Source organism: Eulemur rufifrons, chromosome 29 (assembly GCF_041146395.1).
Source record: "Eulemur rufifrons isolate Redbay chromosome 29, OSU_ERuf_1, whole genome shotgun sequence".
In the NCBI taxonomy this organism is placed as follows: domain Eukaryota; kingdom Metazoa; phylum Chordata; class Mammalia; order Primates; family Lemuridae; genus Eulemur; species Eulemur rufifrons.
In genome coordinates, this window is record NC_091011.1 from 37,125,266 (window position 1) to 37,269,444 (window position 144,179).

General features: G+C 35.3%; 1 protein-coding gene and 1 non-coding gene across 6 annotated transcripts; both read left to right on the plus strand.

The window, feature by feature from the left end:
- The first annotated feature begins 14,345 nt into the window (after positions 1-14,345).
- ETV1 (ETS variant transcription factor 1) lies at positions 14,346-102,539 on the plus strand. 5 transcript variants are annotated; one of them, XM_069461354.1, is made up of 14 exons: positions 14,701-14,744; positions 14,874-15,005; positions 15,818-15,905; positions 17,316-17,363; positions 26,426-26,479; positions 60,602-60,731; positions 63,368-63,556; positions 67,562-67,809; positions 82,491-82,558; position 83,998; positions 84,122-84,190; positions 87,160-87,329; positions 92,633-92,734; positions 97,618-98,181. In XM_069461354.1, the coding sequence occupies exons 2-14, from the start codon at positions 14,961-14,963 to the stop codon at positions 97,837-97,839; spliced, it is 1,434 nt and encodes a 477-aa protein (XP_069317455.1). In that variant the 5' UTR covers positions 14,701-14,744; positions 14,874-14,960; the 3' UTR covers positions 97,840-98,181. The 5 variants fall into 5 exon arrangements, with proteins under 5 accessions (XP_069317456.1, XP_069317455.1, XP_069317457.1 ...); XM_069461355.1 differs by lacking the exons at positions 14,701-14,744; positions 82,491-82,558; position 83,998 and adding an exon at positions 14,346-14,449 and having other exon boundaries at positions 97,618-102,539; XM_069461356.1 differs by lacking the exons at positions 14,701-14,744; positions 14,874-15,005; positions 15,818-15,905; positions 17,316-17,363 and adding an exon at positions 17,826-17,886.
- A 16,849-nt stretch (positions 102,540-119,388) lies between these two features.
- On the plus strand, positions 119,389-119,491 carry LOC138377676 (U6 spliceosomal RNA). Its single transcript, XR_011231841.1, has one exon. It is a non-coding gene; the product is annotated as a U6 spliceosomal RNA (small nuclear RNA).
- Positions 119,492-144,179: the final 24,688 nt, after the last annotated feature.

Below are 144,179 nucleotides of genomic sequence, written 5' to 3' on the forward strand. Positions count from 1 at the left end.
TAGTTTTTTTTTTTTTCCTTTTTTGAAATTTTATCAATCCAAATCTGAGTAAACTGATGAGTTAGCTATTGAGGAACCATCAAATCTCTACAAAGGACTCTCCCTGGTATTCAAAGTGAGAAACAATTTCTCTATTTTCCTGAGTGGGCCCATCAGGACTGTAGATGCCTGATAGACTTATAGACTTAGGGCACCACAGAATAAAAATAAAAAATGGACATGCGGAAAAAGACAGAGAGAAGAAGATGTGCTTCCAGCAATCATTTCAGATAATAGTAATTGGTACCAATTTACTACCATTCTTATTATAACCTTTTCCTAGAAAAAGGCAATTTTTATGTCTACCTGGTGATATCGAATCAATGCATTTAGAAGTTATACTGGTAAACTTCCTCAAAATTACTTCTTTGTTTTTCCTTTAATAATTTACACAAGTATTTCACAAACTATCATCCATACAGCATTAGTCATTTTAGATGCCCTTCCAAGGGAAAAAAAAAAAATTAGATGATCAAAGACATCCAGAAAGTTTGGTATAGTGTGTCTCCAACCTCACTCCCACTTCCTATCCTCCTCTCTTGGAGGCACCCTTCCCACCAAACCACCTACACTAAGATTTAATTCACAGAGAACATTAACATGTTAAAGGCTCTGATAAGTACCACAGGATTTTTTTGTTTAATTTTGTCTAAAATTAGTTTAATTGTGTCCAACCCAGCATTTCTGAAATTTTCAGACTTACACTGGCAATTTTTTATTTTTCATTTCCAGATAACATCTATTAGCATTCCAAGATAACGTCCTTCCCACAAGACATACTTTGAAAAACTGTGTCTCTCTGTTTATTGTGTAACCAACCACAGGTGTCCAGACTGTACGCTAGAAAGTGCTGTAAATCAGACCTTAGCAATTATCCCGCAAACTGTTCTTCATAGTCTTGAGGGCCTCTATTCCTCCACTTTCTGGTTCCATGACTTCGGGTGAACCCTTTCACTTTTTTGAGCATCTCTTTCCTTTGCTGTTAGATGGGACACTAGTCTGCAGAGCCAGGGCTGTTCTAAAGATCCAGTGAGAGAATTCATGGATTTATGGAAGTGTCTAGTACACAGCCTAGCACAGAGCAGAACTCCAATTAATGTCTTTTCTCAGCTCTCCACCACTCTCCACATTTTACAAATGAACAGTTACAGAGTAATCCAAAATTGTATTTTTTTTAAAAAGCCTCTCCTATCCAAACTTTTATAAATTTCAAGAAAATGGTCTACTCATCTTGGGTTAGTGGACTACCTGCTATTTCCATGACTACTGAAAAATAATTTTACATGAGGCTAGTTGCAAAGCAGATCAGTTTTTAGAATGAATGTCCTTGAAAATGTCTCTTTAATTTCCAGTTAATTTGAACAGATTCATTCACACTCCTTATTCATGCAAGCCTCCCATTGACATCACTTAGCTCTAAACTAAATTAGGTAATGTAAATTATAAAAGCAGAATCACTGAACAGACACAAGAATCTTATGCTCATATTGTGACTCTACAATTTAAATTAAAAAAAAAACACAACTGGGAAGACAGAGAGAACTCACAGTAAAAATAAAACAATGATCAAAATGTTGGGAGGTAAGACCTTAAGTCTTAAAGCATAAATGAAACAAAACAGTATTTTACACTTCATCATGGACAGTCTGAGACAGGATTTATACAAAAGAGTAATAGATTCCATTTTGTCTTGAACAGGCTGAGTCCTATGATGGAAATAAAACAGATTAATATTCTAGAGTTAACAGTATCAAAGAACAAAATTCCAACCACTGAATTTCAAAGATCTAATTGGCTTTTTATTGGTGATTCTTTAATTAGGTAGCATCCGGTGTACAAAGTAGATTGGAGCTCCAATGAGCTAAACCAAGTCGATACGTTTCATAGGGAGGAAAAACGCAAAGGAAAGCAGGAAATAGGAACAAATAGTGGATTGGTCATTTCAAAGTTGCTTTCTTTTTAAGGGTGTAAGTAAATTTGTTGGCTGAATGATATTTGACTATCCTCTCTCTCTTGATTTCTTGGAAGATCAGTTTTCTCAAGGAAACAGCTTAAGTTTCAGTTTGGTAACATTGAACTTTACCATGAGTGACTCCATTTTTGTCCTGCTGTCTTTTCTTTAGCAGGGGAAATGTGAGGGGGATCATGGAAGGCCCTACTAAAGAGGTGTTTTGCAGTTTTGTTTCTCCTTTCAGTTTATGCTCTTGATTTGATGGGGACGAGTGCAATATATTCCTAATATAACACAACGCTTGTACACTATAGATGATGAATGCTGAATAGAGAATTTAATGGAAAGAAATTAAACTTTAGTATAATAGTTTATCCTGACCCCAAGATATTAAGTCCATAAATGCTATTGTAACTTAAACTTTTGTATCTCCTTTGCTTTAGCAGCTTTAAAAACAGAGTGTGTTATACATATTTAATTTCATCAACAAATAGCTGTTGGATATCTGCTATATGGCAACCACTCTGCTAGGTGAGGGGAATACAGTCATGGATAAGATAAAATCCCTGTACTCCTGGAATCTTAGGTCTAATTGTGGAAGCAGTTTTGTATAAATAAGGACAGCAAATAAATGTGTTAAATCTGAGATGGATTTAAAGATGTTAGAAAGAAAAAAGGTCTTGTAGCCAACTTCCAAGATGATCACCAATGATCCCAGTATCTTAGTATTCACACCCTTGTGTTGCCCCCATCTTACATTGTTCCAAGATTGGTTTGGTGATTAATAGTATATGGCAGAGGTGATAGTAAGTCACTTCCAAGATAAGGTTGTAAAAGACTGTGGCCTCCATCTTGGCCTCTCTCTCTTGGCTTACTCACACTGGGGAGGCCATGTTGTCAGCAGCCTTATGGAGAAACTCACATGGCAAAAAGTGAAGTATATGGCCAGCAATCAACAAGGAACTGAGACCTGCCAACTACCACATGAGTGAGCTTGGAAACAGATTTCCCAGCCGCAGATGACTGTAGCCATACTCGACAGCTTGACTACTACCTCAAAAAAAACCCTGAGCCAGAAATTGCTCCTAGATCCTTGAGTCACAGAAACTGTGAGATTATAAATGTGAATTAATTTAAGCCACTAAATTTTGGGTTAGTTTGCAACTCTATGATAACTAGTACAGGTCTTTTCATTGCTGATAGTTTGAGAAACAATAATTTAGAGTCTTCTTGGCTGATGATCAGATATTGAAGGCTTAAGAATTGACAAGCTCTTATTAAGTATGGCTCTATCTGTTGGAAAATAAGAAGAGTAGTTATGGCATGGATAACAAACTAGATGAGCTATTGATGCCTCTTCCTGTTCTAAGATTGAATTATCCAGAATCTAAGCTTTGATAACCCTATTATAGCAGAAATGAGTCAAGTAACGAGCTATTTATAATAAATGTCATGGCCTTTTCCTCTATTTTAACTGATAACACATTATTTTAAGAATTGTGAGTAGATTTTAGGAGTGGGTGTGACAACGTGTGTATATACAGAAAAAAGAAAAATCTTTGTTTTAACTCTAAATGCAAAGATTATTTTTAGGTCCCATCCATACACATACCTGAAGGAATGAGATTCTGCTTCCTAAGCCTTTCTCAAAATCCTGCCTTCCTTTATTGACTCAAATTATGTCAAGAGTGTTATATACAAATTTTTCCTAACAAAGGTAAGACTCTCATTCATAAATAACTTATTTTCCGGGGACACCATGTTTCTCCCAAATATATTTGATAAACCAATGAGCATTGATGTTATCTGACACAATAGAATTAAGGAGTAATTTCAACTAACAATATAAAAGTGAATCAAGTACGAAAATCTGAGTTTTATTTAGAGTGTCATACAGATACAAAGAAGATTTGTAGCTTTCTTTGATGTGCTCACATGAAATGACTGCAGTCAAACGGCTATTTTTAAACTTGAGAAGAAATTCAGGACAAAAGGAACATTTTAAATATAAAAGGGAATTCAGGAAGATCAAAAAGAAGTGAAATGACTATTACAAAGTTCAAAGACACATTATTCTTCAAATACCAAGAAGCTGACTTAAATATCATTGGTGACCCTTATTTAGGGGATACTTTCTGGGGTTTAAGGAAGTGATGGACATGAGGCCATTCTTTTTGCTCCCTTTTCAAAAACTGCTCAGTTTTGGAGCACTATTATGTTTTACTTTCTTGAAACTAATGCTCCTGTTGTGCTAGACTTTTTGAACTCAGTAAGGAGATCTTAACTGCAATATAATTGGTGTGCTGTGTCAGGCATCAAGTCAGCTGATTAGCAGAGACCAGGGAGAGGACTCTGATGTGTCAATCCCCTGTCTGAGCAGGGTGACTATTAGAAACCAGGAATTGGCCCCTACGTGGAAGGGAAGCTAAAAATGTTTTTTAAACATAGGCAGAATGGCAGGCTATTCCCAGGTGTTGAGGACAGTTCTAAAAGCCATCCAAAAGATCACATGGGAAGATCTCAGTGGCATCAGGCCAATGAGGGCTGACCCAGAGAGCAGAGGTCCATTGTCATAAATTAGAGAAAAGCTCTAACAAACAAGAATGGCAACTTTTATAGAGTGTCAACTCTGCTAGGCACTTTAAATACATCTGCTAAATTCTTTCCTTACAGCAATTTTGGAAAATAGATCTATATCCATTATACAGATGTTGAAACTAAGGCTCAGAGAGAGAAAGTAATTTGGCCTGTGTTGGAGCTAGCATTAGAATCCATGATTGTCTGATGTCAAATCCTCTTTCCACTACACTGTTGTTTTTTTTTCTTGTTTTTTTTTTTTTTTTCCTGAGTGAGCTCAACATAACCAATGATTAAAAATAAGAAAGTCAGGAGATTTATTTTATAAGAGATCTCAAGGACATCTAGTACAAAGTCTTTTTTTTTAATAAACTAAAAAAGAGAAAGAGAGAAAGAAAGGTCACATTAGTACAAGCTTTGATTCTGAATTATATACTTCAGATACTTTGCTGTTGGTCACATAAATATCACATCCTTAGAAATCACAAAGAATGTGTTTCTGTGCCAACAACACACACAAAAAATAAACCTACACATTAGAGAAATTATATTTAGCTCAGTGCAGCTTTTAATTTTCTTTCAACAATGATTTTAGGAGCAAACTTTTTTCTTTTTATTCTCCAGCTTTATTGAGGTATGATTGACAAATAAAAATTATATATATTTAAGGTATATAATGTGCTGTTTTGATATACAGTCATGCAATGCACAACGACTTTTCAGTCAACAACAGACTACATTTACAACAGTGGTCCCATAAGATTATAATGGGGCTAAAAACTTCTTATGGCCTAGTGATATCCTAGTATTACACAATGCATCACTCACATGTTTGTGGTGATGCTGGTGCAAACAAAACTAACAACAAAAATATAGCACAAAGGAAACCAATATATCAAAGAGTTATCTGCACTTCCATGTTTATTGTAGCACTATTCACAATAGTCAAAATACCAAATCAACTTAAGTGCCTATCAAGGGATGAATGGGAAAAAAAAAAAAAAAAGTGGTATATACAAATAATGGAATATTAATCAGCCATAAAAAAAGAATGAAATTCTGTCATTTGCAGCAACATGGATGGAACTGGAGGCCATTATATTAAGCAAAATAAGCCAAGAACAGAAAGACAAATGTTGCATGTTCTCACCTATATGTGGGAACTAAAAAAGTAGATCTTATGAAGATAGAGAGTAGAATGGTGGTTACCAGAGACTGGGAGATTTCTGGTAAAGGGGAGAGGGGAAAACAAGGGAAAAAAAGAATCTGAATGTATTTATTACCATTGAACTGTACACTTAAAAATAGTAAAGATGGTAAATTATATATATTGTATATTTTACCTCAATAAAAAAATAAAGTTACTTTAAAATAAAAAGTATTACTAGAACACACGCAGTTATGTACAGTACGTAATACTTAATAATAAACTATTACTAATTGATGCATTTACTATACTATACCTTTCATAGTTACTTAGCGTTTACTCCTTCTACTTTAAAAAAAAAAAAAGTTAACTGTAAAACAGCCTCAGGCAGGTCCTTCAGGAGGTATTCCAAAAGAAGGCATTGCTGTCATAGGCTAGGACAGCTCCATGCTTATTGCCCCTGAAGATCTTCTAATGGGACAAGATGTAAAAATGGAAGATAGTGATCTTGAGAATACTGATCCTGTGTAGGCCTAGACTAATGTGTGTGTAATGTGTGCGTGTGTGTGTGTCTTAGTTTTCTTGTTTTCTTTTTTTTTTTTGGAAGAGACAGTCTCATTCTGTCATCGGAGCTAGAGTGCTGTGGCATCAGCCTAGTTCATAGCAACCTCAAACTCCTGGGCTTAAACAATCTTTCTGCCTCAGCCTCCCGAGTAGCTGGGGCTACAGGCATGCGCCACCATGCCCGGCTAATTTTTTCTATATTTTTAGTTGTCCAGCTAATTTCTATCTATTTTTAGTGAGATAGTGTCTCACTCTTGCTCAGACTGGTCTCAAACTCCTGACCTCAAGGGATCCTCCTGCCTAGGCCTCCCAGAGTGCTAAGATTACAGGCGTGAGCCACCGCGCCTGGCCTATGTCTTAGATTTTTAACAAATATGTTTAAACAGTAATAAATAAATAAAAATTTCAAAAATAGGAAAAAGCTTATAGAATAAAGACATAAAGAAAGAAAATATTTTTGTATAGCTGTACAATGTGTTTGTGGTCTAGCTAAGTGTTATTACAAGAGTCCAAACATTAAAGAAAGTAAAAAGTTTATAAAGTAATAATGTTATTATAAGCTAAGTTTAATTTATAATGAAGGAAAAAAATATTTTTCAAAATAAATTTAGTGTGGCCCAAGCATACAGTATTTATAAAATCTACAGTAGTGCACAGCAATGTCCCTGGCCTTCACATTCACTCACACTCCCTCACTGACTCACCGAGAGCAACTTCCAGTCCTGCAAGCTCCATTCTTGTTAAGTTCCCTATCCCTGTGTACCATTTTTTTCTTTTATACCATATTTTTACTGTACCTTTTGTATGTTTGGATAAGTTTAGCTATACAAATGCTTACCGTTGTGTGACAATTGCCTACAGTACTCAGTATAGTAACATGCTGTACAGTTTGTAGCCTAGGAGCATTAGGGTATGCCATTTAGCCTAGGCATGTATGCAGTAGGCTATAATACCTTGGTTTAAGTATACTCTATGATCGTACCATGATAAAATCACCTAGTGCTACAGTTCTCAACCTATCCTCATTGTTAAGTGAGGCATGACTGAATATGGAATATTGCCAGACAAGCATAGACATTGTACTTTTTAAAAAAATTATATTTGATGAAGGGAAAGGATGAATTAATCATTCAAATGTTCTCAGAACATATTCCCATGGTTAAGCTAGGCATGACTGTACATATAGGTTGTGAAGTGATTATCACAATCAAGCATAATTAACATATCCATCAACTCACAAAGTTACCTTTTTTGTGGGGAAATATGGTGAGAACACTTGAGATCTCTCAAGAATAAGAACAAACTTTTAACTAAAACTTATTTGTACTCTGATATTCAGGACTTCTTTTTTTTTTAATTTATTTTTATTTTTCAGACAGAGTCTCACTCTGTTGTCTGGGCTAGATACCATGGCATCAGCCTAGCTTACAGCAACCTCAAACTCCTGGGCTCAAGCAGTCCTCCTGCCTTAGCCTCCCGAGTAGCTGGGACTAAAGGTATGCACCACCATGCCCAGCTAATTTTTTCTAGTTGTCTAACTAATTTTTTTTCTATTTTTAGTAGAGATGGGGTCTCGCTCTTTGAGACACTGGTGTCAAACTTCTGAGCTCAAGGGTTCCTCCCGCCTTGGCCTCCCAGAGTGCTAGGATTACAGGCGTGAGCCACGGTGCCTGGCCTCAGATATTCATGACTTCTTAGATGTCTGATAATTTTTTGTTTGTTTGTTCATTTTCAGAATAGTCACTGTCCACAGCATTGCTTAAGTTAATATTTGAAATTGGTTTATATTTGGAGGGGAGTGTAGTTCAAAAGCAAGCTTTCCATTCATTAATTCATTAATTCATCAAAAACATGGATTAAACAGTGTCTATGTGCCAGTCACTAAGAACACAAGGTCCTAAAAAAAGCTTATTAAATGAAAAGACAGTAATGAACATTTATGCAAAATACAGGGCTATGGAGAAATGCCTGCTTTGAAAGTCCACAAAATGGAGTTTCCTTAATGCTACTTTGGCATTCAGGAGTGGGGAAAATGAACATATTCCAGAAAGACCTTACAGAGGAGATACTTTGGGAAGCCAGTGTGGAAATGTATTTCTTCTAACGTTTAATGCATGTAAAAGGTTAACTTTATTGTTAGTGCTTTAAATTGTTTTAAATCAAATTGTAACTCAGGATAATAAAATTCTCTTTCTTAAAGGAACTTTTGGAATCCTTTTCTGTCTTAGTTACATTTGAAGAAACTATAGCAACCACACTTGCATCTCTCTTTCTTGTCCAGAAAACAACTACATGAAATGGAAATTGGTAAAGTCTGCTAATATTTTACTGTTTATTTTAAAGTCACCAAACTCATATTTTCCATTCTAAAAGAAATGCAAATGATCTTATTTCTAAAGGAAGGTAGAGGGTTCATGTTTTGTTCCTTGCTTATTAGTTATTCCAAACTTTATCACTCAAAAGTTAAAACCCATGACCACCTAGATATATTGCTGTTCTATAAATAAAAATTTCTGTTTTCCTTGTAAAACTAACTCTAATTTATACCAAGAATTTGTTCCTTCTTTTAGTGGATTAAAAAAAAAAAATACGACTATGAAACCTGCATGTTGTAACAAACTATTTCTAGTACTAGAAAAAAATTTAATTATCTTTTACTTCCCACCTTCAGTCTGATCTACTGGAGGCAAATGTAAATTATGATAAAAGACAGATGTGCATCCTTCCAAACCATTCATTTTGATCATAAAAGAGTCAGTATTCATAGGTAAATACAGTATCTATACAAAGAAAAAAATAGGTATATATCATACATTCTCCGTGGGGGTGATACTGACCCTAAGCATTGAAAATTGGTTCTTAGAAGACTTTAGGTATCACAATGGTCTGTGACCCTCCAAAGGACTATAGGACATAAACAGATATACAGTATAACTGTGGTATTAAAAGGTAATGGAAGGAAGGTGACTAGGAATAAAAAAGTGTCTAAAAAAGCCCCTTCAGGGGCAGTAATGAAAAAATGTTGAGAGTATGTATATATGTTTCAGGGTCTATACACACACCTTTATGTACATTATTTTTTTTCTTTTTAACAAAAATGGGACATATGATACTGCTTATTCTGTCTCCTGCTTTTTTCACCTAACATGCTATGTCACATGCAAATCATACAAAGGTAAGGTAGGTAACGTAAACAAGAAATACAGGGACTGGGAAAGAGTGTGGAGCATGGCAAAATTGAGAGCCCAGGCTGCTATACGAGGAGCATCAGTCCTTTAAAGCAGCTCCAGCTGATGGTTGCTATGTGGGAATTTGGACCCAGTGTTATCATGTTCTCTGATTTTTCAAGCAATACTGGTAGTCTGGATTTTTATGTGTAATCTGAATTTTAAATGTTGACACTGAATTCCCCATGAGGGTCAGAATTATGTGGGTCAAGCAAAACATGTCTGCACTAGCACACATAGCAGGCCTCCCTTTAGACTTCTACCAGAAGTCTAACCCAGGGTTTCTCAAAGAAATGTTGACAGACCAACTGCAACAAAATATCCTGCCTCAAAATTCCCAAGTGATGTGTTTCCTGCAACCCAGCTCTAGCCTACTGAATCAGAAACTCTATGGATCCACCCTGGAATCAAATTTTTTTTGAGACAGAGTCTTAATCTGTCTCACATGCTGAAGTACAGTGGTGTCATCATAGCTCACTGTAACCTCAAACTCCTGGGTTCAAGGGACCCTCTTGCCTCAGTCTCCTGAGTAGTTGGCACTACAGATGTGGGTTTGTTAAATCTATTCCTCTATTAGTGGGTATTGAAGTTGCTGCTAGATTTTTCCCTCTATACATAATACTTCAATAAATGTCCTTATGCACCATTGTTTTTATTTTTGTAGGATAGATTTCCCAAATGGGAATTGTGGGGTCTAATTTTAGTGTCTAATAGATATAGTGCATTTTAAGATCTAGTAGATATTGTAAACTTACTTTAAAAAAGTTCAAAAAGTCACATTCCTACCAACAATGTATGTTCCTTATCCTAAGATCCAAATCTCTGGATATTATAAACTTTTTTCAAACTTGATGGGCTAAAAGCATTCTTTCTTTTTTAAGTGTACAGTATAATATCCTGACTTTTAGTGCAGGGAAGAATTTTTTTTATCACATTTATAAGTTGTTTGCATTTCCGCTACTTGAGAGTGTTTACAGATATTTGCCAGTTGACAATGGCAGTGCTACAGGGGGAGAGGGAACAGCTTCTACAGAGCGTCAGTTTCCTCCATACATTTACCTTCTTCCTAGGTTTCACCCATCTCCCAAATTTCTGCTTCTCTTCCCAAAGAAAGCCGATTAAGCCCACTAATTTTATTTCACCATTCTCTTAGGGCTCTGTGTTTTCCTTTGGGATTATTTTCACTTGTTCATTTCCTTTGCCAATTTTGCTATTTAATATTCTATGTTTTTCTGATCTATTTGATGTAGCTCTGTGCAAACAGGCCTTTAACAATTTGTCTTACATAGTATTTTAATAAAACAAATTATAAAAGTTCTATTTTACTTAATAATCTACTCAATTTTGAGAAAATTTCATTTGATTTTAATCATAGTAACCATTTAAAACAAGAAGTGCCATTTTAGTTTGTTTTCTTTTTAAAACTGCTTTTAGAAATTCACTTTATTTAGCTATATGCATTTTTAGCATAATACCATAAGTTAACTACAGAAAAGTCACTAATGAATATTATTTTACTTTACTAAATAACTGCAAAGGAACTATAAAGATTTAAATAGTTTTATACACAGTTAAAAGCTCTCCAAACTCAAAAATGGACCCTTTTTTGGGGGGGGGGGTGGACTTTCTCTCAAGAGCTCTTATTTCAAAACCCAAATGGGATTTCAAAATACAAGTAAATAAATGTCAAAGCCTCTTGGCCTCTGCTCTGCCATTCTATGCCTGAAATCCTGCCAAAATGAAATTTTCCATTCAAATTCAAAGGACTGGCATTTGCTAAACTGATTTTTAAAGACATTCTCAAAAGTAGTGGAAACTTTGTGCAACTTTTTACGTTCTTCTCTTGTAGATAGAACAGCTGTCTCTGTAGATATTTTCCAACAGAGTAACATTTTCTGAAAAACAAATTTTGAGCCCTTCCACTTTCTTCAGCAACTGATCTATTGGTTTTTCCCAGTGCAAAGCACAGAAAATAAACAGTCGCCAAACTAGAAGCTAAGTGTCTCACTGAATATCGAGGCACAGAAAGGACAGAAGAGATACTGTCTTCATTAAGTATCAATGCAGAGAAAGGACAGAAAAGTGAGAGAAAGAAAAGAGGCTGATTCAATTGTTCACATGCCAGAGGGACACATTTATCTCAAAATTTTATTCTGTTTCAACAAAACTGCAATGAGACTATAGGCTTATTCACATGACAACATCATTTTTAGTTACTATGAAGTTCAAATAGTTGAAAGATATAAGCTCGTTTTAAGTATTCAAAAAAGGGAAAATATGGAGCCCTTGCAATATGCGGTAAAATCAGAGGCTTACAGCACCCCAGTGCCCTTCCACCTTTGGGAGGGAGAAGGATCCAGGGAGTTTATGAGGGCCTGTGATGGAGTTAGAGGACTTTGGAAATGGAAACTAAAATTCTCAGCCAGCAAAAACCTGCAATATTCCTAAAAGCCGGTTTTAAAAACCAACAAGACACTGTGGAATAAATCAAAGGTAGAAATGAACATTACAGAACGTGAGGTTGATAAAATTGAAATCCATCTGCAATCGAACAGTTTTCACTTCTAAAAACAGTGACTTGACGAGGCAGCAAGCAGAAGCTCCTAGTCTTTCCTTAAAGCTTTCTCCCCACTCTCAATTCTCTTCCTTTATTTTCGCGCAGTTTTTCTCCTAAGTAGTGTCCTCGGGAATTATCCCCCTGAGAGCCTTTCTTTAATTTCGGACTTAACTTTTTTTTTTTTTAATCTCGTTATTACTCCCAAGCCTAAAGCTCCTTTTCCTCATCTAGTATTTGTTTCAGGGACAGGACAAAGAGGAGGTAGCAAGGCAGAAAAAAGTTTTGTGGTTTGGGAAACTTGGGCCTTTGTTGTGTCATTTCCCCTGTCCCTCCACGCCCCCAACCACGTGACCAAGAAAGGCCGGAATTTTGTGAATGGAGCCGAAAGGTGGCTGCGGGGGCGGGAGGACTCCGCCCCCTTCCCTAAAGCGACCAATCTCCTAGCGGAGCGCTGCGGGGTCAGCAATAAACAACAATGGGCTGGGAATTTACGGTTCGTTATTGGCTGTGGGGAGAACCTCGCGGGGACCTAACCCGAAGCTCCGCCCCTCGCGGTTACCCTGGATACCCGTCAGGCTCCGGCTGCAGAGAAGGTCTTTGGAAACTTGCTCAGATTACTGGGGCCGTGTTATCCCAGCGGTGCAGGGTGGTGGGACACCCTTGTTATTGGTCCTCCGCCTGGTCGCACCCTCAGAAAATACCCAAGAGCCTCACTGTTCCAGCCTCGGGGGCCAGGCTGCTCCCGGAACCCCTCCCTGCCCTGGGTTAAAATTCAGTTCCCGCTCAAAATGCGTGTAGGTGCGCGCGTTGTGAACTGATTTACTAGTTTCAGGGAATGAACAGTGTGTGTCCTTGCTGTCCACAGTTATCGGTTGTTTCCCCTGTAATAAGTGTTGATTTTTTGGTTTTGATACAGATCTTTCTCCTCCTCGGTGAGTCCGGAGTTGAGTGTTGTGCTTTCACACTCCATTTTAACGCGTCCCCATATCGTTGCATTTAAGGAAGGAAACTTTCAAATAGAAATTGAGACCTGCAGCAGGTTTCCCAACGGGCGGAACAGCTGCCGGAAACGTCCTTTGGTCACTAGCTCTGGTCGCCGACCAGGATCACAACTGAATTTCAACGCCATTGAACCCCTGGTTCCGTCCCCGCGGCCTCCCATCCCCGGCCGGACCGTGGCTTCTTGAGTGACGCTTTATGGTTCCAAGCCCCAAAGGATGGTCAGGGCAAGTGGCTTCAGAGATGCCCCTCACTTCTTAACATTCTAGTTATTGTTCTTGAAACCTGAGCCCTCTCACCGCTCGTCCCCAACCTCGGGCTCAGGCTGTTTAAAAGCTGGAGAGGAAGTGAAAGCGTCAAGTACAGTAAGTGACACCCTCCGCCTCTGTGTATACATAACAAAAGCTCAGGAAACGTGCGGGTCCCTAGGGTATCCGAGCCCCTCCGTCCCCTCCCTGCCTCTCCCCACCTCCACAGTGGACTGGAAGTACCTTCTCCCAATGCACACGTCGGGACACATTTGTTTGTTATACTTTTTCTCACCTTGATTGCTCTATATTCCTCCCAGTTCTCCCTCCCAACACGACCTCTCCTAATAAGCAATTCCTCTTCTTCTCCTAGGTGCTTTCCTCATAGATTATTTATTTTCCTGTCCCATGAACGATAGGATATAATTTTACTTAAGCATGGCTGTTAAAAAAATGTTTTGATAAACCAAAATGTGGTGATGTGTGCTGAAAAATGGGAAAAGAACTTGGGCCAAAAGCTTAATGGGAACGGGGATGGGAGCGAACGAGAGAGCGCGAGCGGGGCTCCTGGTCCACCCGGGTCAGGGTACAGGGGCTGGAGGTCTTGGGGCGGGGGGAGAGTAAGGAGGTGCGGGCTTTGCGGATCGCGCTTCGGCGTCGGTACCTGAACCGCACAACAGTGCTGGAAGGAAGTCAGCCCAATAGTGGACCAAACACACAGTAATGAGAAGTGGCGACTCGATACACATGATTTCAGTATCCCCAGGCGCCTTAACAATAAGCAGCGGGTTAGGGAGGAAGTCGATTTCCTCGGTGGCGTTTGCAGGCTGCGGACCCCGCGCCTGCCGGCCGCGCACCCACTAGGGCACAGGGGCAAGGGAGACCCGCGGGAAGGGGCAGCAAGCCGCCTGATTGACAGCCCGAAATCTGATCTTGTGAAAGAGACGCGGAGCCAATGGGAGGCAGCGATCCATCAGTTCGGATTGGAGGCCCCTGGAGGAGAAGTAGAGGAAAAACCACCGAATTGAGCTCTGTCAGAGGCGCTTTCGGCTTCCAAGGGGGAAGTGCTGGGCAATAATTAATGTTTTTATTAAATTTGGAGGGAATTTTTTGCAGCCGTTCGCCTAGCGTGGCCTTCAGGTGGGTCTTTCCAACAACTTTTTATGTCTCTCCAGATAATTGCATGGTTGTGGGTCGCAAAAACTATCCTTATGAAAGAGGTGTCTCCGTCTCTTTAGTCCCGTTAGGTGCAAAGCAAGTCTCGTTGATCGCCATTGCTAGTTTTGCACACGTTTGCGAATCAGAGCTGCCCGGGGTACACCGACCGCGCAGGGAAACATCGAGAGTGTAAATAAATACATCGCCTCTTGTTCGGATTTTTGCTACTACCGAAAATATGTAAATTGTGAACTCTCTTGGCTCTCTTTGGATCCAGGTGAAGGAGGCGGTGTAGGGAGGGTTATTTTTGTGAATGGGACTGTCGGAGGGTAATTAGCTATGCAAATTCAAGAGCTTCATTCATGATTTTTTTTTTAAGCCTAAAAGCCATCTTGTTCCCCTCTAGGTTGATAGAAGTCCAGATCCCGAGGAAATCTCCAGCTAAATGCTCAAAATATAAAATTCTGAGCTGAGATTTGCGAAGAGCAGCAGAATGGATGGATTTTATGACCAGCAAGTGCCTTACATGGTCACCAATGTGAGTGATCAGTTTGAAAGTTGCTGTTTATAAACTTGACTCCGACGGGGGTGGGGAGAAAGAAGGAGAAGGGAGGGGGTAAGGGGGTTGGGATTGCAGATACTTATCTGCTTTGTTGCCACTGTAGGGCGACTCTGCTTCTAGAAGCCCAATCTTCAAAATGAGCTTACCTTTCAGTGATTTGGATAAGGCATAGTTTTGTTTTTAAGCCCCCTTTTTTTCTGATTAAAGTGCCCAAGATGAGTGGAAGAGGAGATGGAGGGCAGCAGCAGCTGCTGCACTCAAAGTTTTTGGCTGGGTTTGTCTGCCACATTGAAAAGAATGAAGTTGAGACAAATGCTGACACTTTTTGTTTATATGGGGTGTTTTTGTTTCTTTCTTTTTTTCTCATTTTCTTTTTTTTTTTTTTTTTCATTTCTCCACTCTTTTTGCTTATTGGGGGGCCGTCCGAGAGAGAATAAAATTCACTGTATTTTAATCTAACGTTGATCCAGCCTATAAACAACTTTAAGTGTAATTGCTTAATGTTGTTTTGATGCTGAGATAACATGTCTGTATGACTGATAAATAGTAGTGTGTTAGGATCGGCACTGGGAAACATTCTCCCTGGCTGTTAAATTCTCAGCATAAGCTTTCACTGTCAAATAAATGCAGAAAATGAATATTAGAATTGATACTATGAACTTTTATTTTTCTATTCAGAAAAAGGGTCCAGTAGACTTATGTATGCATGTTTTTTTTTTTGTGTGTGTGTGTGTGTGTGACATCTGAGGATTACATTCTTTTAAAGGATTTTATCTTTCCCTTTGTAGAGTCAGCGTGGGAGAAATTGTAACGAGAAACCAACAAATGTCAGGAAAAGAAAATTCATTAACAGAGATCTGGCTCATGATTCAGAAGGTGAGGTTTGATTTTGGGCTGAATCCCCACTCTTTACCTACACTCTCCACCCTCATAAAGAACAGGAACACTTCAATCTTATCTTAAAAATAATAAACTTTTGAAATTACTGAATTTAACTAAGACTTTCACTTGGAGCAATTTACATAATGTGACAGTTTGCACTAGAGAATATTTTATAGCCCTGTCACAAACTAATGAAAGAAGGAAATAAAAAACTTAACAGTGACATCCTTCTTTTAATCATTCTTTTGTGTTTAAATATTCCTGTCCATATGGAATATAACTACTTTCAGACACTAAGATAACAATTTAAAGATATCTAATACAGTGAGACAAATTCATCAGCTATGTACACTGCTTGCTTTTTTCTTTCTACTTTACTTCAAGTTAAACAATATTAATGATTGATTTCCCATCCCCTTTACACTAAAACCATAAACTATTATCACAATTTTTATGGGTAATTTTGATGACCACTTTGTAAGGTCATAGTATCTTGTTTATAGACCTTAAAGTGTTCACTGAATCATACTTAGGGCCTAATTAATAATTATAATACTATTTTGAAAATTAGGTTGCAGATTCTTTTTATGAACTGCTGGTAGGAAGTGAGTATATTATAAACTATTTCAGCCATATGGGGGCATTCATAAAAAACTTAATATACTTACATTTAATTATCAAAGTTCAGTTTGCAATTTTAATTAGCTATACTGAATTCTGAAACTTCCTCAAATCTTCATCCTTATTGGATATCTCTCTCTCTCCCCAACATGACAATGCACAGTTTGGACTTGATAATAAACCTGGTACCAAGGAATTATCAGTCTTTGACTTTTGAAAACCTACTCATGTCGAAATTTTCCTCTAAAAACTTGTATGTAGTTTTTTTAGTTTTGACACATTAAACTTGAAAACATAGTACTTTGAAAAGTATATCATGTAGTGTTACATCTTTTGTATAAGATCCAGAAGATATCAATAAAATGCTTTTCAGTTTTTCTAATCTCTCCCCTAGTACTATTTTAGCAAGAGTGGAATATATTTTAAAAAGGTTTTCCTGAATAGACACACCTTCGTCTCAGCCCTATTGTGAATCCTGGTGTATGTGTGTTGCTTGTTATGCCAGAGCTTATTTATTAAGCCATTTGTTAAAAAGGAGAAAGAAAAGATGATTGACTTTATTATTTATTTGACTAAAAGAATTTCTTAAAGTGTTGCTTAATAGGCATCAAATGGAGGCAGGATTATTGAGATATTTAAGTTATGAATCCTATTTTCTTTTTATATTGGCTCCCTCTCCTCAATTAAGTTGCTGTTTAATACCAATTTCATGATAAACATTTCCATTTAATGAAGACTAAAGATTTGCAAATCTTATGTTTATGTCTTTGACTTGTTTTTTAGAACTCTTTCAAGATCTAAGTCAATTACAAGAAACATGGCTTGCAGAAGGTAAGGCAAAAATTGCTTTAAGAGAGGGGAAAAGCGACTCTGGAAGGGGGAAAAAAAAAAGTCCTGAACTTGCTGTCTTAATGTTCAGCCCAATTAATTGAGCTCTAAAAGAGCCACCTCATGTGTCATGCATACATTAGAGCCTCTGATGAGTTTGTCTTTGGGGACTCTGGGGCTGTACTACCCAGTGTCATCACAAATTACCAGGAGAAATTGCTTCCAGCTCACAATCACATCTGCTTTTGGCAAGAACTAATGCACCAAGACTTCAAGTTCTAAGCCTCTGTTCAGATTTTAATTGCAATTGATCAGGTTTATATTATTGTACCTCCAGAGACCTCCTAGAGCCAGAACCCGGCTGGCTTGCTGTTTCCTTTAGAGCAGCGCATATCATTATTTGGTGTTCTGGTGGAGGACTTTTCTGATGGCAGAAATTAGTTTCTCTGGGTTCATCAGGACGGGATGCTTCAAGATTTAAGTGCAAGTGTCTTCTTTCCACCTTGCTCACAACACAGAACGTTAGGTGTGTATCCAATACTTAGGAAATCTGTGGGTTTAAAATAAATCTTTGGGGGATTTGAGGATTTTTTTAATGTTTTCTATGTGTTACTATTCATGTAATGTTTGTTGAAGTTAACCTTTGCTATTTTATCACTTTTATTAAGATTTATTTAATATAGTAAGAAGAAATTTAAAGGCATTACTTTTATTTTGGGTCATTTTTTGGTAAAATTTTCTGATGCAATCTATTATATCTTTTATTGTGTGCAACTTTATTTATAGGAATAAAGAGATACTGCTTCAGTAAAGCTTTATACAACTTAAGAAATGCCTAATATTGAGGGACTTTGGTTGGCATCCATAATTTGAAATTTTTCTTTTGGATTTGGCAATAAAAATGTGAAATATTAATTTTATGATGTGTTTTGTGGAAAACACGAAGAGAAAATTATAGATACTTAAGCATTGAGTGTAATTGTGTTACTTGTGTGTTCACATTATATGGGAAACATGCAAATTTTGGAATAGATTTTTAAGATGGTTAAAAGGAGAGAGGGGGTCTCTTTAAATGGAACCCAGGTGTTGTACCTACTTTGAGGCTGTCTGACGTGTTTTATCTGGTGGTCTTGAATGCAGTTGATCAAGTTAATGTTAGCATGTACAATAAATTTCTTTGTTTTGCTGATATTCTAGTTCTCCGAAGAGCTTTTGCAATCTTTATCAATCTTTTAAGTTAAATAGCTTTCCTAAGAGTCCTTTGAAAGGGTGATTGTATTTGTATTTGAATGAAAGGTAGGTATTAGTGCAAGTTTTGGTTATATTTAAAGGTCATTTTGTTTGTCTCTGTAAATGAAACTTATTGCAATAGATTACTTATTATTGCAACATAAGCCATACATTCAAACAACTTTTTCATGAGAAATTTGCACAGAGGTTCTTGTACTAACTTTTTTTCTATTAGTTTTGCAATGTTTAAGGTTGTGAGGACATTACATTTATGAAGAAATGTATTCGCCTATCCAAAATAACTTAAAATATCTATTTTAATTGTTCTGGAAGGTTTATTGGTTCTTAAGATGTTTAAATCTCATTGATTCCAAGTCAGTGCACTTGCTGGCAGATTTTGAATGTGCATAGCAACTCTGTTTCTGGAATTTTAAAATGTGGAATCTGTGACAGACTCTTACCATTTTATAATCAGTTTCAGTAATTTTTTTTTTACTTTTGACTTGTTTTGTGTCTTATAGCTCGGATAAGTGATTTGAATAATTTATCCAAGTTTATCTTTTAAAATTCTTCAGAGAATAGTTTTACCTGGGATTATTAACATACCTGGAAATAAAACCTGAAGACTTAAAATCAATTTAGAAAATGACAGATGTATTTGGAGAAACGTGGACTTTTACTTAGAAAAGAATTTGTTAGCCTAATTAAGTTCAAGAATTAATTGTAAGTGTTTTATTGAATACCCAGGTGGGCTATTATATACAAACTGTGGATAAGATTGCATTTTAGAATAATTTAAACATTTTCAAAATAGTTTACATTAATTTGTCTAATCATATAAGCAAAAAGTTGTCATTGTGATATTTAGAAATCTAATAGTGAGAAGAGTATTTTTTTACTACTTGTTAATAGACATTTTTTTTTTGCATCTAGCAATTAAATATAGATACATTATTTTGCACTAACATTTTAACTTGACCTATCCCACATCTTGAACAATATTAGCTAAGAAGAGATTCCCCAAATTACCCTGGTTTATTTGTAGCTAGATTTGTCCATTTATGTTCTTCTGGACATTCAGAAATTAAAACATTGCCAAATTGGCAGACTGTGAACCGTTTACATATTTCTTTTCATAATGCTTGATAGCCAAGAAAGTGACCATGGAATTTTAAGACATTTTGACCCTTTTAAAAAAGATCATTGGCAATTAACCAAGTTTCTCCCATGAGTTAGAATCCCACTGGGAAGTTAACACGGTCTAAAAATTTTATTAGACACGAGAGTCAAGTTAGTTATAATGTGTAATATGATAGTCATGTTTTAAAAAAAATTATAAAAGTCCCTAAATACTTGGGAAATGATATATCTTGGCATATATAATTTGGTTTTTGCTGTAAGAATTTTTATAAATTTGACCCAAAGTGCAACATATGGATTAGTCATGGGTAAATTATTATGGATTATGAAATGTTTTATCTCTAAGGGGAAGTTGGAATAGTTAAGGCAGGACTATTTAAGGGTGGGGATGGAACCAGTATTTTCAATCCACTAAAGTGCTCTCTGAAAATATACTTACATTCTCCCAAAAAATTAATTTCCATACATGGTTACAGGGATCTAAAATATATTTCTAAAGAATATAACTTTATATTTATATCACTTTCCAAGTAACACTGCAGTTTAAAGGTTTTTAACATCTATTCCACAATTTAAAGTAATCACCTTTTTCTGAAGAAGATTGAAAAGCTAATGTTTTCAGTGACCACTTTAGCAGTTAAAAAAAAAAAAAATCAGAGAATATGCCTATTTTAAATTTTGTCATAGCTACTTTATAATTTTACTATGTACAATTCTTTATTGATTCTTTGTCTTTTGAATTAGATTGCTATTGACAGAAAGGGAATTGCAATTATTTGATCCCATGAAATAATAAGTTCAAATATCAGTCTTATCAACATCATGGCAATGTCTTATTCTTAACCACCTAAAAGTCATAGTTAAAATGGAACCTCTTGTGTGTGGGGGACAGAAATAGAAAGATATAAAAAAATTGAGTTAAGGAAGCATTGCATTCTTCTAAACTTGCTTATTAAAGCTTACCTGCTAATACAACTTAAAGAGAAATAATAAATTTTAGCATATATCTAATTTAAATACATACCTCTTCTTGACTGTTTTTTTGTTGTCGGTCTAGATGTTCCTTCAGGTTCTCTTTCATCAATAATATTAAAGAAAAAATCAACAGTGATTCCCTGTCACCAGTTAACATGTTTTTCAGGGGTGTTGTAATAAGTCAAGTTTAATGCTGCCGCCACACTTGGAGTCAAAGTTTTATCTCCAAGAACAGCCTTTCTGCACCAAAGGTTATTACCTCATACAAATAAGGTTTTTTTTTTTTTTTCTTTTGGTATTATGTGACCTTCAAATAATAGTCAGGTTGACTTAAAAGTAGAGATGCCATTACTTTTTCCTCAATTCACTTAAATGGCTGATGCTAAATTTATATTAGAAGTCATTTTTTATGATGTTTCTTAAAAAATATGTGCTATTGTTACTTACTATGTAGAATGTCATCCATAATACACAATAGTCATAATGCACTCATTTTTATTTTTCAAAAATTCTACTGTTTCTTTTTTAAATGGAACATAAAATTGTATATATGCTCATGAATTTTTTTTTCCCCAGTGTTGTTCAGTAAGGAGTAAAGGCTTTAAAAACTACATTCTTTTATGTGGTTTACATAAGACAGGAATTGAGGATTAGGCATTAAATTATAGAAGTCCATACAATTTCTTAGAATTGAGCAACAGTCATTTCACATTTTGTGTGGGGAGGGTAGGCACCACCCCTCTTTGTTGTACCGGGAAATAGTCTAAAATACGAAAGAAAGAGTTCCCATTTGAACTTAAAGATAGAGTAAGGGTATTCTATTTCTGAATCTTCATTGGAATTACGTAAATGTTTTTTTTAATCTATGTTGTATTTGCAAAATAGAAGAATTTTTTTAAAAGATAAAAAAATTAGATTTCGTGTAGCATAGGGTAGTTTTTCCAGAGGGTCCTAATAAATGAACTATTGCTGAGCTTTTCTATTTCGTTTATAGGAAATATGTACTTTCTTGCATTTTATAGTATAACTTTAGAGAAAATATTTGGCTAGGAACAACAACTAGTTGGCTCTGAGCTTCCCTTAAGTTTTCAAGTCACTGCAGGTCAACTTTTAGTTAGGAATTGAAGCTAATTTGAGACTCAAGACAACTAAAACTTTACTGTTTCCTTTCTTTTAGAGCATATAGAAAGAATGTCTTTATCAAGTATTAAAGGTGTTTTTGTCATGAGGAAATAGTCTCCTTTTTTGTCTGTTTAAATATGTTTATACTTCAGCATTAATTAGTGCTTTTACATTGGCACAATCATTTTAATGTTAAAAGCGGATGTGGTGTAAAACCAGGCTTAGTGGACTCATGATTATTTTGTTCCATGGCCTGTAGCTTCATTTTAGGATTAAACAGAATATCACTGTGCAAAGGTTCATTTTTCTTGTTGTTTTACTTTTATTTAAAATAAAATTTAAATTTCTTCAGAGAAATTTGTTTCTAACCCCTTGATTCAAAGAGAAATGCTACAAAATTCAGCAATAATCAACTATATTCTTAGGCTAAAAAAATTTGAATAATCGGCAAGAAAAATAAAGGATTTCTTCAATGGTTTTTCTTTTTCCTTCCTTCTCTTTCTCTTTCTTTCCTTAGTTTTGTACTTTCAAGTTACTGTAACAAATTACCTTGTAAAGCAGGATGGAACGTGTATCGTATGTATGGGTGTGTGTATATGTTTTATATATATAATTTCTAATATATATAATTTGTGATTTATTTAAACATAATCTTTTAAAGGATCTGAGCTCTGAGGCAGAGCAATAAATTGGTGTGTTTATACTGCAAGTTCAAGTTTACTTGCTGTAGCTCTCTGGAAGGGTGTGACATGAAAAGATTGTGGTTGGGCCACATGGCTCATGCTGGACTGTGTTTTTGTGAATGGAGGCAGAACTCCAGTTCTGCCTGCTTGTCTTGAGGAATAGCTGAGGAGATCAGCTGTCTCATTCACGGGCAGAAAGAATGACTCATACATCTTCCGCCTTGTTTGGCTCCAGGTCATTGTTACAGTGGATAGAACTGGTTTTAATTAAATATTAACCCCTTTTCTACTTGACGTTTGTTTTATTTGTAATTTTTCCACTTTTTCCCTAGCTTTAGAAGAAAACCCAGCAGGCAATTAGTTTGTAAGCAAAAGGAATTTTTTTCTTGCCTGCAGCAAACCTTGGAAAATTTTTAAATGCTTACCTTTTAAGTAAGGATTATTATTTCAATTGAAAGTTAAAAATAGGCATAAAATAAAGGCAAACTATATTTAACATTGCTCACCCCCAAGGCGAGGTTAGTTAAGAAAGGATATTAACATTTAAAAAATGAGAAATTGCTGCTTCTGTGACATATATAGGTCATGATTAGTATTTTTATGAATTTCTTTCTCATAATATGTATTGCGATGTAGTAAAAAGAAAGAAAGTAAAAGAACAACTTTGGATAATAATCTAGGTAAAGCAAATAGCTGAGAGTGCAGATACTACCCTTTTACAGCTGAGATCCTGAGACTTGATGGCAACTTGTCTATTAATGCGCAATGAACTGATAGAGCCGCTCCAGCTATTACCAATAAAATCCACATGCTTAATCTTCTTGAAAGCCTTTTATTGGTCTTTTGGTGTATACTTTCTCCCCTTCTCCTTTTTTCCTTTTTCCCTTCCTCTTCACTCATCTAGTGTAGGGAAACATTTCCATTCCCCGCAGGTGATAATTTCAAGCATAGTTTATAATAGATAGTAGTGAAAAAAACATTTCTTTTTTAGGCTGACCTCTGTTGTTAATTTGCAGCTTTGGAGTTGGTATGGCTTGCCACAAATTTTCAGGCAGCTGTAGTTTGCTCCTTCACAGAATTCCTCTAAATGGAAGAAAAAAAGGAAATGTATGATATGAGTGTGGCAATACTTTGTCATATTTTCCTTGCCTAGATCCAACTTATGTTTTTAGTTAACTGCTTTCCTTTTACTCTGCCTTGAAATTAGAGGTATACTTAAGCCTTTGTCTATTTAAGTGGCATGCTGCTTCACTTGGTCTGTTCAATTTCTAAAGATTAGCTTCTGTGGAAATGTGAGTCATATGTTTTTTGTTAAAATTCGATAATATGTTCAGACATAAGTGTGAAGTATTTATTCAGTATGTTAAAGAGTTAGAACAGAAATAGAAATTCTTATTCTTACTCACAAATTTTACAAATTGTTAGTATGCAGCTATTTTCAGTGTATTTGTGAGGTATAACTTCTCGATTCTTCTACTTTTAAAGTTTTGCCTTTTTTTCTTACACATATTCCAACATACACTATATACCCATCAGTGATTTTTAGGCTGCTCTTACAGTGATATATTATGGAGTTGGAAATTAGTCTTAAGATACTATGAAAAAAAATCTGGCCTTTTGCACATTCATACCAGCGTATTCATACCAGCATATTCAATTACAAATATACTTTTGTTACTCACCAGCTATTTTTAACTATTCCTGTAAAGGGATATTACATTTTTATTAGATTCTTGTAAATGTTGGCTTTTTAAAAGCATAGTAATTGCTGTGGTTGATAATTTTGCATCTCAATAGTTATATCTGTTTAGCTGTTGATTTAGAGGGAAAACCAAAACATGTGGAAATGATGGAAAAAATGTGCAGGATTTGAATGTTTACTTGCTGTTATTTATTAATATGTATTAGAAACACTTGTGTTTTTTTTTGGTGTGAAGACTTAAAGTGTACTCTTCCACTTATAACTTAGGAATCTACGAGAAAATTTTTACTGCAGAGTCAAAAGATGTGTTAATAGGTGAGAGAATTCTAATGTATAAGTTTTAGCGTTTTTTTTTCCTTCTCCAATAGAATTCATTAAAAGTAAAGATATTAAACTGGGCATTGTAATGATTGAAGTGCTTTTTTGTGTATGACTTGAAAGAAAAGGGTGGGTGGTGGAGGACTGGAAAGAAGAAATAAGTAACATTTCTTGAGTAGTTGGCATTGTGTTTCAACTATTTCATTTAATCCTCACACAAAAAAAATCTGTATTATCACTATTAAACTGATGAGTAAAATGCAGTTCCAAAGAGGTTCAATAACTTACCCAAAATTACACAGCTAGCATGTCATAGAACTATGACTTGAAGTTTGCTGACTTTTAAGTTGTTACCCACAGCATCAGACATTATTGGAATATGAAGAGAAAAAAAATTCTTCTTCCAGTGTAGGCTGATCACCTAGACATCAGTTATAATTTGAAAAAGTTCTTAATTTGTTTGATTTCATTTGGTGGCAGGAGATAGAGTTTGTCTTTAAGAAGTATTGGTTAAGAAAAAAGTTGTTAGAAAACAGTTGAATGTCAAACTGTATATATTTTAATAATAGGCAAGATTATCATTGAATAGAATAGTTAATGGTCGTAATATAACATAAATTTTATTCAGCCAAATATTTGTTTTTAAAAAATACTATTAGATAAACTGATAAAAAGAAACTTTAATTCTATAGAGTTTGTATTCCTTTTTATATAGGATTTTTTTTTACATAGAATTCCTTTTTAATTAGTTTTTTGGTTAACCCATTCAATTATTTTAGTAAGCATTTCCCATATGGAATAGGCTCATTTTAAAAAAATTGACAAAAGTTTTAATCTGATTTGAATGGATTAAAAAGTTTTAGTATTATATAATACTAGTAAAATAATACTAGCTAATCAGTTCATAGCTAGTATTAATTAGGATGGTAATTCATTATATTTTTACCAAATTAAAAATAGCCTAACTTCTATTTTATGTAGCATATATGTGTGAGTGTGTATATTTGTATGTGTTTGTAAAAACTCATTTTAGTAATAGTCTGTAAGTTTAGAATAGGTTATTTTAATATAAAAATAAACTGTGATGGAAACATTTTAGAAGTGAAAAAGTGCACTTGTGTTTTGATTGCTGCTGAATGTGTTAAGTCCTTGTTATTCAGTATTTTTCCTTTACTAAAAATAGGGAAGACATTTGACATTAGGACTGATGAAATAGTGCTGAATAGTTGCCAGGAAAATATTTTGCATAAAAAGATGGCTTTTTTTTATTATTTTTATTATGAATATAGTCATTGAAATATATTGCTTTTTTATATATGACCCAAATCAAGGACAGTTCTTTCATCTAAAAACTTTGTAGCAGATTGGCCACATTTACGGCAAACAGTTTTAATTATGGTATAATTTGCATGGGACAGACTATACCAAAAGCAGACATTTCTAAGAAAGCATAGGGATATGTGTGATAACTGCACATCACTTGAAAGAATTGTGTTAATTTAGAGCTACTGCTTAAGCACTGGCCGTGGATGAATCGAAATACCTTTTGCTCCATTCTTGAAAAAAAAAAAAAAAACTCTACAGGAAATAGAAGTCCTGTAGCTTTTATTTTGCTTCTCTTTTATTTCCATCTGGCAGGTGAAATTCAGAGGGACTACACTGCCATCATCATATTTCTGACATACGAGTGTATATGTTTTATAGTTGACATCAATGATCCCTTCTATTTCCCTTCCTAAGTAGTGCTGTCAATACCACTTTAAATAGGAGCTCATTGGTAAATAATCGTAGGTTTGATCTCAGCCTAAAAAGATCTTGACAGATTTTGCTTGACATTCCTTATGCCTTGGCAGTTTCTCTCTTAATTTTTTTTTAATTTTTTTTTTTTTCTTCAGCTCAGGTACCTGACAATGATGAGCAGTTTGTGCCAGACTATCAGGCTGAAAGTTGTAAGTATAGTATGACTCATCTCTTCTATTTTTCTTTGTCTTTCTTGTTTCCTTCTTTCATTCTTTCACTTTGATTGGTTTCCACTTCTAGTGTCTTTTCTTGCATTGTGCGAGCACATTTTTAGCTTACAGTCATGAGATGATTTGGTTTGTCCGGGTGTTACACCAGCAGAATCCCTGTATTTTGAGCAGAATCCCTGTATTTTTGTATCCGAGCAGATCTTCACAAGTAGGCAAGGAAGACTGAATTTGATTAAAAGATGGTCCTGTTCTTTGTATTTGGTAAATATTCTTGGAAAGGAAACAGGGTGCGATGATGAATGTGCAAGTGTTTACTTCCAGTTTGCCAATGTGTCTACAGAGAAAAGTCTGGATGCTGACGGGAGACAGAGTTAAAATCCTTTTGAGAGTAGTTTTTATGTAATTTATAAAAGATTCTGGACCAAACATGCATTGGCTTATTGTACGATTTTACATTCGTGAACTGTCACCTGCTTTGACTTTAATTTTAGCTGGAAATTTTCTGCTTCCTGGTTGCAATAACACAAATGGAAGTAGCAATTGGCTTCTCTTAAGGTCCCTTCTGTGTCCCTTGACTGTCAGAGAATACATGAGGAGTGATTCATGGGATACTCACCCTCCTTTAATCACAGAGTGAGCATTTAGGCTGTACAAACATCGTTGCCTTGAGTTTACTGCTGATATTTATACTTTGCCATTCTACCAGCTTAACTGCAGCTATTGACCTGAGGAGCAAATAGTAAGGAAAAGGTTATAAATGCCATCTTGATTATGAAACTAGCCTAATGCATTTTGTTCTGTTAGCGACATTTAAAGCTTTAACTTGTTTCCTTTTTTCAGAGCATTGAGATTATCAGAGAAGGCAATATCAACAGTAACAAGAGATGCTTAATACCTTACAACTTATCCAACCCATATTTTCCCACCTTAATATCATAAATCCAATACAAATACCTATATTACTTCAAGTAACAGATGTTTGTAGGCAGTGTTTTCAACATTTATGTTTGGTATCTGAAATTGTCCAAGTGTAGAGGGTTGTGAGAGGTTTCTTCCAGATTCTCTCCCATGTTACATGTTTCAGTTCAGCTTGATTTTTTTAAAAAACTTTTATTGTGGTAAAATATGCATACCATAAAATTTACCATTTTAATCAGTTTTAAATGTACCATTCAATGGCATTAAACACATTCACATGTACAACTATTGCCGCTATCAATTTCTGGAACATTTTCATCATCCCGAACTGAAACTCTGTACACAGAGAACAATAACTCCCTATTCCCCCACCTCCAGTCCCTCATAACTACTGTTTTATCAGCTTTATTTTTGATCTGAGCAGAGAATTTTGTGTGCTGTTTGATGTCTGAGTATAGGTGTTTGACATACCCTTTCAAGAAAACCCATTCAGCAGTGATACAGACCTTAATTAAAGACCCTCACAAACACTCCCAGAAGAACAATGGCTAAGCATGATGTGTAGGCAAGGCCTTCCCTGCCTGATTAAAGTGTGGGAAGAAAATGGTCATATTTCTAACATTTCCCTTCCTGTGGGGCACTTCAATTCTTTCTAAAAGCTAAACCTGTCATCTGAGTGAGAGAATTAGTCTCATTGAGTCATTTTACATCTGAAGAAATTGGTAACAATTCCAATATTATATCAAATGTCAGGGTAAAATAAACTACGTAGAGGTAATTTATTTTTACTTTTTATTTTACTTCCTTTCAGCTTTTCTTATTCTTGAGTATTTTGTCTCTTTAAACTGTCTTCTCGTAGCCACACTAGTGTGATTATTTTTCTTTCTTTTTTTTACTCCTTGGATCACTCCTTCTCATTCCGCTCATCTTCCTTCTCTCCTCTTTGTGTAGCTCTTCTTCCCCTGGAGTTCTTTCCCCAAATCTTTCCTCTTATTTTACATGCTCCATGCCAGCACCTTCTCCTAGAACTTTCTGTGTTGCTGGAAATGATCTACCTCTGTGCCGCCCAGTACAGTAGGCACGAACCACATTGGCCTTGGCATGCATGAAATGGGACCAGTGGGCCTGAAAAAGTGAATATTTAACTGTATTTACTTTCAATTATTTTAAATCTAGACATGTGTGGTTATTGGCTACTGTGCTGGTCAGCACAGTTTTGAACAGCGATGTCTGCCATGTGCTTATCTCCAGCCTGGGTCTCCCCTCTGCAGCTGTCTACTGGGTGTCCTCACCTGATCCACTACTAAGGTCCCTGTGCAAATTAGAAAAAGGCAACACTTCTGGATTCATCCCCTTAGCCTTTAGCTGTACACTGGCATAAAACACCGTTTACACACCAACTCCAACCTTCAGTGCGATGCTCCGCAGACAGTTCACACTCAGCAAGGCCAATGTTGAAATCATTACTTTTCCTGACCAACATTGCTCTTCTACTTCTGTTGCCTTTCTGAGTTAATGGCGTCACCATCCAAGCTGAAAACCTGTGATTTATCCTCAGCTCCCTCAGTTCATTACCGTAGACCTCCAATTGCTAACCAAGTTGTTGATTCTACCTTTCAAAAATATCTTAATTTCATGGCCTCTCCTCCATCCTTATTTCACTGCTTTGGTTCACACCCACATTCTGCTTTGACTGAACTTCTGGATCAGCCTTTTGATTGGTTTTTCTTGTCTTCGATTTTCCGTCCTCCCAGTTCACTTTTTGCAGCAGTTTAATTAACACACAGCTATCTGGCCTCGTTAATTTTCTCCTTAAACTTCCTCCTTAAATTCTTTAGCTGTACAGAAAATTGTTCTATAACCTGGGCCTTGACTACCTTTTCAGTTTTAATTCCTGCTACTTTCCCTGTTCTCTGCACTTTTTTTCAATTCTCTAAACAGATTGAGCTGTTTGAAGCTTTTTTGCTGAATCACGTGTTCATTTTGCTATAATAGTTTTCACTGTTGCTTTGCAGTTTGTTGAACCTCCTATTTCAGACTCAGCTTAGACTTCACCGCATTAAAGTCTTTCTTGGCCTTTCCTTGCCACCTTATCCTATAGAGTTAGCTAGATTCTACAGCATCTTGTATATTGTATTTATTATATTATTGTATTTTAGATACCTATGTGTCTTTGATAAGATTGTGAACTTCTTGAGAATTCACGAAGCACGTCACATTCAGCATGCTTTGCATATTATGTGAATAGAAGCACAATAGGTAAAATTGTCATCGTATTCATGATCATCCTCTTAGCATTTATTTCCTCCTAAGCGTCGTCAGTCGTCAGAGTCCTAATTTCCTTCTTGAGGTAGAAACATATGATCATGCCTTAAAAAACATATGTAGTCTCATTCTGGGAAAACTTGCTAAAACCATGAAAGTTTAGCCAAATGTTTTGAAAATGGTGAAGTTTTACTTCAATTAGTGAATATTTACAGTTTAACCATTATGGCTTTGAGACTTGCAAATAAAACACCTAATTATAAAAGAAGCCTATAGATCAAGGTAAAATTAAATCTGAAATAATGTAATAAAGAGCAAATGGAGGTGTATTTTATTTGAAGTTTTCTTATACATGAAAGGCTATTGTTCATATCATGGCCACGTGCTAATTTCAGTTTTCACTAAAGAGAGAACAAGAGGGAAATGATTTAAAAAGAAGAATGGGGCATTTGGATTAGATTGTAAGGGCGGTATCTGGATGGAGGTTATCAAATGTTGGAATTGAGAGGTTATATGCTCTCCAAAATGCCTTTTACAAATGTTTGATTCTTGTCTGTTTGGGGATGCGTCGTGGGGGCAGAGAGATCCTATCTCTAGAAATAGAAACTCCATCCTCCCTGTGTGGCCAGTCTATAAATTCTACAGGGCTATTTTTTCAACGAGAATAATCAGATTTCCTTACATACCCCAATGAAATAAGATGCTTCTGCTTTTGCTTTTATTGATTTAGTCTTTTGTTAAATAAAGTTTAGGAGAATGAACGGCAAAATTCTGCTCAACACTGGATTATAGAACATACATTTGACTGGAGCATGTTGAAATATATGTAGAAGAATAGAGAAGACAGAATCCAAAAATTGTGAAAATGAGATTAAACCATAACACTTGGGAACGTTCTAAAAATTTTCCTGAGTACTCTTTATTTTTATTTGCAAAATATTTCAATTAGAAATCTGGAACCCAATGTCGTTACACTATAGCTTGCTAAACTTTGAAGGTTGCTAAACTTTGAAGGATGCTAAACTTTGAAGCAAGTACAGACATTAAAATCAAATGAAAACAAACAACTTCCTACAAGTCCGTGCCAGGAAATGAATGAGACTAAAAGAAACAATTACATGATTCTAACAAATTGTTTGTTTCTTAGCAATAAATCTTTTCGTAACTGACACTCTGCTGTAAAAAATAGGATTATTTTACGATATGCTATCGTCCAGAGGAAGTATATCATATTAGAAAAGAGAAATTGAAGAGTATTTCAAACTTAGATGAGCCTTATCTTTTTAAAGTAGATGCATATTTTTACATAAACTGTATTTTTGTAAATGATGTATTTTAAATTCAGTTACATCAATAATCTTATATTTTAAATCATATACTTTAAATTTAGTTATATCATTAAATCTTTTTAAATCCACCACCTTTCATTTTGTTCTTTATAACAATTAAGTGTTATTTTTGTAACTATTTGGTTCCATTTGGGTACGTTAGTTCATTTCAGTCTTTTCTCTCTAGTCATTCACATGATAGATGATGCATGATAGATGATGTTCACATTTGCATTTCACATTCTCCCAAGAAAACTCCCAGGGATATAGCCAGGATTATGCAAAATTCCCAATAGTATACTTGTGACTCTACTCCTTTCTCTTACACTCAAAAAGACACACTGGAATGCAAGTCAATTAGAATGATGTTATTAAAGGAATAGTAATAACTTGGACACTTCTCTAATATGTATGAAAGTAAATATTTTGCAAACTTCTCTATTTTATCTGATATTTACCATACAATACTAGGGTACCATCTGAAAATAATCAAGATTAACCAATGTGTGGACTCAACTGTTTAAAGCCACTATTACAAGGGTGACACTTTATGTTAACATGTACTTGTCCAGGATTGGAAAGTTCCTTTTATGACATGTTTTCTTAATTATCTGCCTTTCCACTAAGCTACCTTTTTGTGTCTTTCTACACACACAGTGAGTACTTCATAAAAGTTCATTTTGTATTACTAATTTCAAAACCTTTCTTGCCTGATTAAATTTTTGGATAGAATTGGTCAGCAAGACTGTCTTTGTTCATTCCTCTGACTGTTTTTACTAGAAAGAACACATACTCAAAGAAGAATTTCATTTCTGGGATTTAAGAACATAAGCTCATTTCTGTGGTTTTTTTTTTTATTTTATTTTTTTAAATTTTAAGCATATTTAAACATGTCACCATAGTCAGACTCAAACTATTCATTTCGAGGATAGCCACATGCCTTTCCACTTGAGGTAGTAGTCCTGGGATCTAAGCCACAGCTAGCTGGTGAAGATTCTGTTTCCTCTGTGTGTGCTTTTTGTTGTTGCTGTTGCTTTGTCTTCCTGTCCTTTGCTTTTTTCTTTTTAACAGTTTAAAGATTTCATTAAAGCAATATATTAATAGAGTAGGAAAAAATGCAGATAAAATTGTTGCCCATCCCTGCAACTCTGCATCTCACAGCCCTCTCTGGAGGAAACCATTTTTCCTCCCTTTTAGTTGTCCCACGTACTAAATAATATGCTTGGTACTGGAACTGCCTGTTTTCTCAGTTTTAGATTTTACCCGTTGCCCTGTGAAGATAGATAAACATTTTAGTTAGTTTTCAATTATTTTACTGCCAGTAATCAGCTGTGTAATTCTACTTGAGTCCAGTAATCTTATTTAGACCTGGGTATGAATACGAATCATTTGGGAAGCTTGTTCCAATGCAGCTTCGTGTTTCCTGTCCTGTGAGAGTTTGACATTTTAGATCTAGAATTGGGCTCTCAAGTCTCTAAGGAGCTATTAGATGATTCTGATGCAGGCCTTCTGCAGAACACAAGGTTACACAGTTTGCTTATCCTGTCATTTACTTACTTGTAAAATAAAGACAGCAGTATCAGTCTTTTGCAATTAAATTGTAAAATGGACCTTGCTATTTTTACACATATTCATTATATAATAGAGGTGATCAGTTTCTGAAAAATTTTATGTAAGTAATGTATTGTCATTTTATTATTTAAATATACTAGGAAATTAAAAATAAAGTCTATATAATAATGATATTTCTTAATAGTTTCTTTTTTTTATCATCTTTGCTAGTTATGTGTATTTTCCAATTCCAAAGATTATTCTCTATTTCCTCTTACCTTTGCCTATGAGAAAGTCATTGCTGATGTAGATCTCTGTCATACTGGAATCACATCTAGTTTAGAAGCACAGCTAGTACATTGTAAATCTTCCCGTTGCTGATTAGAGAGGAGCGAGATGTTGATGGCCTTAGCCTTTCTAGGTGTGTCTGCTAGGAATTCTTATCAGGTGTTCTACACTTCCACTGATGCAGATATGTCTTATGTCTGTCACAGGTTAGAGCCTAGCAGCCACCTTGGCAGCAAGGCAAAAATTTTAGTTTGGTGCTTGTTTTTTTCACAAGGAATACATTTTTCAAATCAAAATAGAAATCCAGTGGAAAATAGGCTCTATCTTGCAAGAACTTTTGGTTTAGGATAACTTCCCAGGAATCCATCAAGTGCAGTAGAAGAAACAAAATCTAAATCATAGACCTTGGACGTGTCACTTAACCTTTATTTATTTATCTGTAAGTTGACAGGGAAATAAATCTCTCAGGCCCAACCCACATTATGATTCTGTGATACTTTTTCCACACTCAAGGAAAAGAGAAAGGATAACGTCTAACTATGAATGCATACTTGAATTTAAAAGTGTACTTTAGGCCGGGCGCGGTGGCTCACGCCTGTAATCCTAGCACTCTGGGAGGCTGAAGTGGGTGGATCGTTTGAGCTCAGGAGTTCGAGACCAGCCTGAGCAAGAGCGAGACCCCATCTCTACTAAAAATAGAAAGAAATTATATAGACAGCTAAAAATATATATAGAAAAAATTAGCCGGGCATGGTGGCGCGTGCCTGTAGTCCCAGCTACTCGGGAGGCTGAGACAGGAGGATCCCTTGAGCTCAGGAGTTTGAGGTTGCTGTGAGCTAGGCTGACGCCACGGCACTCACTCTAGCCTGGGCAACAGAGTGAGACTCTGTCTCAAAAAAAAAAAAGTGTACTTTATAAAAAACATAATTAATGGGGGAATAGTGTTGTAGGTAGAAATAACTATAAAGGACTAATTACTTATAGTTAGAAAATTTCATCAGTCTTAATTCCTAGAAAGTATGCTCTACTAGATACTTTTCAATGTTTTTGGTTTTACCAGTTCATTCTTATTAAGGTAGATAGGTCAGAGTTCATGCCAAGGTAAAAACCAAAAACAAAACAAAATTAAAAACCCTACAAAATTGGGGTTTGCTGTTCCATTATAGCTGAAAGCTAAAAGTCTATATCTCAACCCACATCTTTGGCTTTTTCTTTCCTATTTTACTTATCCTTCAGTTTTGCCCTTAGTATAACAGCATATTCTAGAAATTAACTTTTGAAACATGCAAAAAGAAAGTATGTCAACAAATATTTTTCACTCACCTTCCCATATTAGTAACAAATTATTTTGAGAAAAGTGATCCATGCCATCTTTGGTTGAAACTTACCCCATATTAAATAAGAATATAGTTATGCAGTAACTGGACTTACGAGAGTGCAACCACAGAAATATTTATTGAAGAAATCTAGGGAAGGGATGAGGGTGGGAAATTATTGCAGAACCAAATATATTCCTTCTTCCAATATTTTTAATTTATACACATACACATATATATCATGATGTGTAAAAATGTAAGCATAATATTTATTAATATTAGAATTTGAAACTAAGCCCAAAGCTGTCATGGAAATAAATATATGTTGGAATTATGATTTCATATAATATGTAACTTTCTTGAAATCAGGTAAAAGAAGAAATAATATGAGCTAAACTAGTACATGTGGACTTTTATGTCATAATTATGTCTTTGTAATGGGTTTTTATTTATATCATCATTTTTCTATTTTCTTTTCTTTTTATAATAACAAACAACTACTTAAGATGCACAAAGCATATTTGCTTCTGCCCATTATTGAATTTTGTCCTAATGAGAGTTTTTGCTGTGTCTTACTAAGTAAAAATGTTGGTTCGATGTTGTTGCTTTTTTAAATCAAAGGAATTATACCCCAACAAGCACCACTTGCATTTGACAGTGGCTAAGGGTGAAGTTAACTCAAGAACTCCATTATTTTTGTCAGTATATCAGGAATGACTAGATTGAAAATCCTGTTTATGCAGTGTCAGATTAAGCTTTTAAGATAAGAAAAGTACTTTTGTGCAATGGTTTTGTATGCAGTCTTTGGAATCTTATTGAAATCTAGAGTTTAGCAAGGAAGGTTTTTTTTTTTTTTTTTTTTTTGCTGTAGATGTGACATTATTAAACTATACAGAGATTTGTTTCATAATTACTCTTAGTTGTTGGCTTTACAGTCCAGTTATGAGTGACTTTTAGATCCTGCAGAAGAGGTTTGAATGTGATGGCTCGTTTACTTATCTCTTATTGTAAGTGAATCTTGAATTCACATTTCTGCTTACAAAATTGGAATGATTGCATTTTTTCAACTGAGATCCACTCCATTGTCTTTAATTTTATGATTTTAATATGAATAATAAGTATTAACAGTAACAATTCTTATTTTACTTATGAGTTTTAGTTTAGTAATTTATTTATTGAGTTCATACATCTGTACAGTTGTAGTCTATTTACATGTATAGTAGGTTTATGAGACTCTAGAAGTTTATTGATTCAACAAATACGTTTTGAGTCCCTATTATGTACCAGGCTCTGTTCTAGATCCTGGTAATACTAGTGTCCCCTGGTGGTAGACAAACCAGGAAAATATCTCAGCTATCATGGAGCTTACATTCTTACTGCATGTAACTGATAAATGAAATGGTATTATCCCATGTTGAGTGATGTGGAATTGTATGAAGGTCAATGCCTGTGCATAATTATTGTGTATTCAGACTCTGACCTATTAAATTCTGAAGAAAATGTGCTTAGGTTTTGTTTCTTTAATTTTATGTTTATTTCAACAAAATGCACTCTGTCCAAAGGTGTGGCCACTGGATTTACAATGAATGGTGACTATCATTGTCTGTAGTCACACCACTTTGGCCTATGCAACAATTCCTCTGATAGGGGACTAAGAAGAATATCATACGGCTTTTTGAAAATTAGGTACTTCAATGTTAATTATCACTATATACAGAAGTATTGTCCAACTCTACTTGTTAAGATCGTGTTTGTTTTTAAGATTCAGATTGGATGTCACTTATTCCTTGATTACCTTAGTCAGAAATAACAACTTCCATGTGCCCATAAGTGCTCTGTCTACATCCTAATTTCAATTCTGTTTTGATTGGCTTGTAGAGGATAGGTCATGTTCTACTCATATTTGTATGAGTCACATGTTGTAGATATTCATTGGATTTTGAATTGAATTGAATGAATAGCGTCTTGAGTATTTAGAATCTTTTTTTAAACATATTCTTGCATAGGTGGTTTGAATTGTTTGAAATCTAATGCAAATATCTTCTTTTATTTCATTTTTCTTTGAGGTTTAATGGAAAGCTGTTTGCATTTACGTATCATTAGAGCTAAATCTCAGTTATCAGATTAGGGCTCTCTAATAAATATTATTCGATATTCCAATTTCACAATGCATTTCTCAATCTCTATTTAGGAAAAATACTCTGAAATAACTTGATATTATTCCCATTTTACATAAAGAGAATCTCAGGGCATAAAATAATCAAATAACTAAGGCATGTGATGACTGAAATTACACAGCTCAGATCCCCGACTCACAGTTGTGTAGTGATGGAGATCTTGCTTTCCTGACAGCCAGCACTTAGACTGCTTGTAAAAGTCCCAAAGCTGTTTCTACTCTGAAAAAGAAAAATCTACATGGCTAACAAAGAATGTTCTTCATATAGGACATTGACAGGATTTGAAAATTATTGCTATGAAATTATGATAGATTAAGAGAGACCAAGAGAACCTTCTAATGGAGGTTTGTCCCAAGAAAGATGTTCTGTGAACTCACCTGAGCTAAGAGGTGGTGGGAAAACGAGATGGAAGGACTTGATATTTGGGAACTGTTCAAATCCTTGTCTAGACTACAGTGCTTTCATTTCTCTGCCTGGAAGACTTTCTCTTATTTATTCAGAATCTGAGAGATGTTTATGATAACACTGTATATTTCCATGTTGTTTATGCACAGATTTTGATCTCAGAAATGTTTTAGACATGGCATATATTCCTCACTGGAAGAGAGGAAGCATTTGGGCAATTGAGGCAGTAGCAGCAGCAGCAGAGCTATTAGTAATGGTACTATAATAGTAGATTAGTAGTAGTCATGGAATTCCCACTGTAGTAGTAAATGGTCATGGAAATCCCAAAGCTGCAGTTTGAAAAGACATTACAGATTAATGATATCAACATCTTTATTTTAAAGATCAAAAACTGAAATCCACTAAGGTTATTGGGCTTTCTGATTTTAAAAGAAGAAAGATTGTGTGCCTTTTGTCAGGTGTTGGGAAAAGAACAAATAAGAAAAATATGAACCCAGATACTTTCACTTATTAGTGACTTTTTCTTTAGTAAGTTCTCTATTTGTGACACTAGAATAAGAAATAGTTTTCTCACCCATTTTCTTGTTTAAAAAGGTAATTTTAAACTCTGCTACCTTGATAGGACAAATATATATTTGTTAGATGAAGGAATGAATCCAGTACATCTTATGCCAAGTTTTGTTTATTTGCTTTATCAGTGTTAGTGTATCTGCACATAATTATTAGTTTACTGTTATTAAGATTTTTCCCATTAATTATCAAGATCTATAAACCAGTACAGAATTCTGGATAAAATTGGATTAAAAAGAAGTATATATTTCCCTGTTTTAGCCTTTCCCCCTGAAGTTTTCAACACTGACATTTAGTCCTAAACCATAAGATGCTTTTCTTAGAATTCCTTCCAGCTACTGAGTTGCCAGCAAAAGTTCTGTCAAATACTATCAAGGCTACAGGACTTTGTTAAAAATGGCTCATTTCTATCAAGATATATGGATAGTATTGAAGTAAACCTCTCAGTAATGTTAGCTTTTCCTTTGAAATGGCAGTCATGCTGTGAAGTGAACTTTTACTGCTATTTGATGTTGTTTTTCTCTATCCTCATGGACACAACAACCTTATTATGTTGATTTGATTTGACTGGCTAGTCCTTGGCACTGGGGCCAGAATGTCAGGTGATGCAGTTGTCTTAACTCACAGGTCTGCACAGAAAGCCAAGTAACTGGATGTCATTGCTCTGTTTTTCTGGATGTTTTTGCCTTCCCGTGACGCTGCACGTTCTTGTTTTCTTTCAGGATAATCAAACCCTATTTCCCTTTCTGAAAGCTCTATTTTCATTCACTGTTTTATTGCAGATTAAAGGCTGGTGCATTAGAAGGTTATCAGCTAATCAATAAGCTTCAGTCATCCCATCTTGTGATAAAGCTGTCCCATTGATCAAAGAGGAAATTTAGGCCCTTGGCTTTTAAAGGGCAATTTCTGAAGGTTCGGATAATGGGCTTATGGAATGTATAGACCTTTCCTCTTATGTGTAGGTCTTATGTAAAGGTGGACATGTGAATTTATGTGTGTGGGATGTACATATAAGCACACCTATATTTATAAATTTTATTTAAAATATTGCATTCTTACTTTTCTTAAAATTTTTATCAAATTCTGCCCATCAGTAAACCTCTCTTTTCCTCTCCATATATATGTCCTGTTTTTGCTGACTGGTATTAAAATGCCTCCTAAGTCCACTCTGTAAAATTTCAACAATTGTGTAAACATAGGAAAATAGACACGAATGATATGATTACAAAATTGGAAAAGATATGCTCTTATTTTCACATTAATTATGTAATCAAGTAGATAACAATTTAGACTCTTAAGATTGGCATCTTTATTTTGGTAAAATGCAGCTTGTCCTTTTGGTTAAATTCTTACATGGCTTTTTTTTCATAATGAAAAGTAGGTTAAGCCAATAGACATTCTTAGTACTATGCATTATATGCATTGTGCCAGGTACTGTGGACTGAATGATAAATACAGTACTAGCAATTATAACACTAATCTTTTGTACTTGATTTAGATTTTAGAGTTCGTAGACCATTTTCACATCCTACATCTCATTTACTTCTCACAATGACCCTGGGATGTAGCTAAAGTGGACAAGGCTCATATAGGTTTACTGTGGTTCTCAAAATCTCAAAGGTATTGAATGGCAGAAGGAAGACTCATCTTGTAACTTTCTTTCTTGCGCACATTCCAGTAAAATGTGCTAACTTGTCATTTGTTGAATTGCTATGAATATACAAGAGAATAAAATACATATAATAAGTATTTTTACCACATGCATATATACACACGTAAATTGTATGTTTATATAATACAATAAAGGAAAAATGGAAGACTAATCAAAAATGTTTCTTATTTATAGAATTCTTCTTATTTATAACATAATGCACAAAGTAAGACATATATGGAAAGCAGGGGTGGAGTAGTTCCCCTAAATTCCCCATTACTGTATGAAAATCTTCACCTTCGTGCTTTGAATTGCAGAAGCGTGTTTAAGTCCTGTGTATACAAAGGTCTTCAGCTTCAGGAATCCTGAACGTTTGCTTAACAAAATAATGATGCTCCCAAAAGAGAATTTTTAAATTTTGGTTTGGACACTGTTTATCTTTGGGCAACATGTAAGTAGGCCAGAAACATTTGCTAATATTTGCTGAAATTAATTGAACATCATATTTGACATTTTGTCTGATACTACTTTTTTATTTTCAATCTACTGATAGTATTGATATTATAAATGCTAAGGCTATATAATATAAACATGATAGGATTTATTCAGAGGACTGAGTACAGCATACCGTGTAAGAGCAGGATATTGGACCTAAGCCACTTAAGTTCAAATCTCCATTTTCTAGGTGTGTAAACTTGTACAAACAGCTTAAGATCATTGTGCAAGAGATCAGTTTACTCTTGCATAAAAAGGGGACAATAATATTATCTTCCCTTAGGGTGACTTGAGTACTAAGTGAATATATATATGTGTGTGTGTTTGCATAACATTGTGTCTGTTTATATGAAATACATAAATAACATATTTGTCATATAGAAAACACTATGTAAGCTTTTATTCTCTATATAAAAATATACAGATATATGAAATATACAAATTATCATTCATATTATATCACGAGTGCATTCATTTCTGATCAGTTTTTGCTTTATTTTTTCATGCTCAGAAATTATACCTACACCTCCCAACCTAAAGCTATATCTACACATACTATTAGTATAAAATAGTTATAAGAACAACTTGACCTTTAACTGTTGATCACACTATTGTTCAGTGCGTATCTATAGTGATACTGTCAGAAGAAACTCAGAAGTGGTGTTTGTTCAAGGCTACTGTCTCTTTGACCATAGAGATTCATAAACAAAAAAGTTGAGCTGGAAACATTCTGATACTTGTAATTCAGGCTCAGTTATAGGATCGATTAACATCTTATGTTTAAGATTATGGGTTATGAATACTGGTTGATCAAGGACACCCTAATTTGTGGGTCTAGCAAAATTGCTTGCATCTTCAATGTTTTTGTTGATTTTGAAGTTGATGTATTCATTGAAAAGGAAAAAAGTGTTGATTTTTCAATTAAGATGCAACCTTTACAATACAAAGCAATAATAATTATAGTGTTCACTCAGCCTGAAGAAAAAATTTCACTAGTTAAATAGCAATAATCAAGATGAGAACTACATTAGAAGGGTGCTAATTTTATGATCATCTGTATTTAAATAATAAAAATGAATCCACGGTACCCTTGCTGTAACACTACGTGCAATGAAGTGCTATTCGGCTTTAGATATGGCCCTCTTGAAGCCCATTTAAAAGTAATTGGGTGCTTAAATTGTGAATGACCAAAGATCACCCTTATAAAAGAGCTACTTCTCCAATGAATCAATTATTAGGTAGTGGCTGGGCTTCTACAGGACCAGATGTGTTTGACTCAAAGTATTTCACGAATATTAGCATCATCATTATTATATGTAACAGATTCTTGTATTTTTAGCTTCCACGGAAAATCAACAACCGCAACAAAACAACTTAGAACTTAAGAGTTTCAACAATTGGACTCTGCATGCTAAATTTAAGAAAAATAGATTCTAGTTTTTCCCTTGCCAAATGGAATCACTAGCATTCAAGGATTATTAGGCACTGAAGTAAAGATCTTGAAGTAGCTATAAGCTCACAAGGCACTGTGTGAGCTTTGGAGTCCAGTTTGTCTCGGTTTAAATCTTAGTTCTAGCATTTACCATTTTTATGATTTTGAGCTAATCACTTAACTTTTTTGAGCTGCGTAAGTAAAAAAGAAAGTGAATGGGTTGATGTAATGATTAAATGAGATATTTTATGTCAAAGATTTGGCACATATTGAGTATTGAATAACTCAGTAGTTCTATCAAAATAAGACAATATCAATATCTACTTCAGGTATATACTGTTTTGAAGCCAGAGGATGTCATAAGCTATAGTAACAATAATGAAGATTCAGAATAGTAATGTCAATAATACAGTTAAAAGTAATTTAAGATGATTGCATTTGATTGATCTAGCAGTGAAACAGTTTGGTTTGTGATGTCATTCCTGCTATCACATGCTAGTAGCATATCTTTCCTAGATAGATGTAATTATGGGGATTGTTCTCCAAAAAGTGAATATCAGCCTCCTTTCCATTGTGGTCCAATACCGACTCAAAAGGAGGAAATACTACAGATGTAACAGCATATATGTTATAAATTTGTGGATGATCCTGGTCTTTCTCTGGTTTGCGTGGTGGGTTGTTTATGCACAATGCTCTAAATATTTCCTTTAGGAAAGGTAAATAATGTATTCATGGCTCTCAATTGAAAAAAAATAGTACTAGAGAATGAGCCATTTTTAAGGCAGTGTTTTAATTTGAGAATCATTCCATTTTAAAAATTATATAAATTATGTGTATAATTATAATGCCCAGATAGACAAATACTTAAGTATCCATTTATATGAGATATAATTCTTATGCATAAAAATAGGTAAAAGAAACCTGATTCCTGCCTTCAAAAGGTATACTAGGAAGTTTGGAAGAAGGGGAAACATATGCTAAGAATAGTTAAGGTACAGTGGAGTGGGCGTTAACATAGCAGCTAAGAGTGAAGACTCCTACTGGTTATGCTCAATGCCCCTTCTGCTATTTTCTAGCTAGGCGAACTTGGTAAGTCACTTAATCTCCTAGTTAAATACCGTTCATTTAATTTGTAGTTAGATAGTATTTTTTATTGTTAATATAATAATAGTAATGGTGTTAGTAATTATGAATGTCCTATTTTATTCTCGTCACACAAATATGGTATCCTTACTATTCTAATCCCCTTTGGAAAACGAAGATTTGAAGCTGGATCAATCAAATTCAGTTTAGAAAACTGAGACACAGAGTAATTAAATGGATCGTTTTGGTTTATACGGCAATCACGTTGTAGATCTGGCTCCAGAATTTACACTCTTAACCACTGTGCTACACTGTCTCTCAGCTAGAGTTGTGTGCTGAAACTAAGGTTGTCAGGGGCAAAACAGTGCCCAAGCTGACAAATAGTGCACAAGTGGTGACGGACGATTCTTGGAATTTACTCTTCCTTGGTACCTATAGTTTTCAATATATCTGTGCGTACCACACATCAGTTGGCTTTTCGAGATTTGTATGATTTAGGTTGGATAATTGCTCCGAAGTAGGAATGTACATTTTCTATTCTTAAGAGAGAATGGGAACAGTGTGTAACTATAGAGATGTGCATTAGGTTGCAGTGGGGATGAAGTTTGATGGGTCGGAGTAAGTCAGATTTCGTAGATTAGCAATAGTCAATCAGATATATTTGACATTTATCGGAAGAACAAATGGGCCAGCTTGGAAATTTCCAAGGATGAAATTAGATGTCATGTTATTGGGGAGGAGAAAGTGGAGAGAGGAAAAAACAAAAACAAAGGGATATAATTTATTTTTTGTAAATAGATTTTAACATATAGGCATACTTGTACTTAACCACATTTAAAACAATTAAATGCTAAATAATACATATATATCAGAAATTTTATAAATTATGTCAGTGTAATCTAATGTAGTAATTCAAAGAAATGTGCACTAGCTAAGAATTTATGCATGCATTGTAAGAGAAGAGGAGAATCAGGCTTTATCTGACTAATTTTTTCCCTATGCACACCCTCAATTTACAAAGCTCCTATTTACTTCAAAGGGGCGAGGAGGGGAATGCAAACCAGGCCTATCATGTTTGTGATCATACGATTGTTTTGCAGGTGGCATCCATGTGTTTCTCCAAAACTCATCTTTTCTATTTGCACACTGGGAAGGAGAGCAGAGTGCTCTTTCATCTTCATATTTTTCTAGTTTCTTGAAACTATCAATTACAAAGGAGGGCTGTACAAATCTTCTTTGTGTGTTTAAGTGCTAATATAAGCTGCTGAATATATCAGCTGGCTACAGTGTTTGATGCACCTTACACCTGGAGTTACAGCAGACACTTTGGCAGAACTCAGTGTTCTAAAGAATTAGATTATAATTCAGAGAATAAAATAAAAGAGAAATGTAAAAAAAGAAATCCTTCCTACATACAAGTTTTCTATATTGTGTTGTGCTGGTAAACAACAATGCTGTTTGTTGTCATTGTCTTTTATCCTCTTTGATCACCAAGTTGTAGAAAAATGATTATCCCTGTAATTAATCTGTGATCTATAGCAAAGATTATAATATCCGTTCATTCAAATGGGCATAGTGCTAATATCTAAGAGTCTCAAATGGTTACCTTTTTTTTTTTTTTTTTTTTTTGAGACAGAGTCTTGCTCTGTTGCCTGGGCTAGAGTGCAGTGGCGTCAGCCTAGCTCACAGCAACCTCAAACTCCTGGGCTCAAGTGATCCTCCTGCCTCAGCCTCCTGAGTAGCTGAGACCATAGGTGCACACCACCACCATGCCTGGCTAATTTTTTCTATTTTTAGTAGAGCGGAGTCTCGTTCTTGTTCAGGCTGGTGTCGAACTCCTAACCTCAAGTGATCCTCCCACCTCGGCCTCCCAAAGTTGCTAGGATTACAGGCGTGATCCACTGTGGCAGGCCCAAATGGTTACATTTTGTCTCAAATGGTGACATTTAAATAGGTACCTTAGGTTGACAAAGCAGTAAATATAAGTTTGACAGTTAAAAAAGGCATTTAAATATTAGAATACTTGAGTGTTTGAATATACCACCTCATTTAGACATAGATTTCCAACTTACTAAAGAATAATCACATCTTAAATTTTTTTTTAACATTTTTTAACATTTGGCAATTTTCCTTCTGGTCTATTTAAAATTTAAAAAACCCACAGTAACTGATACTTATTTAAGTGAAATTTATGTGAAAATAAAATCAAATGCAGAACTTATTTCCCATTTAGTGCCCCTGTATAATATGAATAACATAAAGACTTGCATTGTGCAAGGATTAGTATAACTTGATACATATTTTGATGTTACGACAAAATACTCTGCCCAAGATAGAAGTAAAAAGATTTGTAATGTTCAAATATTATTGCTTCCATGCTGCGATTTTCTATTTCCAATAACACCTGTGCACCACTGGTACCTGGTTATGCTCCACACTTTATGCTTAATGTGGTAATCTGATTTCCTCTTATTTGCAGTTAACAAGTCAAAGTAAAAAATATACATTGGAATGTTGCCATGACACTATTGCTATGGAGTCAGATTTAGTAACAGGTGAGATATCTTGGTTTCTATCAGACAGGGCTTGGTTCCTGAAGGATCAGAATGATCTTATCATATGGAGTTTTTTCCTGTAATGTAGCCTCAAGGATGCACTAGTAGAATAGTGTAGTAGGGAGACTCTAGAGCCCATTAAAAAAAAAATAAATAAAACAGAAATCCTTTGAACTAGCAGCTGGGAAGTTACATCAACTACTCTATGAAGTGTAATAAAAATTTAAGGATAATTGTCTACATATTTAAGAAGCCCTTCTGGAGTACTATAAATAGGGTGTAAATTAAGAACATTTCATAGGTTACAAGTGTATATAATTAATAAATAGTTGTATAATACTTGATTTTATATTTTCAGCTGTTGCAACATTTATGATATGATATGATATGATATGAAATCATATCAACTAAGTCAAATATGATTGTAACTTTTATAAATATGTCTTAGTATAAATTGCCTGCAGCATATTGAAATCAGATTTAACAAATTGTATATCTAGATTAGAGTACTTCTCAATAACTGCTCATTCTTAAGACTCTGAAGGTGGACAAGTGTAATCTCTGTAACTCTTTATGAAATACTGTAATGTGACTTGGTTTATTTGTGATTGGTAACTCCCACTGAATTCCAATTAAAAATAGGAGATATGTTCTTTTAGGGAAAAAAAATGAGTATGTTAAGAAACCATAAAAATTACTTAGGAAATGCTAATATAATTCTAAAATTCTTCATTCCAATAATAGTTTTCTTGGGATTATGTCCTTTAGAGAAATGTGATCTGTTTATTTACTGACTTGTACACATGCTTTCTACAATACCTGCAAAGTCAAGTCTAGATATCTTACATGGTATCTCTTCACTGTTTATTTCATGACCATGGTTAAGTTTATCCAAGGCTTTCTTGCTTGATTTCTTTAATCAGAATATGGCTTATTTTGCTTCTTTTTTTTATTGGGAAAGGCTGGGTTTGTGTCACTAGAAACCTTATAATTCATTATTCAGATATCACTCTTGTGCTGTAAATGTTTTTAAGTTAATATTTATTGTTAAGAAATGACAAAAGGGCTTGATTAGTTAAAAAAACGTGCCCCCCACAATTACAGTATTTATTTTTGTATTTTGTATCTCATACATCTCCCTTTTCCTTTGGGGGAATTCTTAATCTGATAGAGTTAAATGAAAATTTTTCTAGATAGGTGAAATACTTTGGGTGGAAGCTTTTCTTTAAGAGAGGTGATTCCTCATGGAAACTCCTCTAATATACATTGAATTATATATTGCAAGGAATTTTTAAAGGACATCCTCCACATTTTTGGGGAGTAGAAGATTATAAAATTTTGTGTCAAATTAGTAGTTGGTTTAAATAAAATGTGTTTGCGGGACTTACCTCAGCTAGTATTAACAGCTGTAACAATTGAGGCCAGGTGACAGACAATTTCTTTTTAAGAAGGTGTTTATTGTCAGGAAAATTGCAAAGTTTCCTTTGTAATTGGTCTATCTTTGTTATTTTGGCAGCTTGTAAAGTTTTATTGGCATTTACTGAAAGGTACTTTTTTTGGTCTTAGCCAGCTGGCTTTCTTTTTTTGGGCAAACTTTCCTAGCTCTGGTATTCAGAACATATATTCAGCTTTGATTGTCTACTGATGGGCTTTTTTTTTTTTTTTTGAACAAGGACCCAAGTGACTAGAAATGTCTTAATTGATCCCAATCATGTCTTCAGTAGGGTGACATCAGAATGCTGCAGGTGTACTTCAAGCATTTGAGGGTTGCTTCCTACTTAAACAGCATATCATTTTGGTGCTAAAGTGGTCAGTTTAAGACCATGCAGATTACAGGCTCTTCTCACATACTGACTGGAAGAAAACTCTGTGAAATTATAAATCAAAAGTGAAGATTCAATAACTTAAAAGCAAATAGAATTTTTCAAGCAGTAAAGTTTCATCATATGGAAATTGAAAGATCCTTTCCAGGGGGTGGATATTAAAAACAGGTAATGCACAAACATTTGAAGAAATGGAATAATAATGGAATTTTTCTAGACTCACAAGTATGGTGTGTAGATTTAGAGTTTTAGTTGTCTTGGCAGTAGTCTTCTTCACTCTATAGGCCATGTACCATGTCTCTTACCTCTGGGCTTATTTAAAGAATTGTTTAGATCATGCTAATGCATGTGAGATGAATTCTAAATTTGAAATTATACTGCTGTGGTCTTGAAGGCCACAGTAATACATTCATTTAAGCAAGTATTTGCATCACTAATTACTTATTTCATTGCTTTTAAAATACTGCTGGAGAAAATGATTTGGTTATATTTTATTTCATAACATATTTATTTGACTACTTGTTCCTAGTGAGTAAAACTTACACATCTCAGAAACTCCTTTTTAGTAATTATTATTCCAAAGTGATGACATGCATATTAGTATTTAGTAGTCTTCTGTGGCAATGTAATATTATCTTAATTTTGTTTCGTATATTACTATGGCCCATAGTTAAAGTAATTAATGTAAAATTTTAGGTGGGAGCTTCTGTGTTTGTGATTTAATAAAAAAAAAGGAAAATTAAAGATCACATTTATCGTTTTACTTTTTAAAAAGATATCTTTAGATGCTACTGTCTGCATCAACTATTGTCTGTTTGTATGATCTGCTTTCTTTTTTGTAGCACTGGATTTCAGAGAATATATTTACCACTTTTTTCTTAACTGTTAGAGATTTATACAGATTATCTATAGAGGGTAGCACTTTGGGATTTGTTCTGGAGTGCTGGAGGAGGCCTGAGATGCAGGGTAGAAGGAAGTATCCCTTTTACGTGTCCTTGGGGGAGGAACCTGTCTTCATGGTCACTCAGTGGCCAGGACAAGAGCACCTTTGGTGTCTGGACATTCTGCGTCAGCCCATCTGCCGTAACATTCCTCAGAACTTCATACTGGCCTGAGAAACACCAGGAAGTATTGGGATCTTCCAGGCCCTACTCTGCTAGGAACAACAAATACTGCCCAGTCTTTTCCAAATACGTGTTGCCCATTCTTTGAAAGAAATTGCAGAATTAGTAGGCAGAGAAGTAATCTTTATTTTTAGAGCTTTGCAGGGCTTCAGGAGGATTCATATTAAAGCAGAGGGGGGCAATTTCTGTAGAAGAGGTGTTTTCCATATTCATAGAGGTCATAAATAGGTGATTTATTAAGTATAGCAATTTTTCAGAGGCGTGGATTTGGATGGGCATCTTGATTCGGGAACTTCATTTCAATTTATTAGATCTGTTTCTCAAATAGCTGCAGCTTGTTCAGATTTTATTCCTGCCAGTTGGATATGAAGTACTGTATGTTTGGGCTCACTGTACAGCATTTGTTTCCAAAAAAATGGTGTCGTGCTGCTTTCCATCTACTGGACCAGTAGGGGTAGGAAGATCTGATTTGAAGCCAACGCAAAATGCAAAACTGATTAGATTTGGATTGTTCAGACATCAGGCCTTCCTTTCCCTGTTCTTATCCTTTTCCAGATGGAAGAACCAGTTTCCTCCCAGGGCACTTTCTCCTGGCAATTAGACTGTGAAGATGAGGATCATTTAGTACCGCTATTGCTGAAGTACCATTATATTAAGTTTGAGCTTTAAAATTTAGGGGAATGAATCAACACATTCTGCATTTGGTCTCTTTATTTTTCAATTAATGATGCTTGCGATGCTTTTAAAATTAGGAATATAACTTTGCCTTTTGATCCTGCTTTTTCTTTTATTTATATAAGAACACCTTCCTTTCCCACATCAACTGCAAAATAGGTGGTCTGTGTCATCAAATTTTAAAGCATCAGGTTTTTAAAATGTTAACCATTTTGCATGTACCGCTTTCTAATGTGCATTAGGTGCCCTCCCTTTTTAAGCATAGTATTCAGACCCAATTTTGCTTTTTCATGATGATTAAGGATCATCATTATGAATTTAGTTACTACCCTTTGCTAAAATGCAGTGATGCTCTCAGTTATTACTGAGGCATGTAGCATTCTTTGCCCTTATTTCTAAATGCCCTGAGAATGTTATGCCCTCAGAATTCTTGGATCAGATCTTTTCCATTTTTCTCCTCTCTCTTACATCAGTAAGCGGGTACTTACACCCAGGCATTGCATTTTAGAGCTATAAAAAAAAAGACTACTTGGTCTCATGCCTTTATTTGGTAGATTAGGAACAGAAACCCAGAGAGGTTGCACCATTTGCACCTGGTCACACAGCTAATAGAGATTACGTGACTCCTAATCCAGTGCTCATTTTTACCAGGCCACACTTTTCTTTTTCCTTCTTTCGGGATACATTGCCCTAATAGTTCCTTCTCCATGTTTAGTTTTTTTGCTGTTAGTGTGTAGTTTGACTGATACAAAGAGAAACTGGAAACAGATGGAATAGAAAAAGTAGTGAAGTAACAACTGAAGGCCAGAAGCTCTGTTTCTACTGTAAGTTACTTTGTCTTCCATCTAAGGAAGTGGTCGGAATAATAATAGTAACAATAAGCATTTACTGAGCACTTACCACGTGTCAGGTATTATTCTAAGTCCTCCTATGTGTCACCTCATTGAATTCTTACACACATCCCTGAGGAAGGTCTGTGATAATCTCTGTATTACAGAGGGAGAAACTGAGTAACATAGAAGTTACCTAGCTCACCAGAGGTCTTTCAGTTAGTAAGTGGCAAAACCAAGATTCAGTCTCCATGTTCTTAACCATTCTGCTCTTCTGTGTCTGGGGGATCTGTGTGTTCTCTTCCAGTTGCAATGCCTGGTGGCTCTGTGTTTGAACAGTAACATCAGCAGCTAACTTTATTAAGGACTCACTAGACACTTTACACATATACACATAGTGTCTCATTTAGCCCAACCAGCAACAACATGAGGCAAGTGCCATTATCACCCTGTTTTAGACATGAGAACACCAGAGCACAGAGAGGTTAAGTGTGGCTTGCCCAGTCTTACAGCTAGTAAGTGGCAGTGGCAAGATTTGGAACCAGGCATATTTAAGTGCCTGCTAACTTTGCCACCATGCCTTGTTGCCTGAGAACGAGTACTTGCATAGCTAACCCATGAGTGTAACGTGAGTTTTATATTCATTTTTGCCAATTAGAGGTGATGCCTGTGTGGAGTGTACATACACATTCACATCCACACGTGGACACACAGTCACTGATGATTTCTTAGCTATGTGCTAGATAAGGGGCGGGATACTCCTGTGCCAAGCAGATAAGGGAGTCAAGTGAATTTAGTGCAAATGATATGGGGAGTGGAGTGATGGGGACAATGGGGACAGTGGCAGATAGGAAGACACAGGTCAGGGCCAAAGGAGCAGGTGATGCAGGCTCAGCCAATTGCTGACTGATTTTCTGAGCTGGAAAGTGGGCCCAGTGTTGCTGGATTTTGTGGTTTTTCTAGAGATGCCAGAACTTTGGGTTTTTGAGCCAGAAAAAGATTTTGAAGCTGATTTTTTAATGCTCACAGCTAATTGAAATTATTTGAAACTACTCCGTGAACCAAACAGAAATGCTGGCAACCTCTGATTTAGATCATTAGGACTGGGGAAAAAGTGACCTTCGGAGGAGTGGGAGTTGGCCACGTCTTGGTAACCTTGTTGTTCGACGAGAGGAAAGAGACCCAAACCTGGAATACTTATCCATTCTAATCTCTCAATTACGATGTTAAAATGGTGTTCTGCAGTGTAAATAAACTTGAATTTTTAAGTCTCCTTTTGCCTCATGAGGCCGCAGCATCCATCAGAAGGCTCCACTCTGTAGACCGCGAGGAATCCTGGCTTTTGATTTTAGCTCTGTCTTCAGCACTGTTTTCCAGGTCTGTAGACACCTCATACTACATGGGGGTGTGAAGTCCACGGTCACCTCCCGGACTTTTTCAAACTATGCCCCGTCTTTTATTCAGGTACAGCCCTAGAAAGCCTTTTAGGAATCCCTGCAATGGGGTGTCCAGTTGCTGTCACTTGTAGGAGTTTGGTGTCCCCCCCACCAACCTCTGAAAAAAGTCTCTTCTGACATTCTCTCCCGAGAAATGAGTTTCTTTTCTGAGACTCGGTACTGGTTTTTAGTCTTTTCTGGAAGTTCCCTGAAAGTGCTAAGAATCTACTTCAGGGAGCAGGTAGGAACATATCGATGACTTTGCCTTCCACCATAATAGTAGCTCCCCTTTAATCTGTTTTGCCCACTGGCCTTCCACTGCTGATTCCTTCAGTACAAAGATTTCTAAGCTAGAATAAACACTGGGATCAGTCCTAAAAACATGATCAAATCTAATGTCCATTTCAATTAAAACATCCTGAGGTTCATAGCAAAGGGCAAGAGTCTACCTTACTTTGCCTTTGTCGTTGCTACTAAATGACATCTTACATGTTGCCAGAATAACTCCCAGGGGCAAACTAGGTGTGGGATCTCTATAGACTGATACTACTCCTTTAAAAACTTTGTGGTGTCTTTTTATTTTTTTTTAATAGCTGCTTTACTAAAAGAATATTATTTAAGAAAAATAAATAAATACCAGCTTGCTATGCTATGGTCTAAATTCCTGTCTCGGAACTATTATAGGTGAATGTTATTTTCAGATGCTTACAAATAATGGAAAATCATGAAAACTCGAATCAGGGTCCCTGTCCTTAAATGTGTTTCAGTTTGCATTTTGATAGCAGTTTAGAAATGTTATCACTTGTTTTGTCACAGACATAATTCACATCTTTCTTCGGGCACTGTAAACAAGAGAAATGGTTTAATGGCCCCATAAAGGCACTCTGCTGATGGCTGAGATTAGGCCCGTTAGTAATGGATGTTGGTGTGTGTGTGTGTGAGTGGTGTGTGTACACAGTGGGGATGGGGAGGGCTTGGAAGAGGTAAATGTACTGGAAAAGAATCTTTGAGTGGCTCAGATGCAGCTGAAGTACCCTCTGCTTTTCTGTATCTTGGAAGATGGATTTACAAAGCATGTGACACTATTGCCTTTATTTGTATACAAGCCTTCCCCTTTGCTTCTGGTATTTAACTGTGCACTAATTGAGGTCATTGCCATCCATTTATCACCTGAAATTGAACTGATATTAACTTAAAGTGAATGCTTTTCATCTACTGAGTGTATTCCTAACTACATATATTTGTATAAAAGGCTGCATGCATTTTTCATGCCATGCCTGTATCTGGTCTTAAATAATCTACTTTATGTACACCACTTACTTTTTTTTCCCCTCCTTTTAACAGTGATTTTTTTTTTTTTTAAATTGCTGCTATAGCCAAGTGAAAAATTTTCTACAAGCACTTTGGTGTCCAAAGAATGATTTGTTTTCACTTTCTCAGTTATATTTTTTAGATAGGTGTAAAAAATTCACCATGTTATACATCACCCTGGTCTAAGTAAATGCCTTGAAATTCCTCAAAACACATAAATTTGTAGTTTTTTAGAGTCTCAATTTTGTCTTTTTTTAATTAACTAGTTTGTGTTTATCCTTTTAAAATTGGCTACAGAAGGTAGTGCAATTTTGGGTTTGAGACTCAGAAGAAACAAAGAGTTAAAAGATTAAAATTAAGTGTCCTTTGTGACTAGTTTAGCTGTCCCCTGTCACTAGCAAGTGTCACTGTTCCATTCAGGCACTTTCATGTTTTCTTTCTCCTTGTTTCATTGTAGACTATATTGTGGAACAGGCATCTGCAAACTTTTCTCTGTGAAAGGTTGGATGGTAAATATCTCGGGTCTTGCGGGTCTGATGGTCTGTGGCACTACTCAGTTTGGCCACTATAGCTCACAGTAGCCCTAGACTGTACCTAAATGAATGGGTTGGAGAATGTTCTTCATTTACAAAAACAGGTGGTAGGCTGGATTTGGCCCATGAGCTGTAATTTGCCAACCCCTGTTCTAGAGCAACACGCAGAAGATTATTCTAAACAGAATTTTTGAACAGACCAGAAATCTCAACATCAAAGTAAGGAGACTCTCGTCAAGACTCTGTATTCCTAGCTAGGTTTCCTCCAAAACTACAGATTTGATTCAAAGACGTGATTTTGTTTAGAGAAGAATTAAAAATGTGATGTGTTTATCTTCCCAGGGTAATTGTTTTGTACTACCAGAAATTGCTACTTGATTTCACTCTTATGATAAGGGTTGGGAGGAAAGCAGAGTGAAAGGTCAGAGCCAAGACAACCTGTCACTGTATTTACGTTCACTGTCCACATGGAGAAGGAGACCTTTCCATCACTTGTGACATTTTGGTTATCAGCGTGTAGAGGAAGCTTTAGATGTTGGATAGCAACGTTTTTCCTTCAGTGGAATATGAGTGGTGTGAATTTTTAAATGCTTTTGGTCACAGTAATAAATTGAAAGAAGGCAGAATGCCTAAAAGCAAGCAAGCACGAATGCTCTGAGAAGAGTTTTCGCTTAGATGTGAGTGCTAAGAATATATTACTAAGGTCATATATTCAAATATATATGCTACACACACATGAATTAATCACAGTTAAAAACTACTTGCCAATATCTTTATTAGGGAATTAAAAAAAAACTAAATAGAGCTCTTTGTGGACTTCTGTGAACCTTGATGGTAAGGACTATGTATCTTCATTCCATAGCTCCGTATTCCCTCCCCCTCTCAGGACCTGGCATAGTATCTGGGGTATAAGAGATGAATTAATTACTGAAGGAATGAATGGATAAAGAAATATCTCATAGTGTTGTAGTGGTGCTCATGCATGAAGGAAATCAGAAGTGTATGTCTGTAAATAAATTTGAATTATATGCTCAGGGGTTCAAGAGTGACAACCAAAAGTTCAGGGCTCTAATTCTTAACCTGTTATAATTTAATGTTAGGTCTTTAGTTAGACATGACCCTTAGCTTCTTTATGCCACTAAAAATTTTGTAAAATGGGAATGATAATATATTTTCTTGTCCTGAATGATGAGAATCAAATAGAATATGTAATGACTCTTTGAAAACTGTAAAGTGTTGTGTAAATTTGAAGATGTTTTTTAAAAAAAGCATTGTAGTTAGTGTTTTCTGTTAGGATTCCAAACTCACCCAGAGTTTGTTAAATTGGCATCTAAAGTTAAACATTTTATCATTTTTAAATTAACGAGATATCATCATCTTCTCTGTAGAAATAGAAACAAAAACATATGATTCATAGATTTCATTGTTCATTCTCTGGGCTAACATTATCCAGTCAGTTAATAATAATCATGATCTGTTTTTAATTTAAGGATACAAATAATGCTCCAATGTCATGATTGGGAAATTACTATGAGAAAATTTTAAATTCATTATCTCCATCTATAGTTCAGCTATTCAAATGTGACTCTATATTCTGTATCTACCCTTAACCAAAGGCATGGTTGTATATAAGCATTGTTGCTCTTGGAAAGCTAAGGGCATTTCTGTGCTCTAGAATGATGGTGACAAGATTGTGTCCCCTTTCTAAAATGTAGGTGGCAAAAAATGGAAACAAGATGATGTGCCATAGTTCATAGTTCTAAAATGAAAACAGTTAATAATGTAACAAACAATTCATGATGAATACCGTAACCTCAAGTAAACTTTTGAATTAAGAAGTGGTTAAGTTTATTTTGTAAGTGCATTTTTTGAAGTCCTGGTATTTTGGTATTTTGGAGCTCTTAAATTTAACCATTAGAAGAATTCAGTCATCATTAGTCAGCCTTAAGATGTGGTTTTAAAGGTCAAGCTTCCATCCAAGAAAAAATGCAAGACACATCTCTTGAGTGTGCTTTCTGCCTTTCCTCCCCCAAATCTGATTGTCTGGAGGAGTTGTGGATCATAAAGGTTTCCATGGAAAATATGTTTGAGCAATGCCTGAGGAAGACTGCAGATTTTATAGATAAATTATCTGAATGGTCTGAAGTCAGGGATAGGGATATAATATCATTTTAAGCTATCATTTCTTTGCAAATGAAATGAAGGAGTTAACTCACTTGATTTGATACACTTGAAGAAGGAAAGATTCACTTTAATTAAAACTACAAACAATGCAGATGCCTGTAGTTCTCTGTTCCAGACCCAGCAAGGACTGTACTGTAAGTGAAATGAAATGTACCTAGCAGCCTCGGCAGCAGGCTGGAGCCATGTTCAGCGAAAGTAATTTAATTAGTGTTGATCATGACTCCAGATGATGGTGATTTGATAAGGAATAATTTAGTACTTAACAGCCTTTTACATGCACCAACTCCATGTGGGAAGGTAAAGCAAATTGCACAAAATGAATGTGCTGCTTTCGCTTGTGCCTGTGCCAATGAACTGGAAAACCGCCTGTTAGTAGACTCAGACTCTCAGCCCTGTGATGAAATACCCAACATGTTTTCAACTGAGCCCTCTCTGATGGGAGTCTCGATGCTACTCTTATTTAAGAATAAATAAAAGAAGTCATTTTTTTTCATATAGAGTCTCTAGGAAGCAAGAAAGTTAAATGAGGAAAATAATGTAGCCTGTGGTTCTTGTGCAAAAAGTTGAAGATCTTTAGGTTGGCTTTCTCTCTTTTTGCTCACATGCAGCAAAAAAAAAAAAAAAGTCTTTGCCAACTTGGATTCAGTGGATTACTTATTTGGCTTATGATTAGAAAAAAAATCAGTTTCAAAGGCTCATAACGATTAAGAGGCCAACACATATTGAACATGTTACAGAGAGACTAGGGGAGCTCCAAACTGCTAAAGTTGGGGAACTAGTAAGAATGCTTGAGTGTAGGAATCTAAGGAAAAAGAAGACATTTTTAGATTTTTTTAAAAGTGTTTTCAAATGCTGGACCTATTTGAATGCAGGAACCACTGCAACCAGATGTTGTCAAGCATCACAATGGATTCAAAATCTGCCCAAGTATGAGAATCACCTAGAAATTTTTATGTGATACTGAATCCTCATACATCCCAGCCTTAGTGAATCAGAAGTTCTGCGAGTGGTAATTTAGTTTGCTAGGGCTGCCATAACAAGGTACCACAAACTGGGTGGCTTAAAAAGCAAAGACATGTTGTCTCATAATTCTGGAGGCTAGAAGTCCAAGATGAAGGTGTCAGCAGGGTTCTGAGGGCAGTGGGAGAGACTCTGTTCCTTGTCTCTCACCAGGCTTCTACCTATAATAGGTAGTTTCCTATTATAGTAATCGTCAACATTGCTTGGCTTGTAGAAGCCTTACCCTTATCTCTGATTTCATCTTCATGTGACAGTCTCCCTGTGTGCCTGTCTCTATATTCAAATTTCCCCTTTTTATAAGAACACCGGTCGTATTAGATTAGTGCCAACCTTAATAACCTCATCTAAATTTTCTAAATAAGGTCAGTTACTGAGCTACTGGTACAGGAACTTCAACATATGAATTTTGAGAGGACACAATTCAACCTGTAACAAATAGGGTCTGGGAATCCATGTTTTTTCAAAAGCTCCCTGGGTAATTTAATGGTGGGCCAGGTTTGGGGATCTTGTGTGTAGGGGTCAGCTTGCCTCTGATAGCACTCTGAAAATCCTTATGTCCTGAGATAAACTGAATTTTATGTCCCCCAAAATTCAGATATTGAAACCTAATCCCCAATATGATATTTGGTGATGGGACCTTTGGGAAGTGATTAGGTCATGAGGGTGAAGCTCTCATGAAAAGGATTAGTGCCTATACTTCACTCATATTAAAGAGACCCCAGAGAGCTTGCTTGCACCTTCTGCCATGTGGGGTTACAGGGAGAACATGGCCATCTGTGAACCAGGAGATAGGTCCTCATGAGACACCAAATCTGCTGGCATCCTTTATGTGAATTTCCCATCTTCTAGAACCAAGGAATAAATTTCTGTTGTTTATAAGCCACCCTAGTCTATGGTATTTTTGTTATAGCAGGTTGGGACGTGCTTTTTCTTCTAAGGTCACTTCAGGAAGCTCATAGAACCAATCTGAAAACAGTCAAGCTCCAAACAATACAGCCATTAAGATGGGTCTTGCCTTTTGCTTCTAGGTTAATGCTAGTGGACATTTTGATAGGAGGCTACTGTTACACTAGCGACCAATCCTGATGGTGCTCCAGACTTGTCATTCCTCCCATACCCCACTTTCCCTACCCATCTGTGATAATTTCTCCTGTGAAGTTGAAGTACATTCTCAGATGTCTGTGCTACACTAGGAAGCCAGACATGTTCAAATATCTTAATTTGTGTAGCTTTCATTGATGCCCCTCAAATTTTCTTCACCTTTTTATTGGTATATACATTCATTATAATGCAAAAATTTTAAGTGTGTGGCTTGATGAATTTTACATATATATATCTCCACATAACCACGACCCAGAACAGATATAAAATATTTCCAGCACTGTAGAAGGTCACTAGTGCCTTTCCCCAGTAAATTACACTCCCATCTACCAACAGAAGGAGATTTTTTCACTCTTAATTAATTTTGTCTGTTCTCAAAATTCATGCACTGCATACTTCTTGTGCTTGGCTTCTTTTACTCAACTTCACACCTATGAGATCATCTATGTTTTTGCACGTATTAGTAGGTAATTGGCACTTGTTATTCCTGCATAGTATTCACTCCCTTATGTGCATATACCATGGTTTATTTATCCATTCTTCCACTGATGAATAGTTGAGTTTTTCCAGTTTTTTCTGTCATGAATAAAGCTTCTTCAAACATTCTCACACATTTTGGTGAACATGTGAACATCATTTTCTTGAATATATATACCTAAAGGTGTAAATAATAGGTCATAGGCTAGACTTATGTTACTTTGGTAGATGTTGCCAAAAAGTTTTCCAAAGTGATTATAATGATTCATATTTTCAACAACATGTATAAAAGTTCCCATTGCTTTATGTCTTCACCAAAACTTAATGGATCTATAGTGATAATTTCACATGGTTTTATTTGCAAATTCCTGATGAGTAAAGATCTTGAATACCTTTTCATATATTTTTATTGTCATTGTTGTTCGTTTGTTTTGCCATTTGTTATTTGCATATTGTCTTTTATGAACTGCCTGCCTGTCCAAGTCTTTTGCCCATTTTTAAATGGGTCATTTGTCTTGTCTTACTGATTTGTAGCAATTCCTATTATGTTATATATGAGTTCTTTTTCAAAATCTTCTGTTACAAACATCTTATTGTAGCTTGTGGCTTACTTTGCACTCTTTTAATGGTGTCTTTTGAAAAAGAGAAGTTCTTAATTTAAAAGAAGCCTAATTTGTTGATTTCTTTCTTTTATGGTTAGCGCTTTTGGTATCCTGTTCATAAATCTTTTCCTACTTCATGGTCCCCAGGAGTTAAAATATAGTAATATTAAACATAATAGTCTCTCATATGCCTGACCTTTTGATAAGTATAAACTTTGCTTCACGATGCCTATTTATTAGGTACAGAGGTCTTACCAATTTTTATTCATATAAATTCAATCAGATCTCTCAGGTATAATATCACTTGTTAGTTTAAATTGAACACCTTGTATGTTGCTACTGCTTTTCTTTAAGAAAATGTAAAACCGAATACTTAATCGAAAGTGCTAAAACTTGGGTAAATACATTTTGCTATGTATTTTCATATATGTAACAAATAGTTAAAAACTATTTGTTTAAAAAAAAAACAACATGTGCATGGTTAATGTATTACAATGGTTGTGTCATTCAGTATGTGTTACTATAAAATGTAGTATACACACACATACAGAGCACACAAATATACACAGGAAGACAATTTTCTTATAGAATACTGCTTTAAATCCTTTCTGGGTTTGTTTTTTTTTTTTTTTTTTTTTTCCTATTTTAAAAGCTTTTAATCCTGGAAATTTAGAACATAGATAAATGTAAAGAGAACAATATAATAAACCCCCACCTACCCACCAATCACCTTTTACTATTTCTCAACATTTTTCTAATTTGATTCATACTTTCCCACATGCATAATTTTTTTCTAGAGTATTTCAAAGAAAATTCCAGATATCTTATGATTTTGTCTGAAAATACTTTGTGAATCTCTAACATTAAACCTTTTATTGTACCATTACCATTATTATATCCAAGAAAATTAACAATGATTTCTTAAACTATCTAATACCAAGTTTGTATTCAGATATCTTGTTTATTGCATAGTAGTCTTCTTATAGTTGGTTTGTGAAAATCAGAATCCAAATAATTTCTCATATTCAATTCTTGAGATTTTTAAGGCTTTCTATCAGAAGTTAGTAAATTATAAGCTTCTGATTTAGTGAAGTTAATGCACATGAGCATCCCTGATGTATGGAGATACATATAATTTCTCTTTTGTTTCTGTTTCTTTTCTCTCAACTGTAAATAGGCATATTAAGCATGTACATGTACACATGCATACACACATCACATTAAGAAACTAGTTTGAAACAGAACACCCAATGTAATTACTTTATTATTTTTTAAGTTTTTCTTAGGTCACTAATCTAAGTAAAATTTGCATATTTGGCAAGTTTGTTTTCTAGGGTGTTTCAGATGGCTCTTGAGTGCCTTTGAACACTTCTATCAAAATTAGGGCCATATAGAAACAAATAGTATTTGTTTTTCTGAAGCTTAGGAGTTCATATCAAATTTTATATTAAAAATTATATGACATTCAAGCTAATATGAGTTTATAATACTTTAAAAGCATAATCAAGATTGAATGACATCATAAACCACAAAGTTTTTCTTGTCATATCTTCTTTTATATAATGCAAACTTCACATATTATACTTTAATTCCAGTTTTTGTGTAAGTTTAGAATAAAGCTCCAGAACGGGTGTCTTTTTTATGTTTATGCCTGATTAGTCATATTTGTGGATATTGTACATAAAAACAAAATTCATTCTTATGCCTGTTTTTACTTTTTTGACACCAATTTCCCATTTATACTGAAACTGATTATTCCAATAGGATCTCTAACATGTATTTTTTAGTTTCATGTAGAGGAATAAAAAATATATAAGATGTTACTTATTTATTAGTTTTAAATCCATGTCTATGACTAGACATATTTCTAGTCTTCATATTTTATGATATAACCTTTGTGTTATATTAAGCATAAATTAATAGAAGCATAACCATACAATAAGTCACAGAAAATAAGTAAAAAAATTTGATATGGAATAATTCTTTTATGGTGGATTACATGTGACAAACAACTTTCACATATTTCTCACATTCATCTTCCCAGTTCTGGTAAGTAGGTAGGCAGGTACTTTATTCTCTATATTATCTTATTCTATTTACTTATTTATTTTTTTTGAGACAGGATCTCACTCTGTCACCCAACCTAGAGTGCAGTGGCATCATCATAGTTCACTGCAATCTCAAACTCCTGGGCTTAAATGATCCTCCTGCCTCAGCCTCCTGTGTAGGTGGGACTACAGGTGCATACCACCATGCCCAGCTAATTTCTTAAATTTATTGTAGAGATGCGGTCTTGCTATGTTGCTCAAATTGGTCTCGAACTCTTGGGCTCAAGGGATCCTCCTGCCTTGGCCTCCCAAAGTGCTAGGATTACAGGAATGAGCCACCACGCCTGGCCTGATCTCTATATTATATACGAGCACAGGCCTCAAAGATGTTGAGTTTTTTGCTCAAAGTATTGTCATTTACCTCCAGACCTGCACCTGGATTTTATTTATCACAGTGAAATTGTTATTCCATTAAACCTTTATGATTTTCCTTTCAGTAATCTAAAAATTATATTCTGGTCTTCAGTTTTGATTCTTGGCTAATCAGTTTTATTTTTCTGCTTTCGTCATTGGAAGTCTTTCTGAAATGTTTTCCAAACTTACTTTCTTGAACTGAGCTTTTAGCATTGTTAATATCAGCTGAGCAAATGACAAATGATTCACTTTAAGTAATGAGAGAAAATTCAAGCATGTATTTTATTATACAATAAAAGTAGAAATGGAGTATACAAAGAATCGCCAGAATCTTTTCTGCCATTGAAATGCATCAAATGTGGTTTTTCTTACATATGAAAGTTAATACGAAATGTTAGTGACATTTTAAACAAGAGGAGTAAAACAAATTAATATGCTTAATTCCTAACTGTGCTTAATTTTTGTGGGCATTTTTGTTTTGTTTTCTAGTGGCTTTTCATGGCCTACCACTGAAAATCAAGAAAGAACCCCACAGTCCATGTTCAGAACTTGGCTCTGCCTGCAGTCAAGAACAGCCCTTTAAATTCAGCTATGGAGAAAAGTGCCTGTACAATGTCAGGTAAAGCAACCAGGTGTATGTATGTAAAATGGTGGTTCTCATTGAAACAAAAAATCCAGAATAATATAAAATCTCAAGTCATATTGTGTGAATTACATTTTTATTATGTAACAAGCTAATTAGGTAATGCATTTAGCAGAACTCTAAAGAACCATTTACCATCCAATCACACACTCTTAGATTCATTTCAAAGCAATAATTTTCATCCAAATCGTTAGTTGCTTTTCTACTGTAGTAGTGATGCGTCTTGGGCTTGAAAAAGGGGTCTTATTTGGCACAAGCAGCTTTTGAAAGTTCCCATTAGAATGAATGCATTATGCACTTTAGATAGAGAGATTGTAGGAAAAAAAAAAATGAAACATTTGGCAGGTCTAAGCAGTACATTAGTTATCTGACAGGCTTTGCCGATGATCTATAAGATGAGTTCATGGACAAGTGCAATAAAACTAGAATTTCATAAGGCTTAGCAGAGGCTATTATCTATTAAAAAGCCAGTTGTTCTTCTGATGATAATAAAGGGTGGCGTAGTAAAAGTACATTGTTCATTTGTTAGAAAATTTGATAACATATATATGTTCATTAAAAACCCCTCACAGTAAATTGCATGCTGTTACTTTTCATATTGGTCTTTAATTGCATAAAGAAAAAGTTGGCTCTGTCTATTAAGTATTATTACTCTCAATTATAGTAGAAACTTAGTCCTTAGAAGGCGTTAGTTGGGAAACTTCTAAAAATGATTAGAAATATGTGCACTATTTTATAAGTTATTATCAATTCTGGTTCATAGTACATTATAATCCAAAGAGGCCTTCTATTTCCTCATATGTTTACTACATACACTGTTTATATCAACATATATAAGATGCAAGAAATGAAGACTTGTGTCATGGTGGCGGCTGGCCAAGGCTTGGATATTCTATTACTATTTGTTCTTGCAAACTTATCTTTTATATTTGCTCTTTTGAGAGGTTCATCAGAGCCCGAAATCATGAACCAGCTCAATTAAAACTGCAAAGCTTTTATAAAAAAGATCTTTTGTAGAAGCTAACTATTAAAGCATACTGAGGTCAGATAAGACAATATTGATCAATCTGAGTTTTACTTTATATTTTAGTTTTATTTTTGCATTTTCTCCTTACAAATACTGTGTATCCACAGCACAATTATTTAACATATTGAGGAATCTGAATCATTGAATCAGTTAGATATAGAATTGTTATTGCATTTCAGCATTGATAAGAATTGTGACTGTGAAATTACCACTGTTTTATATAACATATCTGCTATCCATAAATTAACAGTGGAGGAATTGCCTGAATATTTTGAGTTTCTTCTTGGGGATCAATAACTCCCACACTGATATATAGTATATGCAATAATTCTAGTAATTCCATCTCTATACAAACAGTATAATTTAGTACAACATTTCATGGGAGGAAAAGTAATATCACAGGACAGAAAATGCATCATTTTTTCCCTTCATTCATGGAAGTGAGTCAGATGAACCATTTTATAAAGAACTGGGGTTTTATTCAGAAATATTGGTAAAGAACATAGGTAGAACCAAATCTAAGGTTCTTTTTATGAGTACCATTGACTTTGCTTTAAAGCAAGAGTAGGCTTATGCAACATATACTGCTTTACTTGTATAAATTATTTTTGCACTTGGATATAATTATGTTGTATTGATGGTGTAACATAATAAATTATTACATGTCAATTCAAAAATAAATATTTCCTTTTAGTGAAAAAATGTATATTGATGAATTTTTTTCTTTTAAAAGGAAATACAACATTTTAACCTAGAATTGTCCTGTTGTTCAGAAATTTAAATAAAAGTTGGTTTTTGTAAATTATTAATTGCAAAAATTAGATAAGTCACATTTCTGAAAGCTTCACATAGGAATGTGATTTAAATTCATAATATAAGATCAACCGTACTCATTTTATTGTTTTGTAATTGTGTTTAGAAGTTAGACTTTAATAGGATTTTATTCTTAATAACATTATTTTGTACTCATTCTTATACTCCAAGAAAGTATAATTTAAATATATCACAGACATTTTAATTTATGTCATTAATCTTCATTATCCCATGTGAGGAAGTTAATGCCAAGCATCATTTATTTAATATAATAAAATGAAAATAAAGTAAAAGCATTGCCTTCTTAAAATTCTACCACAAATAAAAGCAAGCCAGGTATAGTCTCCATATTATTAAGCTGATATTAGTTCTTGTTATAAAATCTTATGGAATATAGAGGAATTATGTCAGAATTATTTAATGATTTAAGAAAGATCTATCAAATTTTCTCAAAGAGATACATCAAGAATAGATAGAAATAATATCACTGCCTTTGTTGACAGTGCTTTTACCTATACTAAGTTGTTTGAATATATATTAGGTACATTTTATATTTGTGCCCTTACAAGATTGTGTATTAATTATCCTATTTTCTGTTTAAGAGTGTGGTGATTTTGAAGTGTACATGTTCTAGAATTAAAAAAAAAAAAAACACATAAAATTTTAACTTCTATTTGACTTAAAATTTTTTTTCTTGCCTTCGATTGGAAATTTTTCTGTTTTAGTTGCACCAAAGAAACAGATGTTCTCTTGTCTTTTGTTCCCTTGGTAGTGCCTATGATCAGAAGCCACAAGTGGGAATGAGGCCCTCCAATCCCCCAACACCATCCAGTACTCCAGTGTCTCCACTACATCATGCATCGCCAAACTCAACTCACACTCCGAAACCTGACCGGGCCTTCCCAGCTCACCTCCCCCCATCGCAGTCCATACCAGACAGCAGCTACCCCATGGACCACAGGTAATCTGCAGATACCAGTTTCAGAAAAAATGTTTTTAGCACTCTTGGAAGAAATTCCTAAGATGAATTCTGAAGACCTATAGAAGATTTAAGGTGAACGAGCGTATTAATTTTACACATCTGTGCAAACTATTTTTAGAAAGAGCTTGCTCTATCTATAGTTATAAATAATTTGTGGAGAGGGTCATTTATAAACATTCCTTTTATAAACATTTAAACTGGTTGCTAAAATGGAAAATTAATCTATCTACTGACATTTGAACATGTCCCTTTTGCTTTGCCTGAATTAAATTGCTTCACTTAAACTTTAAATCAGATCATCCCATTTTTATGAGCATATGTGTGTACTTATTCTATAAAGTTAGGAGACTAATTTTAGTAGGTGGCTTATGGAATTAGGTTCCTTACCTTATACTGAATGGTTTAGCTGTACATAGTTTTGCAGAATAGAACTTACTTGATTAAAACTATTTACCGTCCCTTCCAAGTGATGAATATTTAATGTCAGTAGACATATGACCTTGAACACTGTGAATATACAGTTAAAAAGATAGAGACTGAATTAGTTTCACTTAGAAAGGAGCAAGACAAGAACCAGAGCATAGAGCTAGGGAGAATGCTGTGGTGTGTAATTCGTGACTCCTAGAGATGAAGAGATTCATATTTAAATAACATATTGGAAGATCTTTAGAGGTCCGGAGATACTGCCTTAATATACAACTTAAAACAAAGGTTGATTATATACAGCATGCCTCCTTCTTCCTTCTACTTTGTACTTCTGTATAACCAGTGGTGCACTGGCAAATGTTTAACAGACTTGTATGCGAGAAAAACAAAAAGGCCTTATCTGTAGCGTTTGCTGAGTCTGTGATATAAATATTGCCCCCATGGCTGACTATGAGCTATCTGTGCGACACCTCTGAATGTAGAGTTGGAAAGAGATATGCAATAGTGCACTAGGGTATATAGTATTTCTGTCATTCAGATACAGTAGACATAAATAACCTCAAGTGCATAATTAGTAGTACAATACAGTACAATAATCAGGAAGTGATGAGTTTTGAGTTTTTATTGCCTTTGTTTTTAACATATTTTTGATTTTTAATTTATATAATTTAATTCTTAATAACGGCCGTGTTTAACAATTGGCTCAAAGAAATACCTGCAAATTTAACAATGAGCCAGTGAAAACTGGCTCTGACACACCATGTAAAAATAACTGAGCCGAAAGAATCTTCTAGATCAGCAGAGGAAAGCCAAAGTTGTGCCACTGGCAACTTTCTGAAAATAAGGAAGCACTCAAATCCGTTTTTTATAGGTTTTTTTCATGAGACTCAATCTCAAATTCAGTGACTTATTTTGCTATAAAGAGATGAGATGAAAGCATTCTTCATAATACTAAGCCGTATCATTTCTACCTTTGTTTCCATCACTTAAGTTCTCTTGTGCTGTAGTTATTAAATGCTTCCTGGTATCTTTTTCTTCTCACCCCGTAGACTTGAGACTTTGTCAGAGTGTAATGGTATGTGCATCTGTGTAAACAGTTTCGTAAATACAGATGAAAGAATTCTTATTGCAGGGTGGGCCGTTCAACAGATGCACATTGTGCAGGGCTAAAAGAGAAAAAGAGCGTGAACAGAAAAACAAGTTTTGGTTTGTCCACTTCTGGTAACTCTCCAGCGTTCTTGATAACTGAGTCTCTCACTCTTCACATGAGTGCCAGAATTACAGATCCTGTAGTTTCCTCTGTGCGCCGACGAGCTGTTTCTTAGGGAAGGTGACTGCTGAATAAGCAGTGTGCCTGTTTTTAGGTGACCTAACTTGAAATGCTCTAGCCAAATCCATTTTAGTTTCTCTACTTGAAGTCAAATATTTGAGACTGAGAACAGCCGGCCCGGAACTCCAAGAGGGAAGCTCGGGGTCTTTTCCCACTGCCCCCCGACTGAGTTTTGAGGACAGTACCAGCTGGCCAGTCCCAGGAAAATCTCTGAAGCCGTATGTTTCTGAGGAGGATTTCTTAGAGGGCTCTGGCCAACAAATGACAGTCCCTCAGTTATAAATGGCAAATTTGCTCTGGGAACAGATCTTTTCTCCAGAATGCCCCCTCCGGCCCAGGCACCCCACTTCACTCTGGGAATGCGTTATGGCCAACTGGCCCGCACCCTGCTTCCTCTCCGCAGCCTCACTCCGCTCCTCGGGCCAGCCCTTTGGCACTTTTTCCTCAACCCACTGTGCAGGAGCCCTGTCTCTTTTTCTCAGTGTTTCCACCACTTATACCCTGTTTCTCTTTATCTAAGAGTTCCTCGGCATGCTCCCTTTACCGTTTAACTCTCTTCCAGAAGCTTCTTGAATCACTTTCTCTTCACTATTGGTCAGTGGCTCATACAAATGGCACCAAAAGCGTGCAGCTTCCTAGGAAGCATGTGTGCTTCATACAGACGTGTTCCCCAGCAAGCACCAACTGGAGTCAGGTCGACTCGTAAAAACAAATGGCTTGGTTCCTTACAAAGCTTGCAGTACAAGTATTATTAACTTCCTTTTAAGGCTTCACAAGTGAACCAGTTTCTTATTTTATCTTCAAGTTACAATTTTCTGATTCACTCCTTGACAGTTGTTAATGATAATTTCTGTTTCTTTTTTTGGCTAATGAAATAAGCAAGAGAAGGGAAATAAATGCGGTGCCAGTCAGCCTAACTGTTTTGCAATATCCACGTTCTAAGTTTGTTTTCTGCAGGTGTAGGTGGAATTTCAGCGCTTTCCATGACCACCAGCGAGACTAGGGTTAAATCACAGGATGGAGTGTTCTTAGAAATGCTAAAGGAATCGCTTTGCCATTCTTTAGCTTTTACCTTATTTTCATTTAACATTACTGAAATTAAATGCTAACTTTCTAAATTAAAGTCTTAGGAATGCTTTTAGTGGGGGTGGGGGATGTTATAGGCTTATATTTGCTCATAGAAATGTTTTATAGGTTATTTTTAAGCACTCTTGGGGCATTTTTAGAGCACTTTTAAATCTTTAATTAATCCACATCTTTGTGGTGGGTCAATGATATTATGGATGAGAAATACAGAACAGAACGATTATGTGATTCGCTAATCGTTACACACTATAACCAAGAACAACAGATCATAGGACTTCCTTTCAGCCATCTGCTAAGGCCTCAGAACTTCCTCTTGACCTAACAGCTTGACTTATCCCAAATCTATGCACCACATACCTGTTATTTTCATCTTTGGATGTCAGACATATATTTATGCTTATTTTTATCAACCTGATATTTTGTTTCAAGCTATTGGAAGCCAGTATGGTTTGTGTTTACTGATTGACAGTAAAGAAGTGTTTTTTTTTTTTTTTCTAAAACCGGCTTGTATTTAATATCCTGTAATATCCAGTTTTATTTCTCACTAGAATACAATGATAATTAGGACATTGCTGAGGAATTAAAAGTCCGGCCAATTTGAGAAGAGTCATGTCTCTCTTGCTTACTCAGTAACTCATGGTAATGGAAGGAAAACCAATAAGTACATTTTGGTTGGGTAGGTTTTTTGTTTGTTTATTAGGTTGATAACAGAATTAAAAGAGGATGCAGTTTGAGATCAGACTGTTTTTCTCTTTCATTCTTCTATATAATTATTTGAGACCCTTTTCATAGGAAGGTATGTAAATTAGGCAACTGATTTAGAACTGTGCATTTTAGCCATTAGAGTATACATATATTTCCTCAAAATAGTGCATTGCTCTTCTCTCTCTACTCAAAGTACACTTTAATTTATTACTAAAATGGTGCTGCAAGGGACCAGTTGGAAGAGGAGCACAAGTTATGATATGATTAAAAAGCATAGTGCTACTGACCCAGGAAAGAGAAATCTAATGTTCTGTAAAGATTTATACTTGGTTCAGTTGGTATCATGTTCATTCACCAAACAGTGAAAAATTGAACCAATATTTTAAAGAATATTCCATGTTACCATTTCACCTGAAACACGCTCTCTTATTCCCTAGATTTCGCCGCCAGCTTTCTGAACCTTGTAATTCCTTTCCTCCTTTGCCGACAATGCCAAGGGAAGGACGTCCTATGTACCAACGCCAGATGTCTGAGCCAAACATCCCCTTCCCACCACAAGGCTTTAAGCAGGAGTACCACGACCCAGTGTATGAACACAACACCATGGTTGGCGGTGCAGCCAGTCAGAGCTTCCCCCCTCCTCTGATGATTAAGCAGGAACCCAGAGATTTTGCATATGATTCAGGTAGGCCCACGCTTTGATGGAATTATATTCAAGGCATCTTTTCACTGCCTTTGTCACTTTGGTTACTGTTAGTGTCAGATTGGGTGGGTTTTGGCCATTTTTTTGGTGGGATCTTTCCGATTTTATCCCTTACATGAAACTACACATGAAAGGTTGGAATATCAGACTGTTTTGGCATGAGCTGATGGTTTATATAATGTCCAGAAATGAAACCAGTCCTAAGAAAAGTATACTTCAGAAAATTATGCTTGCTCTGTTTGCCCAAGAGAGGAGCATTGCAATTTTTTTCTTGATTCTGTGGGGTATTTTTCTATTTTACCATTGCAGTGCTATTTAATAGCAATATTTACAGAAAGTAATATTTTTGTGAACTGGATCACTTATTGCTTATAACTCCTTTAAGAAAAATTTATTGGTGGCAAAGATTCTGAGGGTCCATAAATAAGAACTCTCGCATATTAGAATAGCAAAATATAGATTTACGGTTTATTCATGAGCCTAACTTAATCACAGTGAACTAGAGAGTAGTACAAAGTAGTAGAAGAAAGGGTTTTTCTCCTCATATTTATATTATATATATGGTTATATGTAGCATGATATTAAGGATGCATAACTTTTTTTGAAGATATGTGAACCCAATGGAAAAGAGATTTAAAGATTCTAATGAGGATTCTATGAGATTATATAGGAGCTGGTGCTGTAAGAGTTAATTGCATTATTTGTGGGCCATATATAATATGGACTTCAGAGTCAGTCACTGTCTGACCCTCAAAAGCACAAATTCACTCATAACCTTCAAATGTATAGTCCAACGTCCTTTTTTGAAGGTATGGGGAACATCCCCATTGTAGGTGTGCCATACATCTTGTAAATGACTTGTAAAATACTTGCTTAGGAAATTTAAAGCTGTTAATTTTATGTTACTTTCTCATCTCTAAATTATATTTCAAATTGCCAAAATTGTACCCCACCTTTGAATTCTAATTTTGATATTGTCAATAGGATACAGTTCTGTTTTGCATGAACAGTAAAATGGTAAAGTTGTATCTTTTGGATATGGTTTAAAAGAAATGTAGTAACAGTGTAAACAGGGCCTATGAAAAATTAATCTTTGGGTATCAAAATGTATTTTATTTTACTGGCCACCAAATTGCTGCAATTAAGTTGACACATCTATATTTGTCATACATTGAAATCAACAAGTATGATCTCTATTTTGTTTTATTGTCATTAGTTCTTTCAGCCTTACTGAGAGTATTTTCAATAATCTTTTATGAAATCAAATGTATTTATCACTGAATCACTGATTTCTTTATTCGCCTATTGGTCTTGGACAAACAGCACATTGAGAAATATTTTATAGTTGATTTAAAAACAATGCAAAAACTATTTTCTAAGTCAGTTAACTGAGCATCCATGATCGAAAGGTTATTCTTTCAGAAGGCCCCCCATGAATGTTGTAAGGGAAAAGGCAGCATGATTGTGCTCTAATACAGCCTGACATTAATTATGACAAGGGAAATTGAAGGTCTATTAGTTATAATTATAATTATAGGAATGCAATTTCAACTGCCGAATATTTAAGATAAAAAATGCAAAATATTATGTTAGTATAGTAGAAATTTGTATTCAGGAGAAGAGAATAAAACTTGGATAAGAAGACGGTGAGGAGATGAGAAATAGATATTTAGGGCCAATTTGGTCAGCCAGTACAGTGGGATCACGATTCTATCTTGATACTAAATTCTAAAAGATCCAATACAATAAATACATCTATTGTCCTGCTTTCCTTCTCTCCTTCTCCTCTTTTCTAGCCTAATAGTGCTGCACAAAGCAGTACAATATTTTTTATTTTTTTATTTTTTGTTGTTGGTTGGTTTTCTTAAATTCAATGTGATTTTTTTTTTTTTTTCTTACCCTTATGGACAAGTGACCACATAAAAAGGGTTAAATATGTGTTGAATGCTACATTTGGATTGCCTCATGCAGAGTCCCTTATGCAATATCCCATTGTTATAGAGTCATGGCTATTTTCATGCCCATGTATGAGGTTTTGCAAGTTCAGAATGCCCAGTGGGGTGAGGCAGATATTTTAGATGTTTATAGAAATATATTTTATTAGAGTTGTATATGTTTGTTGTTTGATTGGTATTTTGCTTTATTTTGTTTCATTTCATTTTATTTTATTTTCTGATATCTTATGGTAGTGTTGTTTTAGGGGGATAGTGGGCACATGGAAGTAAAGTTTGACTTAGGGAACTATCACCACATAATTTTCGCATGCTTTAATGGGGTAATTCCACTCTCCGGAATTTATCCTAAAAAATACTGAGAGATGCACAGTGAATGTTTGAGATAAACAGAGAGCAAAATGTTATAAACATATCATAGGTGAATGGCAAAATAAGTTATGGCTACCTGTAAAAGAAACATTATGCAGCAATTAGAAGTCAGGTTTTTGAAAACTATTTAATGAAATGAGACTACTGAGTTAAAAAAAAAATATTAAAACATGACTCATGCAAAATAAAACCCTGTACAGAAATACCCTGGCTATATATGGGTGGTAATATTATAGGTGATTTCTGTTTTGCCTGTAAAGGGCTTTGTATTTTAACAATGCTTATGTACTGCTTTCCTAATCAGACAGGATAAGTGTTATTCTAAAAAATATTCACCCGTTTAGAGTTGAATAAGACAACTGTCCAAATTAATCACATCAATCCTATAAGTGAAAAGAATGCTAAGTGAAGGATAATATTATAGTCTCATACATCGCAAGCTTAAATGACTTTCTATTAGTTGGTGTCTAGGACTGCCTTAGATGAGGGAGGCAAAATTTATAATGCTAATTGGTGGGATTCATGTTCATCTCCCCACAGTACTTGCAATCCCAACATTAGTGCTATGTTCCTTTGCATTTTGTCGGGTATTAAAAATCTTAAACTAGGATTGGGTTGCAGGGATAATATATTAGTAAGATGGTTTAAGCCCTTGAGGCCTTTTCTATTGTTCTAATAAGTTTAAAGATGCTTTCCAGCCATGTGGTGGAGTAATGCAGAAGGCAGAGCGGGAGGAAGGTGGCTGAAATAAGAAAATGAAGGAAAGCGCCACGTGCCTTGAGCTTAGGTAAAGGAGAGGAGAGCCTGACATCATGTGTTTGCCGAAGAAAATGGTTTTGCATTTTTTAATAGTGATTTTTAGGGTCACTCTTGCCACCACAGATGAGGCCTCCTTTCAACTTGGAAGCAGGTAACACTTACCGGGTGACAAATATTGTCGGTACTATTTTAAATTGGGAAGTTGATACAAATAGATGTTTCATAGAATCCTAAATTTTCATACTCATGAAAGCTCCTGAACCTCACCAACGTCAAATTCCTTCTCCCCACCCTGGTTTTATGGATAAATAGTTGAGGCTCATGCAAGTTCTGTAACTTACCATCAGTTACACAGATATATTGTGAAACAGCCAAAAACTAAAATCAAGATTTTCTAATTCTCAGTTTAGTGCACACTTCATGGTTTGTCTTTCTATATAATTGTTCATAATAAAGGGAAATATTTTATAATTTGTTACATATATTATTAATTCTTTATTCTAATCTAGACTGATTAGTTTTGTGTGCTTTTTAAAGGTTCTACGCGATCCAGAGAAATAAGAACATCTGTGTTAAAACTTTATGTGTGCTTTCCCTAATTTGGGCTGAGTACATTTGATGTTAGCACCCAAATTTTACTCTAATTGTTAGGTGTTTACTGCTGTGAGGTAGAAAAATAAAGGTCTCAAATTATATAAAGATTATGATGCCTTCTACTTTCTTTTTTAAAATATACCATAAACTGTGAAAAATAAAACTTCATAAAAGGTGAAGAATTGAGATTATTGGCTCAGTCCCATAATCCCAGCACTTTGGGAGGCCGAAGCAGGAGGATCACTTGAGGCCAGGAGTTCCAGACCAGCTGGACAACATAGCCAGACTCTGTCTCTATGTAAAATTAAAAAAAATAGCCAGGCATGGTGTGTGTGGGCCTGTAACCTATAGTCCCAGCTACTCAAGAGGCCAAGACAGGAGGATGGCTTGAGCCCGAGAGTTTGAGATTGCAGTGAGCTATTATTGCCTCACCTCACTCCAGCCTGGGCAGCAGAGCAAGACCCTGTCTCTAAAAAAGAAATAATTTTCTTTTTAAATAATGATTAATAGAAAAAGTGCCAAATTAATGTCTCATCCAGTTCTAAAATTCTTTGATTACATGAACTTGGTTTGTCTGAGCCTTCTAATTGGACTTCACTCTTTCTTAATATCCTTGGATAGTTCAGTGGTTTACAATTTGAATAGTATTTTTCAAACTTTTGTCAATCCATTCTTCACAAGTAAGCCTATGAGGGACTGCAGTACCTAAAACAGATGTAAAAGAAAGCTATTTTGGAAGAATAAGGTGGTTCTCTTCCCTTCCTCATTTTAAATCCATACATTCTTTACTGCAGCAACCCCTGCCAAACCCCACGTACCTCTTTCTTACCCTAGGGCTTTGACAATAGCCAATAGAAAAGCTGGTACATTTAGAGAGTGGTTATCTGCCCTTAGTGCATAGAAAAATTATGTGCAGGCACAGAAATGATGAAATAAATACTGAAAAAATATTTACCTCCTATTAAATATGTTAAAACTGGAATATGTTTAACTGTCATCCGTCAGAGCTAACAAATATATCTGGTATTCACATAGACCCAAGCTGGCACTTTAATCAAGAGATTTAAATACTCTTGGGTTTCTGAAATGGCAAGAGAGGAAGATTTTTATGTTACAAACATTATGCGGTGTTTTGCTATGTTGGTGGATGCTCATCCTAATCAAAGAGGAAAGCGAGGGAGTAATTCCTACTGCTGCCTCCAGGAAGCACTGCTTGGACTTCCTGTTGCAGAGTTTATAATGCAGTTTTAAGGTGACAGTTATATGAGGAAATCATTGGGTAACAGAGCAAGAATGACATGATTATTTTGTGCAGCCATATAGAAATATAAAAAATAGTGCTTTATGTGTTTGCAGATGATTTGTAAGAGCCTCAACTGATTTCATTTGCACTGAAGAAAAAAAAAAAATTCAGAAGGCTGAAATTACCCAGAAGTTTATTTCTAAACTGTTACTATTACATTTGTTACTATTAGTATAGCAATATTTCAGAAATATATTACTTTAAAAAATTTTTCTTGGTTGGGCATGGTGGCTCATGCCTGTAATCCTAGCATTCTGGGAGGCCAAGGTGGGAGGGGATAGCTTGAATTCAGGAGTTCAAGACCAGCCTGAGCAAGAATGAGACCCTGTCTCTACTAAAAATAGAAAAAAAATTAGCTGGGCTTGGTGGCGCATGCCTGTAGTCCCAGCTACTCGGGAGGCTGAGGCAGGAGGATTGCTTAAACCCAGGAGTTTGAAGTTGCTGTGAGCTAGGCTGACACCACGGCACTCTAGCCCAGGCAACAGGGTGAGACTGTCTCAAAAACAAAAACAAAAACAAAATCAAATTTCTTATTATTTATTTACAAGCGGAGATATTTGTTCTAGGACAATTGACCTCTTACGTATTTTCTAATAATTTTTTCTTACCTCTTTCTGAACAATTTGGGCACATCTAAACAACTGAAAATATTGTGCAGGAAATACAAGGAATGTAGTGATTACAAAAGGAAGCTGTTGAAAGATGCTAGTTAGAGTCAAATGAAACACAGAGAGTAGAAAGTAAAGGGAACTGATACTTATTTTGAATATCCCAGGCCTGCCCTAATTTAGAAAGTTTCATTATTTCCAAAATGGAAGGTCCCACCATGATCAATGATTTCTCCCTCTTGAACATTCAGATGTCACTTATAGTTCAGTGTTTTTACATTAAAGAAATTATTTTTCATATTTTAGTCATTTTTTAAATTGTATCACAGTTGGGATTGTAATTAGATAGCTAAAGGGGGTAAGGAAGTGGGGTAGTATTTATCTACTCATAGTCCCTTAAAAAGTATGGAAGAGTCAGCAAGTTCTGGCCACTGTATGTCTTCACCTCTTCTGAGCAACCACAACAGTCTTATCTTGGGTCCTGCCTCTATCTTATGTAAGTAAAGGGGAAGGCCTAAAATTATGGAAACCATAGTATCTAGAACTCTTAACACCTAAAAAAATTATTTCAGCATAGATACTGAACATACTTCTCAAATCAATCTATTATGAATTTTATATCTGGCTCCTAATAATTATAAACTTGTATTCCATGTATTATGGTTGTCAGACTTTAAACATATTGAACAAAGAAACTTATGTAACATATTAAAACTTTTTTAAATATGAGATATTGCATTTGAAAATATTCAGGTTCATTTCATCATCTTTTATTTATATATTTTTGAACCTCTTGAAAGAGTAATTCCTAAAAGAATACTGAATTTTTTTAAAGCCTTGGAGAAAAAATACATTAGGAAGTAATGATTCGATATATGTTCACTTCTCAGTGATTTTGCTCTGTTCTATATTTTTTCTGGATGGTGAAGTATATGGGTCATCTTCTCACCTACCTGTGTCAAGGTTGAGCTCCAAACTATGGCCATAAATTTGTTTCTTCTTCACCACTTTATTTGTTAGATATTATAAATTTGAAGTTAAATATGAAATTGTCATAATGTCATAGTAGACAATTCTTCAATGGTCTAAATTCAAAGACTGGGCAATTTTTATGTTTCTCCTCTTCCCTTCTTCTGCAGGCATGATAATGGTCCCATCATCAGTCATTTAGAGATATTCACAGGGACTGTTGACTGTAAATTTTTTTCCCACAGTTTCACATCACTGGAAGAAAGAAGTGTTTTCTTTCCTCTGCAGTCAAGGACCAAATTACAGATGGCTGATAAAACACAATCTATATTTAACACTATTCAGTATAGGACTGACTCTTCATAAATCATTTCAGTAATTGTTCATAAATTGCTTTTTTTCCCTCTAAAAACTCTAGATGTTTTAAGTGTTACCATCTCTAGTATAATTTCCAGTGCAGCAATGATTATGGTTTCATGTCTTTTGGCCTTTTGTACCTGATATGTAACACTCCCAAAGGCCAGCCATTGGCCCTGTTGTATTCCAAAGCATCATTTACTTATGGCTATATTTTCTCCTGGAACATGGCAGCTCATTTTTCCCCTCCTAACACTAGAACTGTTGCTTAAAGAAATTCAAGTGGAGAATCACTTGGGAACTTTAAAGAATGAGCTATTGATTCTTTAGAAAATGTTAACATCCTATCTGTTTCTCTAACATTTAAAGATAATTTTCTTTTACTCAGCCAGTGATTTGTGGACTAGTAGATCACTTAATCTCTGATTTTTGGTGCTTCAGTTGTGAAAAGTGACAGTGATGTCTTCCTAATTGATGTTGTTATTCTAATAGAGGATAATAGAGGTCATAGATTGCCCTCACAATTTGACTTTTGCTTTTTATTGCTTAGCATGTCTCCTATGGGTTTTCCTCATTCGTTTCTGAGTTAAAATTGCAAATCTCCCAAACCAGTACTCTGGTCCACTATATCAGTTTTTCTAAGAAATACTTAAATATGCCCTAAATCTACAGTTACAGTAAGTGGCATTGGCTAGTGATTTGATTTGAGAATTGAGACTAGAGTCTGGATTTACTCTTTATGCATTACCACAGGTCAAATGGACAGGGATTGCATTTTAAGTCACTAATGGAAGGCTGAACGCTGTCTTAAACCAATCATATCAGTTTTACCCATGACTGATTGATCCCTAGGGGCAGAGCCCTGTAAGCATTTCTCTTACATGAATGGACGCTATAGAGCCCAGAGTTTCATTCATAAAATGGAGACTGAAAGGAAACACACACACACACACACACACACTCTCTCTCACTCACTCTCCCTCTCTGGAATGTCCATTTATACAGAGCTGAAGGGTGTAGTGTTCCATCAGCTGCTGCTTTTGCCAGTTGACTGGAAGTAATGATTAATGCTCATTGGTCCTGCTTGCCTGTAACCCGACACTATTTATGGCCTTGCAGTGTTCCTAATGTATAGTGAATGAGAAGACAACATTCTCAAATCAGAAACATAAACAGGAACTGGTGGGTCTGAATTCCATTCAAATATGTCATTTCAGCCTCACAGTGTTTGTCTAACTTGGATTTTACAGGCAGGAAAGGGGGAAGGGAGAGATAATCTGCTTGTGAGTTGGACTAACTTGGAAAAAGGAAATTAGAAGGGGGTGGAGTGTACATTTATAGTGTGGGATTTTTATTTTTTATTTTTAAATAAAACAACCAGGACCCTTAGGCCTAGAACTGCTTATGGCAAGTGGGTGAAATGCACATACAACTGTTGTTATAAATGGAACGGAGATTTGAAATTAAATGAGACAGTTTAAAGGTGAATGTTTGGATGTCTTCGTGTGTGTGTCTGTGTGTTTCATGAATGTGAACCAAAGAAGGAAGAAAATAACATTTTTAAAGCATATGTATATATGTGAGCATATGTTTTTTAGGCTTAGAATATTGTTAAGGAATTTTTTACACTAAAAGGACTTCTACACTTAAGTGAGTTAACTAGTAGGTTTGAGGAAAAGAGAGACATTTTATTTCATAAAATATTTTCATCTAGGATATGAATAACTTGAAATAATTTTCAAGGAATTATAGTCAGATTACATAAATGATTATTGCTTTTATTGTGTGATCGTGCCTCTGTGTGTGTGTGAGTGTGTGTGTGTGTAGGTGTGTGTGTGTGTGTGTAGTTTCTCTTTAGTGGTTTCTAATACAGTCTGGAGAATTCTACAAGGATAAGTAATTCAAAGATAAATATAAAAATAATCAAAAAACAAAACCAAAAGAACGACAAGCATGTGTTACTGTTATTTATTTAAATATTCTCTTTAATTTAGAGAATTGTTTTTGAACTCTCCATTCTGGTAACTTTTTTTTTTTTTTTTTTTTTTAATGTGTGCGTCCCTACAGTTCACTGCTTCATCTGCATGATCTGTTTTTATTTATTGTTAGCATTGAAAAATAAGACACTGGAAACATACTAAATCCTGGGCCTGACATCTATGTATTAGTTGTGCCATATTGAGTACATTTTGTAACCTCTTTTGTCCTCAGTTTCCTCATTTATAAAAAAGGGCTAATAGCTCCCATCTCTTAGTGTTTTTGCAAGGATTAAATATGATTATGTTTGTAAAGTGACTGAACATATTAGGGGTGTAGGCAGTTATGAAGGATTTCCGTCCGTACAGTTTTATTTTGTCTAGATATTTCTTCAAAGACTGCTAGTCCTTTAATAAGATGCCATTGTTATTTCCAATAATTAACAATATGCTATTTGGGGCTAGAGAATAACTTAAAGTAAGCGAGATACTCTTAAAGCAATCACATTGTGCAAGTCTGGCGAGGTACTGTTATGCTGCTTCTGACATAGGGAAACATTCACGCTGAACTTCTTACTAGTATTATTCATGTTCAAAGCAAATAGAACAAGTCATCCGAATGTTGTGTGATCCAAGGAGAGAAGAAAGTAAGAGGGCAAGGCTGTTCGTGGTGTTTTTTTTTTTTTTTTTCAAATGACGTAGATTCCAGCAGGGGAGAAATTCAGGACTGAAACTTAACATTAAAACCTGTTGTCTCCTCAGAATTTTTCTGTGGCCCATTTTGGCAGCTAATGGCATCCTTTCTCGTATTTTCTTTTAAGCCTCTGTTAGTTGTCAAATATAGTGATATCTGTTAAACACTCAAAGTTACAGTTGTGCTTATGTTTCCTATCACTTCAACTTTATTTTTAACTTCAGCTTAATAAAACCATCACAGACTAGTAAAACTTGTAAAATTGTGAGCCTAGGAGATCATATACATTAATCCTATTTGGATCTGGTCATAATTTGTGTGTGATACCGTCTGAAAAAAACCCAGATGCTGGTAAGAGAAATGTGTGATTTTGTAGGTAAAATTCTATCCCGTTATTTGACACTATGTAGCCTTAAAGCATCTGAATTCAGATCACTGCATTTACTTACTTTACTTTTTCTATCTTTTGTGTTTTTTTAAGATTTTGTAAACACTATTGTAGACTTACAAAAACTAGCATAGTTCTCTCCCTGTACTTAAAGTCTATCAATGGTAAATTCAGTACATCTGAGCTATGGTGAAAGAAGTATCTCTGCAGATTTTATATGATTTATATTCACAGTTTACTGAAAGCCCTGAAGAGAAAAATCCCACCTAAGTGTGAATGAGGTAATACTAAATTCATCACTCCTTTCTTAAGATTTAAGCCATCTCCAACTTTTTTGCCTTCTTCACATGAGGTTCAGTAACATTAGATGTTACATTCACATTGAGTTTTATAACTGACAGCAAACAGGTCTTATAAAACTTGATTTTTTTTCCAATCACACTTGTTTTCTTTCTCATGTGAATTTGGGTATACTAATACTGGGCCTTATTTTTGGAGTTATGATAATTACTCTTAGATTTATTCTATAGGAGAGTGATCATATGGGTGTAAAGAATTTCTTCCCATTAGCATCCTTTCAAGGAAACTTTATAAAGTATATTTCTCTTGATGGACTACACCAAATTTATATGTGACAAGTAGAAAAGCAGACCAAAAGCCATGTATGTGATTCATTTGCATTTAAATGCATCTTCATGAAGCTCATGTTATTTATATACTCTAGAAAACTTTTGGATTTTAAGCATGAACTATGAAATTACGAGGAAATAAGAAGAAACAAACAAAAAACAGTAAAGTACTAAGTTTAAGAGAAAAGACATGTCTTAATGCTCATCTTTCTTAAATGAAATTGGTGTCATTAGATCTTAATATGAATCAATTTTTTTTGTATAATAGATACATGTTTTCAAAAAACTAGTTGAAACTCTGAAGTATGCACTGAAGTACACACACTCACACTCTTTTTTACGGGTACATAATAATTGCAGATGTGTGTTTACATATGCATTTTGACTCTGGATATTTAATGTGCCACATTTTCTGCCATCATCAATATACAAGTTTATATGGACTTGAATTTTGTCACATCACTTCCACAAGGAGTGAGTCAAGTGTATAGTCAATCCATCTTTGCATTGTATACTTACATAAAAGCAAAACCACATTAAAGTACAACATCAAATTTATTGCTGTTTTACTGGGAATTCTTGTCTAATCTTAGAGATATCAATGCTTAACTTACACACTGCTTATTGCTACAGGAATTTAACCAGAAGCCTCGAATGAAAGAGACTTGTTTTCCCTGCTTATTTAGAGTTTATAATATGAAATAACTCCAGATTTGCACACTGTTTGAAAGCAAAGCAATTTTAACCACTTCTGTAGAGCTATCTCAGACAATCGTGGTTAATCTTTTGTCTCTGTGCCTGATGTAGCTCCTGGAAGATTAGACAAACCATTCTGTACTACTGGGCAGCAAATATGCAAATCAGAGTGCCTAGCAGCATTACATGTGCAAATTCCAAACTGCACTTAGTGGTCAAACCCTTGGTAAAGCTTCCCAAATCAGTATTATGTTTCCCAGCACAGCTTGAAAATGCAAATCAAGAGACAGAGAAAGCCACATTTTTTTTAAGGTTCTTGCTTGCATATCTTAATTTGAAAAGAGCTTTAGTAATATTACTAAAGGTTAAGGCTAATCAAATCGAGTAGTTTGGAGTGTTAGTTTACTCTTCTTAACTTCCCCTACATTGACCAGTGCATTAAAATGACAACAGTGCTTTGCTCCTTTGAATTTTTGCAGCATATTAGATCAGCTTTCATCACCATAAACTCATCTGTAACAAATTATAGGCAGTTAAATTTCTGGAAGCTGATTTGTCCAGTTCTAATAGCATGTCATAGAAGTTTTTGATCCACAAGTTTTGAAGTAAATAAAATTCTTTGTCTTAAATTAAATTTACATAATTCAATTTTTAGATTGAATTTAAAACTTTTTAAGCCAAAGTCATCTAGGACCTGACGTTAGGGGATAATATTGTAAAAAGAAGCTTAAAAGAGGCACCCCTATAGTTAAACAATCTACTGGAGATTCTGGTTTAAACCTTATAAATGATAAATTTATAATGAATTTTAAATCAGTGTATTTTAATTATCATAAACTAATAGCTTTGTGAAGAAAATTCCAGAATAAGAGCACCAATAAGCAATAAATCAGCCATCTTATGTGATTTAAGAATAGCAAATTAAGATACAAATATAACTTATTTAGATACATAATTATCTCTAGGTTTAAGTACTGTGGTTCACTCAGTTTAAATACTTGTGAGGATCACTTAAAAATAGATTCTAGTTTTAATAAGTACCATATATCAAATTCTTACTGTGTGCATATACTATGTGAAATGTTGCACATGACTTACCCCACGTGGTCCTCCCAGCAACCCTTTTAACGGTATGGTTGTTATTCTCAATTTATAGATGAGGTTGAGAATTAGCTACGTTAAATAACAATGTGGTACTCCCATGAAATGTCAGTCCTGAGATTCAACATCAGTTCTATTAGGTGACAAGGGGCATGATTATATAACCACTGTGTTGTACTAATGATCTTAAAGTTATAATTCATGGCTGCATGATGGGACAGCGTAAATATGCCGTCCTCTTAACATTGTTGCATAGGCTAAACTCCAGCTTATTACTGTTGTTGAATTTTGTAACTTTTCTTCATGAAAAAACAAGGGAATACAAATGTAATGCCTCTATTCCCTGCTACAAAACATTGGCCTTTGAAGTAGCCACTTAGCTAGTTTGGATCTTAGTCGGGCATTTAGAAAAAGTTAAAATATAATGCCAAACTTCATTGGTTGGATTTTTTATTAGATAAGGTAGAAATGAAAGCAGCAGGCAATTTAATTAGCAGTAATTTTTCTGGGCAAGTCATTACTTTGATGAACTTCAGAGCAATGTTTATGGCTCCTAATTAACCATGTTAGTCATTTGATTGAATAATCACTTTGGAAATGTTTCTACAATTTGATTAGAGTCTGACCCACTCTGATAGTCATAAATTAACTGGTATCACTTTAGGATAACATGACTTTGGTTACTTTATGGGAATAAACTCCTCTTAGCCATATTTTTTCAGGCTTCTCTGAATTGTATAAAGGACACCAATTTTAAGGATAGACTGGATTTAAACAATGCTAGCCAAGTGTCTCAATTTTAAGAGCTAGATGTTAGTTTTATTTATTGTAAGTTAGTATTTATTTATTGTAGATTTTAATGTAACAAATAGTATCAGGAATTGGCAAAAACACAATTACATTCCCATATATGATTTTTTTTTCTAAATTGCCATTCATTATTTTTTTTAAGAATTTAGATCACAATTTGGGCCTTTGGAAGTATAATGGAGATTTTGGTGTTAGCCTTATTATATAAGTTATTAATTTATTGCAAATTTTAAATTGATATACTTTAAAATATCTTAGATTAATAGAAATTGAGAAGAATTTTACAGAGTAAATACAGCAATAAACAAATCAGCTCTTTCAGTAGATACATGTTAGTGAAATTATCCATCATATCTTATATTTGATGTCAACTGTCTAGTTTTCCAGGATTATGTTAATTTTGTATCATGTTAAAATGCTTTTTATAAGGTGTTCCTTCAAATTTGAATAGCAAGTTTCTCAGAAATGTTTGAAATGTTTTTATTTCCTTCCTTCCTCCTTTTTCCCCCTCTGGGAAGAAAAGACTGCGTTTGGTCACACTTATATGTAATAGAATTTAGCCTATATGTTTTCCTCTAGCTGCCTCCAGAGCCAACCAGCTGTTTTTACAGCCACACTCCAGGTGTGCAGCAGTCAATAAAAGTATTTTGTGGCAGGGTGTCAACACTGGTACAACAAAATGCTAGCCTCCATGCAGCTGCTGAGCTGATGGCAGAGTTATTAACACTGTCGCTTCCAGGCCCAGCTGCTTTGAGGGACCTTATGCCTGGCAATAAATCAAAATAACATTAAAAATTAATATGAAGTACCATTAATTAAAAAGTTGGGCCAAAATGGATTGCTAACTATTTGGTAACCCAAAAGATCAACTACAATGCAACCCTATTATAAATGCAGGTATCAGGAAACAACGTTAACTCTGCCTTTTGTAAGGTCAAAATTATATACTGCATAATACTTTCTGTAAGGAAGGCATGATATGATAAAACTTTTGATAATGATTTACACTATTTTCAACTTGTAATATTTTAAATGTTCCAAATGTTACCTCTTTAAATGTAATTGGTATTAAATGCTTTTGCTATGTACATAGACTACTATGGGATATACAAATCTGTTCTATAAATATTCTGAGGCATATTTGTAACTCATGAAACTGTTGCAAAGACACCATCATATTCATGTGGGGTTGCTGTTTGAGCCAATATTTAGCAAAGTTGATTTGGGTTTGATTTCACATGCCTATTCAAGAGAGTCGGCATTCACCATAATACAAACTCCTCACTTTTCCATTTCTTTTGTGTGCTTTGCCTGAAATTTTGATCACATGTTGACAGGTTCCCTTCATGGCGACTCATGTCAGTTTCTGTCACTTCCTTCCACACTCTGTCCATTGATAACAGCACGGTTTCAACTCCAGACTCTTCTTTGACCAGTGTTGTTTTCCTCTTTCAGAAGTGCCTAGCTGCCACTCCATTTATATGAGGCAAGAAGGCTTCCTGGCTCATCCCAGCAGAACAGAAGTTAAGTTCTCCATCATTGAAATTCCTTGTACACATCTTTTAGAATAATCAGACATCCCAAGTTTGAGGTCACTTAATTAATCATTATATTCTTTGTAAAAAAATCATTTATGTTCCCTAAACCATTGTTTTAAAATGGTCTATTTAAAGTAAAAGGAAGATTTTTCAGGTCATGATATCTTGTATTTGGTTGTTAACATGAGTGATATGCATAGAACCAGCTGAAAAGTGGATTTCTCTGTTCTTTTTTGCCAACAATCACATCCTTTTAAACCTAAACTTATACTTTCTATAGATTAGCCCACCTTCACAGGGCTCTACTGAAATGTATCTTAGAGGAATATTCAGTTTTGCTTTTTTAGAACTAACAGTTTTGAAGTAAAACACAGTAGATTTAAAGGTTTTAACCTTTAAATTTCCTGGGTTTTACATTTTTGGACAAGTAATTGTTAAGAATGAAATTTCACATAAGAGGGCTAGAGAAGGGGTTTTTATTGTAGACGTGTTTGTGGTAACCGTGGTGGGAAGACTTCACTTTAAGGGACTTTGGTACCTGCAAAGTAACGGATAAAAATGGTTTTTATATAGATCTAATCCCCATTAAAGAATTTCTGGAAATACATGCATTGTTTCTGCCCTAAACACTCTATGTCTCTTCAGTAAGACTGAATGCATTCTTTTAGGCTAGGTCTAATATTGGTTATTTTGTATAAATGATATTAGAAGTTTAAAGCATAGTATGAGGTGGTAAATCCAAACTATTTGAGACCAAAAGTCTTGCACAAATACAATGTAATTATTGTCACTGCTGTTAATATTATGCACCCATCATTGAGACCTATACATTTGAGAAATAAAACTGTAACTTAACTATATGAAATTTCTTTCTGGTAATTAAAGCTAACAACAATTAGAATAAAGTCCACAGTCAAGGATATTTGGGATAGAAAATGATTGTGAAAAGCTGTGAATATATTTTACATTTTTCTAAGGACTTAATTATGTTACAGCAAAAAAAAAGGAAAGCTTTGTTTTTCACTATCTTATTTATTGAAGAAAAGAAAGGTAACCTACCTAAATATTTCTATGAGGTAGTAAGGGGGGGTAAAATGAATCTCTTTCAGAGCCTCAGGATAATAATGCAAGATAAATATTAGTATTTCACTTTGATTTTCCTCTCTTCTTTTTGAATAATGAAGCTTTGACAAAAGTGAAGAAGTAAATGATACATTATAAATGCTAAGTTTTTCAATGTTTGCATGAGCTCTGGCCTGGGTCAGTAGTAATATATTATTATATATCACTGTGTATGAGAAGACACTCTAAATTTCATATGTTAAATCATTTAATTCCTACAAGGGATTAAAACTCTTCAAGAGCTATCATCCCCATTTTATGTCTGAAGAAACTGAGGTCGAGTGGTTAAACAATGTGTCCAGGGTCAAAGAGCTGAAAAGTGGCAGAGTCATTTTCTATCACAATTTTTGTGTTAATGTTTATATTTTCAAGTGTTTGTGACCTTCATTTCTATCAGGAATAAATGTATTCCGTTTTCCCCCACAGGCTGTATGTTTGAAAAGGGCCCGAGGCAGTTTTATGATGACACCTGTGTTGTCCCTGAAAAATTCGATGGTAGGTTTTTCACTGTGCTTCAAGGTTTGATGTTTGTAGAAAGGAATGATTACCCTTGCCTCTTCTGAAAACAATGGATTGCCCTACTTAAAGATTTCTATGCACATCCTTTATCATGCACTAAACTTATTACAAATTTTCTCTTTCCCCTTTCCCTATTAAGAAACCTTTTTGTTTTGTCTTATGAGAGAGACCATTTCGGGGGATATAGCTAAAGAGCATCATTCTTGCTGAGCTTTGTGTAGCACGAGAGGGGGCTTTCCATTGCTCTGCTGAGCACATGCAGCTTGTTACTGGAGATTTATTGAAAGCTGATCCAAAGCAGAGCAGAACGCATGCTACTGTGGATGTGCTGATGACTAATGCAGCCTCCCTTCTTTTATTGTTTGTGAAAAGATGCATTATGGAACACAGGAACAACATAACTGCCCATTTAGTTAGTGATTGTTAGTCCTTCCTTTTTTTTTTTTTTTTTTTCCTGAGATGCTGTACATTGCTATTGTAGCATTACTTTGTAACTGCTTAAAAGCGGGTTAGGAAAGCATTATCTTTTTATTAGCACTCGATATTGCAATGGAAAGTTCCCAGATCTTAGAAAAGGGTATCGAATTAGAATCTTTATTGTTTTTGGACAAAGGTGGCGAAAGTCGGCATCTACTAGGAAGCTTGGGTAAAAAGTGAACAGTTAATTGATTTAGTGGTTCTTCCGAGTAGTCTCCGTATTTCCTGCTTTGATTGTTTAACAGGAAACGAGCAGGGCACTCTGATTAGCTGATTGCACAAACTTTGGGGATCATGGCTGTAATGACTTGGGAGCTCTCAGAAGTTTTTAATTGTCATTATTTAAACAGCAAAGTACATGCTCAGATTTCTTTTCAATCTCTAATTAGTTGCTTGAAGACTCCCCTATGGTCCTGAGCTTTTTACTACTTCTCAGAAGGGATGGAAAGTCTTGAGAATATATACTTCCTTAGCCTCCCTTTAAATTCCTCAATTCATTCAAGGTCCAGGGGTCAAAACCTCAATGGGGGTCACTTTTTGAGTCTTATTCTACAATAGGTGTTATTTTTAAGCTTTGTGTTTCAGAGATGTGAACTATACTATTTAGCATCATTAGCAGAACATCACAATACTTAAAATACAGCTTTTTCTCTTGAGACAAAATATGAAGCCTCTACTTCTTGGAATGACCTTCATCAGTTTCTTTCATTTTTGGTGAGCTTCATATTCTCAGAAATCTTGAAAATTAGTAAGGGCATGTAAAGGAAAAAAGTCTCAGAATGATGAGTGTGGCTTGCCACAGTCATACTAATATTTAGGAAACTAGCTGCCTTGATTATTTATTCCCTTTGAATTTTAAATACTCTTCAATTTTATGCTAAAATTGCAAGATAGTATTTGTCTTGTATTTTATAGGTAATGGAAAACAAGAAGAAAGAAAAATGAGGGGGTTATTTTTTTCATTTTACATGGTCAGTGTGATCAGTCACATTTATAGGCAGAAGCAATGTAGAGACTGTAAAATTCAAGTCTTTCACTCTATCTGGATAACTGCTCAATTACTCCCATAAAAAAACTTGTGAATCTCACAAGGAAAAACAGATAAATAAAACTGTCATTGAAATCAACATGTCATTGAAATCAATATCAAGTTAAGACCAAAACAGTATAGTGATTTTTAGCAGCTATTGACTGAACAATTCTTTTTTAAATTTAGTTTAAGTTTTTAAAGTGTTGCTCTTTCTGTAACTATTTTAAGAGGGATATTTCTCTCTACTGAACAGAGGAAAGTTTTAGAAAGCTTGTGATTTAGTCTCTTTTATAATTCACACTTAATGTGACTAGATCAGCTTGAATATATTGTCTGAATTGTTTCTTAAGTGGAGAGGAGTGATTTATGCATTAACAGTGATATACTTGTAGGACCGTAGACACTCCATCCCCAATGTGACCAATTCCACATATTTTTAAGATGGTTGGCTGGAGATAGAAGTAAATAATCAAAAGTCACAAAGCTGAGTGTGGGTATATACACATTTGTAAAATCAAAATAAATGACCAGATTTATACCAGAAGCATTGCAACTCTAACAACTTTATTGCTGTAATCTATTTAACAGATTTTTACACCATCTATCAATACCAAATACATGCGACACAAACCTTTCTTGCTTAAAAATATACATTCACAGAAAGCTCTGATGTATGCATTTTTAAATTGGACTTTTAGAAAAATGAATAGCAAGCTAAATTCGAGTGAGTGAAATACAAACAGGAGTTGAAGAAAAAAGAAGTGATTTTTCGTTTGTTGCCAGTTGAAAAAGTGGTAGTGTAAAGATGGTACGACGGTAATCCAGTTTGCCCCGAATTACCCACAAGACTTTCCTAATTTATAAAAGTGCAGATTGCTTATTGTATTTGTCTTGTATTTTATTAAATTTTCTTTGAAATATTTGCATTCAATTTTTCAATAGTTTGTCATTTGCAAGTGTTTTCAGATTGTAGTTTATAGAATTTAATTTGTACAAATAAAATTCCCAGAACTTAAAATTGATTACCCCCCTTCAGTGTTGCTTAGAGCAGTGAATAATGGCATTAACAATAACAGCAATGAAGTATGATTACCAACTATGATTTTTAAAGAAATCAATTTAAAAAGATAGTTATATAAAATTTTTGTAAATAAATGACATCTGTGTGTCCTTTATATTGACACAGGATTTATTCTGCACCTGTGTGCATTCATATTGACCTGTGTATGTTAGATATCATTGCCTGTAAGATTGTATAGATTGCTGGTTTATATTCAACCATTTAACTACGTTAAATCCCTGTTTAATGGGAGCATTATATTTCGTAGAAACCCATAAAGTGGTTGTGGTTTAACCATTTTAGTGATTGATTTTATTTAAATTTTATTTAAATAACATACTTTGCTAATAAAAGAAACTTTAAAACTTTTTAATTCAGGGGACATCAAACAAGAACCAGGAATGTATCGGGAAGGACCCACGTACCAGCGGCGGGGATCGCTTCAGCTGTGGCAGTTTTTGGTAGCTCTTCTGGATGACCCTTCAAATTCTCATTTCATTGCCTGGACTGGCCGAGGAATGGAATTTAAATTGATTGAGCCTGAAGAGGTTAGTTTTGTAGATTTTAGTTAGAAAAATCAGATTTGTCATAATGCAAAGAAACTGATATATTTACTATGCCAAAAATGTATTTTTTAAATTTTAAAACTTTAGAGAAACTTTCTGAATTAGAATGTATGCAAAGAAAAAGCATGTCTTCATTTAAAATCACCAATATATTGCATATTCCTTTTAGTTGAATACAATCCTACAGAATCGATTTTGAAGAAAATCAACCAGAGCGTCATTAGCTTAAGGCGTTATTCAAGAATGCCCAGCTTGAGAAGTTTCTAATGGAGCAACTAAGTTAGGGCAGGAGACAGGAGCGTTTATGGTCCTTAGGGGAGAGGAGGAGTATCTGCTAAAGTTCAACTGCTTCTGGGGTTGGAGGAATTATTCTTTCAAATTAGCAGTCATTATTTGGACAATCTGGATTTTGTCAAGAGGGTTTGAGATGAGCATTTAGGGACCAAAGTCATGTGCAAGAGAAGATGGGTGAGGGACAGCTGTGGGGGATAAAGGCATGCAAAGGCCACAACGGAAAATTCTCAGTCCTTAAGTGTCTCTTATAACAGTGGTCCCCAACCTTTTTGGCATCAGGGACCAATTTTATTGAAGACAATTTTTCCACAGACCAGGGGTTGAGGGATGGTTTGGGGATGATTCAAGTGCATTACATTTATTATACACTTTATTTCCATTATTATTACATTGTAATACGTGATGAAATAATTATACAAATCACCATAGTGCAGAATCAGTGAAAGCTCTGAGCTTATTTTCCTGCAACTAATGCCGCGCTGAGCTGACAGGAGGTGGAGCTCAGGCAGTGATAGGAGCGATGGGAAGAGGCTGTAAATACAGTAGAAGCTTCGCTCGCTTGCCTGCAGCTCACCTTCTGCTGTGTGGCCCAGTTCCTAACAGGCCACAGACTGGTACTGATCTGCAGCCTAGGGTTTGGGGACCACAGTTTTAGGAGACAATAGGCCTGATGGAAACATGGTTTCCCTTTGTTAGTGACAACGTGTTTGGAGTCAGCTGGACTGTGTACACTTCATTGGAAGGTTGGGATGAAGTTTAAAATGTTGCCCTAGTACATAAGAAATTACGAAAATGAGAGGACTCATATAGAGATAATACTCTAGGGATAAATGGAACACAGTTTGAACCAATAGTTCAACTATCATCGCCATCCCACTCCCCCACATACAAATGGAGTATTTCCATTTCTCAGTTCAATTTTTATTCTTCCTGGGACTAGATTTAGGCTTAAGGCTACTATTGTTACTATAACATAACTCATCAGTAGCATTTTGGACCTCCATGGAAAGGTGACTATTATATGATTTTTTTTTGTCTTACTGTTAAAATTGAATTTAATTCATATCCACCAAGATAGCAATGGGAGATTTTTAGCTAACATACCTGTGACTGATTATGTTAGCTATGGGATCTAAGCCTCAGTAATATGGAAAGATTAAGTAAGGTTGAAAACATTTTGAACTCAAAGTGATTAGTGTCATATACACTGGACATCCACAACCTAAGCTACTGGGCCCATCCATCTTACATTTTCTGTCTTTATTAAACCATGTATTCAATCATAATCAGGTAATATGCCCTAATTTGATGTCCAGAAGATAAAGTTACATCATGTATTAAAATTTAAGAGACGATCTGACTCCGGAATGCATTAAAAGTATGAAATAAGAGGAGCTGGTTAACTCAAAATTAAGTCTACTTCAGTTTGTATCAATACTTGAGTAGCACTAGGGTTTAGCTTTGTAGTATCTCCCTTGTCCCACACCAGACATACACACTGAGGGCTCAGTATACAAATTTGAAAATATCCATTATCTAAGATGATGTTTGGCGTTTGAAGCTTAATTTAACTGTCAAAGAAAATTAGTTCTTCTGTAGATGTCCTTAAATGATATAAGTGAAAGAGCCGCAAAAATGTGGAAGCACAAACAAATTAAAACTAGAAACACTTAACAAAGTAATCTGAAAGCCCTTTAGCATGATGGGAATGTACTTCACCTCATGGAAGATGTTAATAATCACTACAAGAGTTGGTTCATGCTGGAATTGGGGACATTCAACAGGGATTTGTATCAGTTAAACAGTTATTTCCCTCCACCTGTGATTAAAATAAACTGAGCAGAAACAGAATTTTTTATTTTTGCCAAATATTTCTTAAGATAGGGAACGTCACTGAATTATGTGAGTAATTCTTGAACCACTACAAAGAGTGAAAATTCTTTTGCAAGTGATTAAGTTCTTTATGTAGCTACTGTTGACTTTTGTGATGATCAAGTTTGAATAAGTAGAAGATTTGACTAGATGACCATTGAGTTCCACCAAATTCTGAATTTCTGTGATTTTTACATGCAGGGAAGAAATACATACAACAGACATTCAGACAACTTTTCTGTAGCAGACTTATAAACTAAAAAAGGACTGGGTAATTCAGAGTCAGTAGACCATTTCCAAATAATAACTAACTCAATGGGAATTGTGCAATAAGGACTGAATGTCTCCTAAGGCTTTTGTTCAAAATGAAACATCCCATTTCTGATTGCTGCATTGCTCATTGTTGCAATTACTTCCATCAGGCAATGACTGTGGTGTCTTGTTTAAATTTCTTCTTGGGAAAGTGTTTGTGAAATTTGTTTAGCCTTTGTGCCCCACGGTCATCTTCTTCCCTCTACTGCCTAGCAGCTCCTTGAGTGTCTATGTCAGTGCAACACATCAAACATGTCTCTGAAGCCACCCCGTTGCAATTACTCATGGGTTCCATTTATTTATATTTCATCTTGAAGTTTAAAACGATATTGAGTGAGACTTTAGACCTGCACTGATTATTTGCTCCTTGTGTTTGGATAACTGTAGCAAACACATAATCTTGAAAACTCTTTTTTGAGATATTTGAGATAATTAGATGTTATTTTCAAATTCATCATGAATCCTAGGGAATTGTTCCAGGAAATAATTCTTAACATAATAAGGCATCTATAGAACTCAGTGTAAAACTAAGTCTTCTGATGATATTAAGCTTGTTGCTCAAAGAGTTAGCAGGAAGTCTGATGGCCAGGCTCTGAGTATGGTTTCTGGTTCACTGTTACATATTCAAGCATGAATTTTAAAAATAAGTTGAATAATGCTTGAACTATTGCATCATCCTAGTTATCCATTTGACAAAAAGGTTGAATGCCATAGTGCCATCATCTTTTTACCGTCCTCACTAACAGCCTAGGTTTTCAGTTTAGTCACTGGAAGTATTCCCCCGATCGCCCCCATTCCATATTGAAAATCATACCTTGGCTTTCAGAGGTGCTGGATACAGTGATGATTGGTGGCTCCTATGTGAAGGCTGAGTAGACTTTCTTCATTGGTGGATGGTCTACCTGCCCTGGGATCTATTTATGTTACCTGTTAATTTGAGACTTCTATTTTGTCTGTGTCTCATAGGCATATTGCTATGTTCTATTTCCCTCAACTTTATAAAGAAGATGACACTAAAACAACTCTAAGAATACATTATATTGTTTTAAAGTGTCTACTAATACCCACGGTGCTGAGAATCAACTGGCATCCTAAGAGTCAAACTCTGTTTATGGTATTAAAAATCATATTTCTCTCCCCTAGAGACCTCCACGCTATTCTCTTAAAGTTTGTTGAAAGTATTTTATTTTTTAGGTGAATCCTGTTGCGTTTCTAGAAAAGAATCATTTATAAATGAATAAATATTCAGAAATTATTGTTTAATTTAATAAGATACTAATAATTTATTTTCATAGCCCCTCCAGGTTTGCATGCTGTTCAGCTACCTACCATGTCTATAAAAGATTCACTGATGTCCATTGTTAGGATTTTGAAAGAACTTTTATTTAGAAAATGCTTCTATTTCTTATTACCACCCCCACCCCTCATTTCACTATTGTTCAGAACGTTTACATTAAAATGAAGTTTATCTTTGGAAAAATAAGATGTACCTGCCACTGTGATTGTCTGCTTGAATATATAATCTTGTCCCTGTTACATCACATCCTTCTACTCTTAAGAAAGCAGACTGCTGCATGTGACTAAAGTACGTGTGTCTTCATTCAAAGAATACAAATTAGTGAGGGAGAAAATAGCAAGGATCTATATTTTTAAAACAAGAAGAAACAACCCTGGAGAAAGGTTATTGCTAATAAAGTGAAGAGAAACAAAATGATCCGTTTGAGAAGCATTCTATTTTAGTATATGTGGGATAGCAACAACTTGGAATTTCATGGAAATGAAGGAACACACTAACCCTATTAGATAATGCTCTGCCGGGGTTGCCTACGTTTGCATGACAGCTGCAGTTTCTGCTCAGACTAATAAAAAAGTGGAATCAAGGAGCAAATGACTTTAGCTGGGGCAGCAAAAGCAGGTTATGCTATGCTGTATCATGCTTCAGCTAGCCTGGGGTGGTGATGAGGTAGGGACATATATACACATATATACATTGAGGAAGGAGGATTTTTAAAAGCTCTATTGAAGAACTCTGTCTTAATCAGACACATCGCTCCTCTAAAGCTACATAATAAAAAGCTCTAAGATTTTTTTTTACTAAACAACAAAGTAGACATTCTGCTTTAGAGATTTTTGTTTGTGGACTCATATACATGGTGACCTTTTCCACTTCCTTCTTATTTTTAGCATCCAATTACTGTTCTCTAAATGAATGTTTAATTCTCCCGTTTAGCATTGGCTACAATTTTATTCTGATGTTGTTTCAGGGAATAAAAATTATTTGTAGTTCAGTTTATTAATTTGTATACTGTGTCCTCTGCTACACACATCGCCATTTGTTCACTCTTTTATATATTATTGAGCAGAGTATCTTTTTTCTTTGATGGATCATAACCTCAATAAAACATCTTTACAAAGAGATCACTAAGCTGTTCTTAATGTATAGTTTTTGTCTGAAAAATGAAGGAAAAAACAGCGTATCTCAGAATGGAAAACTTGCCTCATTTTGGTGAACTGCAGTCTGTTCATTCCTGTTGTAAACACACTCCCTTATTTCCATTTAATTTTGTGTCCAAAACAATAGTGACAAAGAATTCTATTGTGATGTTTCATTATGATCACTGCATGCCTGGTTTAAAAAGCAAACCAGGACACAGGAAATTCAGATTACAATAGCTTTTGATACTTCACTTATATCTTTGATTTGGACGTGTTTTGGTGGGTTTGGATGTAGTTAATTAATTAATTTTTGTGAAATATGCTGACAAATTAATACTTAACACCACAATGTAATTCTGTTTTGGTGGCAGGTGGCCCGGCGTTGGGGCATTCAGAAAAACAGGCCAGCTATGAACTATGATAAACTCAGCCGTTCACTCCGCTATTACTATGAGAAGGGAATTATGCAAAAGGTGAGCAGCTAATACAGCATTAAAATTCATTGAAATGTTGCACATTAATCTTCACGTCATACTTTAAAAGCCACATATCATTGCATTGCTGAAGCAAGGTTTTCACTCATTTTAACAAATGCTTAGCTCTTGGTTTTGGTATTATAAGCCTTTCTATTTATAAATTCATGGACATTGTAGATAAATGTGTAATAATATGTACAAAATAATAGGCTTTCTGGAAGCTCCTACTATGCTGCACATGGTTAAAAAAAAGGTGGTTTCAGTATTAATATTGCATCTATATATTTCCAGAAGTTGTTATTCTGCTGCATTCTCCACAATTATATAATTTTGAAGTGCTTTTGTTTAGAGTCCAGTGAAAATAAAAAACCTTAGACTAACTTAATTCTTACCTTTTTTTTTTTTCTTGTTCTCGTTCTTAAACCATTCAGACATTTCTTGTTCTCATATATAAAAACATTTTTTTTCCTTCCCTGAAATCTTGCCTGGTTGTATCATCTGACAGCTCAACATCCTACACCATTTAAAAAAAAAAAAAAAATTTTGATGTTATGTGGTTGGTAAAATGAAATTCAATATATTTTATTTCAAATGAACTTCCATAATATTTTAAATTGAAAAGAAAAAGCAGAACTCAAACAAGTGAATTACACTTACAAAATTTTAGAAGAAAATAATAAATAAATAAAGATAAAACATTTGGATATTTGATATTATTACACCCTTCAGCCTCACATGTGTATTCAAATCTAATTGCCTTCACTGTGAACCAAGTTTATGATTTATCCCCTGGAACATTACAGTTTTATTATATATCCTTTATTTATTTTGGGGTTTACGAACGTAGTTTCATGTTATAGATTCCAGCATATTTCTGTATCACCATAGACATACCAAGAAAAGCTATACTAAATGCTGCATGAAACTTAATAGAACAGACGGAAATGGCAATGTTGAGTTTCCTAGAACATAGGGAATAGGTGCTCTAGATTTTGCCACCTCAGAAGTTAGAACTTCTAAAATCCTTAAAGATAAGGCTGAATTAGATTTTCACTTGCTTCCTGTTTTCTAAATCTTGCTTTCAAAATGTTTTACTATTTCTACCTGCTCCTCCTGTCTTTTCCACCTCAACTCTGGGGTCATTTTAAATTCCTCTCTTTCTTTACCAACATACCTGTTTATAGCCGAATCCTCATTTTCACCACCACCTTAATGCAGGGGTACAGCAACTGTGCTCTCCTAGAACATGCTTAGCAGTTTCCCTGGGCAGTATTGCACAGGGGTAAAAGATAATGTAGTCATGATTTAGGTTTGAACACTAGCTGCTCACTGGATCACTTTCTTGAACAGATTCTTCTCCTATTAAATGGTGACATTCTTACTTCATTAAATTTGCTGTGATTATTAAATGAAATAACGTACTTGAGATTATGCATTGTACCTGGCACAATAAAAGTCCCCAATAAATGGTGACTCTTAGTGCACCTCACATCCTGATATCAGTGTAAGCCACGTCATTTTGGTTTGTGTGTCTTGACCATTAAGTCTCTTATTAAAGGGAGCATTGGCAGAGAGCTAAAAATTATTATAAGATACCTAATGACACCTCAGCTTTTAGACATGGTGGTTGACAGTGTATCTCCAGGATGTCATACCGGGTATTAAATAGTCTCAAGTGTTCACCACTTCCACATTCCCACTTATCCTCTTATCCCATATTCTGTTTATATATCTTCTTATTTTAATAAATGAATAAAGTAAAATGCTATCAAACAGTAACATAGACACCAAACTATAGATAAAAATGTTGCTCCTCACATTTTCCCTATTAGGCTATACCTACCAAAGAGGACTACTTACAACCCATTTATCAGCTAATGTAGAAAAAGGAAATACTCTTATGTGACAAACCTTTTTCAGTGTCACTGTCTAATGTAAGAAAGGGCAGGTGATTTAATGGTCAAATATGCAAAAATTAAAAGCCTGTGGGTACTTGTAACTAGCACAGGAATCAACGCCCCTTATAAGTTTTCTGCCCGTATTTACCCTTCTTTGCATTCTACTGGCTCTACCTTGACACACCCACGATTCCTCCTGTGTGCCATTCACATTCTTTCTTTTTTTATTTTATTTATTTATTTATTTTAGAGACGGGGTCTCACTATGTTGTGCAGGCTGGCCTTGAGCTCCTGGGCTCCGGCAATCCTCCTGCCTCAGCCTCCTGAGTAGCTGGGTCTACAGGGGTGCTCCACCACGCTGCACTAGTCACATTCTTTCTAGAATGCTCTGCCCTTCTCACATGTTGTACCATTTTGATGGTTAAATAAATTCTGGTATAGTCATTGAAAAGGAAAAGTATGCCATCTTTTTATATATATACATATATATAAATATATAATATAGAATGATATATTTCAACATGTAGGCCATATATTTATATGGTGTCATTTGTTCATTGACTTAGAAGTATCCATAGCCATATGTGGTGTATGTAAAAAATTAAAAGATTAGAGAATAAAATAAAAATAACCAAGTGGTTCTAAACATGTAAAAAAAATTAAAAACTGGTAATTAATGTCAGTAGTTATGAAAGAAATAAGAAACAGTGGAGTAATGCATGTGTGTGTTTCTATTTCAAAATTTAGAAATGCCTAGAAAAATATATATCAATATTTTAACAGTGGTTATATTGTGAATGGTATAATTATAGACTATTAATTCTTTTTGCTTACTCTGTAATTTCTAATTCAGTATCCAATTTCCTTTTATAACTTCTGGAATTTTAAAAGTCAAAACAAAATTTTTTTCAGCCATTGAAAGCAAGCTCAAAGGCTGCATCCTTGTTTACTTCTGATTCATTGCCCCTGCAAAACTCCTGTTTTTTCTATCTCAGTGTTGTAATTTAGACATACTTAATGTATAGCATTTTTCACATTATAATTGTATTACTAATAATGAAAGACATCATTTCCCACAGTTGGTTATCAGCCTTTGTTCTAAATTCAGCAGCATTTAACATAGCCCAGTAAATACAGTATTAACCTTAAAAATGGTTATTCAAAAGGAAAACTAGAAGGAAGCAGTGAGTAAACACAGAGTCCTTAAGAGATTTTATTATCTCAACTGCATGTTATATAGTTTAATTCATTAATCACATCATTTTTAACTATAGCCAATAGCAACAGGTTGGACAAAAAAGGTTCTGTGGTTAAAGCAAATCTCTCTTCCGCAGCAGCCCCAAACGAAACAAAGCAGGTTATAAAAAGCTCAGACGTATGCAGGATACCGACTTTATTTTTTTCTCAAAATATCTTGAACAGAAAGAAAAGAAACGAAAACTAGAATATATTCCCTCAGCTTTATTTCTGATATTGCTTATTTTTATTTTTATGGTAATTTCACCATTTCACCTTTAAGAACTTAATTTACTTCATCTGAAGGGCTGAAGTAAATAAACTCATGCCAGGCTTGTCTGTTTGCTGTGCACTGTGCTGGAGACTTTCTGTATCAACCTCACAACAGGCTTGCCAAGGAACTCTTTCTGTCTCCATTTCACAAAAAAAAGGGAACTGAGGGGTAGTTTAAGAAATGTGTCCATATTCATAAAAACTACTCGACTCTTTCAAAGTTAGGAATATCCGGATTATTTGAATTTTCTGAAGTGTTTCCTCTTACTTAAATTCAGGTCAAATAATGTTGTAAATTTGAGTCCAGAGCAGCAGTGCTCTTTGGCAATTGTTTCTTTTTCCCTGACATATATAGATACTTTGTAAAGCATGAACACACTGTTCCCCGGCATGTCACAAGTCAACTAGTCAACTAGCAATACCTTTTGATACAAGGGAACAGGAAGTGTTGAATAATTTTTAGCTTTTGAGAATTCCCGAACTCTACACACACTACAAAGAGACTATCAAAGTTAACACAAAGACTATATCCGTCCACCAACGCCCCCTTTGGTTTTGAGCATCTCAGCGTTGTCTATTAACGCAAGGCTTATTTGTCTCACTCAATTGTTTATAATTTTCCAGAGAAGCATTACTCTTCAGAATTTAAGTTTGGGGTATGTCATTCCCAACAAATTATACTACTTCCCCTTGATTTCAGGCAGTTGTCACATTTCTCTTTCTCATTTCCTCCCTATGCATTCTGTATTTTAAATTCCTTTCACTTTTTTACACCTCTTACTTCAATTTGACACTTTACACACATCCTTAACTTCTGTCTAATGTATCATGTCTTCATTTTTAAAAGTGATGGACCCAGGATGCTCTCCTCTTGATCCATCTTTCATTTAAATAAGGCTATGTATCTTTTTTAGGTGAGAATACACAGTGCCAAAAAAAAAAAGTAGTTTATTCTGTGAATCAGTGAATTACTAGTCTGGTTTTAGAACAAAGCACATTTTTCTTTTAAGATTTGTGAGTTTAGGTTTTCTACCATTTCAGAAATGTAATTTTAGGGGGGAGACACTACACCTTAAAGGTACAGGTTTTTTACAAGCATAGATAGTACCTTTCAAAATAGAAAAAAATTTCATTGTGAATGTTTGCATTAAATTGTCCTCTTTTTTTTTCAGAATAACAATGTACGTTTACCTTTATATTAAACCAAGCAAACTTCTGAGCTTTCCAGCTATATCTGGAATGAATTAATTATTAATCAAGGTTAACATTTTGCATTTCCCTTAATTGAACCATAGTTTATTCCACAATGTAAGGACTTTTTTTTTAAGATATATGTATGTGCTATTATAAAGCTTGGTTGCATTTTGTTGTTGTCATCCATTAGATAACAGCATACCAGAAACGCGTAGTAAACCATGTTTTTTTTTTTTTTTCCTTCCCTGCCTTTCCCCATCTCTGCGGTATTATCATCAGGTGGCTGGAGAGAGATATGTCTACAAATTTGTGTGCGATCCAGAAGCCCTTTTCTCCATGGCCTTTCCGGATAATCAGCGCCCACTGCTGAAGACGGACATGGAACGTCACATCAATGAGGAGGACACAGTGCCTCTGTCTCACTTTGATGAGAGCATGGCCTACATGCCAGAAGGGGGCTGCTGCAACCCCCACCCCTACAACGAAGGCTACGTGTATTAACACAAGTGACAGTCAAGCAGTGCGTCCCCCGGGCTTTTCCTTTTTCTGCAAGATACAGAGAATTGCTGAATTCTCTTCAATCTTTGTTTTATTTTTGTTGTTTGTATTTTATTTTTAAATAATAATACACAAAAAGGGGCTTTTCCTGTTGCATTATTCTATGGTCTGCCATGGACTGCGCACTTTATTTGAGGGTGGGTGGGAGTAACCTAAACATTTATTCTGTGTAACAGGAAGATAATGGGTGAGTGGGCAGAGGGATTTAGGGATTACTTTTTACTTAGGCTTGGGATGGGGTCCTACAGGTTTTAAGTATGATGAAGCTATATCATGTCTATTTGATTTCGTAACAACATAAGATAATGTTTATTTTCTCTGGGTATCTATGGTACAGTTAATTTCACATTGTGTAAATATCTGCTGCTTGGAGACTATTTGCCTTGGGCGTTTTCCCCCATCATTTCTGAGTCTCTGCAGGTGTACAAAGAAAACCCAATCTACTGTAAATGGCAGTTTAATTGTTAGAAATGACTGTTTTTGCACCTCTTGTAAAAAGGTATTTAGCAATTGCATTTGCCGTTTTTTGTTTTGTTTTGTTTTGCTTTATATATGACTCACAGAGGATAACCATAAAATGGGTATTTCTCTCTGAAGTTGAATAATCACCATGACTGTAAATGAGGGGCACAATTTTGGACTCTGGCTCCAAACTGAGTCATAGGCCAGTAGCATTACATGTATCTGGTGCCACCTTGCTGTTTAGATACAAATCATACTGTCTTTTAAGTATTTTTGAAGCCCATTTCAGTTAAATAATGACATGTCATGGTCCTTTGGAATATTCACTTAAACGTTAAATCTGGGATCACAATGAAGCAAAAAATATCTGTCTCCTTTTCACTTCCTTCAGTACATAAATACATTATTTAATCAATAAGAATTAACTGTACTAAATCACATATTATGCTGTCCTAGTTACAGCAAGCACTCTTTAAGAAAAATATCCAATACACTAAATAGGTACTATAGTAATTTTTAGACATGGTACCCATTGATATGCATTTAAACCTTTTACTGCTGTGTTATGTTGATAACATATATAAATATTAGATAATGCTAATGCTTCTGCTGCTGTCTTTTCTGTAATATTCTCTTTCATGCTGAATTTACTATGACCATTTATAAGCAATGCAGTTAACTACAGATAGCATTTCAGGACAAAATAGATGACTCGAACCATTTATTGCTTAAAAAATAGCTTATGCCATGCTATGCTCTAAACAGCTTTTATGCACATTGACAAATGAAGAGTAAGCTTCAGCTTGCTAAGGGAAACTGTGGAAACTTTTGTAACTTTTGGTGAAATGGAAATTTATTTACAAACTGTCAAAGAATTTGAGGAAGTTGCTGTATGACATAGTGCTGGCACTGATACTATCCAACATCTCGTTTTGGACTCTCCTGTAAATGTGATTGGATTGTTTGAAAGAAGACTTAAAGATTTAAAGTTTCAAAGTTTTTTTTGTTTTGTTTTTGTTTTGCATATGGAGCAAATATTGAAATCAGGATATGTTGTTCTATTCACTTTGAAAAAAATCATAATTAAATGGTATTATAGTATCTAAATAGCTTGTTGAAAGATTCAAGCCAAGCAAGGAACATGAGTTTTGTTCAATCTATCAATATCCTAGAGAAACAACCTTTTTTTAAGAGTCTAGGAAAATGTTTTAAAAACTCCTAAACATAAAGCCAAAATAAACCTACAAAAGCATTTCATGATGAGCACAGGAAAGATTTCTTGAAGATGATCCCCCGCAGCTACCCATTTTCCAAGACTACACAGGTCACAGCTCATTTCTCTAAATTGAACAGTTATTGAAAAATCCATATCCCAAAATCAATACTTATTCACATTTAATCCTACAATCAAAACACACTCTAATTTCAAAATATGTATGTAGCCTGTGATTTCAATGATTGTTCTACCTATACGTCATATCTAATTTGGCCCTTTATGGGCTAATAAGTATGCCTTAAAAATCAGAACTTTTTTTCCCCACTATGCTCATGTGGCCATTTGCAGCACTTAGAATAAAAACAGATGTTAAAATATTGAGTGAAAGTTTGATTGGAAAGAGAATTGAGATATATGATTATTTGGTAACATTGAAGGAGAAATTTTAATTGGGTCTTTAAAATGTGTTCTAAATGAAAACTGTATTGAGGATTTTTCTTTCTTTTTTGGTCTTTTTCCTTTTTTCCTTTTTTCTTTTCTTCTTTTAAATATTCTAGTTCAAGTCAGTCAGTGAGGAAGAATTGGGCCATGAGTTATCTTAATAGATCAAAGGCAGAAATGGTACTAACTATATAAGTTTAAAGATAAACTATATATTTTGCTGTTTAAGGTAGTGACTCACTGAACTACATAAGTAATTGGCCAACTTTAAGTATATTTCCAATACAGAAGGGTTCAGAATATTGCATCATAAACTCTTTTGAAAAATGTATCTGAAGTTTTTTTTTTTTAATTCTGTTTTTGTTTGGTTGTGTTTTTATGTTTTTATTTTCAGGTAGATTAATAAATCTGGCAGCTGATTTCTGCAAGATTCTCGTGTTTTGAATTTCTAAATGAATTGCCTACTGAAACATAGAAATCATTCATTAATGATATGTCTTCTTTCAACTTGGTAAAAGAAACTAAAAGAAATGTCTCCAGTACTTTTTGCTGCCTCTTGATGATGACTTGCTAATACCCAATAGATCAATTACAGCAAAGAATGTTACATTCCAAATACCTAGTGAAAAATGATTTTTCTTAAGTTATAGCTATAAATGCCTCAAAATAAAAATCCCCAAAGTTGACAGTACAGATTTTTCTCAAATCGTGGAAGGATCTTGGAGGTCTGGTTCCTATGGATGCTATAACAGATTACCACAACTTCAGTAACTTAAAACAACACAAATCTATCCTCTTATAGTTCTGGAGGTCAGAAGTCCAAATGAGCCTTAAGGGGCTAAAACCAAGACGTCCATAGGTCTGGTTTCTTCTGGAGTCTCCAGAGGAGAGTCTTGCTTCTTCCACTTCTGGAGGCTACTGGCATTCCCTGGTTCTTGGCTTCACTTCAATCTCTGCTTCCATGTTCACCACCTCCTCTCCTCTTCTACAGTCAGATCTCCTTCTACCAGCCTCTTATAAAGACACTTGTGATTACATTTAGGTTATACTCAAATAACCTGGCATAATCTCCCCACCTCAAGATTCCTGATTTAATCACCTGTGCCACATCTCTGCTGACAGATAAATTATTCACAGGTTTCCAGGATTAGGACATGAATATGGGGAGGAGGGCTTGGGGGACGGCAGGCAGGGCTGTTATCAGACTGCCACACAGATGAAGACATTGTGTAGCAAAAATACGCACTGATTTACCCATAGACAGGAAAGTTCTACTGAGGGAGCTCAGTACTTAGAAAGTACTGAGAAATGTTTTAGTTTACCACTGAGATATTCTCCCCTTATTCTGCATAGTTTTGAAAGCTTGCTGTATTAAAGTTCATCTATCCCACTAAAGGATCTGGTAATCACATCAAGCCTTTAGATTATTTAAATCCTTCTCTCACCCTCAGATAAATACAATGTAATGAGGGCGGAAACTAAGGTGTGATAATAACAGAGTAATAGAACAGTTAAATTTGTGGTCCAAGCCAGATTATATTTTTTTAATGAATTTCCTTTGGTATTACAATGAGTTGTTACTATGTGATCTTAACATTTGCAAGTGATTATTTTTTATTAGGTAAGAACAATGTTATATAGGATATGTCTCTGTTACTCAAAAGAACAATTCTAAAAATGAGTCAGCTTATCTTTATATGACAAGGAAAGAAATATATTGCCTGATGTTATGTTAAAATAGTATTTGGCCAGATCATAGGAGTTTCTAAAGTGAGCCACTTTATCTGTCATGTAGTCTTTTCAAAGCTTATAATGAGAAAACAGTATAGAGAAAAAGGCCATTTACATGTTTATTACTTGAAATTGTAAAAGAGAAAAACTAAAAAATATAAGAAATGAGTGAGCTATTTTCCAGTCGCAATTTGGTATGGAGAAGAAAGTTATAAAAAAACATACAATTTGGGTGAAAATAATGGTGGGAAGAAATTAAAGAAGGCAAATGTACATATTAAGCAATTATGATAAGAATTATATAAAAGCCAAGTTTCAAAAAAATATTAGTGTTGAACGTGATACTAAAAAATTTGACCCAATTTATTCAGAACTCAACTAGCACTTTTAGGGATTGAATTTTTTTTTTTTTTAACGTAAGACTCACTTAGAAAAACATATTTAAAAAACAGTTTATGGAAAAGTATAGTTTAAGAAGAGAATTTGATTAGACTAGTGGATGCCTTTGTAGAAATACCAATGATTTTAGAATGTTCAATTAAAAGTGTATATACAGTGGTTACGGTTTATGAATTCATATGTAAGGGAGGTTCTTTTGCATATAGAGTCTAATATTATTTAATTCCATACTAAAATTATATTTATGTTTCTAAGGAGAAGAAAGTTTTAATTCACTTGGTTGTATTAAAATTATACTTACGGTTTGAGAAAACATGCTATGAAAATCATGTGATTATAGCAAATTAAAAATACTCAAAATTTAAACCTAAAATAAAAGCCCAGAAGTTGAAAATATTGGACTGTCGTGATCACTCTGAAAGGTGGCACATCTAAAACTGATAAATGTCATCTAAATTTTTGACTGCCTTCTAATCATCTTGTCGTTTTTAATAGTTTATGACCAAGGCACTTGAGTAATCTCTTTGTACTACTTCTATCATTCCCACATACTATTCTCTCGCTGGCTAACTTAGGTACCAGGACACCTGATAAATCTTCTTCCAATTCTACATTCCAATCTCTTTAAATACTTTATTTCACATAATCCCTTTAATAAATATATCAGGGAGAATTTTGGGGAAGGGAACTATCTAAATTATTTCAGTGCCTCTCATGTGCCAGACAGGATGGATACCTGCCTTATGTCACTGCCTCCAACATTGCTTGGCTTTGTCCCATGAGAAGCAGAGGCTAATGGCAAAACCAAAGTGTCAAGATGTCACGTGATCACAGGCAACTTCATAAACCCTACTTTTCTGTATAAACTTGGACCTCGCTACTTTCCTGGTTTAATTTCTAATGACAAAAATGTCTATAACATGACATATTTTGCTGAAACACAGTGATTTGAAAAAAATTTTTTTACCATTTTTGCTTATTCCTTACAGACAAATCTAAAAAGGAAATCAAGCACCATTTAACCAACAGCAACAACAAACGAATTTGGGCTGTTTTCTTTTTTTTTTTTTTTTTAAGACTTTTTAAGCATTTAGAAATCAAACTGATTGAAGTACCTCTTTGTTATTTTCCATTGAAAAAGTGTACAGCTTAATGATTCCAAAAGAAACATATGGTCATCAAATTCTTTGGAAAGTTATAAATGTTGTCCCCATGATTTACACTATTAGACATGACATCTGACAGTAATAAGAGTTTTGAGAAAACTTTTAAAGCATACAAGATTCAAAGTCACATGATTCAGAACAAGGAAAAATTGGTTTTTAAAGCAGAAAGTATAACAAAAATCATAGAAAGCATTGTATAAGAAATCTTAATTTTTAACAATGTCATATTTCTGCAAAAGGGAAATATGACATTATTATAAACATTTTAATTTTCAAAATAACCAGTAAAACTATTTGTCCTACAGAAAGTTTAATGTGAATTTAATTGGCAGGATGGGTGAGAAGAAAGAAAAACAAGATTATGCATGTGGCATTACTTTTTACACTGCAGAATGCAAAATGCTATAATGTTTTCAATGACCACAAACATACCTTTTATTCTGAAAAATATGTGACAATATCAACTCGTTTAATTATCTAGACTTTTAAAAAGATTGTAGTAAAATATAGATAACATAAAACTTACCATTTTAACCATTTTTAAGTATATAATTCAGTGGTATTTATTACATTCACAGTGTTGTACGGCCATCACCACTGTCTAGTTCCAAAATATTTACATGTTTTGTTCTTAAAGCATTATTAAAAATACTTCAGAAGATATTTCATTATATATTTCACAATTAGAAATGTAAAAATACAATTTTATGCTATCTAATAATTTAAATTAATTATAATTCCTTTACTAAGAGATTGGCCTTGATTTTATATTGTAGTTTAATAGCTTTAGTAAAGAGAAAAAGATTAACATTGTATATAAACACTATTGTGTAAAACTCTATTTTACATAGTTTCAGTAATTATTGCTGGGTTGTTAATTTAGATAACCAGCTTATTGGATATTTTGAAATCACTTGGTTTTTTAAATTATACTTTAACAGATAGAAACAGCCCCTTAAACCACATCAAACAACAACAAACCAATGTTTTGCACTCATGTCTCTTTAGTTTGAACTGACAGATTGATTAACATATCATAAAGACACAAACATATTGAAGCTATAGATTATGGTTAAACTTTTTAGGACTGATAATTTCAGATAACTTTTTTTTAGGAAATAATTTTGAAACCGAAACATGTTAGATCTAATAACAGTATTTATGTGAAATTAGACTAATAAAATAAATTGTACCTCTCTCCACTAACCCCTCACCATATTTTTGGTTTAAACACCAAGAACTTCTTCTTAAATTGAATATATTTTCATGACTTTTCAAATTTTATAGTTTTCTTTCAAAGGAAATTCTATTTCTTTCTGTTTCTTGAAATATGGTATTTAATCACATTTAGAGTGAGGTTTCTTGTTTAGGATCACTCACTTTGGATTAAACTTTTGGGATTTTATTGAATTAAATCTTTCATTTGAAATTCTATCTTTAATAGAATCTAAGAGATAAGATTCTATTATGCTTAATTATTTTTTCTCAAATATGTACAGTTGAGCTTTGAACAATATGAATTTGAACTGCATGGATTCAACTGAACGTGGATAAAATATGGAGGGCTAACTTTTCACATATGAGGGTTTTGCAAGGGTGACTGCACTCAAGACTTGAGTATGCCCAGATTTGGGGACATGTGGGGGTTCTAGAGCCATACCCATCCCGTCATATATACTGAGGGACAATTGTAATACCAAGCCCAAATGGGGTATATTCCAAATTTTTTATTATTTCTGACTTGTTTGTTTTATGAAGAGCTTGATTTGTAGGTGTAAATAGTAAATATTAAAAATAACTCATAAAATTTTATTCAAATTATTTTGCATGCTTATCTTTGAAATTCAGTATCAAGAAAATTATGAAATAGAATCAAATGAAAAAGGCTTCTTCCCCTGAATTTACTGTTTACTTATTTTTAGAAAAATTTGTGATTATGTAGAAACCCTGAGGCAGTATTTCTAAAACCAAAATAAGGAGAAATCTGAAAATAAACATTTGGATAATTTAGATCCTAAAAGAGAAAAACATCGTGCGCTGATTCATTCACTGAATGGATATTAATTCACTCATACTAGAACAGACTCTGGATTATTCATTTCAATTTGTTCTATGTTGGGAAATCCATTTATTCAATCCTTCAAAATCCTCAGCTATGAATCATCTACAAATCAGTATTAAACATTGCGAAAGTATCTGTTGATTGTATATTCTTTGGGTTTAGATTAAAGGCTCCACCTCATAGATAGATTGTATGGAAGATACAATAGATTTATAAAAAGAGATTCTTGTCTTCAAACAAGACAAACTCACACAGATCTAATACACACTTGAATGATTATATAATGGGGTATCCATTTAATACCAAATAACATAGTTTAGACCCCATGTAAAAAGAGTAAGGTAAAGGAGTATCCCTAAGATTTCTGATGCCAATGGGAAGCCTGGAAACTTTTATTACACGTGAGTGTTTAAGTTCAATCATGCCTGTTGCTGTAAAATGAAACATTTAATAAATTGCTGAGTATAAGTCTATATGGCACATAATTCAATAAGATGTTGAAAATTTAACTAAAAATCAAGGAAGGGCAGACTGCTGAATCGTTAACTTCAGGACTGCCTTGACCCTGAGTATGTTGATGAAAAGCATTTATCAAATGCCCACTTGCTGTGCACATTTGCATACTAGGAATCCTCATTGTGTTGTGACTAGGAATCTTCATTGCATTAGCTAGTGTTAGCTAATTCCAAGCAAAAAAATAACTAACTGGTTAGGAGATATTCAAAGCCAAGGGGCTCCGTGTGGTAGATGCTATGGTACACACCCTGACAACTGGCCCCCTGTCCCATCCCTACCATTAATGCTCAGAAAGAGCAGTAGAGATGAGTCACAGGATCTTTCTAACACTGAGTGATTCCAGTCCTTGATCTACTTGTTCGTGGCTGTGACTGTTTTGCAGCAGGAAGTTCATAACTGGGTACTTACCTAAGTATTAGTTTGTCTGGGACAGTCTCTGTTTGCCTGGGACAGTTCCTGCTTACACCTATTGTCCCAGCATATTATTCATACTTTTACTATCAAAGTTTGGAAAATAAATTCACTCTTTACTGGCACCATACATTGAAATGCTCTCCTTACGTTGCCTCCCAGGAGAAATGTTTACAATTGAATTATCATACCACCTCTCCAAAACAAGCATTTCTAATGAGGAAACTTCTTGACCTGACATAATTAACCTTCCCCCCCCCCCCCATATCTGTGGTGGCTCTCAATAGCTATCATGAATTTTATTTTTTTTACATTCCCACATCTTGCATTTTCTCAGTCATGGAATGGTGGAACTTTATAGAAATTAAGGACAATTGGATCTTGGTTTGTATAAGGCTGAACTGGATGGATTTTAAGGTTATGAACTTTAGATATATCCTTATGAAAATGAATGTAGTGTGAAGCATAGTGAGTAGATGGCGAAACTAATGGAAATTATAAAGAACTTAGCTGAAAAAAAAAAAAATTCCTAATAGCAGAAAATAATCATATCCCAAATTCAGGTCACCAACTATCTTTCCATTCTTGCATCATTCACTTAAGATGCAGAGCCCAGTAGAAAGAAGTCCAAAATCAAGGTGTTGGCAAGGTTAGTAGCTTCTCAGGGCAGCATATGTTCCAGCCTCTTTACTTAACTTATAGATAGCTATGGTCTCCCCATCGCTCTGCACATGGTCTTACTTCTATGCATTTCTGTCTCTGTCCAAATTTCTCTCTTTTAGAAAGACATCAGTTATATGGGAATTTGGGCCTACCCTAATGACCTCATTTTAACTTACCTCTGTAAAAACTCTATCTTAAAATAAGGTCACATTCTGAAGTACTGGGGTTCAGACTCCATTCTATCTTTTTTGGGGGAACATAATTCAACCTATGACACGTTCTTAAATTATAGTCAAGTGAAAGTGAAAGAATCCATAAAAATGAAATGATAGCCATGCATTATATGTGAGATTCATGCATAAGAGATAAATTGCAATTACATCTTTCTTATATTACGTGACTAATATAGAGAAAGAAACTTGTATAACTATAACCAAAGCATTGGTCTTTATTCTCAATGGAGATGCTTGAAATAAATTTTATTCTGATAGTCTTCTTTTCCCTTCACTAATCAACACTTTTATTTAAAAAATGTTATAGGAAAATAAGAATAAGAGAATAATCATGTAATAAATTAAAATCTAAAAAATATAGGTGCAATAAATAGGAAAAGGAGTAATATAAAAGAAAAAATGGTACTATAATAAAACTAGTATGCTCTTTCTGTACTCTGCTTTTTAGGATCTAGAAACTAGACCTGCTCCACGAGGAAATCTATGAACAAAAACGTCATAGGCTTTTCTGAGCTGAAAAGAAAAGTGAGATGAGGAAATTTGCATTGAGCACTACTTATCACTTAAGCACCATTGAGCAATAAGCAGCATGGGTTTACACAGAACAAATCATGCCAAACAAATCTGATTGCTTTTTTTATTATTATTGAATTATGAGGTTAGTGGATGACTGCAACGTGAGAGACGTAATACATTTGGATTTTAGCAAAACATTTGATACAGCATCTCATGAACTCTGAAATGAATTTGAATAGTCAAGAATATTAACACTGGGGTAGGGAATGGAAATTCAATGAAGGATTGCAAAGAAAGAGAAGTAATAATCAACCGTGATATGGCAGCTTGGGAACACATCATTATAAGGTGCTACAGTGATCACAGGATTTATTCAGAACATATTAACATTCATACAGCTTTCTTGAGCTTGATAAAAAGAATTGGAATAAAGGACTCAGAATGCACCCTATGACTTCAGACAATATATAAAATCAATTCAGATTTAGGGAAAGAGGAAAATAGATTTGGCTTCAAAGATTTTTGCTGCTTTTGAAAGTAGTTACTTATATCACTAGATCATTTAATTCACTTCATGCTCTAAAATTCTGTCATGAATGCATTTATTTGATCTTTTTCTGTGTCTCAGGACAAGCCAATTCTTTGTCATCCAATCTGTCTGGCCTGATACTAAAAAGCCATAGAAAAGATAACACAGGCTTTCTTGGTTGCCTGACATTTTCATGTTCAGGATACTTAGATTTCACTAGAGTGTGTGGATACTTCATGTTAGATACCGCCCACAAGGTGCAAGTTAAATACGATACCTAATTAAATAAATAGAAGGGAGTAGAAGTATTCCAACAAAATTCACAGTTGATACTAAATTGGGAGGTGCTGCTAAAAGCAGTGAGGCCAGTAAAATTATACCAACACCCTGGCACAAATGAGAAATGCATACATTAAGTGTAAAGCACAAGAGTAACTTACAAGGGAGAGAAACATGCAGCGAGAATATGCAACAGATTGACAGGAAACAACAACTTGCATATGAGTTTACAATGCCAGGTACCACCCAAGAGATATAACATGATGTTTGATCTATTAGATGAGGTTAACAAAGATTTATCAGTTTCTGAATATAATACTAAATTCCCTTCTGGAAAACAGACTTTATTCTCTCTAGAAACATTTCTTTCTAGATTAACAAGAAGGTACAGAGGAAAATCAGAGCATAGCAAAAAGGATGATGAAGTGGCAGGATTAGCCTATGATGAAAGATCAAAACATGTATGTTATTGTTAAACAAAAGGGAAAGAAGCTATAAAGTCAGTCTGCAGGTGTATAACATCTGTTAAGGTTAGTATCAAAAGAGAATCAATATTTCCTAAATGGAAGAAAAACACAAAACTGGAAAAACTGGATATAAATAAATATACACCTACATTAGTAACAATTAAAATCTAAATGGGGGAAAACACTGTCTGTCCCCACAAAAGCCTTTGATTAAAGAATTGCCTTGAGAATGTACCGTAAATCAGAAATGTAATGACTTTCTGAATAAGGGTTTGGCAAGAACATCAGAGTATTTTTGACAAACTGATAGATTCATTAACCTATACAAATTAAGGTTCAAATTCCAGTACACACTTTTAATAAATCCGCTATGAACACAGCTATCGAATCTGCATGTTTTTCACTGGTTTGCATAGTCCATTGTCTCTCCACCAGAGCAATGGGCATTTGGCCTGGGCAATTCTTCTTGGGCAGACCTCTCTTCTGCTTTGTAGGATATATTGCATCTGTAGCACCTAGACACTACATGCCAGAGGTCCCCCAGTAACTATAACAGCCAAGCCCCTGCACACACACACATACACACACACACATGCATGCAATACACACATATCTAAGTATCCCTTCCCTCCCCCCAAAAAAGCTCAGAAATGTTTTGAACTTACCATAGCAAACCTAATAGATGCTATGTTCCATGTTCAAGTATATTGTCATATGTGCTTAGTAAACTCTAAGATTCTTACGCTTATTCAAGGGTCCAAATGCTCACAAGAGCACTTTTATCAGTCAAGATGTACCAAACTATGCTAAGGAGTTTGCAAAAACACAATTTCATTCTTTCTCTACATATCCACCATGAGTCAGCTGCTATCATGTTTTAGTCTTCCTTCTAGTGGTATAATCTCAAGCCAGAACATTGGTGGTTGTTATGACATAGGGAAAAAGAATTTGATCACCATCTGCTGGCTTCTAGAGCTTCTGCTCTGAAGAAGTGTTCAGCACTTCTGTTCATAGTGATTGGCCACTAGAAAGTCACATGGCTGTGCTTAAGTTCCAGTGATTGGGCATATGTAATCTTTTTGCAGGAAGGGGCATTTAATATATAAAAACAATCTACCTTTGGCCCTTAATATTAGCTTTTTAATTTCAAGGAAAGTAATGGAATTCAGCATAAAGTTTCCCATAGTGGAGATGGTAGTCACTACACTGATACTCAGAGTGGGAAATTTAGGAAAACACAAGATAGAACTACTTCGCATCTGGCTACACAAAGTTTGCTGAAGAAAAGAGAGTCAACATTGCAACACTAGAACTTGTCTCATTCACTTCTCTGTTACTATTTCAGAGGGATTTGTTTTATTGTGTTTATAAAACATGTAATTCTTGATTAATTTAACAGTTTATCAGACAAGCTCTGGACATAACAAAGATGAAGAAGACACAGCACCTTCTTTCGAGAAACTTACAATTTAGTAGACAAGTAAGACACAGAGGCCACTGACTATAATTCAATGTAGGGAATTTGGTATTATAAATATCTAATAAGTATTTGAGTACAGTTATGAGAGCAGTTAATCTTGCTTGAATGTGTATAGGGAGACATCTTTATAGAGGAGTTGATATATGATCTGAGAATATAAATTTGATGGACAATTTCAGGTGGATAACAGACTGGCAGGTGGAGAAAGAGAGAAAGAGAAAGGGAGAATATCTGGGATTATCTGAATCTTCTGGAAAACTTTCTTAAACTATGCACCCCAATTCCCCAACTCCAAAGATACAACCGAAAAGCTGGAGTCCTGCTCGTTCTGATTAAGCTTCCTTCCGAGATTTTAATGCACCTTCAAGCTGCTTGAAAACCACCACCGCTCCACATTTTGAACTACGAGGGCTGGGCTCTTTAACATTCAAATCATTTAGGGGTTTGTTTTAAAATAGAAATTCCTGGGTTTCCAATTCAGTTCTTGAATAGGTCCAGGAATCTGATTACCACATAATTCTGCTACAGGTGATCCACTGACCTTGCTGATCAGGGCTGGAGATTTGGGGAAGTATGTCTGGGAAAGAGGCTGAGACCAGAGCTTGAAAGGCCTTTGATGGCAAGGTAAAGAGCAGGGATTATAGCCTGTGGGCCAATGTTTCTCAAGGACTATGCGCTTAATTAGAATGTTTGGAGTTGAGACACATTAATAATAGCCCCCACATGGTTCTTAAGAACACTGTAGTTTAAAGAATCACTTACTTGGGACAAAATTTTCTAAAACTGCATAATTGCAAAAATCACTTGTGATAATTCTTAAAATGGAGGTCTGGGATGAATAAATAATCTGGTCCCTAAAAAGTTCTCCACAACAGCAATTCAATAGAAATCAGGTAAGTGGCGGACTGAGGTCTGGAAGTGATGGAGTGTGGAACAGTCAAAACACAAGTGTAGCTGGCCAAGGTGGCAGGAACCAGCAGAACAGGAAGAATCGTAACAGGACCTAAAGATTGACTATCATCACTGTCAACACAGGTGGGCAGTTTACACCAAGGAGAACTGAAAGGAACCTTCTTGTTATGAACCAGATACTTCAGAACAAAAGGGGCAATTTCTCCTCTGTGTGGAGAGGGCATGTTATGATGAAAATACTTTTAATTAGCATTTATAGAAATTTCAGTTCTAGGATGACTTGTGTAAGATCTAGAGATAAATAAAGCTTTCTTCACCTGACCACTTTTTCTGTCTGTATGAGGCTTCCAGGTTTTACTCTGTCTTGCCTTTTGGGTCACTGCCTTCACTTCCCTGTGCTAGTCCTTATAGCTCTGGTGGCCTCCTTGGTTTTTTCTTAGTCTCACTTTATGCATTCCCTTGGATTATCTCTTCGAAGCCTATGGTCCCACTACCACTTATTCTGCTGTGCTCTAAAAACCTAAATCCTACCCTTATCTCCAAACCTTAATTCAAACTCACTGCTAGACATCTCAGACTGGATAGTCCACAAATTTCTCAAAGATAATGTGTCCAAAAACAGACCAAAACAACCATCTTTGAACAACCTTTTGTTCTACTATGCTGGTGCCATACCTTACCCTACATTTATTCCTCTTCCTATAGGCAATCTGCTCTTCCCAGATTCAGGTATCTAGGGAGCATTTTAGAGCATCTCTTGTCCTATCATCTTGTTGGTTACCAAGAGCTAATTTGCAAATGCTTCTAGAATCCATCCCTTCATAGCCATTTCTACTGCCACTGCTCTGCTATAGTCCATATCATGTCTTGCTCTGATGGTTCCTTTCCAGCTGCTCTCTTTTCCTGAAGTTTTATTCCCTTTCCATATGTTCTTCAGAATTGCATTCCTATAGTATTCTAAAATCTGCATATAATTCTATAACTCCACTGTTTAAAACTCTTCAATGGCTACCATTTTCAAAAGACAGATCAGATTCCTTAGAATATTAATCAAAAAGCTTCATTACCATACCTATGATATCTTTCTAGAGAAATTCACTGTATTACATGCACTCACCCCACACACACATAGAACCACACACTTCCTTCTTCTCTCCAGTCTTACAGAACAAGTTGCAGTTTCCTGAACACACACTATTTCCCCTAATGCTTCTATGCTTTTGTTTGTGTTCTTCCTTCTGTTTGCAGTTCTTCCTCCTTTATGTTCTAATTCCTACTCATCATTCAAGACTTTCTTCATACTCTTAGATTTTTCTCTTGAACCATGTCCACAGGATGAATGAACTATTCTTCTTCAGAAAGTATACTGTAGCTAGTTTTACCAAAATCCAAAATACTTTATTATAATCATTGAAGCCAAATATTTTGTTTTATTTATCATATAATTTATCACTGTCATTCATGCACAGCAAAAATATTTCTCGAATGAACAAGTGAAAGATTGAGTGAAGGAATGAATAGATCATTTACTTGATATCATATCAAACAGGCTTGTTTTGGAAACACTTTATGATATGACAATGATTTCTTGTCCAGGATGACCCCATATTTGTTGTATACTAGCATAACCTATGAGACTCAGACAGTAAAGCCTAAAGTATTTGCTACAACAAACCCAAAGTGAATGGAGAGCACACTAGAATCAGAGAAGATGGGCATATGGGCTCACCTTCCATCAGGGACTAAAAAATGAGGGTTACTCAGTCATCCAACTCTCTGTGTATCTGTTTAGAGGAATTTGGTATCTCTAAGCTTAAATTTGGTTCTTTTTGGGATGGCAGGAAGCCACTCCAAATCAGTTTAAGTGGAAATATCTTTAATTGATAGCTTGGTGCGCCCAGAATTTCTTCGGACTGGATAACTATGCCTGATATTTGCGGCTGAGTGATTCGTTCATTCATTCAACATGTTCTAGCACTTTGGATACATCAGTTAAGAGAAAGACAAAAATGCATACCTCGTGGATCTTACATGCCAGTGGAAAGAGATGAAAAACATGCAGTAAACCTAACAGTATAAAGTAAATAGTATATTCGAAAGTGTTGAATCATATGGGAAAGGATAGAGGGAGAAGGGGGATTGGGAGTGTGTGTGTGTGAGGCAGAAACAATTTTTAAGTAGTGTGGATGGAGTAGTCCTCATGGAGAAGATGACATTTGAGAAAATACTTGAAGCAAGGAAGTGATTTAAGTAAGTAAATATCAGGAAAATGAAACAGCCAGTGGAAAGATGCTAAGGTGGTGAATGCCTGCCCTATTCAAGAGCAGGGAGAAGGCCAATATGACTGAAGTAGGAAGAAGGTTTGAGAGAGTAGCAGCACATGAGCAACTGAAAAGGTGTACTTGCCAACAATTGAGATGTGAAGTGGGGAAGATCAGGAATTCATTTTTATGCATGTTAAGCTTGAGGTATCTACTAGACATCCAGTAGAGGTACAACCTATTCTTGGCTAGAATGTCTGAAATTTGTAGGCTGATACAACCACCACTTTGTGTGGTAGGAAGTGTTCAATTATTATTTCCTAGGAAACAGATCAAGAGGGAATATCAACTCAAAGGGGAAGAGTTGGCATCGTCGAATATAAACTTGATTTTTCAACATGTAGAATGGTATTGAGTTTGATTTATTAACACTATATATTGGTGCATTGGACTGAGTTAACAAAAACAAAAATAAAAAAATTTTTACTGGTTTAAACAAAGGTAGTTTGTTGGTGTAGATAACTACAAAAGTTAAGAGGAAGTGCATGATTCAGAAATGATGTGATCAAGACTACTGATTCTGCAGTTCTCCCAACTCTGTCATTTTTCTTGGGTCAGCTTCATCCTTGATTTGGCTTTCCTTGAGGTAGGTCTCACTGTCATTCACCGGACTCTCCAGAGAAAAACAACTCTTCTCTTCCTCTAAATTCCCAGACACAAATCCTTGCTTTTACCCTGGTTGGACCAATTTGGATCACATGTTCTGCCATGAGTGAATCACTGAGAAAAGAATAGTGGAATTCCTCTAATTTACTTATTCCAATTATAGCCCATTCTTGGAACTGAGGCTGGTCAGTTCTAACCAAATTGCCTACAAAACTTTGGGAAAAGGTGTGAATATGGTGCATGCTGTGTAGGTACCCGCAATATCTTCTACTTTATATGAAAATTGGAATTGTGGATACATAGCAGTTTGCTTGAGATGGGCCTGGGCCATTATAAAGCATTTTTATTCCCATTGTAAACAGTCCATTTTTCCTTCAAGTTTATCTATAAATATAGGATGATGCTTGTATTAAGTTAAAACCATGTCTATTGGGTGGTTTTAACTCTTTTCACCAAGCTACCTCTTCCAAAGAGGATCAAGTTTGCCTTTCTACATTGGAGAGAATGCTCATTATTGTGTTCCTTGGCCAGAACAAATTCTAGAATAATATTGCCACTTTCTTCCAAATGTTCCTGCTGTTATCATGCCATTTAACACTTTTTATCCCTGTTTTGTACAGCATAATGGTTAAGAACACATACTTAAAAGTCAGGTAGACATAGGATCATAGCCTGGATCTAACACTGTGTGCAAACTAACCTAAATTATTATTTTTGAGCCTTGATTTCTTCATGAGTAAAATACATTTAACCAGTGCCTGACTTATAGAGGAATTTGAGGATAAATTGTACACAAAGTGGTTAGCATGGCATCTTCTGGGCAGGAAGAGGTCAATGCATAATAGAGGCTGCTATTATTATGATTCCTTTTTTACTATATTCAGGGTAGTTGTTCCTTTGTTGCTTTTTCTGTCCATTGGAGACAAGCCTTTCTAAGGATAAAAACAAAAGATGTTTTTATGTACTCTGAATTTAGCAGATGTGTTCATAGCTGTTGATTTAATTGTACAACTTACTGAAGCTCCTTTGCTAGGATTGTGGTTTGTATGATGAAAGACTGATCCATATGATTTTTCCTTTCTGGAAAGTCTGTGGTATATGGTAGCAGTGACAACAAAAGCAGCCAACCTATATAGCCTCTTATCTTCACCCAGTGCTTTTCTTGGTTTAATTTACTTCTTTCCTCTCAACTCTTCTTAAGAAAAGTACTCTATATTTCTTTTCTTTTCTCTCTCTTTTTTTTTGATTTTATATATTTTGACACTCATTTGTATATTTTTTCCTTCCACTCACATTTCAGTTTCATGGTCCATTGTCTAGAAAACCACATATTGTTCCTTGAAAATTATTTTGCACAATTATCTTTTCACTGTGCCATATCCCGTTTTTCTGTCCTGCCCATAACATGAAGGAATAGCAAGACTTCCTTCACTTGTATGGCAAAACATTCAGTTTCCCACTCAGAACCTCAGATGTGGTAGAAAGATAACCCTGGCATCTCTCACTGAATTCCAAGCTCCTACACAAATCAATATAAATGTCTCCCCATCACGGGCTTGCTGAGTCCCAGCAGGCTCTTTGTCACGTCTTCTCCATTCGGTCCAAGGGGACAACACACTTCCTGGTCAGCCACATCAAGTTTCTTCTATGCTCTGCACAGAGGACACAGAAAGAAATTTGTGAATGAAATCTCTGCTGGTCCACATCAGGGAAGTCTATCAAATTTAAGGAAAGAAAAAAAAAATGAAGTGAATATTCACATAAGCTCGACTGCTAACCCAGGGAGCTGCTTATTGGTGCTGATGAAGGAAGGTCGTAGTTGTTGCTTCGGAGGAGGAAGAATTAGTAAGAGAATAAATTTATCAAAAACAAGCTTTATTCATTAGTGAGGAAGAACTGAATGTTTTACACTTAAAAAATTTAGTCTTCCTTTTAAATTTATTGTAGGTTAATACAGCATGCAATAATATATCACCTCCAGGCACAAATTTCATCTTTCTACCTTTTCTCCTATTAAAAGTTTTGTTCAGTGGACTGCAAATATTTTATTATCTTAAAAATGTCATTTTTGTTTTGTAATGACTCTTCTGGATTCTTCCAGCTCCTCAGGTTTTGATTCATACATGCGTGTAAAAATTTCACCTGTTGTGGGTACTTGGTTCACTGGGCACACATGTTGGTTTTGAGTTGTGACACTTCTAGGGTAAATAGTTATGATTTTAAAATTTCAAATAGAATTCAGATCCTATTAGCCACTAGTAAAACACCAGTATAAGGTAATAAACTCATTGTTTAGCATTAACTTGGTTTATAAATTTAGCCAATGAGTTTATTGCCTACTAAGGAGTGTTTTTATCAGTGGACAATAGAATCTGAGCTCAGTTTGGAACTGAAAATCACAACTGCTATTTGTATTATTGATTCATAAGAGAAAAGTACCTTTTTGTTCTTCTTTTATAAAACTAGTATTTTTAAAAATGGATTGTTTAGTAGCAGTATAGCAGTTTGAAACAAAGTATGGCTCAGATATCTGGCATCCAAATGTCTCTGTATTACTTTGCTGTTCTAACTTCTTGTCATATATCAAGGACTGTTAGACATCTTAATAACCCTAAGGGAATATAATTAAATTGTCAAATATTTATTCAGCACACACTCTGTGCCAGATCCTGGCCAGAAATTAGAGTCTTTGTATTTGATTAGTCCACTCTCTTCCACAAACCTGTATCCTTGAGTCCCACTGGGAAAGGGAAACCCTGCAATGTAGGACTAGGACAGGAGTAGATTAGCATAGGCTGAATATGAATATTCATCAAGTTCAGGATAAATCCCGAGAAGTTGAGTCCTGATCCTTCACACTACCTTGCAGTGAACTAGTAACACTAAGAAGTCTCCAAACTGGGTGTTAGTCTAGATCAGGAATTACCCAGTTCTTGAATGACTTCAGGACAGAGAGTCTATTCATTTCTAACAAACATTTATAGATCTCCATCTCTATGGCATGCAGTGTAATAGATCTTCAAAATGCAGAGCTGAGTAATATAGGCTCTTTGTCCTCACAGCTCATAGTACATTAATTAGGGAAGGCACCTTACCCAAGTATAAGACTAAGTGGAGTGAACACCTCTGTTTTGACAGTGAGAAAAAAATGCGCTACCTGGTAATTGAGCTGCGAGTAGGAACTCCCCTCATAGGAAAAAAGAGCATGGTCAAGAACATGAAGGTGGAAAACAAACAAAAATGAACTCATTTGCTTAATTCTAGTATTGAGGAGATTAATTGAGTTTGGCCATGCAAAGTTCGTTCATTTAGACACAAAATTTTAAAAGGAAGAGAGTATGACCTATACATTCTAAGGAATATGGTAAAAATTCATGTATTGATGGTGTCTCTGAGAATAGTGTCAGAAAAGTTCACAATTTTAATGACTAACAGAATTTGCCAAGTAGACTACTATTAATAATTTTATTCATAATCATGGGAGTCTGTAATGTGAGTTATAAATACCATCAGCAGTGAAATGAATGAGATGAAAAAGTAGATCTACTTTTACAAAGAAGTAAATCAAATCAAATTCAGTTGTAGGCGGTAGTTGCAGGACAGTTCTCTAAGTGGCTGTGGACCGACTCAGCTTTCCCCACTTTCTCGTTTGCAGTTCTCAAGAATAACTGTAGAATGTGCGAGAATGCACACCTTGAGACAGCAGGGGACTAACCAGAACAGCCCAGGCTCTGTTCCAGTCTCCCTCCCCCCTCTAGGACAGGATGTCTTCAATGCTTTAGCCCAGAAAACTCTGTAACCCTGGTATAAAATCCAGAGTGGGCTGCTTTCTGGGATTCCTCAGCTGCAGTTTAGATAGGGCACATGCAGATGAGACGCCATCCTTTTTGGACGGCTTTCCTTAGCACTGGGGGACGGGCTTACAATGAATCCGAGGCTTCTATTGTCATTTTTTGCCTATTTATAAGTAATAAACTCTATATAAGCTGCTATGGGTGTGGGTGTTCTGTGTCACTAGACGCGGACAAGCTGGTACCCTAGCTGTGCACAGTGAATCTACTTCACTGTGGTGTTTGAAGCTTGAATGGTGGGATGTGACTGAATAGGAACATCAAGCCCATCAATCTTAAAACTAGTCCATCCAGATGAAGAAAATCATAGATGCCTACATTATTTAGTTCAATAAAATTCCACACGAGTCCCACTGATAGGATATGGGGAGATGGACAGTGTAAGATGAATTTACTAATAATCTTCGGGATAATCACCAGAGGCAAAGACACAAGGTGAATTTGTTGATTATAATTTATTGGTTACCATTTTGTGCTCAGCTACTAAAAACTCCTTGTTAGAGAATAAATTAAAGATTCAATTACATAGAATTATATAACAGATGAGCTCCAGAAGAGATTTTCATTCAGAAATTTGAATGGAGAATAAAAGAATAGAGACTGTAGAAATTATCTAGTTCCTTGGAAAACACAGCTGAGGAATATGAGTAGAAAAAGCATATGAGTCAACACAGTTAAGCTTACGTTAACTTTCTTCTTGAACTTGTTTGCCACATTCACCTTAGGCAGGTCAGCATCAGTGTCCAGTGCCATATAATGGGAATGATTCAAATGTGCAGGGGCATCTTCAGTGGCAGAAATTAATATGTTACACAGCTTTTGGAAGACTTCTAAGACTCACTCTCCAACTGTATCCCTGTGTTTGTTCTATCTGTATTCTGTATTCTGCATTGGTGTCTTGTAACTAATCGAAATAATAATTTATTTAAATTTGACCATCTACAAGATGTGCTTTAATAAAATATCAAGGAATTATTGAATAATCATGTTTCAGAGCTAGTTTGATGAGCACACAAGAGGACAGTGGGATAATGGAGTTCCAAATTTTCTATGTGTATAGGCATGAAGAGGAACAGGTATAAATGAGCTGGACCGTCTACAGCAAATCTTTCCTTTGCATGTGGCCCAAGAAAGTCACTAACTTCTCTTTACTGTCCCCTGCCTCCACCATTCTTAAACATAAGAAGGTAAAAGCCATTAAAATCATTTGCAAAACTATCCTGGGTGGTTCTTGCTTTGGTAGCATATATACTGACATTGGAATAATACAGAGAATATTAGCATGGCCCCTGTGCAAGAATGGCTTGCAAATTTGTGAAGCATTCCATATTGAAAACAAAAATTAAAAAAAAAAATCATCCAGTATTGTGTTGACTGGGTGTTTCAGACTTGACTTGCTTTTCCTTACCTTGGCCATGTATATTATGGGCCCTTATGTAGAGGCTATAATATAACCTTTGCTCCCTCAAGAGAACTCAATCATTTTGGCTCTGACATTAGATATATCCCAGGTTTGCCTGTTGGCGGGGGCAGTCAAAGGATGAGTTGTGTTGTGTTCTTTGTTTCACCACTATACTTATAGTTAGTATAGTGGTGTGCACTGGTTAGCAAGTGTGCTTATGAAATTTGACCAATAGCGAAAGGTTAGAGAAGAGGGATATAAACTGTATACACTGCTGAAAGAGTCTGATCCTCCCCCCGAGCTTGGTAAGACCCTGGGTTGAATCTTTGGTGTGACAAGCAGGGAAGGTGACTATGGTGAAGCTCTAAACCTGTCAAGTGGCCATGAGGAAGCTCTTCTTATAAAAATATATTATTGAAGGTTTATTAATATATAGGACACTGTCAAAATTGATTTTGGCTCAGAGAAGATAGAAAATAGAAAAGTCTTTTGAATTTCATGTACTTTATCTGCAGTTTCCCTCAAAAACATTCCTAGTTTCTACTTTTGCTTCTGTTTTCCTTTTACCTTCAGAGCAAGAAATCCTATCTAGTCCCAACTTTTGCTACCTAACCAGGGAGTAATTCTGGAATAACCAACTGGTAATCTGATTTATTGACCTGAACAACTGTCTGTGTTCTTGATTATTGTTGTACAGTATAATTTTAAAAGTTATATAATATTTCACTGTATAGATGTTCTACAATTTATCTAACCATTTTTTTTAATGTTGGACATTTAGTTGCTTCTGGGTTGTTTTTATTTCTTTTGTGCTGTTATAAAATACAGATAGATTTATCCTTGTATTTTTATCTCACACCTTTTGGTTAAGTTCTTAGAAGTGAATGTGCTGGGTCACAAGATAGCTGTTGTGACATTATTTTAAATTTTGTTAAAGTTTAGTCAACCAGCAGGTGAGCCATGTCAAGGTCATTTTAGAGAAAATAACAAAGCCATATTCCTGAATAAAAGGTAACCATGCGAAAACAAATCAATGAAATCATTTTAGTTAAGGTAAGTGACTGTGGAAGTTCAGGGTGGTTTATTGAATATTAGAGTAATTGACTTAGTTCTAACTAAAGGGAAATGTAAATGCATTCTGGGCTTAGGAAGAACATTGGTGAAGGACCAGGACCATTGTCTCCTTTCTAATCCTGGAGGAAAAAAATAATTTTTCTTAGAGTGAATAATATCTCATTGCCAGAGAATCATAGAATCCAAAAGTGCATGCAGACCTAACCATAACTGTTGGCATTGGAAAAGGATAAACAGTGGTGTAGCTATAGCAGGAGAAAGTAGTGATACCAACTGTGTGTTTAGATTTGATGGCAGCAACACAGAGGAGGAATGAGAGAAGGAAAGAGCAGAGGGTAATAAGAGAACAATCTTCCCAAAGGAGGCACAGAAAGTTGATAGTCTAGTGTGGTCCACAGAGGTGAAGAAAGCATAAGATCAAAATAAGTATAGAAAGAAAAGAGCAAACTAAATATCCAACATTGTTAAACTGTTAGAACCAATAAAAATAAAGTAAAGTTGCAGGTTCCAAAATCAACACATAAAAATTAGTAGCAATTAAGAATTGCTGGGATCCATATTTTTACGTCCTAAAAAGACAGTATGTTTGCCCAAGAGATAATGAGATCAAATATACAAAATGAAGCATAACTGAACCAGGAAAAAAAATTTTAAATCCACATAAAATTTTATTTTTAAACCCAATGATATCTGATCCAATGATATCTGAAAGATGTAAGATGTTATAGTAAGTTATAGTAAGCAAAATAAAATCTCTTTACTTGGAGCTTAATCTAGCTTGTATTCTGCAATGGTTGAGTTTGATATACCATATTTGTCAATTATATCAAATTCATTATGTTGTTCAAATCTTCTATAACCCTGCCAATATATCTGCCTGTCTTATCAGTTGCTGATTTGTTTTAAAATCTCTCAATATAGTTGTGAAACTATTTCTCCTTGTATTTCTGTGGAATTTTGTATGATGTATTTTGAGGCTATGTTATTAGATGTGTACAAATTTAGAATCATTCTATTTTCCTAACAGCTTGATCCTATTATCATTATGAAATACCTCTTTGATATTTAATAATGTGCCTTGCCTTAGATTCTATTTTGTCTGATATTAGTGTTGCTTCAAAAGTTTTAGTGTTGCTCAGTAATTTTTCACGACACTTTTTAAAATTTTCCAAATTTTATTTTATTTTTTTCCAATTTTTAAAACATTTTAATAATTATTTGAAGATTATGAGCATATATTATTTCATGACAACAGCATCACATATTTTCCTTAGGTCAGATTCCTAAAAGCGAGATTACTACTTTTAAAGGCGTAATTATGTTAACGTTTTTGAAACATATTTTCAAATTGTTTCTTAAAAAGTGTGCCAATTTAAATCTTATAGGGCATATACAAAACTGCAAAATTGTTCATTTCATTTTACCAACACCAACATTGTGAATTATCATTTTAAATATGGAAGGTTAATGTTTTCATATATGTATTTTTTTTATTTCAGGATATTATGAGGGTACAAAAGTTTTGGTTACATTGTATGTCTTTGCCTCACCCAAGTGAGGATTAGAGGTATACCCTTCCCCTCTACAATGCTCACCATGTCCATTAGTTGTGAGTTTAGCCCCCCAACCCTCTAATCCCTGGAGAATATTACTACCCTATGAGCACCATAGTGTTGATCAGTTAGTGCCAATTTGATGGCGAGTACATGTGGAAGCTATTCCTCTGATCTTGTGATACCTCACTGTGGATAATGGGCTCAAGCTCAATCCAGGAAAAAATAAGAGGTTCTAGATCATTGCTGTATCTTATAATTGACTAATAGTCCATTGTATACATATACCAAATTTTAATAATCCATTCATGAATTGACAGGCACTTGGGTTGTTTCCACATCCTTGCAGTAGTGAATTGTGCTTCCATAAACACTTGGGTTCAGGTGTCTTTATTATAGAATGTGTTTTGCTCTTTGGGGTAGATGCCTAATAGTGCTATTGCTGGATCGAATGGTATTTCTATTTTTAGCTCTTTGCGGTATCTCCAAATTCTTTTCCACAGAGGTTGCACCAATTAGCAGTCCCACCAGCAGTGTAAAAGTGTTCCCATCTCTCCACATCCTTGCCAGCATTTGTCATTTTGGGATTTTTTTGATAGAGGCCAATCTCACTGGGGTTAGGTGATATCTCATTGTGGTTTTGATTTGTATTTCTCTAATGATTAGAGATGTTGAGCATTTTTTATATGTTTGCTGGCCATTATTCTGTCTTCTTTTGAAAAGTTTCTGTTCATTTCCTTTGCCCATTTATTGATGAGGTTGTTTGATTTTTTTCTTGTTGTTTTTTTAAGTTCTAGATAGATTCTTGTTATCAGCCCTTTATCAGATGTGTAGAGAGCAAATATTTTCTCCCATTCTATAGGCTGTCTATTCGCTCTAATGACAGTTTCCTTGGCTGTGCAAAAGCTTTTTAATTTGATCAGATCGCATTTATTTATTTTTGTTGCTGCGGTGATTGCTTTGGGTGTCTTTTCAAAAATTCTTTGCGTAGGCTGATGTCTGAAAGGGTCTTCCAAACATCTTCTTCTAGAATTCTTAAGGTTTCATGCCTTAGGTTTAAGTCTGTTATCCATCTTAAACTGATTTTTGTGAGAGGTGAGAGGTGGGGATCCAGTTTAATTCTTCTGCATGTAGCTATCCAGTTTTTCCCAGCACCATTTATTGAAAAGTGATTCTTTTCCCCAGTGTATATTTTCGTCTGCTTTGTCAAAGATTAGATTGCCATATGCATATGGTTTCATCTCTGGGTTCTCAGTCTTGTTCCAAAGGTCTATGTCTCTATTCTTGTGCCAGTACCATCATTCTTTACAGATCTAGAAAAAATAATTCTATGCTATGTATGGAACCAGAGAAGACCTTGTATAGCCAAAGCAATCTTAAGCAAAAAGAACAAACTGGGAGGTATCAGTCTACCAGACTTCAAGTTGTACTACAAGGCTATATAGTAACTAAAACTTTTCCAAATTTTAATATTGAAAGTATGTCTCTTGTAAGCAGCATTGAGTTTAGCTTTTTTAGAGTATTTTAATATTCATTTTTAATTATGATTTTAGTTCCTTTACATTTAATATATTTACGTATATATCTGTATTTAAATTTACCATCTTGCAATTTTCTATTTCTTTCATGTGTTCTATGTACATTTTTCTCCTTCTAAGCCTTCTTTTGTTTTTGTTTAATTATTAAATTTCACATCCATTATCTCTTTAGTAACACATTGTTTTACTATTTTTACTACTGTAACATTTCTTGACATGTTAACATCTAAGCTAGAGATTATGACAGTCCTGATGAAAGTCTAATGTAAATTAGTGCATTTTCTAGACAATACATTGACCTTAAAACTATATATATTTTTAAGCCTAAAACATTATATTTCTTTTACATTGTCAATATTCATTTAAGTTTGCCTACAGCTTTACTCTTACTGCTGTTTTTCCAAATATTTTTCCTTCATTTCCATGCTTTCCTCTTTTATCAATTTCCTCTGCCGGAGGACTCAACTTGGTATTTTCTTAGGAAACACATGAACAGTGAGAATCTCTGGTAGGAGATGAACACAGCCCTCTTCTGGAGATGCAGATCATGGATAATTTATAGCTATGTCTGAGCTGTTCCTGTTGAAAAGTGGGCAGCAGTACATAGGCAAACACTCGTATAGCTCTCTTCTAGTTTTTGACTATCTAGCATTCTGTTGTCTTCAAATTTTGGCCTCAGTCCCTAACAATCCCTGTCAAACTTTCAGATTGTTACTTTTTAATTTTGTTTTTTGGCATTTATTTTACTATTTTTAAAATTTTTATTTTTAATTATTATGGGTACATATTTGTGTGTATGTATGTGTATATATATGGTACATGTGATGTTTTGATACAGGCATATAATGTGTATTAATCAGGGTAATTGGAGTGTTCATCATCTCAGGTATTTATCATTTCTTTGTGTTAGAAACATTCAAATTCCACTCTTTTAGTTATTTTAAAGTATACAATAACTTATCATTGTTTATAGCCACTTTCTTGTACTATCAAATATTGTTCATTCTATCTAAGTATCTAACTATATTTTTGCACCCATTAACCCCACTTTATCCCCCACTCCCTACTACCTTTCCCAGGCCCAGGTAACAATCATTATACTCTGGCTTCATGAGATCAATTGTTTTAACATTTAGCTCCCACATATGAGTGAGAAGATAAAAGATTTGTCTTTCTGTGCTTCACTTATTTCATTTAACATAACTTTCTCCAGTTCCATCCATGTTGTTGCAAATGGCAGGATTTCATTCTTTTTATGACTATATATTATTCCATTGTGTGTATGTACCACAATTTCTTTATCCATTTATCCATTGATGAACACTTAGGTTGATTCAAAATCTTGGCTATTGTGAATAGTGATGCAATAAATATGGAAATATAGATATCTGCTCGATATACTAATTTCCCTTCTTTTGGATATATACCCAACTGGAATTGCTGAGGCATATGGTAGCTCTAAATTTAGGTTTTTGAGAAAGTTTCATACTGTTCTCCATAGTAGTTTCATTAATTTACATTCCTATCAACACTGTACAACAGTTCCCCTTTCTCCACATCCTTGCCAGCATTCATTATTGCCTTTCTTTTTGATAAAAGCCATTTTAACTGGGCTGAGATGATGTCTCATTATAGTTTTGATTTACATTTCTCTGATGACTAATGTTGTTGAGCATTTTTTCATATAGCTGTTGGCCATTGTATGTCTTCTTTTGAGAAATGTATATTCAGATCCTTTGCCCATTTTTAATTGGATTATTTGATTTTTTCCTATTGAGTTGTTGGAGCTCTTTATGTATTCTAATTATTAATCCCTTGTCAAATGAGTAGTTTGTAAATATTTCCTCTCATTCTGTGGGTTTTCTCTTCACTTCATTGTTTCTTTTGCTGTGCAAAAACTTTTTAGCTTGATATGATCCCATTTGTAAAATTTTGCTTTGTTTGCTGTTTTGGAGGTATTAGTCAAGACGTCTGTGCCCAGACCAATGTCCTGAAGTGTTTCCCCAATGTTTTCTTTTAGTAGTTTCATAGTTTCAGGTCTTACATTTAAGTCTTTAATCCATTTTGATTCGATTTTTGGATGTGGTAAAAGATACGTGTTTCATTCTGCATATGGATTCATATCTTTATTTTGAATGCCTGGACTGAGAATTGCATTGCTTTACTTGACTTCTTTGTGGACAAAGGAGCCTCACAGGGACAAGATAAACCTCATTAAACTCAAACTCAAGAGATTGGAAGTTGTAGTGAATGATACTTATAAGCTGATTTATATTGAACAAAAATGACTCAATAAATAATGTGTGTTCCCCAACACCATGTAAATTACAAAACATCTTTACTTCTGTTTTATACTCAATCAATACATGTAATTAATTTTCCATGAAAATGCTCAATTATGTTGTTGGTTTTATAAAATCAAGACCATTTAACATCTTTAACATTGAATTCCAAATCTGTTCATGTATACACATTCTAGCATAGTATAAAAAGTTACTGACAATTGTTCAATGGGATTTGTCCACATTATTCAGCTATAACATTCTTTTGAGTAAAAAAGCACTTCATGTTCTCAGCATAAAGTTCTTTGTTACTGAGAGTGTGCTTTCCCTCTCTCTGAACAGTCTGAATTGAGTTTTATTTCGAGTTTTGTATCTGCTTCAAAGATTGTTGGCACACAGGCAAAGCTTTATGAAAATACATAGAGGCTGTAAATGCCATTTTTTTTATTCTTGAAACATATGTCTATAAGTGACAGATGATTATTGATTTGTTGGTAGAAAAAGGCACAAAAAGTACCAAGACCTGACTGACATCTTAACTCATATATATCTTACATTTAGCAGAAAAATCACAAATGTTATCTACTTTTCAGCTAGCACTCTTAACAATGGAACTGATAGTGTTCTTGTTCTCATGTGTCCTTCCATTCTGGTTCTTGGACCAGTCTCATAAGTATGCCCTTTACCAACTCCGACTCTCCACAACATACCTTGAACTGAAAGCAGGTAAAATGATACTTTATAAAGGATCACGTTCAAAAGAATAAAACTGCTTTTAACAAGTTGGACTACTGAAGAACTAAATACAACTTGCAGCAAAATACATCTTTATCTCTCTGAGTCTATCAGAGAGATGAAAAACAGCTCCCCTCTCTACCTTTTACCTAATCAAAAGCTTAAATCTGTTCACAGGCTTTACAGCTCTGCATTGTACTATTGTATATCGATTGTGCCAGAGGGCACCTCCTTGTGGAGAACAATTGATTTTTCTTTGTTAGCAAAGCTATTTTAATAGTCTTTCTACAGTCTGTCATGTTTCAAGGCCCCAGAAGCAAGATGCACCTGTTACAAGAACTTAGTGATCAATCGTTCAATCCATAGAAAATGTGCCTCTCTGCTGTGTGAAAACACCTCCATGGCAATTATTCAGAAGGTGACTTTAACTCGTTTTGATAAATATGCTGCCTGGGAGTCTCAGGTGGGTTGCTTAAGTGTTTTTTACATCTAAGCCTGAAATTAGATGTTTTGTTAAATTGCTATTAAGATAGCATAGTCACAAGACAGATTTTTGCTGTTTAATGTTACTTTAGCAGCTTCATGCCAAACTTCCTTGCCAAAGAAACCAGCCCAAAGTAAAAGTCAATGCTTTGAAGAGTGAGTGATGATAATAACTCTATTTGTATTGCCCTTGATATTTGAAAACGGCTCTTCTGGCTAATTGTGCGGCCGTGACTAAAATGTCAAAGGTAGGATCTGTAGCTTAATTCGGCACAATTGCTCTCTGTTCTCCTTGACCAGTAGTGACCACTGTTTCCTTAATGTTAAACAAAGTGTCTCTTATTTTGTTTTCCTCTTCATGAATCTGGCTAAAAATAGTTTTTCTTTGTGTGTATGGAGGATTCTCTGTGACCTATAGTCTTGTTAAAGTCTTTAAAAACTTCTTGCAAGTCTTTAGAAATGTCATCAGCACTCTAAGTAAGCTTGTAGCCGGCGTCCTAGATAACAATATTATTACTCACCGTTGGTTAGGAGGTTCAATGTATTATCTTAACCAACTTTCCTTCAAATCCTTCAAGATCGGCATTACACATCAAGCTTTATAAATGAGGAAATTTGAGAGAATTGTTATCAGGTTACATAAATACATACATAAGTGACAAAATAAGTATTTGAACTCAAAGTCCATTTTCTTAACCAGTTTTATAGTGTCTCTCAGAACTATGGTGTAAATATGTACTAGAAGTGTAGAGCCTTTACTAGGATTTCAACTGCTTTAAAATCACTTCAAGTGGGTAGAAGACCTCTTTAACTCAGCAAATATCTTTTGATATCTGCTCCATGTCAGATGGCATGATAGACTTTAAAGTGGCAAATTAAGAAAAACACAGCCCCTCATTTAAAGAAATCTGTCATAAAGTGGAAAAGGAAAATTGCCACTAAGGGCCTCAGCTGGGGAAAACATCTCTTCAGCCTAGAGGTAGGAAAATGTTTCATGGAAGATATTGCTTTTGTATAAGGCCTAGAAATATGAACAGGGTTATAATGGGCTGAATTGTGTCTCCCCTCAAATTCATATGTGGAAACTGTAATTCCACATGTCTCAAAAGTGATCTTATTGAGAAATAAGGTGTACAAAACTTGTAGACCTGCAAAGATATAGACAAGTTAAGATGAAGTCATTAAGGTAGGCTCTAATCTAATATGACTGATGTTCTTATATTAATAGAAAGGGAAAATATGGGCACAGAGACTCAGGGAGAACTCCATGTGAAGATAGGATTTTTGCTGCCACAAGCCGACGAATGCCAAATGTCACCAACAAACCACCAGGACCTGGAGAGAGATATGATCAGATTCTCCCTCACAGCCCTTAGAAGGAACCAACTCTTTCAAGTAGACTTCTGGAAATTTGATAAGTTTGATTTCAGCCTTCTAACCTCCAGAACTGTGAGACAATAAATTTCTGTTGTTTAATCCATCCAGTTTGTGGTACTTTCTTATGGCCATCCTAGCAAACGAATACAAGGATTTTGACAAGAATAGTGGTAGAGAGAGATACAGAGATTTTTTGTTTTATTTTTTTTTGTTTTCAGGTAAGCAAAAAAGAAAAGCAAAACTTGAAGATTAGGAAATACTTGTAGTCTGAGGAAGCAGTGAGGGGCCTCTGAATGTTTGCGAGTGAGCAGCAGAGTGGCATTTTCAGAATTTTGCTTCAGTGAAGTTAATCTAACATCGTATGTGGGGAGGCTGACAAAGGGCAGGCTTAGCTCACCTTGAGACTCTTTTGTAGCTAAAAATTAGTGAAAAAGAAGGGAAGGATCCTTGACTTGAGGACATTATTTAAAACTGAACTTGCTTTAAGGATATAACCAACTCTGACTTTCATGTTTTCATGTTTATAAACCACTAAGGAGATAGAGATGTAGATGAAGGAACAAGCTCCAGTCACTTTGCCTGAGGGATCGGAACAAGAATAATGATGCAATATGTTAGATCAATAAAAGGAAAAACATTTTTGAAATGCTTCTCTCTCTTTCTACATGCTCAGGTCTTAAGAAGTTAGAAAGAACCCCAGACAGTGAACCAGCAGACCTGGATTTCATAATCAGCTCTACAATGAATTACAGTATATAACCAGCTAGATAAATTGCTCCCAATTTCTGTATTTAAATTTCTTTTTTATGAAAGAAAGTGGTGAATGGATTGATAGCTACATTTCGTCCAGTTCTAATAAATAGTCTTTTTAAGGAATGTGGTAAGTTTACTTTGACTTTAGATGTGTCTTGTTTCATCTTGAATCTCTTTCTCGGTACTTTTATGCTGTATTAACAAAATTAAACTTTTGAATAAAATTGAACTCTTAAGAGTTTACTTACTCAGCACTAATCTCCTAATCATTTGAAGTTCTCATAGAATTTATGTGATGTCCACTGAGTCACAGATGCTAGAAGTAGAAATAAATGTGTTGCAGCCAGAACTATATAAGCGAGATTAAAACAGCAAAATAATGTCACAGAATTAAATAAAAAATAAAAAGTTCAGAAACAAATTAGCATTTCCTAAAAATAAATAGAATGCAGCTAAGAAGAAAAAGGAAAAGAGGAGAGGGATAGAACAGGTGTAGGAAAAGATGAGGGTAAATGTGAGCAAGCAGCACGCAGGCAGTGAACAGGTGTAGCGAGAGGTGCAAAAATTAATGATCTATTATGGAAAAGTCACAGCAGGGGTCTGTGTCTGGCTCCATTACCTTTGTCTCACTAGCTGAAACAAATCAGCCTGGATTACTAACATCTAGCAGTTTAGGAGAGGTTAACAGTAATGAAAAAGAAATTTGGTGACACAGGCTTAAATGTTGTTTTCATGAGCCATGTTTTCACAAGATTGAGCAAATCCTTGGCCATGGCAATTAAAAGAAGGCAGGGATTATCAACCTATGGCCTGTGGGTCAAATCTGGCTGACTTCTGTTTTTGGAAATAAGCTTTTCTTGGAACACAGCCATGCCCATTTGTGTACATATGCCCATGGCTGCTGTTGTACTACAACGGCAAAATTAAGTAGTTGCAAAAGAAACCATATGGCTCCAAAAGCTGAAAATATTTACTATCCAGCCTTTTACGATAAAAAGATCTCTGACCTTTGCTCTAGAGGATTTCTAACATAATTCTAGAAAATTCTCAGCTTCTGGAATCTGATTGCTTGGGTTAAAACACTTTCTCTTCTACATACTTATTCTGCAGTCTTGGGATAGACATTTGCCACTCTTCAAAATTAAGTTTTACTCATTAATCAAATAGGTGTAATAATAATCCTTCTCTTATAGGGTTGTTGTGAGGACCAATTAAATAGTTAGCATTCCAAGTCCCACTATGCTCACTTTCCACATCTGTCTATGCTATTGTATTACAGTATTTCCATGTTGTTATCTTCCAGGGACTGCTGCAGTTTCTGCCAACCATGCTGACACTTCACTAGATACTTTTGTGACCATCAGGCATTTACAGGGGTCTTCAAAGTTCCAAAGCTTCCCAGATACTTGTGACAGTTTAGAACAGAAGGCCTTATACCATCATTTTTTTTTAGAATTTGCTAGAGGCATGCCAAAATAATACAAGTTGTGCTCCAAAATTCTAAGTTCTCCATTAGGACTCAGATGAAGATTCATGATTTCACACCAGTGACAGTCTGACAAGAGACCATACTCAGAATCACTCTTCCCTTCTGAAAGTGAAATGTAGCATGGAATTAAGTTGATCACTGACAGCTCTCTCTTCTCTTGAAATGCAATTTCACCCTGGAAGCTTCTCAGTTCTTCGTGCAAAGGGTCTTCCTAGTTCTTCTTCACCATTTTTGCAGACATTACTGGAAATACTTGAACTCCAGCAGAAGACATAGTTTAAGCTGAAGCTGGTGACTCCAAAATCTCCTCCTACTATTTCAACTTTTATAGTATTCAAAATAGGGATTCTTGAATCTATTTAGAAATAATTGATATACTTAAGATAATGTCCACTGCCAATGTTTACTGGGTATTTGCTATAAGCCAGGTACTAAGCTAATCACCTGATGTATTATTAATACCTTATTTAATTTTCAAAAAATTCTGAGGTACTGTCATTATTTTTATAAGTGAAAAACCTGAGCCAATGGGAAAATTAGGTAAATTGACTGCAGTCACAGTTAATGGTGGCACAAGGCTTTGACCACAGCTTTTCCACTCCAAAGTTTATGGTCTTGAGCATCAGCCTGAATTGTTTTCCAGTATCAGTAATTGTTATGGGCTGAACTGAGTCCCACACAAAAAAACATGTTGAAGTCCTAACCCCTCGTAACTTAGAATGTGACCTTGTTGGGAAATAGGGTCATTGCAGATGTCATTAGTTAAGATGGGGTCATAGTGGAGTAGGATGGGCCTCTAGTCCACCATGACTGGTGTCCTTGTAAGAAGATAACCATGAAAAGACAGATGCAAAGGAAGGACACCATCTGACAAAGGAGGCAGAGATTGGATTTATGAAGCTGAAAGACAAGGGACACCAGTGACTGCCAGCAAACCACCAAAAGGTAGAAAGAAGCAAGGAAGGATATCCTCACAGGTTTCAGAAGCAGCACAGTCCTGCCAATACCTTGATTTTGGACTTCTAGCTTCCAGAATTGTGAAACAACAAATTTCTGTTGTTTTAATTCACCTAGTTTGAGATACTTTTTTGCAGCAGCCCTAGGAAACTAATACAGTAATATATATGAAGAAACTCTAAGAAAAAATATGATATGCCATGAATCTAAAATGTAGTATAGCCTAAGGGGGACAAGAGACTCTAAACATAGAACATCTTTCTAAGTAAGACAAAAAGAGGAATAAAAACAAACCAACAAACAGAGGAGAAAACAAAAAAGGTAATGTGATTGTAAAGTAAGATCTCTAGATTGCAGGTGACATCTGATTTTAATGGTACATCCATAAAGAATGAAACCAGGGATGTAAAACCAAAGTATATAAATACAAATAACTCATTATTCACAAGTTAACATTTGAGAGTTTGGTCTTGATGACTTTGCAGGAGGGTTACAGCTCACTAAAGGTCCAAAATAAATAATTACAGATTAGATTTAATGTTAACAGCTCAAATTTAAAATAACATTCACACGCGGCATTTAGAAATGGCATCCAAAAGAATGAAAATAAAACTAGGGCCATAGTTTAGATCTACAACCGTAAATTGCCTGATGGAAAAATAGCTAAAATTGCTCTCTATTGAAATAGTCTAGGATTGTTACCTATCTCATCTCAGCTGAACTCTCCCTTTTTACAAATATTGGAATAAAGCATTAGTGTGTCCCTACTCTGCAGTAGGCTCAAACCAATTACTGTTGGTTTCCATATGGTTCTGACTAATAGACGCATTCTAATATGTTTTTGAAGATTCATAGAAATGTTAGTGTATTTAAAAACATATTTTTTTCAATCATAATCTGAAAATGGTCAATCTGCCTATGGAAATTAGAATTGTGTATGCAAGAAGTGTGTGAAGAATCAGGTGTGCAAATGCCCTGCTTCTAAAGCCATGTTCCTTTGTTTAGTTTTGCCTTTGTGGCTGCTTGGATTTCCTTGTCTCTGACCTTGTCTCCCTGACAAATCCTATTCTTGCTTTACAGTACAGCTTAAGAATCACTTCCTTTGTCAAGCTGTCTATTTCTTAGCCCGTGTTGTTAATTCTCTCCTTTGTGCTAACAGTGAATTTCCTTTATATTATTTATTACATTGTCTGGCACCTTTGTGTGCTTCCTGTAGAATGTGAGCCCACTGAGGTCAGGGCCAGGTCTTTTTTATATTTACATACCTAACACCTAACACAGAGTCTGGCATATAGTAGCCACTTACTGAAGAATGAGATTCATGGATATGTTACCAAAAGTACAGACAACAAAAGCAAGAATAGACAAGTGGGACTACATCAAACACAGCAAAGGGAACAGTTAACAGAGTGAAAAGGCAACCTATGGAATGGGAGAAAATTTTTGCAAACTATATATTTGATAAAGGGTTACTTTCCAAAAATATATAAGAAATCCCTACAACTTCCTAGCAAAAAACTATAACCTGATTAAAAAACAAACAAAGGACTTGAATAGACATTTCTCTAAAAATGACATAAAAATGGCCAACAGATCCATGAAAAGATGCTCAATGTCACTAATCATTAGGGAAATGCAAATAAAAGCTACAACTAGATATCACCTCACACCTATTAGCATAGCTATTACCAAAAAGTCAAAAAATAATAAATGTTGGTGAGGATGTGAGGAAATTGGTACCCTTGTACACTGTAGGTGGGAATGCAAAATGATACAGCTTCTATGGAAAACAGCATGGAGCTTCCTCAAAAAATTAAAAATAGAGCTTTCATATGATTTAGCGATTCCACTGTTGAAATTGAAATCAAGATCGTAAAGAATTGAAATCAGGATCTCAAAGAGATATTAGCACTCTCATATTCATGACAGCGCTACTCACAATAGCTAAGGCATGAAACAAACAAAATGTCCATTGACTGATGAATGAATAGGAAAAAAAAGGTGTTATATACATACAATGGAATATTATTCATCCTTAAAAAAGAAGGAAATTTGCAATATGTAATAACGTGGATGAACCTTATGGGCATTATGTTAAGTGAAATAAACCCATCACAGAAGGACAAATGCTGCATGATTCCACCTATATGAGTTATCCTAAGCAGTCAAACTCATAGAATGAAAGAGTGGAATGGAGGTTGCCAGGGATTGGGTAAAAGGGAAAACGAGGAGTTGCTAGTCAACAGGTATATATTACAGTTACTTAAGATGAATAAGTTCTAGAGATCTACAGTACAACATCATGCCTATAGACAACAATACTGTGTTGCACAATGAAACATCTCTTAAGAGATTAGAGTTCATGTTACATATTTTTACCACAATAAAACAAAAACAAATTATATTAAAAAAGGAATGAACAAATGTAATTTGAGAAAAACATTATGGAAAATGCCAAATCAGTCTTATTCAGATCTAGAGATGATCAAGGTAAGCTCATCACTGAAGCAGAGATTACATTGGTGAGAAAGTGGAAATGCTGAATGCCTATTCTATCTTGTGTTGAAAGGAGAATCCTGTTAAAAACGAAGCCAAGATCATAGTAAAGAGGGTTTGTGATCTAAGATCAGTGAGATGGTTATAAAAGGCACTAGGCTGCTTCCAGTGAATACAAGTTTCTAAGACTAGATGGACATTCCAAAGTTCAGAAAAAATAACTTCTCAAGTATCTAACTTAGGCTGATTCTTTCCTCACAATGTCAACCAAGAATCTCTTTTCACACTGTTTATTGCTATCACTGCAGTCAAACATTGGTTAACATGTACTTTTACTAATACAATGGCCTAATTTTTACTTCAATTCCCTGTCTCAAGTTTGTGTTCTTTTCAGTCCATTTTGCATGCTGCCTAGCTTGTACCATTCAGAAATCTTCAGTTGTTCCCCATTCCCCTATAGAGTAAAGTTTGTTTCTTCAACCTAATCTTTCACAGCTTCTCCAAACTCACTCATCTCTCAAACCATCTTACCAACATCATCTCCCATCATTTCCAAGAAAGTTTTTATTTCATTTCATTGTATTCTTTGGAATAGATGTAATTCATTAAATGTATCATTAAATCCAACTGGTTTTTAAAAAATTGATTAAATCCAATTTATTTTTGAATGACTGTTTTTAGGATGCTTGTCTCCCTCCACTTGCCAGTGAATGACTCAAGTTTCCTGAAAAACTTCCATTCTCTCTTCTGTTCCCTTTATGTTTCTGGAAGTGTCCTGAATGATTCTCCACTCTTCATAGTTTTACCAAATTCTGTTGCTTTGTCCAAGGAACCATCTTTCTGGTGGAAAGGGCCTAGAGAGTGGCATGAGTCATAGGTTGAAGTGTGTCTACTGCTTTAGAATGTTACAGCTTACCCAGCTTGTAGGTGGATCAGAAGTACACTTATCTCCTAGATCACTATCAATCTCATATCACTTAATTCATTTCATGTGGCACTTACTAGAATCTGCTTATTAGTTTAATAATCCAATTTATGTGGATTATCTGTTATCAACACACCATCATAATTGCTCCCTTTATCACAGAGAAGAGGTTGGAACTACATTTCTCAGAATTTCCTTCCCTGCAAGGCCCTGGGTTTGTTAACATGAAATACTTGCATGAGATTTACATTGTGAGGAGGACTGACTGTTATTCTTCACAGGCAGAAATAGCCAGATATATGGACAGATGTGACTCATCTTGTAGCTCCAGGTTGATTGTCTTAGTCTGCGTGGACTGCCACAACCAAATATTATAGACTGAGTGGTTTAAACAACAGACATTTATTTCTCACAGGTCTGGAAGCTGAGATGCCCAGAATCAGGGTGGCAGCATGATCAGGCTCTGGTGAGGGCCCTGTTCTATATAACAGATGCTCATCTTTTTACTGTGTCCTCACCTGAAAGAGAAGGAGAACCCTCTGGTGTCTTATAAGGGCACTAATCCTATCATGAGGGCCACAATCTCATAAACTCAGTTAAACCTAACTATCTACCAAAGGCCTCATCTCTAAATACCATCACATTGGAGGTTGGGGCTTCAACATATGAATTTGGAGGGTACACATTCAGTCCAAAGCAGTTGAGCTACTGGGGGGAGCATTCCAGAAAGAACTGCAGGACTTTCCTGGACCGTTTTTGAGAACCATCCTCTTGGTGCTTTAGTTTGAGATTGAAAGAGCAGTGTCCCTGACCTTAGCTCCCCAGCCCTTGTAATGATTGTATAAGTCTTTCATTTCCTGTAGTAAAACTCTTCAAACTTAGAATGCATAGAGTAGCTTTTGTTTTTATTAACTGAACACTGTTGGATACACCAATCTTTAATAATGTAGAATTAGGAAGTTCTATTGGAGTAACTACTTCTGTTGACTCTACAGCTTGCTCTATCCCGGCCTCCAACCAACCCACTTCTTTCCTTATACCTCCTTTCCCCGACTAAGCAGGGTGTTTCCACATTTGCTGCTGGTGAGATAATCAAAGTAGATTTAACCCTGAGAACATCTGACACTTTGGTGGAGATCTCTCAACACAGTGGTTAACATGTGTTGGCCCTGCAAGCACAGAACTGTCACTTTGTACTGTGATGTATGGATGTTCTGTGCCTTGCCTATTTTCTACCCAGCAGTCAGAGCCCCATTTCACAATTAGAACCCTGAGCCATGTCAATAGCAAACTGGATTCTTCCTTTACCCCAGAAGAGAATCCCCATGCAAGAACCTGAGGATGCCTAAATGTATTAAAAGGAGATGGTCGAAACACTGAAGGGAGATAGACTACACTTCCTGCTTCAGTTAACACATGATATTTTTTACATTGCACTCTAGATCCTGACTGGGGTGAGAATGTGCTTCAGGGGTCTCTTGCACTCCTGCATATTTTGCTAGTATGACAAGAATGCAAGATACTGACTTCTCCTTAAGAGAGCTATTTCTCAGGGTTGAGTTTACAGAAAGCACCATTAGGGGATTAGGTAACGTCTTTCTCCAGGACTAGCAGCAGGGCTTGCTTACTGCTTACCATGAAAGTGGTAGATTTCCTAAACTCAGTGTTTTTCCCCTGTAACACAATCCACTGATCATGTAGGCATCTATCTGGATACACTGCATCACCCCCACAGACTTGGGAGGGGGCAGCAAGAGGAATTGACACAAACATGCTGATGCCATTGCTACTTGCTGTGCCATGCATGATTAATGAAGTCCTTTGTCTCAAAACCAGGAGTCTCCTGTCTCCTGCCAGCATCTATGAAGCAGAAACAGGCTAACTTATTAGTTTTAAGTAGGATAAAATCAAATTCCAGACCCGACAACTGGGGCACACAATTTGCAGCTCAAATACTAAAGAGGGGTATCCAGTTCCATGCCTTTCTTCTTCTGTTAGGTGATGAGCTTCATGAAGGCAAGAATTTCAATTTTATTTCATTCCCTTTTGTAGCCCAATAGCTGTATACATTTTGCAAATATATTAGCACCCAGAAAATAAATTTATTTACTGAATGAATTATATAAAATACAAATACACATTATTTTAAGCTCTTCCAAACATTTGTTAGAATACCTTAGAACCTTTGTGAAGCACAGATCAATATGCTTTATCTCTGAATCTCTGATTTAGGAGACATTTTCATTTTTTTTTCTATTGTGAGGATTAAAAAAACCAAAGTTTGTGAAGTAACTCGTAGGTTACAGGTTCTCAATATAAATTACCTACTTCTCTACTCCTTATTTCCAAATCATGCATTTTTTTTTATTTCATCTTATTATGGGGGATACAGAATTTCAGGTTACATACGTTGCCCATGTACCGCCTGTCCCCCCAAGTCAAAGCTCCAGGCGTGTCTGTTCCCCATACAGTGCGCGTTGCACCCATCATGTAGGTATATATCCATCCCCTCCTCTCCCCCCCCCCCGACTCAGCACCTTCAAGCACAAATCATGCATTTCTTAAAAGAATCATAAGCAACTTGTGTTCTCTGTATTATTTATTTTATATTAAGAATTTCAGCAATGCTTATAAATAGTGGCTTTTATTTTAATATTCTGACTGTCCTGGTAAAATCTCTGTGGAATAAAATCAGGCATTTACAAAATGAGTTCAAGGGACTGCTACTTCTCCTGCTTTCTTAACATAAATGTACCGTCTCTATCAACTACTGTTGGCTTGTGAACCTTGTATCTTGAATGGCATAGATGCTACCTCTTCTCTACTTTTCCTGCATTATCATCTCTGTTGGAACATGACTACTTTTAACTCTGTAATTAATGATTCTTACAACAACTACAATGGTTGCTAGTTTTCAGGTTGATGTATTTTTTTTCCAGACAGCCCAAAGATACCCTGCAATTATCCCCAGCAATTCAGCATTTACATATCACTAGAAGCTCCCGGTGTCCTCTCAAGCCTAATTGCTACCCGGTCTCTGGTTCCACAGTTGAGAAGCATGGTTTTGTGGCTCTGCTTTACAGAGGCTGGCAGTAGGCCAGTAAAAGTAAACCAGTGGGTAAGAATCAAGTGAAATGGGCCAACGTGGTGGGGTTTGCCAACCTCTGAAGTAAGAGCTCAGCTCTCTGGTTTTGGAATGGCAGGACACATTTTGGTTTTAATTTTCTAATTTGTGGTTCAAAATGCCTCAAGATTTAGTCAAGGATTAAGCTTGTGGTTTAACTTCCTTTTTCTTGGGGGGATGAAGTGTTTGAGTCAAGCCACCAACCCATATCCCAGCAAATGAAACCTATTTGCATTTCTCATGTGTGTAAACCCAGTAAATGTTGATTGCTTCCAGTTCACTGACAGCGCCCGTGTGCTTTCCATTTTGTTACCAAATAATAAAACCTCAAACAGAGGCACTGTCTCTGGGCTTAACAGGAAGCATGACTCACACCTCTAACCACGGGAAACAGCAGCGATGCACTTAACTCGTTTAAAATGCTTGTTAGCATCAACTTTGTAACATACATTAGAAATAGTGGCCTTCCCAGCACAGTCGTTCCCACTGAGCACGTTACAGGCTGAAGGGCAATTTTACTTCAATAAGGGAACGTGTGAAATAATACATACTGTGTTCCAACGGCCCCAGCAGAAGAACCCCAGCATCATTTTATAATTATGCATTTATTTTTCTGCACCTCTGCTCCTGTATAAGGATTTGTTTTCAGATGAAATGCAAAACAACAGCAATATGAAAACCACCACAAAAAAATACCTCATGTTGGCTTTAACACTAACGCCAATATTTGGTTTACATGCAGGTTAGTGGACTTCAGGCAATGTTTGCTGATCAAGCTTGGGTTCTGTGTTTCCCTAATTTTCTTAGGTGTTTGTCATTGGTGGTGGTGGTGTTTGCTTGTTTTATTATAGTAGGAAAATGGGTGCGGGTCAGGAGGCGTATCTCTAGCCACAGGATCTGGAATAATAGAGCCTTTTATCTTTATCCAACTATTGAATAAAAGTACTAGGCTTTACTGATCGGACAAAATTAGGTCACAGCTCCGCCTCTGAACCAATCACTAATCACCATGGACAATGAGGCTTAGGACCGGACCTCTAATTATCCTGGACTTGCGAAAGCGAAAGCAGTTCGCTGCCTGGGCCAGGCCCTGTAGCCCTCTCACCTCATGCCCCAGAGCTAAGAGAGGGTTTCCACTGCCAGAGTCAGCTAAATCCAGGGCACTACAGCGCTGCATTTACATGGCGCTTGCAAGGGAGAAATCCACAATGTCACTATAGTGTGCAAGCAGGTATTGGCCTGAGACTGAGGAGATTTATGTCAGTGACTCCAGCATTAGCAAAATTATCTTTGTGATTCTGCCGAATCTCCTAATCTGATACTTTAGTTGTATGTTCATTTTCCTTTTACAGTGGATATTTTCTCCAAAACGACTCCTAGGCTTTAGCTTTGTGTGTGTATGTGTGCGTGTTTTTTTCCCTAAAATTTGAATCTAGTTTATGCAACCTTATTCCAACACCAAAAATAATTCAGTCACTTAAGTGCCATATGGAATAAACAAATGTGTCAAAACAAATCAAACTTCATTCCCCGTAAAAATCCTCAGCGTTGGTTACTTTGATTAAATATGTAAGGCCAGCAAAGGCCCGGGCTATTGGCAGTCCTATAAAGGAGAAATGACAGGAATTAGAAAGCAAGAGACTAAAGTCACTTTATGAATTGATGAAGTGATGGCAGAATTGTTATTTTTATAACTTCCCAGAATAAAAAACACTACTGGCTTGCAGCTGCAAATTGGCTGGTGATCAGAGCCTGGCAGGCTGTGTGAGGGCACGTGTGTATGTGAGGGAGTGGGTCATCCTAAGCTCACTTACGTTAGTACACTTTGAAAACAACCAGAAGTGGAGGGAAAGTTTACCACCCAGCTCAATTCCGTTGGAGGAACAAATGGTTGAGCAAGCACTCTGCCCCAGGCTTAGCGCTGAAGGAGATAATAAAGAGAAGGTAGGTATACACCCATCCCTTCCCCCCAGCCCCCACCTCTGTCCGATACCCAATTGGTGTTATTCCCAAATGTGCACTTAAGTGATGATCAGGGAAACCAGTTTGCTGGTGAGTACATGTGGTGCTTATTTTTCCATTCTTGGGATACTTCACTTAATAGAATGGGTTTGATGAGTGCCATGCGCACTGCCTGGGGAATGGACACGCTTGAAGCTCAGACTCGGGGGGATGGGGAGGCATGGGCAATATATATAACCTGAACTTTTGTACCCCCATAATGAGCTGAAATAAAAAAATAAAATAAAATAAAGAGAAGGTAGAGCCTGAGTCTGTCATCAAGCACTGTGATCCCCAGCCCCTAGTCCGTGGACCGGTAATAGTCCGCTGCATGTTAGGCACCAGGCTGCAGAACTCCACATCTCCCCTCCCTACCTGTGAAAAATTGTCTTCATGAAACTGGTCCCTGGTGCCAAAAAGGTTGGGGCTGCTGATCATGCAGCTTACTCAGAGAAACGAGGTAATTATCTCACATTAAAAAATAATTTAAAAAACACAAGCCCCATTCTAGAAGGAGGTGATTGCATTTGGTGAGTGTCAGTAGTGATATCTACCACGTATAATAAAACTAATCTATGCCAGATAGTGTCTGTGATTTAATGTTCTCAAAAGAAAAAAAAGCAAACTATGAGTTAAACTTCATAATTTTTAATTTACTGATAAAGTCACATATGAATAGAAAAGTTTACATATCCTTCTCAAAAGTCGTTCCCCAGAGGTAGAGCCAGCAAGAAAAGTGAAGTTTCCTATAATGCTAAAGTATATCCTTTCTCCCACACCATGTGAGGAACCTTCTCTGGGTTAAGAATTTGAGCATCTTGGTCAAACATTAAAGTAATACAGAAGTGAAGGAAAACTAAAGTCTTCACTTCTAGAGAGATGTCATTGTGGAATCAATCTCTGGCTAGATTTTAAAAGCCCAAGAAAAAGAGAGCTGTGTTTATAAATTTTATATAAAAAATGTTTGCTTTTCCTACACTGCCCTAGAGGTAAAGAAATTAATCCATTCCTGATAGAAAGTGGGGGATCATTTAATATTTATTCTGCAAACAGTTGTTGACTGTTAGCTTTGTCTTAGTCACCAGAGAAAGGAAATTCATTAGGACAAAGTTTCTATTCTCAAGGAGTTTATAATCAGAAAATATAAACAAATTCATAATCAATTACCATACAATGGAATAGGTACTATGAAACAAATATAAACTTGCTATGAAAAGAGAGAAGTGGGAAGAAAGGGAGATACGGAATCGGAGAGATCCACAGGTGGTTATATTGAGTACAGAAGAAATTACTCAGCTGATAAGAGGAGGTAGAATTGAATTCCAGGCTGGAGAAACTCCATTTAGAAAGATATAAAAAGAGCAGGTCTCCTTCACTGAATATAGGCACACACTGGGTTGAAGTGAGATTTAGTTTGGTCTTTCTTTTCTGTACGTCAGTTGTCTCCAAAATTTTATTGTGAAACATACCAGTAAACATTTTTGAATATGAACCTCCACGATTTGTGTATTTCTGTAGTTGTCACTGCTGTCCCGTGATATAAATATAGGTAAAGCTCAACTTGTGTGTCATTAAAAATCAATAACAACAATAATAGTAGTAACAATAATTGCTACCATTTATCGATCAAGGAAACTTCTCCCAAATTATTCTAAGTGCTCTTTGTGAATTAACTTATATACTTTTTGCAACAATTCTATGGAATATGTACTACTGTTAACCTCCTTTTATTAATGAGAAAAATGTAGATGTAAATATGTACTTTAACTTTTTCTACCCACACTCCATGGCTCATACTGCACAGAGGAACTCTCTGCAGTAGATATTATAGAGACTTGGTGCAGTTGTTACAGAGAGACCAGGTATGGTTGTGACACGCAGGGCCTTGTTTGAATATCCTGATGAATATTAGAAGTACTTGAAAGTGTGTGTGTTTGTGTGTGTGTTTAAGGGTGGTAAAAGTCAATGTTAAATGTCATTGAACATTTCTTCCTGCCTTTGCTTTTCCATTAAATGTCCTTTTTTTCAGTCCTGTGATTAAACAAGTAACCTCTCTGTATCTTTATTATATCTTTACTAAACTTCACTTTTATCTGCTATAAAATAAGGATAGTATTGGGGCAAAAAGATTCATTTGGTGCCAGAAATTGTAAAGGAGAAAAAGTAGTATATTTTCCTCACTCATAGCTAGCTAGCTAGGTTCATGGCTGAGACCCTGTAACAAAAGACAGATTAACAAGGTAAATGAATGCAAATCTATTTAATGTAAGTTTTATGGGACATGGGAGTCTGTGAATGAAGATCCAAAGAAACAGTGAAACGTATGTATTTTTATGCTTAGTTTTGATGAAGCCTGGATAGTTGCTCAAAAGTGTGAATGGGCAAAGGGGGCAATAAATTGGAGAAAATTAGCAAGGCCTGCTTGCTCAGATTCCTGTCTGTGTTCCCCTGTCTTCAGAGATAAGGATGATCCCTTCCTCTGGCTATAGAGAGAGCACCTCTGGAATGAGGGTCTAATGACTTATGTCAGAGCAAGGTAATTATATGGTCTGCTTCAAGGGAGAAGTGTGGGAGAAGGTGAGAGTGACCTCCCTGCTTCTGCTCTTTTCTCAAATGCCAAGGTGCCGTATTTTGGGGTAGTGTGTCCTGAATACCTTCAATGATGACGCAGTTTCTTCATTATCTAAAATCAGTGTTTTGATGCTTATGATAATTGATATGGCATTCTTTAAAACCAATGGCTTCAAAAAGACTTTTAAAATTGCTATTGATTGGGCGACTCTCTATTTTTTCCCTTATTTCTTTCTCAAAATAGCATTTTTTTGAAATTATATATTTGTGAATGTAGAAAATTTGTGGAAAAATGTACAATGAAAAAAATCATGCATGCATATTCTACAATTCAAAGAAAATACTATTAACAGTTTAATGTACCTCCTTTACCAGTTATGAGATTGCCATAATTGGTTCTAGACAGGTTTAGTCCTTCAATTAAAACGTGCTTCCACCTCCTCATTCCTTCCAGATCAGCATATTTTTTCTTTATATACAGTAACTTAGTTTACTCTTTGCCAGTTTTAGATGTGTTAATGTAGCTAGATTTCTTTTAAAACTACTTATTGATCTCTAGACAAGAGAAAATTTCAGGCCTTTGTAAGAAATTTTCTCATAATTTCTTTGAAAGCCGACATATTTATGGGAGTGCTTTGTTATAAATCCCGTTCTTTTCTATCTTTTAAATTAAACCTATATTAAGTTTTGAAGTCTTTGGAGGTTACAAAAGCAATTATTATTTCACCCAGTCCACTGTAAAAGACGTCTGCCCATAAGAAAGGGAAACCAGTTATTTAGACGTTTAAGTGGAGTCAAATGCACTACTGCTCTTACAAAAATATGTAGGGCTCTGTAACTAGGATTAGTATTGAAGATGGAGAGACCACCAAGAGAGTATACATAGGTCAAGTGGATGTTAAAATACATTGTCTGATATGTTTGTAAATGTCAAGACTGCAAGCAGTTTAGTGATGGGGCTTGTAGTGTGTGGCTGCCTGGGAGTACGATGAGATCAGAGGAAAGCAGAGGGAAAAACTAGAGACAAGAAACTTGTTCTGTGGGGAGGGTGGAGGGAGTTATCTATGTCACATAAAGGACTTAAGATTTTAAATGTAGGCCCCAGAAGAGAAACCTGGATTAATTAATTTACTCAGCTGTAGTTTCTTTATCTGGAATAATAATTATAGCTAAGATTTATTGCCTAGAGTTGCATAGCCAATAGGTAGCTCAGTTGGATTCCAACCTCAGCATTCTAACCTCAGAGACCACATACCTGACAG

What these genes read in the sequence shown, in the direction of transcription:
- ETV1 (XM_069461354.1), top strand. Translation starts at nt 14,961, where the DNA reads ATGGATGGATTTTATGACCAGCAAGTGCCTTACATGGTCACCAAT. An exon ending in AGAAACATGGCTTGCAGAAG is followed by an intron (nt 17,364 to 26,425) that starts GTAAGGCAAAAA and finishes TTTTTTCTTCAG; the next exon opens with CTCAGGTACCTGACAATGAT. An exon ending in AGACTATCAGGCTGAAAGTT is followed by an intron (nt 26,480 to 60,601) that starts GTAAGTATAGTA and finishes TTTGTTTTCTAG; the next exon opens with TGGCTTTTCATGGCCTACCA.